Source organism: Salvelinus alpinus, chromosome 13 (assembly GCF_045679555.1).
Source record: "Salvelinus alpinus chromosome 13, SLU_Salpinus.1, whole genome shotgun sequence".
NCBI classification, from domain to species: domain Eukaryota; kingdom Metazoa; phylum Chordata; class Actinopteri; order Salmoniformes; family Salmonidae; genus Salvelinus; species Salvelinus alpinus.
This window is the reverse complement of record NC_092098.1, coordinates 1,245,415-1,389,593: the sequence shown is the minus strand read 5'-3', so window position 1 is coordinate 1,389,593 and position 144,179 is coordinate 1,245,415. Positions and strand designations below refer to the sequence as shown.

The 144,179-nt window shown below is 42.9% G+C and overlaps 2 protein-coding genes across 4 annotated transcripts; one reads left to right on the top strand and one right to left on the bottom strand.

Annotated features, from left to right (window-relative positions):
* The first annotated feature begins 27,910 nt into the window (after nucleotides 1–27,910).
* LOC139536793 (integrin alpha-X-like) lies at nucleotides 27,911–93,271 on the top strand. 3 transcript variants are annotated; one of them, XM_071337418.1, is made up of 30 exons: nucleotides 27,911–28,056; nucleotides 28,232–28,364; nucleotides 34,029–34,123; nucleotides 34,806–34,861; nucleotides 35,249–35,363; nucleotides 35,531–35,661; nucleotides 35,893–36,038; nucleotides 36,547–36,700; nucleotides 37,010–37,142; nucleotides 37,397–37,470; nucleotides 37,729–37,858; nucleotides 40,362–40,510; nucleotides 40,661–40,810; nucleotides 42,830–43,030; nucleotides 53,587–53,723; nucleotides 74,087–74,247; nucleotides 74,838–74,995; nucleotides 79,260–79,388; nucleotides 80,121–80,188; nucleotides 80,290–80,422; nucleotides 81,933–82,046; nucleotides 82,125–82,204; nucleotides 82,382–82,468; nucleotides 82,564–82,624; nucleotides 82,758–82,859; nucleotides 83,172–83,243; nucleotides 83,362–83,469; nucleotides 89,807–89,908; nucleotides 90,309–90,419; nucleotides 90,669–93,271. In XM_071337418.1, the coding sequence occupies exons 1-30, from the start codon at nucleotides 28,002–28,004 to the stop codon at nucleotides 90,801–90,803; spliced, it is 3,480 nt and encodes a 1,159-aa protein (XP_071193519.1). In that variant the 5' UTR covers nucleotides 27,911–28,001; the 3' UTR covers nucleotides 90,804–93,271. The 3 variants fall into 3 exon arrangements, with proteins under 3 accessions (XP_071193519.1, XP_071193518.1, XP_071193520.1); XM_071337417.1 differs by having other exon boundaries at nucleotides 90,666–93,271; XM_071337419.1 differs by lacking the exons at nucleotides 27,911–28,056; nucleotides 34,806–34,861 and having other exon boundaries at nucleotides 90,666–93,271.
* A 2,382-nt stretch (nucleotides 93,272–95,653) lies between these two features.
* Nucleotides 95,654–129,908, bottom strand: acadvl (acyl-CoA dehydrogenase very long chain). The gene is made up of 20 exons (XM_071337421.1): nucleotides 129,498–129,908; nucleotides 129,336–129,405; nucleotides 125,932–126,006; nucleotides 125,577–125,649; nucleotides 125,389–125,453; nucleotides 124,959–125,093; nucleotides 122,603–122,747; nucleotides 122,156–122,285; nucleotides 119,865–119,990; nucleotides 118,741–118,939; nucleotides 118,484–118,588; nucleotides 116,441–116,527; nucleotides 113,596–113,658; nucleotides 107,869–107,970; nucleotides 107,531–107,628; nucleotides 104,392–104,464; nucleotides 104,207–104,279; nucleotides 103,294–103,366; nucleotides 98,296–98,371; nucleotides 95,654–97,776 (listed from the first exon to the last, which is right to left on the bottom strand). The coding sequence occupies exons 1-20, from the start codon at nucleotides 129,566–129,568 to the stop codon at nucleotides 97,639–97,641; spliced, it is 1,977 nt and encodes a 658-aa protein (XP_071193522.1). The 5' UTR covers nucleotides 129,569–129,908; the 3' UTR covers nucleotides 95,654–97,638.
* Nucleotides 129,909–144,179: the final 14,271 nt, after the last annotated feature.

The following is a 144,179-nucleotide window of genomic DNA, read 5'->3' as shown; positions in this document are numbered from 1 at the left end:
AGTTCCACTCCTAATACCTCTGATACCTCCTTTGTCCCACCTCCCACACATGCGGTGACCTCACCCATTATAATCAGCATGTCCAGAGATACTACCTCTCTTATCATCACCCAGTGACTGGGCTTACCTCCGCTGTACCCGCACCCCACCATACCCCTGTCTGCACATTATGCCCTGAATATATTCTACCACGCCCATAAATCTGCTCCTTTTATTCCCTGTCCCCAACGCTCTAGGCGACCAGTTTTGATAGCCTTTAGCCGCACCCTCATCCTACTACTCCTCTGTTCCTCGGGTGATGTGGAGGTAAACCCAGGCCCTGCATGTCCCCAGGCACCCTCATTTGTTGACTTCTGTGATCGAAAAAGCCTTGGTTTCATGCATGTCAACATCAGAAGCCTCCTCCCTAAGTTTGTTTTACTCACTGCTTTAGCACACTCTGCCAACCCTGATGTCCTTGCCGTGTCTGAATCCTGGCTTAGGAAGGCCACCAAAAATTCTGAGATTTCCATACCCAACTATAACACTTTCCGTCAAGATAGAACTGCCAAAGGGGGAGGAGTTGCAATCTACTGCAGAGATAGCCTGCAAAGTTCTGTCATACTTTCCAGGTCTATGCCCAAACAGTTCGAACTTCTAATTTTAAAAATTAATCTCTCCAGAAATACAGTGGGGCAAAAAAGTATTTAGTCAGCCACCAATTGTGCAAGTTCTCCCACTTAAAAAGATGAGAGAGGCCTGTAATTTTCATCATAGGTACACTTCAACTATGACAGACAAAATGAGAAAAAAAAATCCTGAAAATCACATTGTAGGATTTTTTATGAATTTATTTGCAAATTATGGTGGAAAATAAGTATTTGGTCAATAACAAAAGTTTATCTCAATACTTTGTTATATACCCTTTGTTGGCAATGACAGAGGTCAAACGTTTTCTGTAAGTCTTCACAACGTTTTCACACACTGTTGCTGGTATTTTGGCCCATTCCTCCATGCAGATCTCCTCTAGAGCAGTGATGTTTTGGGGCTGTTGCTGGGCAACACGGACTTTCAACTCCCTCCAAAGATTTTCTATGGGGTTGAGATCTGGAGACTGGCTAGGCCACTCCAGGACCTTGAAATGCTTCTTACGAAGCCACTCCTTCATTTCCCGGGCGGTGTGTTTGGGATCATTGTCATGCTGAAAGACCCAGCCACGTTTCATCTTCAATGCCCTTGCTGATGGAAGGAGGTTTTCACTCAAAATCTCACGATACATGGCCCCATTCATTCTTTCCTTTACACGGATCAGTCGTCCTGGTCCCTTTGCAGAAAAACAGCCCCAAAGCATGATGTTTCCACCCCCATGCTTCACAGTAGGTATGGTGTTCTTTGGATGCAACTCGGCGTTCTTTGTCCTCCAAACACGACGAGTTGAGTTTTTACCAATTTTTTTTATTTTGGTTTCATCTGACCATATGACATTCTCCCAATCTTCTTCTGGATCATCCAAATGCTCTCTAGCAAACTTCAGACGGGTCTGGACATGTACTGGCTTAAGCAGGGGGACACATCTGGCACTGCAGGATTTGAGTCCCTGGCGGCGTAGTGTGTTACTGATGGTAGGCTTTGTTACTTTGGTCCCAGCTCTCTGCAGGTCATTCACTAGGTCCCCCCTTGTGGTTCTGGGATTTTTGCTCACCGTTCTTGTGATCATTTTGACCCCACGGGGTGAGATCTTGCGTGGAGCCCCAGATCGAGGGAGATTATCAGTGGTCTTGTATGTCTTCCATTTCCTAATAATTGCTCCCACAGTTGATTTCTTCAAACCAAGCTGCTTACCTATTGCAGATTCAGTCTTCCCAGCCTGGTGCTGGTCTGCAATTTTGTTTCTGGTGTCCTTTGACAGCTCTTTGGTCTTGGCCATAGTGGAGTTTGGAGTGTGACTGTTTGAGGTCGTGGACAGGTGTCTTTTATACTGATAACAAGTTCAAACAGGTGCCATTAATACAGGTAACGAGTGGAGGACAGAGGAGCCTCTTAAAGAAGAAGTTACAGGTCTGTGAGAGCCAGAAATCTTGCTGGTTTGTAGGTGACCAAATACTTATTTTCCACCACAAATAAATTCATAAAAAATCCTACAATGTGATTTTCTGGATTCTTTTTCCATCATTTTGTCTGTCATGGTTGAAGTGTACCTATGATGAAAATTACAGGCCTCTCTCATCTTTTTAAGTGGGAGAACTTGCACAATTGGTGGCTGACTAAATACTTTTTTGCCCCACTGTAAGTCTCTCACTGTTGCCGCCTGCTACCGAACCCCCTCAGCTCCCAGCTGTGCCCTGGACACCATCTGTGAATTGATCGCCCCCCATCTAGCTTCAGAGTTTGTTCTGTTAGGTGACTTAAACTGGGATATGCTTAACACCCCGGCAGTCCTACAATCTAAGCTAGATGCCCTCAATCTCACACAAATCCTCAAGGAACCCACCAGGTACAACCCTAAATCCGTAAACATGGGCACCCTAATAGACATTATCCTGACCAACTTGCCCTCCAAATACACCTCTGCTGTCTTCAATCAGGATCTCAGCGATCACTGCCTTATTGCCTGTATCCGCTACGGGTCCGCGGTCAAACGACCACCCCTCATCACTGTCAAACACTCCCTAAAACACTTCTGCGAGCAGGCCTTTCTAATCGACCTGGCCCGGGTATCCTGGAAGGATATTGACCTCATCCCGTCAGTTGAGGATGCCTGGTCATTCTTTAAAAGTAACTTCCTCACCATCTTAGACAAGCATGCTCCGTTCAAAAAATGCAGAACTAAGAACAGATATAGCCCTTGGTTCACTCCAGACCTGACTGCCCTCGACCAGCACAAAAACATCCTGTGACAAACTGCAATAGCATCGAATAGTCCCCGCGATATGCAACTGTTCAGGGAAGTCAGGAACCAATACACGCAGTCAGTCAGGAAAGCAAAGGCCAGCTTTTTCAAGCAGAAATTTGCATCCTGTAGCTCTAACTCCAAAAAGTTCTGGGACACTGTAAAGTCCATGGAGAACAAGAGCACCTCCTCCCAGCTGCCCACTGCACTGAGGATAGGTAACACGGTCACCACCGATAAATCCGTGATAATCGAAGACTTCAACAAGTATTTCTCAACGGCTGGCCATGCCTTCCTCCTGGCTACTCCAACCTTGGCCAACAGCTCCGCCCCCGATGCTGCTACTCGCCCAAGCCTCCCCAGCTTCTCCTTTACCCAAATCCAGATAGCAGATGTTCTGAAAGAGCTGCAAAAGCTGGACCCATACAAATCAGCTGGGCTTGACAATCTGGACCCTCTATTTCTGAAACTGTCCGCCGCCATTGTCGCACCCCCTATTACCAGCCTGTTCAACCTCTCCTTCGTATCATCTGAGATCCCCAAGGATTGGAAAGCTGCCGCGGTCATCCCCCTCTTCAAAGGGGGAGACACCCTGGACCCAAACTGTTACAGACCTATATCCATCCTGCCCTGCCTATCTAAGGTCTTCGAAAGCCAAGTCAACAAACAGATCACTGACCATCTCGAATCCCACCGTACCTTCTCCGCTGTGCAATCCGGTTTCCGAGCCGGTCACGGGTGCACCTCAGCCACGCTCAAGGTACTAAACGATATCATAACCGCCATCGATAAAAGACAGTACTGCGCAGCCGTCTTCATCGACCTGGCCAAGGCTTTCGACTCTGTCAATCACCATATTCTTATCGGCAGACTCAGTAGCCTCGGTTTTTCTAATGACTGCCTTGCCTGGTTCACCAACTACTTCGCAGATAGAGTTCAGTGTGTCAAATCGGAGGGCATGTTGTCCGGTCCTCTGGCAGTCTCTATGGGGGTACCACAGGGTTCAATTCTCGGGCCGACTCTTTTCTCTGTATATATCAATGATGTTGCTCTTGCTGCGGGCGATTCCCTGATCCACCTCTACGCAGACGACACCATTCTGCATACTTCTGGCCCTTCCTTGGACACTGTGCTATCTAACCTCCAAACGAGCTTCAATGCCATACAACACTCCTTCCGTGGCCTCCAACTGCTCTTAAACGCTAGTAAAACCAAATGCATGCTTTTCAACCGTTCGCTGCCTGCACCCGCACGCCCGACTAGCATCACCACCCTGGATGGTTCCGACCTAGAATATGTGGACATCTATAAGTACCTAGGTGTCTGGCTAGACTGCAAACTCTCCTTCCAGACTCATATCAAACATCTCCAATCCAAAATCAAACCTAGAGTCGGCTTTCTATTTCGCAACAAAGCCTCCTTCACTCACCCCGCCAAACTTACCCTAGTAAAACTGACTATCCTACCGATCCTCGACTTCGGCGATGTCATCTACAAAATAGCTTCCAATACTCTACTCAACAAACTGGATGCAGTTTATCACAGTGCCATCCGTTTTGTTACTAAAGCACCTTATACCACCCACCACTGCGACCTGTATGCTCTAGTCGGCTGGCCCTCGCTACATGTTCGTCGTCAGACCCACTGGCTCCAGGTCATCTACAAGGCTATGCTAGGTAAAGCGCCACCTTATCTCAGTTCACTGGTCACGATGGCAACACCCACCCGTAGCACTCGCTCCAGCAGGTGTATCTCACTGATCATCCCTAAAGCCAAAACCTCATTTGGCCGCCTTTCCTTCCAGTTCTCTGCTGCCTGCGACTGGAACGAATTGCAAAAATCTCTGAAGTTGGAGACTTTTATCGCCCTCAACAACTTTAAACATCTGCTATCTGAGCAGCTAACCGATCGCTGCAGCTGTACATAGTCCATCGGTATATAGCCCACCAAATTTACCTACCTCATCCCCATACTGTTTTTATTTATTTACTTTTCTGCTCTTTTGCACACCAGTATCTCTACTTGCACATGATCATCTGATGATTTATCACCCCAGTGTTAACCTGCTAAATTGTAATTATTCACTCCTATGGCCTATTTATTGCCTACCTCCTCATGCCTTTTGCACACATTGTATATAGATTCTCTTTTTTTCTTTTTTTTCCTACTATGTTATTGACTTGTTTATTGTTTACTCCATGTGTAACTCTGTGTTGTTGTCTGTTCACACTGCTATGCTTTATCATGGCCAGGTCGCAGTTGCAAATGAGAACTTGTTCTCAACTAGCCTACCTGGTTAAATAAAGGTGAAATAAAAAAAATATAATAAAAAAAAAGAAAAATCTATTTTGTTTGCTCAGGGGATCCTTTGTCACCCAGTAAATCACTCCATCTTGGATCCTGAGCCTTTCCCACTGCTTGACGAGTGCAAGGGTTGTGAATCAAATCCATCCCTCTCTCGCCTTGAAGGACGTATTTTGCGGTTGACAAACAGGATAGCCTTAGAAATCGTAGGATCAAGTTCTTGACTCCACTGAAGCTCCTCAAAAGAGATCGCAGGAAGCGAGTCATGGCTTGGAGATATGAGTTGTTGCACAGACTGCACTAACTGTACTGCTTGAGCTTCGGTTGCTACAACCCACTGATCATAGACTTCACAAATCGCTTTCACTAGTGAAGAGCCACAGGTTAAAGGACAGCTGTCAGACTGATTTCCAGAGATTGTCTCTGCTTGTTTTTTCACTATGTGACTGGACCTTCAAGCGAAACACATCTTGAATCCCATCTTCTCCTATAGCATCGGCTTCAGCAATCAGACTGACATAGTTCTCACTGATCAACCTGTGACTAACTAACTTGGCAAATGGGTCCCTACTGAGGGAATCAGCCACAACGTTCTTTGTACCTGCTATGTGCTTCAGATCGAATGAGTAGGGCGCCAATTTGGCTACCCAAATCGTTGCTTGCAGGCGTCGAGTTTTGGTTTTGTCATTATGTATGTGAAGTGATTATTATCAGTCCAAACTGTAAATGAATGTCCCTTGAGCCAGTGGCTAAACTTTTCACACACACTACATTTCATGGCCAAAAACTCAAGTCTGTGGGCAGGATATCTTTTGTGTGAGACACTCAATGTTTTACTGGCAAAAGCGATGGGACGTGCTCTATCTTCACCAGCAGGTATTTGAGACAGTACAGTGCCCAACCCGTCCAGGGAGGCATCAATTAACAGGATCAATGGCCTTGTGAAATCCGGATGACCAAGAACAGCACAGTTGAACAACTTCTCCTTAAGGCTGTTAAGTGAAGAATCACACTCATTAGTCCAGTCAGTAGGTTTCAACTTTCTGAAGATGCCAGCTTGATTCTCAGGCTTCACCTTCCCCCTTCTCTTCTGACCTGCAGTGAGAGCGATGGGCGGCTTGGCAATAGCAGAAAAGTTTGGAATTAAATGTTGATAGTAGAATATCATTCCTAGGAAGGATTTGATCCTTCGTACTGAAGGCGTGCACCCACCTTCCTCCATTAGATCCGACTTTGTCATTTTGGATCCACCTTGGTCGGGTCCACAGCCACCCCATCACCATTAATGACATGACCCAAAAATTTCACAGACATCCGCAAGAAATTGCATTTCTTTGGGCTCAGTTTCAGGTTGTGCTGTCTCAGTCTCTGGAACACCAGCTCCATTCTATCCAAGGCTTGTCTTTCGCTTGGTGCAGACACCAAGAGGTCGTCTAGGTAGCACAGCAGGCTACTGAAGTTTAGGTCTCCAAAAATGCTAAGCATCATCCTCATAAATGAAGCTGGACTATTGCATAGGCCCTGTGGCATTCGGTTGTATTCATGCAGACCCAGTGGGATAGTGAAGGCTGTATACTTTTTGTTCTCCTCACACATAGGTATGTTGTAAAAGCCTGACGTCAAGTCCATCGTACTGAAGTAGGTGTTGCCCCCTAGAGCTGCAAGACAGTCAGATTGGTGTGGAAGTGGATGTGCATCTTTGAGTGTCCTTGCATTTTGCCATCTGAAATATGTACATATACGAAGCCCACCGTCTTTCTTCCACACCATTACTAGAGGGGAAGCATATTCGCTAACGGATTTCCTGATTATTTCCTGTTCCTCCATTTCCGTCAACACTTGTCGTAGTTTCTGGTAATGGGCAGGCAGAACCCTTCGATATAGTAGGCGAAATGGTCTGTCATCTGTGAGTCGAATGCGATGCTCAAATCCCTTGGCTTCGCCACAATCCAGAGCGCTCTTGGAGAACACATCGTTGTAGTTAATATGTAACTGTACTAATTCCTCTCTTGATGCTTGACTGATTTTACAGGGTTCGATGTCAACCTCTCCCAACCCTACATCTAGCAGTCTCTGCTTCAAATCCACGGGGTCGGTTGTAATGGGCTGCTTTCCTCGAGTTCCCCCTTCCATCTTGCAGGAGCCTTGGAAAACAGTGAAGTCCTCCACAGCCAGACAGGAAGACATCAGCCAGCTTGCCGTTTCTCTTTAGAGTGATAGGTTTGTCCGATAGGTTAGTGACTTTCATGGGCACCCACCTGTCGCCCCACATGGGTGTGATGACTCGACCCACCATGATATTTCGTTGCATGGTCTTGGATGAAGTGGGTTCGACCACAATAGTGCTCCCTGGAGACATTGGCACGCTGTTGGGAAGCCTCCCCCATACTAGATGCTCTTGTTTAGCGATGAGTGTGACAGCCTGGTTGTCAGGTTAGTCATGTTCAAGAAGTATTCACCTGCAGGTGATGGCTGCGAAGTACATTCTGATATGAGTCTCCAGTACTCGTCAGTACCCTTCATTTGATGCATAAAGTTTTATCAAGTTTGTACCGAGAATGAGATCATCATGCTGACCTGGGACTATGAGCACAGGGACTAAACAACTAATCCCATACATGTTAAGGTCAACTTCATACATGCATTTTGGTTGTGCCGTTTTCCCCCCTACACCAACGAGAATGACTGGCTCTGATAGTAGCTTCTTCTCTCGACTAATATTTTCCACAATCATTCTTTGTTCTGCTGCTTCGCTTAAAGTACAGGCCATGGAGCCGATGTCAAGCATCCCTTTCAATTGGAATTGGTTATATACAGTGAATGGGGCATAAAACAGTTCATCAAATGGCGTTACTCTTTGTATATTCTGCGCTATGACCCGAACCCCTTCTGGTGCTGCACTACATGCGTTCACATATCGTCATTCTAAATCTTCATCACACTCGAGGGTTTGTTTCTCTTGACCCGCATATCCCCCCTCCAAATGCGGGCCTGCTAGTTTAACGGCTCCGCTCCATTGGTTGCTCGTGTGTGCTCCTCACTGTATCTAGGCCCAGACTTCAGACAGTTTTTCTTCCAGTGACCTGACTCAAAGCATGACCAACACAGACCCTCCCTTCTACGGTGTGCAAGTGTAGAGTGGTTTGAACCGTGACACACCTTGCAGTATTTCCTGTAGGAGTACCCTTGGTTAGGTGGGTGCTGCCGTCTTACATTTACATTTTAGTCATTTAGCAGACGCTCTTATCCAGAGCGACTTACAGTAGAGTGCATACATTTTATTACATTTTTACATACTGAAACAAGGATATCCCTACCGGCCAAACCCTCCCTACCGGCCAAACCCTCCCTAACCCGGACGACGCTATGCCAATTGTGCGTCGCCCCACGGATCTCCCGGTTGCGGCCGGCTGCGACAGAGCCTGGGCGCGAACCCAGCCCAGCCTGGGCGCGAACCCAGAGACTCTGGTGGCGGAGCTAGCACTGCGATGCAGTGCCCTAGACCACTGCGCCACCCGGGAGTCTTACTGTTGTCTGAGTGTTCTGCGTTAGCACACGATCAAGTGAGCTTAGGTTAGTTAATAATTTAATTCAACTTTTATTTCTTTCATCACATTCCCAGTGGGTCAGAAGTTTACATACACTCAATTAGTATTTGGTAGCATTGCCTTTAAATTGTTTAACTTGGGTCAAACGTTTCGGGTAGCCTTCCACAAGCTTCCCACAATAAGTTGGGGGAATTTTGACCCATTCCTCCTGACAGAGCTGGTGTAACTGAGTCAGGTTTGTAGGCCTCCTTGCTCGCACACGCTTTTTCAGTTCTGCCCACATATTTCTATGGGATTGAGGTCAGGGCTTTGTGATGGCCACTCCAATACCTTGACTTTGTTGTCCTTAAGCCATTTCTCCACAACTTTGGAAGTATGCTTGGGGTCCCGGAGACCCATTTGCGACCAAGCTTTAACTTCCTGACTGATGTCTTGAGATGTTGCTTCAATATATCCACATAATTTTCCACCCTCATGATGTCATCTATTTTGTGAAGTGCACCAGTTCCTCCTGCAGCAAAGCACAACATGATGCTGCCACCCCATGCTTCACGGTTGGGATTGTTTTCCTTGGCTTGCAAGGATCCCCCTTTTCCTCCAAACATAACGATGGTCATTATGGCCAAACAGTTCTATTTTTGTTTCATCAGACTAGAGGACATTTCTCCAAAAAGTACGATCTTTGTCCCTATGTGCAGTTGCAAACCGTAGTCTGGCTTTTTTATGGCGGTTTTGGAGCAATGGCTTCTTCCTTGCTGAGCGGACTTATGTCGATATAGGACTCGCTTTACTGTGGATATAGATACTTTTGTACCTGTTTCCTCCAGCATCTTCACAAGGTCCTTTGCTGTTGTTCTGGGATCGATTTGCACTTTTTGCACCAAAGTACGTTCATCTCTAGGAGACAGAACGTGTCTCCTTCCTGAGCGGTATGACGGCTGCGTGGTCCCATGGTGTTTATACTTGCGTACTATTGTTTGTAGAGATGAACGTGGTACCTTCAGGCGTTTGGAAATTGCTCCCAAGGATGAACCAGACTTGTGGAGGTCTACAATTTTCTTTCTGAGGTCTTGGCTGATTTCTTTTGATTTTCCCATGATGTCAAGCAAAGAGGCACTGAGTTTGAAGGTAGGCCTTGAAATACATCCACAGGTACACCTCCAATTGACTCAAATGATGTCAATTAGCTTATCAGAAGCTTCTAAAGCCATGACATCATTTTCTGGAATTTTCCAAGCTGTTTAAAGGCACAGTCAACTTAGTGTATGTAAACTTCTGACCCACTGGAATTGTGATACAATGAATTATAAGTGAAATAATCTGTCTGTAAACAATTGTTGGAAAAATGACTTGTGTCATGCACAACGTAGATGTCCTTACCGACTTGCCAAAACTATAGTTTGTTAACAAGAAATATGTGGAGTGGTTAAAAAAACAAGTTTTAATGACTCAAACCTAAGTGTATGTAAACTTCCGACTTCAACTGTATTTTCTCTCCTCCACTCTTCCTATCTTACATTCCGCTTTTTTTCCATTCGCTCAGCACAACGTGTGTTGACACTGATGTGCAACATGTTACTCTGGTCCCCATGGTAACCTGACGGTTGAAAAAAAAGGTTTAATTGGCCACTTACTGATGTAAGACTGCTGGTACATGCCCTCAGTGCACATGTGGTAAAAAAGTTATTTTTCAAACGAACAAGGAAACAATGTGTCGTGCAAATATTGATTTAACGATTAAAGAGTACTGGAGGAGATGCGCAAGCTGCTTTCGTAAAAGAAACAAACTGAATCAATATTGTTTGAGGAACATATAAAGTTAACTTCTTACAGTGTGTTACACAACGGAGGAATTATGTTGTAGTCATCATCAACAATGAAAAAGACAAAGCAGTTATACCTGGGTGTTCAGTCACAAAACCATGGTGTAATTACTATAAGGCAGGACCTTTAACACATAGTTTCAATAAGTCCATTCAATGGCCCTACCCTACTAGACAATTAACTATATACAATGGGCTTATTGTGGACAATAGCCAATTGATTATCCTGTGTATTCAGGATAGTATGAATCAGAGTTTATATTATTCACATATTAAGAGATAAGATCACTTTATTGGTAAACTGCACACAAGGCTTTTAACCCAACCCGTCCAAAAGACACACATACATACACATACAGTGCTTTCAAAAAGTATTCAGACCCCTTGACTTTTTCCACATTTTGTTAGGTTACAGCCTTATTTTAAAATGTATTACATCGTTTTTTGTCCTCATCAATCTACACACATTACCCCATAATGACAAAGTAAAAACAGATTTTGAGAAATGTTTTTTTTTAAATATCACATTTACATAACTATTCAGACCCTTTACTCAGTCCTTTCTTGAAGCACCTTCAGCAGCAATTACAGCCTCAAGTCTTCTTGGGTATGACGCTACAAGCTTGGCACACCTGTATTCGGGGTGTTCCTCCCATTCTTCTCTGTAGATCCTCTCAAGCTCTGTCAGGTTGGATGGGGAGCGTTGCTGCACAGGTATTTTCAGGTCTCTCCAAATATGTTTGATTGGGTTCAAGTCCGGGCTCTGGCTGGGCCACTCAAGGACATTCAGAGACTTGTCCCGAATCCACTCCTGCGTTGTCTTGGCTGTGTGCTTAGGGTCCTTGTCTTGTTGGAAAGTGAACTTTCGCCCCAGTCTGAGGTCCTGAGCACTCTGGAGCAGGGTTTCATCAAGGATCTCTCTGTACTTTGCTCATCTCTGCATCGATCCTGACTAGTCTCCCAGTCCCTGCCGTTGATGCTGCCACCACCATGCCTCACCGTAGGGATGGTGCCAGGTTTCCTCCAGACATGAAATCGTAGTCCTTCTGGGAGGTGCTCCCATCTCCACAGAGGACGTCTAGAGCTCTGTTAGAGTGACCATCGGGTTCTTGGTCCGCTCCCTATCCAAGGCCCTTCTCCCCCGATTGCTCAGTTTGGCAGCCAGCTCTAGGAAGAGTCTTGGTGGTTCCAAACGTCTTCCATTTAAGAATGATGGAGGCCACTGGGTTCTTGGACCTTCAATGTTGCTTTTTTGGTACCCTTCCCCAGATCTGTGCCTCGACACAATCCTGTCTCTGAGCTTTACAGACAATTCCTTCAACCTCATGGTTTGTTTTTGCTCTGACATGCACTGTCATCTGTGGTACCTTATATAGACAGGTGTGTGCCTTTCCAAATCATGTGCAATCAATTGAATTTACCACAGGTGGGCTCCAAACAAGTTGTAGAAACATCTCAAGGATGATCAATGGAAACAGGATGCACCTGAGCTAAATTTCAAATCTCACAGCAACGGGTCTGAATACTTATGTAAATAAGTTATTTTTGATTTTTGTTTTGAATACATTTGCAAAATATTCTAAAAACCTGTTTTCACTTTGTCATTATGGGGGTATTGTGTGTAGATTACTGAGTATTTGTATTGATTTAATCCATTTTAGAATAATGCTGTAACGTAACAAAATGTGGAAAAGGTCACTGGACACTGTACATACAAAGGCTACATATACAGGCTTTGAAGATGTGCGGAGGGCTGCCACACTGGGTGCCTGGGGAGCTGTTGTTGTGGGGGGTCTTGCCTTGCTCAAGGGCACAATGGCAGGTAATGGCATCTAGGATTTGACCCTGCAACTCTCTGGTTACCAGCTCACTTCGACAGATTTTTCCTGTCGGACCTGGGATTCAAACTGGCAACCCTCCGGTTGCTGGCTCGCCTCACTAACCGCTAGGCTTCCTGCCGCCACGTCACTGTTAAGGAACTCACAATCAAATAAATATCCTATTATCAACATTCAATAGTATGATTTATAACTCAGATATTTATAACTACTGAAAGAATTCTGAAAAATGATAAAGTACATTTGAAAAATAAACATAAATTCATATAGAGTATAGTGAACCCTGCTCAGCGTACTGACAAACTGGCAGATCATGATAATCAGAATGTGAAAGTGATTGTGTGTCACATTTTCACTCTCTCTCTGTCTCTCTTGTTTTCTTTCTCGCTCTTTCTTTCTCTCCCTCTTTGCGGGGGGCATACCCCCACCCCCCTTTTCTACCTAGAAAGTGGTTCCTTTCAAGGTGCATCATTGAGTAAAGATATGCTAGGCAGGACACTAGTGCACAAAAACAGAATCATCAGTGGAGGAGGAGAGAAAGTGTTGAGTGACACACACAGCAAGGATTTTAGCTGACGGTGATGGGCAGGACTCGCAGGAGGTATGGTTGTAAATGATTTTAGCTGACGGTGATGGGCAGGACTCGCAGGAGGTATGTTAGTGGGCAGGACTCGCAGGAGTAGTGTTTATAACGATTTTAGCTGACGGTGATGGGCAGGACTCGCAGGAGGTATGGTTGTAAATGATTTTAGCTGACGGTGATGGGCAGGACTCGCAGGATGTATGTTTGTAAATGCTTTTAGCTGACGGTGATGGGCAGGACTCGCAGGAGGTATGGTTGTAAATGATTTTAGCTGACGGTGATGGGCAGGACTCGCAGGATGTATGTTTGTAAATGCTTTTAGCTGACGGTGATGGGCAGGACTCGCAGGAGGTATGGTTGTAAATGATTTTAGCTGACGGTGATGGGCAGGACCCGCAGGAGGTATGTTTGTAAATGATTTTAGCTGACGGTGATGGGCAGGACTCGCAGGAGGTATGTTAGTGGGCAGGACTCGCAGGAGTAGTGTTTATAACGATTTTAGCTGACGGTGATGAGCAGGACTTGCAGGAGGTATACTTGTAAATTATTTTAGCTGACGGTGATGGGCAGGACTCGCAGGAGGTATGGTTGTAAATGATTTTAGCTGACTGTGATGGGCAGGACTCGCAGGAGCTATGTTTGTAATTGATATTAGCTGACGGTGATGGGAAGGACTCGCAGGAGGTATGCTTGTAAATGATTTTAGCTGACGGTGATGGGCAGGACTCGCAGGAGGTATGGTTGCAAATTATTTTAGCTGACGGTGATGGGCAGGACTCGCAGGAGGTATGTTTGTGGGCAGGACTCGCAGGAGGTATGTTTGTAAATGATTTTAGCTGACGGTGATGGGCAGGACTCGCAGGAGGTGTGTTTGTAACTGATTTTAGCTGACGGTGATGGGCAGGACTCGCAGGAGGTGTGTTTGTAAATGATTTTAGCTGACGGTGATGGGCAGGACTCGCAGGAGGTGTGTTTGTAAATGATTTTAGCTGACGGTGATGGGCAGGACCCGCAGGAGGTATGCTTGTAAATGATTTTAGCTGACGGTGATGGGCAGGACTCGCAGGAGGTATGCTTGTAAATTATTTTAGCTGACGATGATGGGCAGGACTCGCAGGATGTATGTTTGTAAATGATTTTAGCTGACGGTGATGGGCAGGACTCGCAGGAGGTATGTTTGTAAATGATTTAGATCAGCCTATTGATAACCCTAACCCTTCTTGATGAAAAATAAAACAGAAATATTGCAACCGTTCCATTTCAGGCTATCAACCAAGTTGGATTAGTTTGTCTAAGCTATTTTAGCTGGCATGCCTGCTGGACTTCAGAGATGACTAAAATTGCTGTAATTCTTGGGTTATGATACTATATACCAGTGTGGCAGTTATACTAAACTCCTTATGCATAAAAGTTATTAAAGCATCAATGTGCATCATTCATTAAAATTACAATTGAACAGGTGTGCTTAGATAACCTATGCACAGAATTAGGCATAATTATTATGGCTCTAGATTGCAGGAAAAAAGCTGCTTCAGGTGTTAGAAAAATGCTACATTCTCAGAATTCCTGAGTGGGGACAGCCCCCCTCCAGACCATCCTCAAGTATTTCGTGCCCTGTTTAAAATAATGGGTGCATGACACACCTGGTGCTGATGGCTGATGACACCTTTGGCTGAGGATCCACTCTTTCCTGGCCTTTGCCATTCAGAATAACCGTACCATGTACAGTAAGTGTCCATGGGAGTCCAGCACATTCTTAACTAGTTCCTCAATCTCTGATACCTAGAATTTCAGTATACCTCAACCCCCAGTCCCTGCTACCTGTAGCTTTACATAGCAATGTATCTACAGTAGCATACCGGTAGTGTAGCCTTCTGCAGCAATGCTTATCACCTGTAGCTTTCCATAGCAATGTGCCTAGTACCTACGTGGTACCTAGTATAGTTTTCCACAGACGTTTTCCTAGTAGCATACCTTATATAACTTGACCTGATAGCTAGGGTGTTTAGCTCTGCCCAGGCATGTCTCTTTTAATGTCTTCGTGCTGTTATATCATCATCTCCAAGACGACAGCCTTGGATAGACGTGGCACCGCCATGGAGGCTCGCTACACACACACGTGCACAAAATACTGTGTTAGACACACACACACACACAAACTCGCATGCATACGCAAACACATTTGCACGTGCACACACACAGACAAACGGACACACAGGCAAACACACACACACACACACACACAGCTCATGCTACCTGTCAAACTAACAAGCAAAAAAATTCACACACCACACCCTGATTTGATCTATTTGACACAAACACAAAGGACAAACAGTTGAAGTCGGAAGTTTACATACACTTGGGTTTGAGTCATTAAAACTCGTTTATCAACAACTCCACACATTTCTTGTTAACAAACTATAGTTTGGCAAGTCGGTTAGGACATCTACTTTGTGCATGACACAAGTCATTGTCACGCCCTGGCCTTAGTATTTTTTGTTTTCTTAATTATTTTAGTTAGGTCAGGGTGTGACATGGGGAATGTATGTGTTTTTTGTAGTGTCTAGGGTGGTTGTAAGGTTTAGGGGGTTTATTAGAGTAGTTGGGTTTATGTTTAGTATAGTAGTCTAGCTGCGTCTATGTTGAGTGTAGGTATCTAGGAAAGTCTATGGTTGCCTGAATTGGGTCTCAATTAGAGACAGCTGGTTATTGTTGTCTCTGATTGGGAGCCATATTTAAGGCAACCATAGGCTTTAGCTGTTTGTGGGGGATTGTCTATGTTGAACGTAAGTAGTTTGTGTGTGCACTTGCGTTTGTAGCTTCACGGTCGTTTGTTGTTTTTTTGTATAGTTTGTATAAGTGTTTCGTCTCATGTTCATCTTCGTCGTTATAATAAAAGAAGATGTCTTATTTTCCACATGCTGCGTTTTGGTCCGTCTCTCCTCCACACGATCGTGACAGTCATTTTTCCAACAATTGTTTACAGACAGATTATTTCCCTTATAATTCACTGTATCACAATTCCAGTGGGTCAGAAGTTTACATACACTAAGTTGACTGTGCCTTTAAACAGCTTGGAAAATTCCAGAAAATGATGTCATGGCTTTAGAAGCTTCTGATAGGCTAATTGACATCATTTGAGTCAATTGGAGGTGTACCTGTGGATGTATTTCAAGGCCTATCTTCAAACTCAGTGCCTCTTTGCTTGACATCATGGGAAAATCAAAAGGAATCAGCCAAGACCTCCACAAGTCTGGTTCATCCTTGGGAGCAATTTCCAAATGCCTGAAGGTACCACGTTCATCTGTACAAACAATAGTACGCAAGTATAAACACCATGGGACCACGCAGCCGTCATACCGCTCAGGAAGGAGACGCGTTCTGTCTCCTAGAGATGAACGTACTTTGGTGCGAAAAGTGAAAATCAATCCCAGAACAACAGCAAAGGACCTTGTGAAGATGCTGGAGGAAACAGGTACAAAAGTATCTATATCCACAGTAAAACGAGTCCTATATCGACATAACCTGAAAGGACGCTCAGCAAGGAAGAAGCCACTGCTCCAAAACCGCCATAAAAAAGTCAGACTACAGTTTGCAACTGTAGGGACAAAGATCGTACTTTTTGGAGACATGTCCTCTGATCTGATGAAACAAAAATATAACTGTTTGGCCATAATGACCATCGTTATGTTTGGATGAAAAAGGGGGATGCTTGCAAGCCGAAGAACACCATCCCAACCATGAAGCATGGGGTGGCAGCATCATGTTGTGGGGGTATTTTTCTGCATGAGGGACTGGTGCACTTCACAAAATAGATGGCATCATGAGGGTGGAAAATTATGTGGATATATTGAAACAACATCTCAAGACATCAGTTAGGAAAATAAAGCTTGGTCGCAAATGGGTCTTCCAAATGGACAATGACCCCAAGCAGACTTCCAAAGTTGTGGCAAAACGGCTTAAGGACAACAATGCCAAGGTATTGGAGTGTCCATCACAAAGCCCTGACCTCAATCCCATAGAAAATTTGTGGGCAGAACTGAAAAACCGTGTGTGAGCAAGGAGGCCTATAAACCTGACTCAGTTACACCAGCTCTGTCAGGAGGAATGGGCCACTCAACTTATTGTGGGAAGCTTGTGGAAGGCTACCCGAAACGTTTGACCCAAGTTAAACAATTTAAAGGCAATGCTACCAAATACTAATTGAGTGTATGTAAACTTCTGACCCACTGGGAATGTGATGAAAGAAATAAAAGCTGAAATAAATCATTCTCTCTACTATTATTCTGACATTTCACATTCTTAAAATAAAGTGGTGATCCTAAATTACCTAAGACAGGGAATTGTTATTAGGATTAAATGTTAGGAATTGTGAAAACTGAGTTTAAATGTATTTGGCTAAGGTGTATGTAAACTTCCGTCTTCAACTGTATAAATCCCGCAGGGATGTAATATTGCTGTCAAAGTAAATGAGGCCTATACATTACACCTTCTATGAAGAGTCGAAGGTATTATATACTCCCATATTACACCTGAAACACAACAGCCAGTTTTTAGAAACATTTAGACTTGTGTCTTAGCAAAGTGACCAGATTTGTGGATGCCGGACGGTCCGTCTCAAGTCAAATGAAATTGTTTTGTCACATGCGCTGATTACAACAGGTAACCTTACAGTGAAATGCTTACTTACAAGCCCTTAACCAACAATGCCATTTTAAGAAAAATAAGTGTTTAGTGAAAAATGGAGCAGCAGTAAAATAACAGGTGCGAGGCTGTATACAGGGGGTACCGGTACAGAGTCAATGTGTGGGGGTACAGGTTAGTAATGAGATTATATACAGGGGGTACCGGTACAGAGTCAATGTGTGGGGGCACCGGTTAGTAATGAGGCTATATACAGGGGGTACCGGTACAGAGTCAATGTGTGGGGGTACAGGTTAGTAATGAGGCTACATACAGGGGGTACCGGTACAGAGTCAATGTGCGGGGGCATCGGTTAGTAATGAAGCTATATACAGGGGGTACCGGTACAGAGTCAATGTGCGGGGGTACAGGTTAGTAATGAGGCTATATACAGGGGGTACCAGTACAGAGTCAATGTGCGGGGGCACCGGTTAGTAATGAGGCTATATACAGGGGGTACTGGTACAGAATCAATGTGCGGGGGCACCGGTTAGTAATGAGGCTATATACAGGGGGTACCGGTACAGAATCAATGTGCGGGGGCACCGGTTAGTAATGAAGCTATATACAGGGGGTACCGGTACAGAGTCAATGTGCGGGGGTACAGGTTAGTAATGAGGCTATATACAGGGGGTACCAGTACAGAGTCAATGTGCGGGGGCACCGGTTAGTAATGAGGCTATATACAGGGGGTACCGGTACAGAGTCCTCAGAGCATGCGCAGACCAGCTGGCTGGTGTGTTTAAGGACATATTCAATCAATCCTTATCCCAGTCTGCTGTTCCCACATGCTTCAAGAGGGCCAGCATTGTTCCTGTTCCCAAGAAAGCTAAGGTAACTGAGCTAAACGACTACCGCCCCGTAGCACTCACTTCCGTCATCATGAAGTGCTTTGAGAGACTAGTCAAGGAGCATATCACCTCCACCCTACCTGACACCCTAGACCCACTCCAATTTGCTTACCGACCCAATAGGTCCACAGACGACGCAATCGCAACCACACTGCACACTGCCCTAACCCATCTGGACAAGAGGAATACCTATGTGAGAATGCTGTTCATCGACTACAGCTCAGCATTTAACACCATAGTACCCTCCAAACTCGTCATCAAGCTCGAGACCCTGGGTCTCGACCCCGCCCTGTGCAACTGGGTCCTGGACTTCCTGACGGGCCGCCCCCAGGTGGTGAGGGTAGGTAACAACATCTCCACCCCGCTGATCCTCAACACCGGGGCCCCACAAGGGTGCGTTCTGAGCCCTCTCCTGTACTCCCTATTCACCCACGACTGCGTGGCCATGCACGCCTCCAACTCAATCATCAAGTTTGCGGACGACACTACAGTGGTAGGCTTGATTACCAACAACGACGAGGCGGCCTACAGGGAGGAGGTGAGGGCCCTCGGAGTGTGGTGTCAGGAAAATAACCTCACACTGAACGTCAACAAAACAAAGGAGATGATTGTGGACTTCAGGAAACAGCAGAGGGAGCACCCCCCTATCCACATCGACGGGACAGTAGTGGAGAAGGTGGAAAGTTTTAAGTTCCTCGGTGTACACATCACGGACAAACTGAATTGGTCCACCCACACAGACAGCGTTGTGAAGAAGGAGGAGGCTGAAGAAATTCGGCTTGTCACCAAAAGCACTCACAAACTTTTACAGATGCACAATCGAGAGCATCCTGTCGGGCTGTATCACCGCCTGGTATGGCAACTGCTCCGCCCACAACCGTAAGGCTCTCCAGAGGGTAGTGAGGTCTGCACAACGCATCACCGGGGGCAAACTACCTGCCCTCCAGGACATCTACACCACCCGATGTCACAGGAAGGCCATAAAGATCATCAAGGACAACAACCACCCAAGCCACTGCCTGTTCACCCCGCTATCATCCAGAAGGCGAGGTCAGTACAGGTGCATCAAAGCAGGGACCGAGAGACTGAAAAACAGCTTCTATATCAAGGCCATCAGACTGTTAAACAGCCACCACTAACATTTAGTGGCCGCTGCCAACATACTGACTCAACTCCAGCCACATTAATAATGGGAATTGATGGAAATTATGTAAAAATGTACCACTAGCCACTTTAAACAATGCCACTTAATATAATGTTTACATACCCTACATTACTCATCTCATATGTATATGTATATACTGTACTCTATATCATCTACTGCATCTTGCCATTATGTAATACATGTATCACTAGCCACTTTAAACTATGCCACTTTATGTTTACATACCCTACATTACTCATCTCATATGTATATACTGTACTCTATACCATCTACTGCATCTTGCCTATGCCGTTCTGTACCATCACTCATTCATATATCTTTATGTACATATTCTTTAACCCTTTACACTTGTGTGTATAAGGTAGTAGTTGTGGAATTGTTAGGTTAGATTACTTGTTGGTTATTACTGCATTGTCGGAACTAGAAGCACAAGCATTTCGCTACACTCGCATTAACATCTGCTAACCATGTGTATGTGACAAATAAAATTTGATTTGATTTGATATAGGGTTAGTAATGAGGCTAAATACAGGGGGTACCGGTACAGAGTCAATGTGCGGGGGCACCGGTTAGTAATGAGGCTATATACAGGGGGTACCGGTACAGAGTCAATGTGTGGGGGTACAGGTTAGTAATGGGGCTATATACAGGGGGTACCGGTACAGAGTCAATGTGCGGGGGTACAGGTTAGTAATGAAGCTATATACAAGGGGTACCGGTACAGAGTCACTGTGCGGGGGTACAGGTTAGTAATGAGGCTATATACAGGGGGTACCGGTACAGAGTCAATGTGCGGGGGTACAGGATAGTAATGAGGCTATATACAGGGGGTACCAGTACAGAGTCAATGTGCGGGGGCACCGGTTAGTAATGAGGCTATATACAGGGGGTACCAGTACAGAATCAATGTGTGGGGGTACAGGTTAGTAATGAGGCTATATACAGGGTGTACCGATACAGAGTCAATTTACGGGGGCACCGGTTAGTAATGAGGCTATATACAGGGGGTACTGGTACATAGTCAATGTGTGGGGGTACAGGTTAGTAATGGGGCTATATACAGGGGGTACCGGTACAGAGTCAATGTGCGGGGGCACCGGTTAGTAATGAGGCTATATACAGGGGGTACCGGTACAGAATCAATGTGTGGGGGTACAGGTTAGTAATGAGGCTATATACAGGGGGTACCGATACAGAGTCAATTTACGGGGGCACCGGTTAGTAATGAGGCTACATACAGGGGGTACTGGTACGTAGTCAATGTGTGGAGGTACAGATTAGTAATGAGGCTATATACAGGGGGTACCGGTACAGCGTCAATATGTGGGGGTACAGGTTAGTAATGAGGCTATATACAGGGGGTACTGGTACGTAGTCAATGTGCGGGGGTACAGGTTAGTAATGAGGCTATATACAGGGGGTACCGGTACAGCGTCAATGTGCCGGGGCACCAGTTATTAATGATGCTATATACAGGGGGTACCGGTACAGAGTCAATGTGCGGGGGCACCGGTTAGTAATGAGGCTATATACAGGGGGTATCGGTACAGAGTCAATGTGCGGGGGTACAGGTTAGTAATGAGGCTATATGCAGGGGGTACCGGTACAGAGACAAATTGCAAGGGTACAGGTTAGTAATGAGGCTATATACAGGGGGTACCGGTACAGAGTCACTGTGCGGGAGTACAGGTTAGTAATGAGGCTATATACAGGGGGTACCGGTACAGAGTCAATGTGCGGGGGTACAGGTTAGTAATGAAGCTATATACAGGGGGTACCGGTACAGAGTCACTGTGCGGGGGTACAGGTTAGTAATGAGGCTATATACAGGGGGTACCGGTACAGAGTCAATGTGCGGGGGTACAGGATAGTAATGAGGCTATATACAGGGGGTACCAGTACAGAGTCAATGTGCGGGGGCACCGGTTAGTAATGAGGCTATATACAGGGGGTACCAGTACAGAATCAATGTGTGGGGGTACAGGTTAGTAATGAGGCTATATACAGGGTGTACCGATACAGAGTCAATTTACGGGGGCACCGGTTAGTAATGAGGCTATATACAGGGGGTACTGGTACATAGTCAATGTGTGGGGGTACAGGTTAGTAATGGGGCTATATACAGGGGGTACCGGTACAGCGTCAATGTGCGGGGGCACCGGTTAGTAATGAGGCTATATACAGGGGGTACCGGTACAGAATCAATGTGTGGGGGTACAGGTTAGTAATGAGGCTATATACAGGGGGTACCGATACAGAGTCAATTTACGGGGGCACCGGTTAGTAATGAGGCTACATACAGGGGGTACTGGTACGTAGTCAATGTGTGGAGGTACAGATTAGTAATGAGGCTATATACAGGGGGTACCGGTACAGCGTCAATATGTGGGGGTACAGGTTAGTAATGAGGCTATATACAGGGGGTACTGGTACGTAGTCAATGTGCGGGGGTACAGGTTAGTAATGAGGCTATATACAGGGGGTACCGGTACAGCGTCAATGTGCCGGGGCACCAGTTATTAATGATGCTATATACAGGGGGTACCGGTACAGAGTCAATGTGCGGGGGCACCGGTTAGTAATGAGGCTATATACAGGGGGTATCGGTACAGAGTCAATGTGCGGGGGTACAGGTTAGTAATGAGGCTATATGCAGGGGGTACCGGTACAGAGACAAATTGCAAGGGTACAGGTTAGTAATGAGGCTATATACAGGGGGTACCGGTACAGAGTCACTGTGCGGGAGTACAGGTTAGTAATGAGGCTATATACAGGGGGTACCGGTACAGAGTCAATGTGCGGGGGTACAGGTTAGTAATGAGGCTATATACAGGGGGTACTGGTACAGCGTCAATGTGCCGGGGCACCAGTTATTATTGATGTTATATACAGGGGGTACCGGTACAGAGTCAATGTGCGGGGGTACAGGTTAGTAATGAGGCTATATACAGGGGGTACCGGTACAGAGTCAATGTGCGGGGGTACAGGTTAGTAATGAGGCTATATACAGGGGGTACCGGTACAGAGTCAATATGCGGGGGTACAGGTTAGTAATGAGGCTATGTACAGGGGGTACCGGTACAGAGTCACTGTGCGGGGGCACCGGTTAGAAATGAGGCTATATACAGGGGGTACCGGTACAGAGTCAATGTGCGGGGGTACAGGTTAGTAATGAGGCTATATACAGGGGGTACCGGTACAGAGTCAATGTGCGGGGGCATCGGTTAGTAATGAGGCTAAATACAGGGGGTACCGGTACAGCGTCAATGTGTGGGGGCATCGGTTAGTAATGAGGCTAAATACAGGGGGTACCGGTACAGCGTCAATGTGCGGGGGCACCGATTAGTAATGAGGCTATATACAGGGGGTACCGGTACAGAATCAATGTGTGGGGGTACAGGTTAGTAATGAGGCTATATACAGGGGGTACCGATACAGAGTCAATTTACGGGGGCACCGGTTAGTAATGAGGCTACATACAGGGGGTACTGGTACGTAGTCAATGTGTGGAGGTACAGATTAGTAATGAGGCTATATACAGGGGGTACCGGTACAGCGTCAATATGTGGGGGTACAGGTTAGTAATGAGGCTATATACAGGGGGTACCGGTACAGAGTCAATCTGCGGGGGCACTGGTTAGTAATGAGGCTATATACAGGGGGTACCGGTACAGAATCAATGTGTGGGGGTACAGGTTAGTAATGAGGCTATATACAGTGAGGGAAAAAAGTATTTGATCCCCTGCTGATTTTGTTCGTTTGCCCACTGACATTGAAATGATCAGTCTGTAATTTTAATGGTAGGTTTATTTGAACAGTGAGAGACTGAATATCAACAAAAAAATCCAGAAAAACGCATGTCAAAAATTTTATAAATTGATTTGCATTTTAATGAGGGAAATAAGTATTTGACCCCTCTGCAAAACATGACTTAGTACTTGGTGGCAAAACCCTTGTTGGCAATCACAGAGGTCAGATGTTTCTTGTAGTTGGCCACCAGGTTTGCACACATCTCAGGAGGGATTTTGTCCCACTCCTCTTTGCAGATCTTCTTCAAGTCATTAAGGTTTCGAGGCTGACGTTTGGCAACTCGAACCTTCAGCTCCCTCCACAGATTTTCTATGGGATTAAGGTCTGGAGACTGGCTAGGCCACTCCAGGACCTTAATGTGCTTTTTCTTGAGCCACTCCTTTGTTGCCTTGGCCGTGTGTTTTGGGTCATTGTCATGCTGGAATACCCATCCACGACCCATTTTCAATACCCTGGCTGAGGGAAGGAGGTTTTCACCCAAGATTTGACGGTACATGGCCCCGTCCATCGTCCCTTTGATGCGGTGAAGTTGTCCTGTCCCCTTAGCAGAAAAACACCCCCAAAGCATAATGTTTCCACCTCCATGTTTGACGGTGGGGATGGTTTCTTGGGGTCATAGGCAGCATTCCTCCTCCTCCAAACACGACAAGTTGAGTTGATGCCAAAGAACTCCATTTTGGTCTCGTCTGACCACAACACGTTCACCCAGTTGTCCTCTGAATCATTCAGATGTTCATTGGCAAACTTCAGACGGGCATGTATATGTGCTTTCTTGAGCAGGGGGACCTTGCGGGCGCTGCAGGATTTCAGTCCTTCACGGCGTAGTGTGTTACCAATTGTTTTCTTGGTGACTATGGTCCCAGCTGCCTTGATATCATTGACAAGATCCTCCTGTGTAGTTCTGGGCTGATTCCTCACCATTCTCATGATCATTGCAACTCCACGAGGTGAGATCTTGCATGGAGCCCTAGGCCAAGGGAGATTGACAGTTCTTTTGTGTTTCTTCCATTTGCGAATAATCGCACCAACTGTTGTCACCTTCTCACCAAGCTGCTTGGCAATGGTCTTGTAGCCCATTCCAGCCTTGTGTAGATCTACAATCTTGTCCCTGACATCCTTGGAGAGCTCTTTGGTCTTGGCCATGGTGGAGAGTTTGGAATCTGATTGATTGATTGCTTCTGTGGACAGGTGTCTTTTATACAGGTAAGAAACTGAGATTAGGAGCACTCCCTTTAAGAGTGTGCTCCTAATCTCAGCTCGTTACCTGTATGAAAGACACCTGGGAGCCAGAAATCTTTCTGATTGAGAGGGGGTCAAATACTTATTTCCCTCATTAAAATGCAAATCAATTTATAACATTTTTGACATGCGTTTTTCTGGATATTTTTGTTGTTATTCTGTCTCTCACTGTTCAAATAAACCTACCATTCAAATTATAGACTGATCATTTCTTTGTCAGTGGGCAAACGTACAAAATCAGCAGGGGATCAAATACTTTTTTCCCTCACTGTACAGGGGGTACCGATACAGAGTCAATTTACGGGGGCACCGGTTAGTAATGAGGCTATATACAGGGGGTACTGGTACGTAGTCAATGTGTGGAGGTACAGGTTAGTAATGAGGCTATATACAGGGGGTACCGGTACAGCGTCAATGTGCGGGGGTACAGGTTAGTAATGAGGCTATATACAGGGGGTACCGGTACAGAGTCAATCTGCGGGGGCACCGGTTAGTAATGAGGCTATATAGAGGGGGTATCGGTACAGAGTCAATGTGCGGGGGTACAGGCTAGTAATGAGGCTATATACAGGGGGTACCGGTACAGAGTCAATGTGCGGGGGTACAGGCTAGTAATGAGGCTATATACAGGGGGTACCGGTACAGAGTCAATGTGCGGGGGCACCGGTTAGTAATGAGGCTATATACAGGGGGTACCGGTACAGAGTCAATGTGTGGGGGTACAGGTTAGTAATGAGGCTATATACAGGGGGTACCGGTACAGAGTCAATGTGCGGGGGTACAGGTTAGTAATGAGGCTATATACAGGGGGTACCGGTACAGAGTCAATGTGCGGGGGTACAGGTTAGTAATGAGGCTATATACAGGGGGTACCGGTACAGAGTCAATGTGCGGGGGTACAGGTTAGTAATGAGGCTATATACAGGGGGTACCGGTACATAGTCAATGTGCGGGGGTACAGGATAGTAATGAGGCTATATACAGGGGGTACCAGTACAGAGTCAATGTGCGGGGGCACCGGTTAGTAATGAGGCTATATACAGGGGGTACCAGTACAGAATCAATGTGTGGGGGTACAGGTTAGTAATGAGGCTATATACAGGGTGTACCGATACAGAGTCAATTTACGGGGGCACCGGTTAGTAATGAGGCTATATACAGGGGGTACCAGTACAGAGTCAATGTGCGGGGGCACCGGTTAGTCCACAAAAGATGTTGGTACAATACACATACAATGATACAGGACTTGACAAAGCCAGAGTGTCTCTGTAGCCTCTCTCTCCTGGCTAGGGGTCATCTGAGGGGACCTGAACAAGGTACATGAACAGAACCTGGAGGATAGAGATTATAGGCCTCTACAATGGGTCCTGTGTGAGGGCCCGCCCTACCTCAGACAGAGCCAGTCAACAGGAGAACCAGAGAGACAGGCTAGGTCCACACTGTCTCCACATCCACACGACCTGACTCGACTCGCTCTCTTTCAAACTCTTTCTTGCTCTCTCCCTTTCTCTCTATTATCTTGCCTTTTTTTATCCATCTCTTTCTCTCGCTCTCTCTGTCGTTCTGTCTTTCTCAATCCATCTATTTCACTCTTGAAATCCTTCCTTTTCACTTTCTCTTCCCCCCCATACTTATTTCAAGCCATCTTTCATTTTCTCTCTCTCATGCTGATTCTGCTGGGCCAAATGCCTCACACAGACACTGTTGTACCCCCTGTAATCTCTGTGTCCCCAAGCCTGTGACCTGGCAGGATCGTATGCCCTCTCTCTCCGTTTTCCTCCCACTCTTTCTCTCAACCCAAATCTCTCTCTATCTTGACAAACCTCTTCACAACTTCTGTGACCTTCCAGCTTCCCACCTCATATAGCTAATACTGATACAAATGGTTATTGGAGGGCACGAAGACAAGGAGTTCAATCAAGTTACTCAGAGTTTTCCATGACCTGTCAAACGGCATTTTTCGCCGTTTAACATAATGACAGGGTGGGTGTCAGAGTGTGTGTGAGGTCATCACCAGTGACGTTGGCTGGATTGTCTGTCCTCAGTGACTCAGGCACAACGATGTGCTCAAACAGGCCGGCGCACAATGTGTGTTTTACACTCTGTTTTGTTACACAGAGAAAATGGGGAAGGAGGAGGAAAGAGAGAGAATAGGGGGGATAGTGTGGGTTGTTTGAGTAGTTACTAACTGTAGCCTGTTTGGTTTGTTATACAGGAGATTAACAGGGACAATAGATTTGATACCTGGCAACCTGCGTCTCTCCACTGACAGTTACAATATGAGGTTGAGAAGGAACCTGCAAGTAAGCATTTCGTTGGAAGATGTATACGATGTGTATCCTGTACATAGTTAAATAAAGGTAAAAAATAAACAAGACTAATAGTACTTGAAACTTGAAACTGAAACTTGAATAATGGACGCTACAGTAACTGACCCAACTGGATAGGACTGGAGACCTCTCTGGTTCAGTTTAAGCTACGTCTCACTGAGGAGAAAATTATTTGAGAATAAAACAGTATTTTGTAAGATGGGAAGCAGACCACTGTTAAATATGATTTCACTTCAGTTTTACCTTGGCTCATGAAGTAAGGAAATAGTATAATTCAGCCAAACTTTCCCCGCATGTTGTGGTCTTTCTCACGCTAAGACAGCTAGTGAACTCTCTGGTGAACTCTCTTTAGTGGTTATCATTTATTTTCATATCACAACAACAATATAACAGAAAATATACTACAAGCTTCTGCAAGCAGGGATGTCCTCCAGTCCTGGCGTCAGCTATTTATTTCAAGAAAATGAGACACCGCCCTCTAGTGCACAAAAGGTCAAGTCACACTGTTGCACTTGAGGACGGGAGCTGTGCACCACTGACCAACCAACCAACCAACCAACCAACTAACCAACCAACAAACAAGCCTACCAACCAATCAATTGATCAATCCATCAAATCACATTGGATGGCCCCTTTTACATGATAAAGTGCTTTAGAGTAGACCCAGAGCTGGAGCTATGCGTTGTGCACCCCTCCATAGAATAAACTCACGTTTTTTTCCCACCCATCCTCTCCCCAGTCTCTCCTGCACCAGTCAGCTCTCACCACCGGGTGGCGGTCACAGACAGTTGTAATCTTTTTACAACGTCCCTGTAAAAAAAAAGGCGCATTTACCAACCGATTCACTCCTTCATTATCGTGAAAGGTTTCACCACATAATATTCTTCGAGCCGGTGGTCTCCTCATCTTCTCGACGTTCACAACTATGCGAGGACTGTAAGCGCGGACTTCAGTCGACATGGACAACCAACTGAAACACATCCAGTTTTGGTGTTTACTGGGACTTTTGCAATGTAAGGTTATATAGCCAAATCTACAGTGTATTAGTAGAATACATTTATAGTAGAGTTATAGTTAAGAGTTGCACCTGGCCTGCCTGAGCAATTGACTATCAGACTTGCTGTAGACACTTTTGTAAAAAGAAAATGTATAAATTAAAATGTGTTTGTTCATTTTTTGTTGTTGCAGTCGCACCGTTGACAGTGGGGTTCAGCTTCGACATTCGCTATCCCAGAACATTAAGTGTCTCGGACTCGGAGGCAGCAGGGTCCCATTTCGGTTATCGTGTCTGTCAGTTTGGACCGGCGCAGGGAGGCAGCAGGCAAGTTACTAATCATTAAAGAGTCAAACCACTGGGTTCAGATCTCACAATTGGATATTAATCATCATAATATCACTGTGGTTGTATGATACCAGGATAAGATTTAGGCTATTAAACAGTGCTCTGTTCAATATGTTACTCATCTATTTTGGGGAAAAGGTCATAACCTCTCATTGCCAGTAAGATAGAGGAGGAATTGATGGTGAAGACACTCTCCCACTGGTGGGAATGTTCATCAGAAAATGGTTTACACTTTCATACTGCATATTTCTCTCATGACTAAGGACTAGACAAGTCTACCAAGGTAAAATGTGTTTTATATTGGATATTCGGTGGCTATTCGGTTCTCTCATCAATAGCTATTGAACCAAGACTATGGTCTTGGATTATGAAGATGGTGTATTCTGAATCAGGTGTGGATGGAGAACAATCCACACCTTTTTTTGTGAAAAAAGACATAAGAATAGTTTTACGGCTTTCAATTTTCAATAGCTCTTACACAAAGCGTGCCATGACTATGATAATGATATATTCTGAACCGGGGTAGGATCGACAAAGATCCATGTTCATTTGATTTTTAAAGAAAAACATTTTACGGCTTTCAATTTAACTAGGCAAGTCAGTTAGGAACACATTCTTATTTACAATGACAACCCACTGTTTCTAGGCTAACTGCCTTGTTCAGGGGAAGAATGACAGATTTTTACCTTGTCAGCTCAGGGATTCGATCTAGCAACCTTTTGGTTACTGGCCCAACGCTCTAACCACTAGGCTACCTTTTTTTGCAGTTTTACATTAGTGCCTTATTGCAAACAGGATGCATGTTTTGGAATATTTTGTATTCTGTACAGGCTTCCTTCTTTTCACTGTCATTTAGGTTAGTGTTGTGGAGTAACTACAATGTTGTTGATCCATCCTGTTTTCTCCTATCACAGCCGTTAAACTCTGTAACTGTTTTAAAGTCACCATTGGCCTCATGTTGAAATCACTGAGCTGTTTCCTTCCTCTCCGGCAACTGAGTTAAGAAGGACGCCTGTATCTTTGTAGTGACTAGGTCCTATTGATACACCCTCCAAAGTGTAATGAATAACTTCACCATGCTCAAAGGGATATTCAATGTCTACTTTTTTTTACCCATCTATAAATAGATGCTCTTCTTTACAAAGCATTGGAAAACCTCCCTGCTTTTTGTTTGTTTAATCTGTGGTTGAAATTCCCTGCATAGTCATGGCACACTTTGTAAGAGCTATTGAAGATTGAAAGCCCCCATGGGGCAGAAGTCAGTGTGTTATTGTGATTCTGGATGGCCAGATTGCTAGCAAGAATGAGAAGAAACTGCCACGTGGGGAATTGTAAGTGGCTCGTTTCATCTCGTTCTTGATACCATGTCTTGTTTTCAGGTGTTTTGACTGATTTCATGTTAATGCTAATATGGCTAAAATTCTAGCTAACCAACAACTGTAAGGATGTATTTGACAGGAAACAAGTGCTCATTGTGCAAATGTATTTATATTTTCAATAAACATTGGAGATGAAATATAGCTTACATGTTGTCAACAATCTAAGCCAACCCCGTCTGTTTTTCCCCATAGTTACGCACCTGTCGATTTTGTTGCTAAACAAGCAATAGACGAGAGAAAACCGAATATCCAATATAAAACAAAATTTTCATCGGCCTGTTTTCAGCCATTCACCTTTTAAAGGCATTGTCTCGGTGTTCGCGGAGAGCGCATTCACGGTAAACGCTGCATATGTGGCCTCAATCGGCAATTACCTTTAAATGTCAATCGCGTTATCTTCCGCGGTCTAGATTGAATATAGACCTAAAACGACAACAAACAGTATTTGATCAGTATTTCATCACTGTCCTCTAATGATTTGATCCAATGTAACTTTATTGATACCAGTGATGTCCGCTGATTGGCTAAATACCCAGGGTGTGAGGTGGTTGGATTTGTCAACAAAGCAGCATGACAGATATATGATGCCAAGTTTTCAAACTACCGGTCGATTCTTTGAGAAGATATATAAAGCGATCTGTGCATTTGAACAACAGCATAAAAACACATATTTCACTTTTGCATGTAAAAAAAACATAACAACTGCTACACATGCTGCCACTGTTTTGAACAGATTATATTATACTACATAGAACGAGCAGCCAGAGAGAATGGACGTCACTAGTTACCACAGCTACAAAGTCATAAAGCCTGCCTATTTCTAAAATGTATGTTCTTAAAATGTGAAGACCTCTTCTTTGTCTACACCCGTTCAGCATCGTTCACACCCTCTTAAGCTTTAGCCCCACCCATCTCGTTTCGCTCTCGGAGCTTTCAGAGCGCACACCTCACGCCAATGATTTGTTTACATCTGGATAACATGAAAATGGCCTAACCAGCTCTGCTGGCAACAATTTCATTAAAAAAATTGGCAGACGTGTACTGACACCGGCCATATTCAACGGGTGTTGTACAAACATCACATAACGTTAGCTAACGAGCCAGCCAGCCAACGTTAGCTAGTTAAACAGCAATGAACACAGTACCAACAATGCCACAGTGCTAGGAGCTAACCAACTAGGTTCAATGTTAGCTAGCTAACATTAGGCTCTAACTAGAAAAGCAAACGGCTCTTGGATACGAATAATAACGTCAGCTAGGGAGCCAGCCAGCTAGCTAGCTAACAGTACACTTAGGCTTGAAATTAAACCACTTTGTCAAAATTAGAAACGTGTAATATGTGAAAATGTAGCTAGCCAACGCTATACTATCTTACCTGTATACATCATGCATGATGGAGGCGTCTCCCTGTCATGAAGACCATGCCACGGTTGCCCTTAGTTTGAAGATGTAATCCGGAGACAAGTGTTTCCTCCATCTCTTTAGCTATCATACTCTAATTCCACTGATTTCAAAACTTAATCCTATAGAAAGTGGAGAGCAACACTTATGCAGCTCCACTACACAATACATTATTAAAAAAGCAGCGTTCAACAGGATTACCAACACAGACTGACCACAGAAGCCTTCTATATAGCAGACCAATCCGAACTCCTCTCTCGGCATGTCCAGCCCACTCATTATCTCAGCCAATCATGGCTAGTGGGAAGGTTGCTGGCTTTTTTCTGTGGCTTAACCAAAAATGCTCAAAATGTTACAATTTTATTCATATTTCCAGATGGCATACAAGTTTGTTATTAAGGCACATGAAAGTTCACATTTTCGAGAAGGCATTTCTGCCAAAAAACGCATTTTGATTAAAAAAAAATGTTTAAGTTCAATCGGCTCTCCTGTGAAGTCGTGACTTGCGACATACGCCTAGTTTCCTGAATCGGGTCACAAATGTGATTGATTTTCAACCTAACCCTAATATTAACAAAACTGCTAATCTTATGCCTAACCCTAACCTTAAATTAAGACCAAAATGTACATTTTTGTTTTCAGCAATTTGTACAATATAGCCAATCTTGACTTTGTGGCTGTGGTAACTAGTGGAAACCAGGGAGATCAAAACAAACATGCTGATGCAATAAGTGAAAACACATTATCTAACTGAGGATAGATAGCTATCATAGTGTCACAAGACTTTCATTTTGAAATACCTTCATATTTCCCAGTTACACAGATATTGGTTTCGAAAGACTTGAAATTGGAAGCTAACTAACTAGCAAGCTACCAGTGAGCCAGCTTATCAAAGGTTGACAACTTTAGTTTGCCCAGAAAATCGGCCAAACAATTTCTCAATGTTTCTCAAAATTACTGTAGCCGGTTAATTCATTTCATCATGCTTTGTGATACACCTGGATTCATGCTGTTTTAGTCCACACAACATGTCGCCCTGTCGCCTACAGTAGAACCTGACTAACAAAATGGGGGGAAACAAAATTGGCCATGCTTTTTTGTACTACCAGATACACGATGAGAAGGTTCTAGCTAGTGTATTGCTCAGCAGACCCAGAAGTTCTGACTTAACCTCTAACGAGTCACCCTCCCGGATCCGGGGTCCTCCTCATCAAAAAAGCTGACTAGCATAGCCTAGCCTAGCGCCACAGGGATATCATATAATATAATTTCATGAAATCACAAGTCCAATACAGCAAATGAAAGATAAACATCTTGTGAATCCAGCCATCATTTCCGATTTTTAAAATGTTTAACAGCGAAAACACAATATATATTTATATTAGCTCACCACAATAGCCAAACACACAACGCCATTTATTCACCGCCAACATAGCTTTCACAAAACCCACAAATACAGATAAAATGAATCACTAACCTTTGAACAACTTCATCAGATGACAGTCTTATAACATCATGTTATACAATACATTTATGTTTTGTTCGAAAATGTGCATATTTAGAGGTACAAATCGTGGTTTTACATTGTGAATACGTAGCCATAATGCACCAAATTGTCCGGAGAAATTTTGGACAGTCACGTAATCTAACCAAAACACTCATCATAAACTTTACTAAAAAATACATGTTGTACAGAAAATGAAAGATACACTGGTTCTTAATGCAACCGCTGTGTTAGATTTAAAAAAAAAAATTACTTTAGTACAACGTACAGCATGCAATATTGTGAGACAGCGCTCACCAATTCTCCGCCTTGTTGGAGCCAACATAAACCACAAAAATATAAAATAACATCATAAATATTCTCTTACCTTTGATGATCTTCCATCAGAATGTGGTGCAAGGAGTCCTAGTTCCAGAATAAATCGTTGTTTTGTTTTAGAATGTTCATTTCTTCTGTCGAATTAGCAACTTTGGCTAGCCATGTGGAGCGCACATGTCCAAGAACTATTAGTGCATGGAACGAAAAATTCCAAAAGTCCCAATAAACGTCGAATAAACTAGTCAAACTCGGTTGAAAATCCAACTTTATGATGTTTTTCTCATATGTATCCAATAAAATCCGAGCCGGAGCATTTCGTCGTGTATACCTAACGCATTTCAGAAGACAATGTGGGGTTCCCTGGTGCGCAGTTGAATACTGCCAATAGAGCGGACCTGTCACTCCAAAAGCTCTCATTCGGTCTCACATCAAGCTAGACACCCCATTCAACATTCTACTGCCTGTTGACATCTAGTGGAAGGCGTATGAAGTGCATACAGATCCATAAATATAAGGCAATTCAATAGGGAGGCCCTGACACAGAGCCCCATTTTCTGAATTTTCACTTCCTGTTTGGAAGTTTGCTGCCAAATGAGTTCTGTTTTACTCACTGATATAATTCAAACAGTTTAAGAAACTTCAGAGTGTTTTCTATCCAATAGTAATAATAATATGCATATTGTATGATCTAGAACAGAGTACGAGGCCGTTTAATTTGGGCACGATTTTTTCCCAAAGTGAAAATAGCGCCCCTTATTAAGAAGAAGTTTTAACAGACGCACATTTACTTTGTGGTGTTAAAATGTAATGCTCCAAAATCCTACAATCCAAGCAATGTTAGCACGGTCTATGAGCCCACGGAAGCGGAGCCGCTACTGCTAGCAGTCACTGAACAATATATTTTAAAAACAGGAAATGTTACAACACACAACACACTTCCATGAGCATTTAAAACATAACCAATTAACCTCTCCTCTATTCTCTCCATCCCTTCTCTCTGTCTTTCTCCTCTATTCTCTCCATCCCCTCTTCTCTCTGTAGTGTGTTGGTCACAGCTCCTTTTCAAGACAGTGGGACAGGAGTGGTTTACAGATGTTCTTATGACAGTGGCACTTGTAAAGCTCTACCCGTACAAGGTAAGATGCATGCTCACTATAACCCGTTTGTGTGGACCCCAAGAATCAGAGCTCTCTCTCTCTCTCTCTCTCTCTCTCTCTCTCTCTCTCTCTCTCTCTCTCTCTCTCTCTCTCTCTCTCTCTCTCTCTCTCTCTCTCTCTCTCTCTCTCTCTCTCTCTCTCTCTCTCTCTCTCTCTCTCTCTCTCTCTCTCTCTCTCTCTCTCTCTCTCTCTCTCTCTCTCTCTCTCTCTCTCTCTCTCTCTCTCTCTCTCTCTCTCTCTCTCTCTCTCTCTCTCTCTCTCTCTCTCTCTCTCTCTCTCTCTCTCTCTCTCTCTCTCTCTCTCTCTCTCTCTCTCTCTCTCTCTCTCTCTCTCTCTCTCTCTCTCTCTCTCTCTCTAAAGCTCTGCTGTTGTGTTATTTTCAGTTATAGTAATTCTCAAGTCCTCTATGCGTTTCCTCTTTTCACACAACAATTGCTTCACTCACATCTTGTGGGAGTGTGTGTGTGTTGTCATTTTGTCTCATGCATGATTAGTGGGAATGTTTCACTTACCTCATGTGCTTATGTCAAGCTGAAGTTCAGATTTTAGTAGGCTTGTATTGACAAATTGGTGCAAAATTATTTTTGATACAATTTTTTTTAAATGTTCGTATAATTGTATGTTAAATCCATCTATATTCACTTATTTTGTTTTATTTTAGTGGAGCCAGGAGTTTCATTAGGATTGTCACTAGCTTGTAATGCTGACAGAGCTATGGTGAGTTGCTCATCCTTGACTCTAAGTCGGAGTACTATTTCATTTCTGATCTTTTTGAATTTGGGCTTGAAAACAGGCCCTTTCAATTTCCCTTCCCCTCTGCAATTATAATCAGGAACTAGCTGCTCTTCACAAACATCCTGTGCTACGTGCTTACCCTCTTGTGCCATTTACAGTAAATACATTGTGACCCACAGTATGACCTGACTCAGATACATTGTGAGCTATGACCTATGACCTGACACATGAACTGAGTAATGCTAATTCACTCACTTGATTCGCCATGTGGTTGCTTCCACTGATCTCTATGTATTCTTTGTTTGGGCTCAGCCATTCCTGAGATGGCATTGTTGTAAAGTCTCCTCTCTCTCCATTTCTCTGAGCTAGGTGTGTGGACCACGTCGGATCCATGGCTGTGATACTCTAAACTACCTCCAAGGACTTTGTGTTGAGCTGGGGCCACAGCTTACGGTCTCACAAACACTGAAGCCTGCCTTTCAAGGTTATACTATTAAATGATCAATGTCTACTTCAGGTTTTGTGATAATAACTGTAACTGACTTCAAAAACGAACATGTTTGCATTACACGGGACAAGATGCTTCTTTCTGTGAAGGTCCTATACAAATCCAACCTATCAACCAACCAATCAATCTGTTCTGTGTTGCAGAGTGCCGTGAGTTTGGCTTGGATGCAGTGATTCTGTTTGACGGATCTCAGAGTATCACAACCAGAGACTTTGTCACCATGATCGACTTCATCAAAAACATTATTCGGATGTTCACTGCACCCCGTGCACAGGTGAGTGTATGGGCCTTCTCTGTGCCCATCTCTGTCCGTTCGGTCACGCAGAACTACTGATTGTACCACCCTCTTTCTTATTGGTATCTATTGACTCTGTCCACACTAGTATGGCCATTTATAGTAGAATGCATGCCCAATACACTAGCTTTGTTCTAAATAGTATGCTAGTATGGACTCTTTGGACATTGGTCTCAATGGGAACCATAATTGTGTGTCCACTCCTCCCAGGTGGCAGTTGCTCAGTATTCGACAGACACCAGTGCTGTCTTCCACTTTGAGGACTTTGTGTCTGACCCTAACCCTGACACCCTGATGCAATCCGTGGACCATTTCCAGGAGGCGACATACACCCCATCAGCCATCCGCTACGTTCTGTGAGTTACATACACCCCATCAGCCATCCGCTACGTTCTGTGAGTTACATACACACCATCAGCCATCCGCTACGTTCTGTGAGTCAGCGGTTGATCACTTTGGTAAATGCAGAGGTGTTAGTGGAAAAAATGGCTCATATGAACGATTAATAAAACTGTAGTATCCCATTTGTATTTATTTATCCTTAATTTAACTAGGCAAGTCAATTAAGAACACATTCTTATTTACAGTAACGTCCTACCAAAAGGGGGAGCAGTCGTTGGTAAAGCCAATCAATAATCAATCCGGTTTATTACAAGTTGCAACAGGGATACATTACCAGCACAAAAGCAGAGTAATGTCTAACTGGCCTCTTTGAGACAGGCCTTTTATATTTGTGCTGCTCACGATTGCTAGGAGGGTCACTAATTGAATCAGTCTACTCTAAAGTACTCTAAAAGTCCCCGTCTCACTCCCCTCCCTCCTCTACACTGTTTCTACTCTGTCTTGCACTGTCCCCGTCCTCAGAGAAGAGATGATGACAGAAGAACGGGGGATGAGGAAACATTCCAGGAAGCTGTTGGTTGTGATAACAGACGGCAAATCTAACGACCCCAAAGAGACCTTTAACTCTGTCATACCATTGGCCGAGATGAAGTCCGTCATCAGATTTGCTATTGGGGTGATTTCATTCATCTTTTACTTGTGAGCTGCATACAAAATGTCACCCTATTCCCTATATAGTGCACTACATTTGACTAGAGCCCATAGGGTCAAAAGTAGTGCACTGTGTAGCGAATACGGTGACATTTCGGACGAAGCCGTGGTGTTCCTCTGATCTCTCTTTATTCTAGGATTTGGCTCTGGCACTTCTGGTAAGATGATATGGCTGTTAAGTGTTAGATTGGTCTTAATCTTAAGTGCCATCTTTCTCTTTTTTGCTCTCTCTCCCCTCCCCCTCTTTCTCTCCCTCCCTCCTTCCCCCTCCCAGGTTGGGAAGCAATTCTCTAGACAAGAGCTTGAGCAGATTGCGTCTTTCCCAAACTTTGTATTTGAGACAAACAGTTTTGATGCTCTGAAATCCATTCAGAATGAGCTTAGGGAGAAGATCTTTGCAATTGAAGGTATAAAAGGATTTGAGTTTAAAAAAACGCAACCTATCCATTGAAATGATAACGACAGTATTTACCATATCTTCATTTAAACATTGGATAAGGAATGTGTACCTTTTACATAGACACCTAATTTGGAAGTTTGTGTAATATGTGAATTCTAACAGTGGAAATGGAACAGAAGATAATCACAATTTGAAAATGCTTTGTGTCTAGGAAACTGGTGTATTGGTTTGTTGATTATTCTCTTTGTTTTGCATGTTCAGGAAGTAACTCGACCAACTCCAGTTCTTTTGAACAGGAACTGTCCCAGGGAGGCTTTAGTACCACTCTCTCTGGGGTTAGTGACTGCTCTCTGTCTAGAAAGTGTCTACTGAAGGCCATTGTTATTGATTATTACAGAATATCGTTTCAATGTTAAATGTCATGTTTAACCAATGTAATGCTTCCCATTTCAGCAGGGTCTGGAGAGTTCTTGCTTAAAAGAGCATTTGTACTTACTTCCATGAAATATTTATATCACTTTACATCATATTACAGTATAAAAAGTATGCTCAAGTAAAGTAACACATTAAGTTATTTTCTCTCTCCTGTGAAGGGTGTGTCTCTGTTTGGGGCAGTAGGGTCATACGCATGGTCTGGGGGCATTGTGGAGGCAGCCAGAGGAGTGAATGCCACATTCATCAATGCCTCTGCGCTGGAGACAGACATGCAGAACTCCTATCTAGGTGAGAATGAAGGACTATGGGAATTACACTACTCAAGCTTTTACAAAAGACATCACCAATTACAGTATACCAATATCACCAATTATAAAGTCTAAATAATACCGACTCTTAGACAACAGATTTCAACAGATGTCAGATTTCAAAAGGCTTTGCGGTGAAAGCAAACCATGCGATTATCTGAGGACCCCATCAAACAAACACAAGACAATCATTTCAACCCACCAGGGGCGACACAAAACTCAGAAATAACGATATAATTCATGCCTTACATTTGAAGAGCTTCTTCTGTTGACACTCCAATATGTCCCATAAACATCACAAATGGTCCTTTTGTTCGATTAATTCCGTCGTTATATCTCCAAAATGTCCATTTATTTGGCGCGTTTGATTCAGAAAAACACCGGTTCCAACCTTCCCAGCATGACTACAAAATATCTAATGAGTTACCTGTAAACTTTGTCCAAACATTTCAAACAACTTTCCTAATCCAACTTTAGGTATTTTAAAACGTAAATAATCGATCAAATTTAAGACGGGATAAACTGCGTTCAATAGTGAATAAAATCATAGTGGAGCGAGCTTCAGGTCACGCGCCCCAAACAAAATAATCAAATCAAATGTATTTTTATAGCCCTTCTTACATCAGCTGATATATCAAAGTGCTGTACAGAAACCCAGCCTAAAACCCCAAACAATGCAGGTGTACAAAAACAATTCAAGAACAGCTTATATGCCAGTGTGATAAACCATGCAACCTGAGCTGTTTATCATACTTTTAGCACATATAACTGAACTGTTTTATGATTGATGTTCTTTTTCTGATCATTTATTGTCTGTGTGTATGTACTGTCTTACGTGAGGGAGCTCCAACAAAGAATGAAAATGTACAGTGCATTCAGAAAGTATTTAGACCCCTTGACCTTTTCCACATTTTGTTACATTTCAGCCTTATTCTAAAATTGATTAAATAATTTTTTCACCCCATCAAGCTACACACAATACCCCATAATGACAAAGCAAAAACAGGCTTTTAGACATTTTTTCTAATGTATTAAAAATATAAAACTTAAATATTACATTTAAATAAGTATTCAGACCCTTTTCACAGTACTTTGTTGAAGCACCTTTGGCAGCGATTACAGCATCGAGTCTTCTTGGGAATGAGGCTGCAAGGTTGGCACACCTGTATTTGGGGAGTTTCTCCCATTCTTCTCTGCAGATCCTCTCAAGCTCTGTCAGTTTGGATGGGGAGCGTTGCTGCACAGCTATTTTCAGATCTCTCCAGAGATCCGAAGCCACTAATGCATTGTCTTGGCTGTGTGCTTAGGGTTGTTGTCCTGTTGGAAAGTGAACCTTCACCCCAGTCTGTCCTGATTGCTCTAGAGCAGGTTTTCATCAAGGATCTCTCTGTACTTTGCTCCGTTCATTTTTGCCTCGAGCCTGACTAGTCTCCCAGTCCCTGCCGCTGAAAAACATCTCCACAGCATGATGCTGCCACCACCATGCTTCACCGTAGGGATGGTGCCAGGTTTCCTCCAGACGTGACGCTTGCCATTCAGGCCAAAGAGTTAAATCTTGGTTTCATCAGACCAGAATCTTGTTTCTCATGGTCTGAGAGTCTTTAGGTGCCTTTTGTAAAATTCCAAGCGGGCTGTCATGTGCCTTTTACTGAGGAGTGGCTTCCGTCTGGCCACTCTACCACAAAGGCCTGATTGGTGGAGTGCTGCAGAGATGGTTGTCTTTCTGGAAGGTTGTCCCATCTCCACAGTGGAACTCTAGAGCTCCGTCAGAGTGACCATCAGGTTCTTGGTCACCTCAATGACCAAGGCCCTTCTCCCCCGATTACTGGCTAGGTGGCCAGCTCTAGGAAGAGTCTTGGTGGTTCTAAACTTCTTTCATTTAAGAATGATGGAGGCCACTGTATTCTTGGGGACCTTCAATGCTGCAGACATTTTTTGGTACACTTCCCCAGATCTGTGCCTCATCACAATCCTGTCTCGGAGCTCTACGGACAATTCCTTTGACCTCCTTGCTTGGTTTTTGCTCTGACATGCATTGTCAATTGTGGGACCTTATATAGACAGGTGTAGGCCTTTCCAAATCATGCCCAATCAATTGAATTGATCACAGGTGGACTCCAATCAAGTTGTAGAAACATCTCAAGGATGATCAATGGAAACAGGATACACCTGAGCTCATTTTCGAGTCTCACAGCAAAGGGTCTGAGTACTTCTTCTTTATTTCTGTTTTAAATTTGTTATACATTTTCAAACATTTCTAAAAACCTGTTTTCACTTCATCGTTATGGGGTATTGTGTGTATTGATTGAGGAAAAAATGATATTAAATCCGTTTTAGAATAAGGGTGTAATGTAACAAAGTGTGGGGAAGAAATCTGGGGTTCTGAATACTTTCCGATGGCACTGTATGTATTACTTTTAATACCTGCAAATGGCAAATAAACTTCTTAAACTTGAACTCAAATGCTGTATGTGTCTGTACAGGTTACTCGGTGGCAGTGGCAGAGACGGTGAATGGCAGTATATATTTTGCTGGAGCTCCCAGGTTCAACCACACTGGGCTGGTCCTGGTCTTCCAGAGGGACCCTCTCCAACAGGAGTGGACTGTCACCCACAGGATACCTGGATCTCAGGTGAGAGAAAGACCAGAGCCCTATTGACCAGAGCCTATGGGGAAATCAGAAGACACTAAGAAGGCAACCAGAATGCAAAGTCGTCATTACCATGTTGCTCTTTGCCTACTAATGTTTCCCTCCACTGTTTCTCTCTCTCTCCCTCCCTAGCTTGGTTCCTACTTCGGGGCAGAGCTGTGTGTGTTAGAGAGCCATGCTGGGCCAGGGGAGGGCCGTGCTGGGCTGCTGGTTATTGGGGCTCCTTGGTATCACGCCCAGGATGTTGGGGGAGAGGTCCACGTCTGTACCCTGGAGACTGGAGTAAGAGTGGCTACATAACACCCCATACATACACAAAGGACGGAATTAAATAGAACACTGTATTGCATATCTATGGTTTGGTGAATATCATACTAAACCAACCAATTCAGTAGTAGATTAATTGAAATATAATTCATAAACTGAAAATGTGCATTATCAATTCATGAATGGTTATGATTCAAGTTGACTATTTTCGTCGGAATGACTCCAACCAACACTGCTGCGTTCATATACAGCTTACAAAACACTCAAATTCTACAGAACAGAATTTCAGACACACATTGCACACTGACCACATTCCACAATTGCTGTTACTGCTTCCTGTGTGTGTGTGTAAGTGAGAGTGTGTGTGCACGGCACGTGAGTGGTTGTTGCTTCATTTACACATGAAATCCTTCAAGATACAGTGCATTCGGAAAGTATTCAGACCCCTTCACTTTTTCCCCAAATGTTTTTACGTTACAGCCTAAAAAACAGAACCTTTGCTGTGAGACTTAAAATGGATTAAATCAATACAAATACTCAGTAATCTACACACAATACCCCCATAATGACAAAGTGAAAACAGGTTTTTAGAATATTTTGCAAATGTATTCAAAACAAAAATCAAAAATAACTTATTTACTTAAGTATTCAGACCCGTTGCTGTGAGATTTGAAATTTAGCTCAGGTGCATCCTGTTTCCATTGATCACCCTTGATGTTTCAACAACTTGAAGTCCACCTGTGGTAAATTCAATTGATTGGACATGATGTGGAAAGGCACACACCTGTCTATATTAAAAGGTCCCACAGTTGACAGTGCATGTCAGAGCAAAAACCAAGCCAGAGGTCGAAGGAATAGTCCGTAGAGCTCAGAGACAGGATTGTGTCGAGGCACAGATCTGGGGAAGGGTACCAAAACATATATGCAGCATTGAAGATCCACAAGAACACAGTGGACTCCATCATTCTTAAATGGAAAAAGTTTAGAACCACCAAGACTCTTCCTAGAGCTGGCCACCCAGCCAAACTGAGGGAGAGAAGGACCTTGGTCAGGGAGGTGACCACAAACTCGATGGTCACTCTGACAGAGCTCTGGAGTTCCTCTGAGAACCTTCCAGAAGGACAATCATCTCTGCACCAATTCACAAATCAGGCCTTTATGGTAGAGTTGCCAGACGGAAGCCAGTCCTGACTAGTCACGATCGAGAGAAAGATGAACAGAGCAAAGTACAGAGAGATCCTTGATGAAAACCTGTTCCAGAGCACTCAGGACCTCAGAAGGTTCACCTTCCAACAGGACAACGACCCTAAGCACACAGCCAAGACAACGCAGGATTGGCTTCGAGAGAAGTCTTTGAATTTCCTTGAGTGGCCCAGCTAGACTTGAACCCGATCAAACATCTCTGGACAGACCTGAAAATAGCTGTGCAGCGGTGCTACCTATCCAACATGACAGAGCTTGAGATGATCTGCAGAGAAGAATGGGAGAAACTCCCCAAATACAGGTGTGCCAAGCTTGTAGCGTTATACCCAAGAAGACTCGAAGCCGTCATCACTGCTAAAAGGTGCTTCAACAAAGTACTGACTAAAGAGGCTGAAAATACTTATGTAAATGTGATATTTCCGCTTTTTTAAATAAATCTGCCTAAATTTCTAAAAAACTATTTTACTTTTGTCAATAGGGGTATTGTGTGTAGATTGAGGGAATTTAAAAAAAAAATCTATTTTGCTGTAACGTAACAAAATGTGGAAAGTCAATACTTTCTGAATGCACTGTATATCAGTTCCTTGTCATTTGTATTATCATGAGTCATTTCACTCAGTTCTTTTGGTCATAGTTAGTTTGACTTCGAGAAACTGTATCAAATTGTGTTATACCCGCTCAGCCACCCTACTGCTGCCAATTCAATCAATTTGGGCCGTTGTTATTGTGTAAGCCGTATATCACTGGATTGCTGTTATTGATCACCCATCCTACCTCCTTTGTTTGCTGAAGCGCGGATGCCTACCTCAATTCGATTTGATTCCATTCTAGGCACCCAACTGCTCCCTCACCCTGCGTGGAGTCCAGGGGAATGTCCATGGTCAGTTTGGGACGTCTCTGTCCCCTTGTCCAGACCTGAATGGGGACGGGTTGCCAGAGCTGGCTGTAGGAGCCCCGCTGGAGGACAGAGGACGTGGGAGTGTTTACATCTTCCTGGGACGCCCTTGGGGCATCCAGGCCAAATACAGTCAGGTCAGTACTAAATAGACACAGCCCTCTGTTTCTGTCTAAATATTCTGAAATAGGCTAAAAGCTTACACTTTGCCAACTTCATCCTGCAGCCATGGCCTGCATTGTGGGAGGCTCTATCGTCAAGCAATCATTAGGTGGGTTTTTTTTACCAACCAAAGACATGACTTAAACAGGAACCAACTTTGCCTCAATTAATATGATGGATATATACAAATGAATGTGATATTTGAGGGTCTCTCATTGATTGTACAATGTACAATTTTTTTGGGTGAGTGTGTGTGAAATGACGGTTAGGGACATGCTCATTCCGACATTGTAAAGAAAAACTTTTATAAACAATGGCTACACTGCCATGTTGATCTGAGCCTTGCTGTTGGAAAATCACATTAGTGTCTGACTTCTGGCTGTTACAGATGCACCTCCCCCGACTTCACGCCTCGGCTTTCGTTTACAGTTGGTTGCTTTCGCTTTACCACTTCAACCAGCCCACGGACTTCTGCCCCATTGAAGTGTGTGCATCGTTTTGTGACATTGTCAGCTCACCCGTCTATAAATCGGCAGAAAACAGCACACTTTTATAGTCAATAGTTTATACTCTCATCATTACAACATACTTTTGTTATCCAACGATTTAAGACTGGGTGTATAAGACTACTGTCCCAATAATAAATATTCAGAGAATCTCTCCCATCCTTAAAAGTCAGCACACAAACGAGCTGAGTAGCTGGATGTGTGTACAAAATAGAATTAATGCACAGTATAAATACAAATGACTCTTATGAACACAGTAGAAACAGGTTAAGTTATAGAGTAGGCTACAAAACTCATCTCCGAATGGCATAACGCATTTATTCAAACACGTCTGGACAGGGTTGATCTTTACGCATGGGTGTTTACACAGGCCAAAGTTTTCTTTATAATGTTCATGATTGAAAAGGCAAATATAGGGCTACAAAGGAACATGCATGTAAAGCAAATACTATAGAGGAAAAAGTGTAAATCTAAACGTTGCCTAGTCATTCTTCATATTGTATTTTTTATTTAACCTTTACTTAACTAGGCAAGTCAGTTAAGAACAAATTCTTATTTACAATGACGGCCTACCAAAAGGCAAAAGGCTTCCTGCGGGGACGGGGGCTGGGATTATAAATAAAATATAAATATAGGACAAAACACACATCAAGACAAGAAAGACAACACAACACTACATAAGAGAGACCTAAGACAACAACGTAGCAACACATGACAACACAACATGGTAGCAGCCCAAAACATGGTACAAACATTATTGGGCACGGACAACAGCACAAAGGGCACGAAGGTAGAGACAACAATACATCACACAAAGCAACCACAACTGTCAGTAAGAGTGTCCATGATTGAGTCTTTGAATGAAGAGATTGAGATAAAACTGTCCAGTTTGAGTGTTTGTTGCAGCTCGTTCCAGTCGCTAGCTGCAGCGAACTGAAAAAAGGAGCGACCCAGGGATGTGTGTGCTTTGGGGACCTTTAACAGAATGTGACTGGCAGAATGGGTGTTGTATGTGGAGGATGAGGGCTGCAGTAGATCTCTCCGATAGGGGGAAGTGAGGCCTAAGAGGGTTTTATAAATAAGCATCAACCAGTGGGTCTTGCGACGGGTATACAGAGATGACCAGTTTACAGAGTATAGAGTGCAGTGATGTGTCCTATAAGGAGCATTATTGGCAAATCTGATGACTGAATGGTAAAGAGCATCTAGCCGCTCGAGAGCACCCTTACCTGCTGATCTATAAATTACGTCTCCGTAATCTAGCATGGGTAGGATGGTCATCTGAATCAGGGTTAGTTTGGCAGCTAGATTCAACTGTAGACTGCAGCTTTGATATGTGCTGAGAGAAGGACAGTGTATCGTCTAGTGTCGTGGAAAATTGTCTCAGAACTATAACACTCTTACAAGAACTTGTGAATTCAATATAGGCTTTAATACATAGTAGCAGAAACCGCGCTGGTCCGCGGAACAGCCGATTTCCCTGAGCACTGGCTCTGCTTTTATACACAGCATATGAGTACATCCCATATGTAAATGAAGTTACTCCCCTTAGTTCTTCTGTCACCATTATTTTTAGTCTGAGTTCTTTGCTTGTTCACGCCCACTAACGCTCATATCTGCTTTTGGTTAGGTTATAATGGTGGCGGGACCCTTTTCACATCCTAAAAATAATGCATGCATTGCATGCTTATGTTTCACCTGTTGGTCATCAGTCATTTTGCTACCATCCTCCTTCCTGTATCCTTCTGACCATAGTATATCCAGCTGTCATAAATGTACGTATGGCCTTGGTTAATGTACTATTTGGCATGTTACCCATTCAGAAATAGAGTATGGCCTGGGTGTCATCTTCTCTTAATGTGCATGTCCTTGCTACTTCAGCATGGCAACTACACCTATTTATATTTAATGCTTAGCTCCCACACTAGTCATACTCCTAAGTACTTGTATGAGGTGACTACCTCAAGCTCTAAACCCTCAGAGGTAGTAATCACACCTGTGGGGAGAGGGGCATTCTTCTTACCAAACCACATGACCATTGTTTTGGAGGTGTTCAGAACAAGGTAGAGAAAGCTTGTTGGACACTAAGAAAGCTTTGTTGTAGAGCATTTAACACAACATTTGGGGAGAGGCCAGCTGAGTATAAGACTGTATCATCTGCATATAAATGGATGAGAGAGCTTCCTACTGCCTGAGCTATGTTGTTGATGTAAATTGAGAAGAGCATGGGGCCTAGGATCGAGCATTGGGGGTACTCCCTTGGTGAAAGGCAGTGGCTGAGACAGCAGATTTTCTGACTTTATACACTGCACTCTTTGAGAGAGGTAGTTAGCAAACCAGGCCAAAGAGCCCTCGGAGACAACAATACTCCTTAGCCGGCCCACAAGAATGGAATGGTCTACCGTATCAAAACCTTTGGCCAAGTCAATAAAAAAAAGCAGCACAATATTGCACAGAATCATGGACAATGGTGACATCATTGAGGACCTTTTAAGGTTGCAGTGACACATCCATAACCTGAGCGGAAACCAGATTGCATACCCAAGAGAATACTATAAACATCAAGAAAGCCAGTCAGTTGATTATTGACAAGTTTTTCCAACACTTTTGATAAACAGGGAAAAATAGAAATAGGCCTATAACAGTTAGGATCAGCTTGATCTCCCCCTTTCAATAAAAGGATGAACAGTGGCTGCCTTCCAAGCAATGGGAACCTCCCCAGAAAGGAGAGACAGGTTAAAAAGGTTGGAGATAGGCTTGGCAATGATAGGGGGCAGCAACCTTAAATAAGAAAGGGTCTAAACCATCTGACCCAGATGGTTTTTGGGGATCAAGTTTAAGGAGCTCCTTTAGCACCTCGGACTCAGTGGCTGCCTGCAGGGAGAAACTTTGTAGCAGGGCAGGGGGAAAAGAGGGAGAAGCATCGGGATAGTCGCATTAGAAGGGGTGGGAGACGAGGAAATGTTGGACGGGCAAGAAGACATGGCTGAGTCAATTAGGAATCCTGATTTAATGATGATTAAAGAGCTCAGCCATGTGCTTCTTGTCAGTAACAACCACATCATCAACTTTAAGGGACATGGGAAGCTGTGAGGAGGAGGGTTTGTTCTCTAGGTCTTTAACCATTTTCCAGAACTTTTTGGGGTTAGACCCACAGAGAGAGAACTGCTCCTTAAAGTAACTAACTTTGGCCTTCCGGATAGCCTGACTGCACTTAGCTATGAGCCTTTTTGCATCAGTTTAGACATCTTCTGCACTTTATTGCTATAGAGATTTGTCTAGAAAATTCTCAAACAGAATAGCTTATAATATACAGGATTTCTTTATATTCCAGGTGTCAGATTCTTATTTACAGTAGTATAGGCCTAACCAGTAGCTTACCAAAGGGGAGAAAATGTGACATGCTGGGAGAAGAACGACCGTGGTTTGGTTTCCTCCAACTCATTGATCAGTGATAATTCATGAACAGACTCTCTTTCACTTATAGAAAGTTGATAGACTTATGTGTAATAGCATTATAGAATTTAATCTGACCTACAAATGTATAGAGCTAGCCAGCTTGTAGTCCTAAAAACCGTAAATGAGTTACATCTGGTTCATTCAGCCATTCCTATGGGCAAAATTAATGGGGAAAGAAAATGAGGCCTGAGGTTAACACAGGCTTATGAGATCTTTTATGTTTCGTTCTATGAGACAATACCAGCCAGTTAACATGACTTTTATGAATTATGAAGAATTATGAAGTTGTGTTGTTTTATTACATAGGATATTAGTTTTTAACTTCCCGTTGATAGGATAGTCTTGAACGGAGCTCATCCAGTTTATTTTCAAGTGCGTTCGCCAGTAGAATGAAGGGTAAAGGCAGATTATCCACTCGCCGACGCAGTCTCGCAAGGCATCTGGCTCTTCGACCTCTGTATTGGCGTCTCCTCTTCATACGAATGATGGGGATTTGGGCCAGGTCTGGGAGGAGCAGTATATCCTTCATGTTTGACTCTTTAATAACTTCTTATGGCTGAGATCCCGTTAACGGGATCGACTTGACAACAGCCAGTGAAAGTGCAGGGCGCCAAATTCAAACAACAGAAATCTCATAATTAAAATTCCTCAAACATACAAGTATTTTACACCATTTTAAAGATAAACGCGTTGTAAATCCAGCCACAGTGTCCGATTTCAAAAAGGCTTTACGACGAAAGCACACCAAACGATTATGTTAGGTCAGTACCTAGTCACAGAAAAACACAGCCATTTTTCCAGCCAAAGAGAGGAGTCACAAAAAGCAGAAATATAAATAAAATTAAATACTAACCTTTGATGATCTTCATCAGATGACACTCATAGGACTTCATGTTACACAATACATGTATGTTTTGTTCGATGAAGTTCATATTTATATCCAAAAATCCTAGTTTACATTGGCGCTTTATGTTCAGTAATGTTTTGCCTCCATAACATCCGGTGATTTTTTTAGAGAGCAACATCAATTTACAGAAATACTCATTATAAACATTGATAAAAGATACAAGTATTATACATGGAACTTTAGATAAACTTCTCCTTAATGCAACCGCTGTGTCAGATTTAAAAAATAAAAAATATAAAAATACGGAAAAAGCACACCATGCTATAATCTGAGTACAGCGCTCAGAGCCCAAACAAGCCATACAGATATCCGCCATGTTGTGGTCAACAGAAGCCAGAAATAGTATTATAGATATTCACTTACCTTTGATCTTCATCAGAATGCACTCCCAGGAATCCCAGTTCCACAATAAATGTTTGTTTTGTTCGATAACGTCCATAATTTATGTCCAAATAACTCCTTTTTGTTCGCGCGTTTAGTACAGTAATCCAAATGCGCAGGCACTAGGTCCAGACAAAGTTTTAAAAAATCCATTACAGTTCGTAGAAACATGTCAAACGATGTATAGAATCAATCTTTAGGATGTTTTTAACATAAATCTTCAACAATGTTTCAACCGGAGAATCCCTTTGTCTTCAGAAATGCGATGGAACGCAGGTCGCTCTCTCACGGGAGCGCGCGTGGTCAGCTCATGCCAGACACCTGACTCAAAGAGCTCTCCTTCCCTCATTCTTCACAGTAGAAGCATCAAACAAGGTTCTAAAGACTGTTGACATCTAGTGGAAGCATTAGGAAGTGCAATATGACCCCAAAGACACTGTATATTCGATAGGCAAACCTACCTACCCACTGTATCTTCAATAGGGGCTGAGTTGAAAATCAAATCAAATCAAATTGTATTTGTCACATACACACATGGTTAGCAGATGTTAATGCGAGTGTAGCGAAATGCTTGTGCTTCTAGTTCCGACAATGCAGTAGTAACCAACGACTAATCTAACCTAACAATTCCACAACTACTACCTTATACACACAAGTGTAAAGGGATAAGGAATATGTACATAAAGATATATGAATGAGTGATGGTACAGAACGGCATAGGCAAGATGCAGTAGATGGTATCGAGTACAGTATATACATATGAGATGAGTAATGTAGGGCATGTAAACATAAAAGTGGCATAGTTTAAAGTGACTAGTGATACATGTATTACATAAAAATGGCAAGATGCAGTAGATGGTATAGAGTACAGTATATACATATACATTATATTAAGTGGCATTGTTTAAAGTGGCTAGTGATACATTTTTTACATCAATTCCCATTATTAAAGTGGCTGTAGTTGAGTCTGAATGTTGGCAGCAGCCACTCTATGTTAGTGATGGCTGTTTAACAGTCTGATGGCCTTGAGATAGAAGCTGTTTTTCAGTCTCTCGGTCCCTGCTTTGATGCACCTGTACTGACCTCGCCTTCTGGATGATAGCGGGGTGAACAGGCAGTGGCTCGGGTGGTTGTTGTCCTTGATGATCTTTATGGCCTTCCTGTGACATCGGGTGGTGTAGGTGTCCTGGAGGGCCGGTAGTTTGCCCCCGGTGATGCGTTGTGCAGACCTCAATACCCTCTGGAGAGCCTTACGGTTGTGGGCGGAGCAGTTGCCGTACCAGGCGGTGATACAACCCGACAGGATGCCCTCGATTGTGCATCTGTAAAAGTTTGTGAGTGCTTTTGGTAACAAGCCGAATCTCTTCAGCCTCCTGAGGTTGAAGAGGCGCTGCTGCGCATTCTTCACAATGCTGCCTGTGTGGGTGGACCAATTCAGTTTGTCTGTGATGTGTACGCCGAGGAACTTAAAACTTACTACCCTCTCCACTACTGTCCCGTCGATGTGGATAGGGGGGTGCTCCCTCTGCTGTTTCCTGAAGTCCACGATCATCTCCTTTGTTTTGTTGACGTTGAGTGTGAGGTTATTTTCCTGACACCACACTCCGAGGGCCCTCACCTCCTCCCTGTAGGCCGTCTCGTCGTTGTTGGTAATCAAGCCTACCACTGTAGTGTCGTCCGTAAACTTGATGATTGAGTTGGAGGCGTGCATGGCCACGCAGTCGTGGGTGAACAGGGAGTACAGGAGAGGGCTGAGAACACACCCTTGTGGAGACCCAATGTTGAGGATCAGCGTGGTGGAGATGTTGTTGTTACCTACTCTCACCACCTGGGGGCGGCCCGTCAGGAAGTCCAGTACCCAGTTGCACAGGGTGGGGTCGAGACCCAGGGTCTCGAGCTTGATGACGAGTTTGGAGGGTACTATGGTGTTAAATGCTGAGCTGTAGTCGATGAACAGCATTCTCACGTAGGTAATCCTCTTGTCCAGATGGGTTAGGGCAGTGTGCAGTGTGGTTGTGATTGCGTCGTCTGTGGACCTATTGGGGCGGTACGCAAATTGGAGTGGGTCTAGGGTGTCAGGTAGGGTGGAGGTGATATGGTCCTTGACTAGTCTCTCAAAGCACTTTCTTTCTTGGGAACAGGAACAATGGTGGCCCTCTTGAATTATGTGGGGACAGCAGACTGGGATAAGGGTTGATTGAATATGTCCGTAAACACACCAGCCAGCTGGTTTGCGCATGCTCTGAGGACGCGGCTGGGGATGCCGTCTGGGCCTGCAGCCTTGCGAGGGTTAACACGTTTAAATGTTTTACTCACGTCGGCTGCAGTGAAGGAGAGTCCGCAGGTTTTGGTAGCGGGCCGTGTCAGTGGCACTGTATTGTCCTCAAAGCGAGGAAATAAGTTATTTAGTCTGTCTGGGAGCAAGACATCCTGGTCCGCGACGGGGCTGGTTTTCTTTTTGTAATCCGTGATTGACTGTAGACCCTGCCACATACCTCTTGTGTCTGAGCCATTGAATTGCAACTCTACTTTGTCTCTATACTGACGCTTAGCTTGTTTGATTGCCTTGCGGAGAGAATAGCTACACTGTTTGTATTCGGTCATGTTTTCCGGTCACCTTGCTCTGGTTAAAAGCAGTGGTTCGCGCTTTCAGTTTCGCGCGAATGCTGCCATCAATCCACGGTTTCTGGTTTGGGAATGTTTTAATAGTTGCTGTGGGTACGACATCGCCAATGCACTTTCTAATGAACTCGCTCAACGAATCAGCGTATTCGTCAATGTTGTTGTTGGACGCAATGCGAAACATATTCCAATCCACGTGATCGAAGCAGTCTTGAAGCGTGGAATCAGATTGGTCGGACCAGCGTTGAACAGACCTGAGCGTGGGAGCTTCCTGTTTTAGTTTCTGTCTGTAGGCTGGAAGCAACAAAATGGAGTCGCAGTCAGCTTTTCCGAAAGGAGGGCGGGGGAGGGCCTTATATGCGTCGCGTAAGTTAGAATAACAATGATCCAGGGTTTTTCCAGCCCTGGTTGCACAATCGATATGCTGATAGAATTTAGGGAGTCTTGTTTTCAGATTAGCCTTGTTAAAATCCCCAGCTACAATGAATGCAGCCTCAGGATATGTGGTTTCCAGTTTACATAGAGTCAAATAAAGTTCGTTCAGGGCCATCGATGTGTCTGCTTGGGGGGGAATATATACGGCTGTGATTATAATCGAAGAGAATTACATTTACATTTAAGTCATTTAGCAGACGCTCTTATCCAGAGCGACTTACAAATTGGTGCATTCACCTTATGATATCCAGTGGAACAACCACTTTACAATAGTGCATCTAACTCTTTTAAGGGGGGGGGGGGTTAGAAGGATTACTTTATCCTATCCTAGGTATTCCTTAAAGAGGTGGGGTTTCAGGTGTCTCCGGAAGGTGGTGATTGACTCCGCTGACCTGGCGTCGTGAGGGAGTTTGTTCCACCATTGGGGTGCCAGAGCAGCGAACAGTTTTGACTGGGCTGAGCGGGAACTGTACTTCCTCAGAGGTAGGGAGGCGAGCAGGCCAGAGGTGGATGAACGCAGTGCCCTTGTTTGGGTGTAGGGCCTGATCAGAGCCTGAAGGTACGGGGGTGCCGTTCCCCTCACAGCTCCGTAGGCAAGCACCATGGTCTTGTAGCGGATGCGAGCTTCAACTGGAAGCCAGTGGAGAGAGCGGAGGAGCGGGGTGACGTGAGAGAACTTGGGAAAGTTGAACACCAGACGGGCTGCGGCGTTCTGGATGAGTTGTAGGGGTTTAATGGCACAGGCAGGGAGCCCAGCCAACAGCGAGTTGCAGTAATCCAGACGGGAGATGACAAGTGCCTGGATTAGGACCTGCGCCGCTTCCTGCGTGAGGCAGGGTCGTACTCTGCGAATGTTGTAGAGCATGAACCTACAGGAACGGGTCACCGCCTTGATGTTAGTTGAGAACGACAGGGTGTTGTCCAGGATCACGCCAAGGTTCTTAGCACTCTGGGAGGAGGACACAATGGAGTTGTCAACCGTGATGGCGAGATCATGGAACGGGCAGTCCTTCCCCGGGAGGAAGAGCAGCTCCGTCTTGCCGAGGTTCAGCTTGAGGTGGTGATCCGTCATCCACACTGATATGTCTGCCAGACATGCAGAGATGCGATTCACCACCTGGTTATCAGAGGGGGGAAAGGAGAAGATTAATTGTGTGTCGTCTGCATAGCAATGATAGGAGAGACCATGTGAGGATATGACAGAGCCAAGTGACTTGGTGTATAGCGAGAATAGGAGAGGGCCTAGAACAGAGCCCTGGGGGACACCAGTGGTGAGAGCACGTGGTGCGGAGACAGATTCTCGCCACGCCACCTGGTAGGAGCGACCTGTCAGGTAGGACGCAATCCAAGCGTGGGCCGCGCCGGAGATGCCCAGCTCGGAGAGGGTGGAGAGGAGGATCTGATGGTTCACAGTATCAAAGGCAGCCGATAGGTCTAGAAGGATGAGAGCAGAGGAGAGAGAGTTAGCTTTAGCAGTGCGGAGCGCCTCCGTGACACAGAGAAGAGCAGTCTCAGTTGAATGACTAGTCTTGAAACCTGACTGATTTGGATCAAGAAGGTCATTCTGAGAGAGATAGCAGGAGAGCTGGCCAAGGACGGCACGTTCAAGAGTTTTGGAGAGAAAAGAAAGAAGGGATACTGGTCTGTAGTTGTTGACATCGAATTCTCTTGGTAGATAATGCGGTCGACATTTGATTGTGAGGAATTCTAAGTCAGGTGAACAGAAGGACTTGAGTTCCTGTATGTTGTTATGATCACACCACGTCTCGTTAATCATAAGGCATATCCCCCCGCCCTTCTTCTTACCAGAAAATCGACCAACCTCAGATTTCCCACTTCCTAGTTGGATTTTTTCTCAGGTTTTTGCCTGCCATATGAGTTCTGTTATACTCACAGACATCTTTCAAACAGTTTTCGAAACGTCAGAGTGTTTTCTATCCAAATCTACTAATAATATGCATATCTTAGCTTGTAGAGTGATTCAATTGGTTTCAGGAATAGTAGCTCCTGCTTGTGACCAGCATGTGAGACAATATCTCAGATGTGAGAGCTCATAGCATGCAGGAGGCAGGGCCTCCAGAGGAAGGAAAGGTCTGATCAACCTAAAGTTGGATAATCCAAACTTAACCGTGTTAACCGTGTTCAGTTTGGATAGGAGGACCTCACTATCTCTCTCACTCTCTGTCTCTCTCTCCACCCCCTACTCTCTCCCTACATCCAGAGGATCCAGGGAGTGAGCGGGAGAGCGGGTAGAGGGCTGCAGTTCTTTGGGGTTTCGGTGCACTCTGCTGGGGATCTGAACTCAGACGGACTGGCTGATATGGTGGTGGGAGCTAAAGGAGCCGCTTTCATACTGAGGTAGGTTCATAAACACTCAGTAATAAAAAAGATTACAAAGGGATTTATTCTTACATGCACTATATATACCAAAGTATATGGGCACCCCTTCAAATTAGTGGATTTGGCTATTTCAGCCACACCGTTGCTGACAGGTGTATAAAATCTAGCACACAGCCATGAAATCTCCATAGACAAACATTGGCAGTAGAATGGCCTTACTGAAGAGCTCAGTCACTTTCAATGTGACACTGTCATAGAATGTCACCCTTCCAACAAGTCAGTTCATCAAATTTCTGCCCTGCTAAAGCTGCCCCGGTCAATTGTAAGTTCTGTTATTGCGAAGTGGAAACGTCTAGGAGCTACACCGGCTCAGCCGTGAAGTGGTAGGCCACACAAGCTCACAGAACGGGCGCGTAGCGCATAAAAGTTGTCTGTCCTCGGTTGGAACACTCACTACTGAGTTCCAAACTGACTCTGGAAGCAACGCACAAGAACTGTTTGCCGGCAGCATCATGAATTGGGTTTCTGTAAGGATTGACGCTGGTAGACGAGAAGCAGGTACAGGGAGTGAACATTTAATTAACAACAGACATGAAACAGGACAGCGTCTGGACATGAACACATAATGACATTAATGCTGACACAGGGAAGATTGTGTGGTCCTGGGAGAGGCCAAGTGCTTATATGTACAGTACCTGTTTGAGCTCATGTTGGACAGATTCAATAGTGTTCGATACTGTACAGTCTTGCCCTCTACCTGTGTCCATTCAGTTAGGACAAGTTAAAGCCTGATACTTGTATTTTTGTATGATATGGGCTTTCACTATTGGATCACCAAGACCAGTAAATACATCTACACTGAGCATGTCAACCTGCCTTGCCTTTTGCTGATTTCATGCCCTTATGAATGCTAAAAGGTCCCTATTTAAAAATGTAATATTCAAAATGTGTTGTAGACAAAATAATGAAAAGGGCTGTCTGGTAGCCTCAATAAATAGACAGATTTGTAGTTGAACAAGTTATTGCATGTATAACATTTTTTTTTTACTTGACTTGAAAAAACGTGCAACTTGACTCAACTTGACTTGCTCTAATGCACGACTTGGACTCGAGACTCGACCAGTTCTAATTGGTACTCGACTTGAGACTCTGACCTTATGACTTGAGACTTGCTTGTGACTCGAATAATAGTGACTTGGTCCCATCTTTGGGTTTTACCCAGAGGGAAGTCTTATTTCCAGGGTGAATACATTTTTATTAATGTACACTACCATTCAAAAGTTTGGGGTCACTTAGAAATGTCCTTGTTTTTGAAAGAAAAGCAAAAAATGTGTCCATTAAAATAACATCATATAGATCAGAAATGCAGTGTAGATATTGTTAATGTTGTAAATGACAATTGTAGCTGGAAACGGCAGATTTTTTGTGGAATATCTACATAGGCGCACAGAAGCCCATTATCAGCAACCATCACACCTGTGTTCCAATGGCACGTTGTATTAGCGGATCCAAGTTTATAATTTTAAAAGGCTAATTGATAATTAGATAACCCTTTTGCAATTATGTTAGCACAGCTGAAATATTGTTGTGCTGATTCAAGAAGCAATACAACTGGCCTTCTTTAGACCATACATCCTGAGGCTGCATTTATTTTAACAAAGATAATCTGAGAACAAGGCTTCCTAAATTCTATCAGCATATTGAATGCGCGACACGGGCTGGCAGCATTCTGGACCATTGCTACTCTAACTTCCGCGATGCATACAAAGCCCTCCCCCGCCCTCCCTTCTGCAAATCTGACCATGACTCCATTTTGTTGCTCCCAGCCTATAGACAGAAACTAAAACAGGAAACGCCCGTGCTCAGGTCCAATCGGATTCCACGCTTTAAGATTGCTTCGATCACGTGGACTGGGATATGTTGGGATATGTCAGACAATAACATTGATGTATACGCTGACTCGGTGAACGAGATTATTAGCAAGTGCATCGGTGAGGTTGTACCCACTGTGACTATTAAAACCTTCCCTAACCAGAAACCATGGATTGATGGCAGCATTCGTGCAAAACTGAAAGTGCGAACCACCGCTTTTAATCATGGCAAGGCGACTGGAAACATGACCGAATACAAACAGTGTAGCTATTCCCTCCGCAAGGCAATCAAACAAGCAAAGTGTCAGTATAGAGACAAAGTAGAGTCGCAATTCAACGGCTCAAACACGAGACGTATGTGTCAGGGTTTACAGTCAATCACGCATTACTAAAAGAAAACCAGCCCCGTTGCGGACATCGACGTCTTGCTCCCAGACAAATTAAACAACTTCTTTGCTCGCAAATTAAACAACTTCAATGCCACTGACACGGTCCGATACAAAAGCCTGTGGGCTCTCCTTCACCGTGGCCAACGTGAGGAAAACATTTAAACGTGTTAACCCTCGCAAGGCTGCCGGCCCAGACAGCATCCCTAACCGCATCCTCAGAGCATGCGCAGACCAGCTGGCTGGTGTGTTTACGGACATATTCAATCAATCCCTATCCCAGTCTGCTGTGCCTACATGCTTCAAGATGGCCACCATTGTTCCTGTTCCCAAGAAAGCCAAGGTAACTGAACTAAATGACTATCGCCCCGTAGCACTCACTTCTGTCATCATGAAGTGCTTTGAGTGACTAGTCAAGGATAATATCACCGCCAACCTACCTGTCACCCTAGACCCACTCCAATTTGCTTACCGCCCCAATAGGTCCACAGACGACGCAATCGCCATCACACTGCACACTGCCCTGTCCCATCTGGACAAGAGGAATACCTATGTAAGAATGCTATTCATTTATACAGCTCAGCATTCAACACCATAGTACCCTCCAAACTCATCATTAAGCTCGAAATCCTGGGTCTCGACCCCGCCCTGTGCAACTGTGTCCTGGACTTTCTGACGGGCCGCCCCTAGTTGGTGAGGGTAGAAAACAACATCTCCAATCCGCTGATCCTCAACACTGGGGCCCCATAAGGGTGTGTTCTCAGCCCTCTCCTGTACTTCCTGTTCACCTATGACTGCGTGGCCATGCACGCCTCCAACTCAATCATCAAGTTTGCAGACGACGCGACAGTGGTAGGCTTGATTACCAAGAACGACGAAACGGCCTACAGGGAGGAGGTGAGGGCCCTCGGCGTGTGGTGTCAGGAAAATAACCTCACACTCAATGTCAACAAAACAAAAGAGATGATCGTGGTCTTCAGGAAACAGCATCCACATCGCCGGGACAGTAGTGGAGAAGGTGGAAAGTTTTAAGTTCCTTGGCGTACACATCACGGACAAACTGAAATGGTCCACCCACACAGACAGCGTGGTGAAGAAGGCACAACAGCGCCTCGTCACATAAAACACTCACAAACCTTTACAGATACACAATCGAGAGCATCCTGTCGGGCTGTATCACAGCCTGGTACGGCAACTGCTCCACCCACAACTGCAAGGCTCTCCAGAGGGTAATGCGGTCTGCACAACGCATCACCGGGGGCAAACTAGCTGCCCTCCAGGACACCTACACCACCCGACTTCACAGGAAGACCGAAAGGATCATCAAGGACAACAACCACCCAAGCCACTGCCTGTTCTCCCCCCTATCATCCAGAAGGCGAGGTCAGTACAGATCCATCAAAGCTGGGACCAAGAGACCAAGAGCTTCTATCTCAAGGCCATCAGACTGTTAAACAGCCATCACTAACATAGAGTGACTGCTGCCAACATTCAGACTCAAACCTCTTGCCACTTTATTAAATCAATTTATTAAATGTATTAAAGGTATCACTTGTCACTTTAAATAACCTCACTTTAATAATGTCTACATTTCCTGCATAACTCATCTGCACTGGCGGACTGGCCGTCGGGAGCACCGGGACATTTCCCGGTGGCCTGAGGGTCGTTTTGGCCTGTCGTGAATAGTCAACTTGACCAGCGATAATATAGCAAGCAGGAATGAGTTGACGGAGAATCCACGCATCAGGCGCGACTCTCACTCTCTCGCTGCAGTGTCCCCGCGCGACAAAAATGACATCAGGTCTCCCCGCGACGCACATAGCAACCGTCTACCTGCTTCTCTACGGATAACATTTTAGACAAGTCGCACGGTGAAATGGACGGTCAGAAAAGGAAAGGTGGAGCAGAGAGGGAGAGAATAAAAAAGAGAAAGGCCCTTGCCACAGACGCTGCTAAATGCTGCAAAAATAAGCGACATGTTCGCCAGTAAGGGACCAGGTCAGTCAAAACCACTAGCTAAAACACACACACTGACACACACACACGACACCCAGCATGGTGTGTCTAGCTAATAATAGTGACACAACGGCCGGGAGGCTAAAAAGTTTGCACGTCTTACGTCTTCTTGGAGGAATTATATCATAGTAATTAGTGCAACATAGAGATCATAATATGACAATGAAGGCAATATATTTCAACTCGTAAAACATAGTAAACCTAGACTATGGACTTGCCAGCATTCGGTCATGACTCATGACACATAAGCTAGGGAAAGTGCACATACACTGTACAGCGAAACAGGCTACAGTAACGTAACCATAATACATCCATGAACGTAACACAGTAGCCTGTGTGACACAGCACAAGCAGTGACAAAGATCATTAGCACCATTAGTACCAACATTACACGTTAGTACAATAATATACAGCTCTGGGAAAAATTAAGAGACCACTCCAAATTAAGAGACCGCTCGTAATTTTTCCCAAAGCTGTATTAATGTAGCCTACTGATACACTAATGATGATAATGATAATAGAGTATTTTATTTGTAAAGGTGAAGAAGGAAGCAGCAGCAGCACTAGAGCTTCAGGTGCTCCTGCAGAACTGGAGATGGTGGTCAGTTCAGAGTCAGACTCGGAGCAGGAACCTTCTAGTACAACTTAAGAGCACAAACCTAAACATGTAGGCTATGATTTTAGATGAATATGTACTTTATTTATGAGATTATCAGTAGGACTGTAATTGGGGGGAGGCATACAATCGATGACTACACAAGTAATACACGTTTACATTTAGGTTATTTATAATGTTGATCTCATTCTGCAGAGCAACCAGATGTGCAGAGAGAGAGAGGTTCAGAGCCCAGTACAGGGAAAATAGAAAGAGACAGCGAAAGCACTGAAATCCATTTGATTATTTTGCCCATCCTCAGTCCAAGGATTTTGACTTATTTTTTCAGTACCACCCAAAACAAACCCCTCAGTCATTCCCAATGTATTCCACTCCAAAGATGGCACAAACAGAAAATGGCTGACATACTATGAAGTAACTCACTCCTTGTTCTGCTCAGTATGTCTTGCACTCACAAAACCTTCAGCCAGTGATAGTGCATTTATCAAAGGAGGCCTGGAAACATGCCCATCAGAAAGTACAGGAACATGAGAGAAGCAAGACTCATAGAGAAAGTGCAGAAGCCTTTTTCCTCAGAGCCAGCAAAGCAGACATCCGTACCCTTCTGAGTGATAAGGAAATGTCAGTTGAATGAGACCAGGTCAGAAAAAGGAGGCAGGTCATGGAACGTGTTTGATGTAGTTGAAGTTATTGGTAAATGTGGGCGTAGCTACAGAGGACACAGACACGAAGCTGCATATAACTTGGAAAACATGGCCGTCAATCATGGCAAGTTTCTTGACCTTATATTGTTGCTAAGCAAATATGATGTCTGCCTACAAGAGCATGTTTTTTTTAAATCTTTATTTAACTAGGCAAGTCAGTTAAAACTTTTAGTTGGTACTCATCCCGGATCCGGGAGCACCCCCCACAGTAAAAAAGCTGACTAGCATAGCCTAGCATAGCGTCACAAGTAAATACAAGCATCTAAATATCATTAAATCACAAGTCCAAGACACCAGATGAAAGATACAGATCTTGTGAATCCAGCCATCATTTCTGATTTTTTAAATGTTTTACAGGGAAGACACAATATGTAAATCTATTAGCTAACCACGTTAGCAAAAGACACAACTTCTTTTACTCCACCATTTTTTTCCTGCATCAGTAGCTATCACTAATTCAACTAAATAAAGATATATATAGCCACTAACCAAGAAACAACTTCATAAGATGACAGTCTGATAACATATTTATGGTATAGGATATTTTTTTTTAGAAAAATGCACATTTTTCAGGTATAAATCACAGTTGTACATTGCAGCTGCAATCTGAAATAGCGTTGGAAGCAGCCGGAATAATTACAGAGACCGACGTCAATTACCAAACTACTCATCCTAAAACATTTCAGAAAAATACACAGCCTACAGCAATTGAAAGACACAGATCTTGTGAATCCAGACAATATTTCAGATTTTCTAAGTGTTTTACAGGGAAGACACAATATGTAAATCTATTAGCTAACCACGATAGCAAAAGACACAACTTTTTTTCTCCACCATTTTTTTCCTGCATCAGTAGCTATCACTAATTCGACTAAATAAAGATATATATAGCCACTAACCAAGAAACAACTTCATAAGATGACAGTCTGATAACATATTTATGGTATAGGATATTTTCTTTTAGAAAAATGTGCATTTTTCAGGTATAAATCATAGTTGTACATTGCAGCTGCAATCTGAAATAGCGTTGGAAGCAGCCGGAATAATTACAGAGACCGACGTCAATTACCAAACTACTCATCCTAAAACATTTCAGAAAAATACACAGCCTACAGCAATCGAAAGACACAGATCTTGTGAATCCAGACAATATTTCAGATTTTCTAAGTGTTTTACAGCGGAAACACAATATATCGTTATATTAGCATACCACATGAGCTAACATCACCCCAGCATGAAATCAAGGCAAAGGGGGCGATAACGTTATCGCCACCAAAATATATAAATTTTTTCACTAACCTTCTCAGAATTCTTCAGATGACAGTCCTGTAACATCATATTACACAATGCATATAGAGTTTGTTCGAAAATGTGCATATTTAGCATCAAAAATCTTGGTTATGCAATGTAATCTGTCAAAACATGGCATGCATTCGGGCCGGCGCCATCTTGGAAAGGCACCTATGATTACGATTATTTATCGATTAGATTGACAAAAAAAATACAGGTTGGACAGCTAATGAAAGATGCATTGGTTATTAATGCAACCGCTGATTTAGATTTTTAAAATTAACGTTACAAGACATACATTGTGAGTTACAGCCAGACTAGTGCCGCAAAAAATGGCCGACAACTGCGTTTAAATTTTTCCACATAAATACGGAATAAAATCATAAATAACTCTTACTTTTGGACGAGCTTCCATCAGTATCTTGGGCAATGTGTCCTTTGTCCAAAAGTATCGTTGCTTTGTTGTAAAACGACCTCCTCAACTTCAGAACTAGCAGCTTTACGATAGCTTCACGGCACACACATGCCCAAATCGTCAAACGCAATACTAAGGAAATTCAGAAAAATAGCAATATACTCGCATGAACTGATATAAATCGGTTTCAAATAACTTCGTTATGATGTTTCTAACACCTATATCGAACTAAATCACAGACGGATAGATCTTTGATCAATAACGAGAGCTTTTGAGCATGCGATTCTGATGTCCTCCCTTGCGTCCTGGCGAGCGTCAAAAGGAAGGGTCATCTCACTCCACTCCCTTTTATAAACTCTGACAAACACGTAGAGACACCATTCCACTTCTCATTGGTTACTGACATCCAGGGGAAGGCGGGTGCAGTTCATGTCAAGCCATAGGGCACACACAGAGTTTTCAACTGATCCGAGATCAGAGACAATTTTTCAGAGCTTCGCATGTCCTGTCATGAGTTTCGCTGTAGAAAGAGTTCTGGTTCACCCACAGACATAGTTTTCTATCCAATAGTAATAATTATATGCATATTGTACGAGCAAGAATTGAGTATGAGGCAGTTTAATTTGGAGACGATAAATGCTAACGTTGAAACAGCACCCCCTATATTGTTAAGAACAAACTCTTATTTTCAATGACAGCGGGTTAACTGCCTTGTTCAGGGGCAGAACAATATATTTTTACCTTGTCAGCTCGGGGATTTGATCTTGCAACCCATCGGTTACTAGTCCAACGCTCTAACCACTAGGCTACGCTGTGATTGCATTGGGAAGAGCAAGAAGAAGATGGGAAGTAAAGGAAGAGGGTCCTTGGTAACTATGACGTCCAAAACAACAGCAAATAAAGTCATTGAGGTCATCAAAATGTTGATTCAGCAGACAATTGCTGTTGAAGTGAGAAAGGCAGGGATGTTCTCAATAGGAATGGACACAACACAGGATTTAACATCCAAAGACCAGTGTGCAGTAGTTCTGCGATATGTCACTGATGTTGTCCACAAGAGACTCATTGCGGTCATTGACTGTGAGTCATCGACTGGACAGTACTTTGTGGACCTTGTGAAACAGACCCTTGAGAAGATAGACATAGATATCAAACAGTGTGTTGGTAATGCAACAGACGGAGCAGCTAATATGCAGGGACAATACAGGGGCTTCTCTGCATCGCTCACAGGAGAGCCTCCTAACCAAGTACACATATGGTGTTACTCACATGTCCTCAACCTTGTGCTAACCTACACCACTGAATGGCAAGTGAATCCCTTTTCTCACTATTGAATGACATTGCAGTGTTCGTTCGAAATTCCTACAAGCGCATGAAGCTATGGGAGGAAACCAGTGAGGACAGGAGACACAGACGGCTTGATGTAATTGGTGAAACACGCTGGTGGGCCAAAGAAGAGGCTTTGAGGAAAGTATTTGGAAGCTTTGCAAAGCCTGACCGTGCACTTTACACGGATGTGGTCATCACTATGGAAAGAATTGAAATGAATGTGACCATTAAACCTGCCATCCGAACAAAGTCCCAAGGGTACAAGGATGCTCTCCTAAAGTATGAAACCATACTTACAGCTGAGGTTTTTCTCAGGATTTTTGAGCAGACGTCCCTTCTGTCTAAATACTTGCAAACAAGTGCCATGGATATCGTAACAGCACAGCACTTGGTGACAGGAACGGAGGATACCCTGAGAAGTGTGCCCGAGACTTTGAGGGTGTGAAGAGGGCAGCAGACAACTTTGTTGAGTGGGCCAATGGCATTCTGGATGAGCAGCAGGACTGCTTTCCCAGAGAAGAGAACAAAAAAAAAGAAGAGAATAGCAGGTAAGTTGGCAGAAGACGAGCCCATTGCTAATGCAGACATGGATTGCAAAATCAAGATCCACAATGTGGTACTGGACACTGTTGTTGAAAGTATTCACCGCATTTATGCAGCAAATGCGGTGCTGTGTGCAGATGTCTCCTGCGTGAATCCGATGCATTTTACTGAGATCAGAGAAAAGGGCCTTCCAAAGACAGCCATGAAGGAGCTCAGCAACTGCTTACTGGAATTTGATGAACATGCCACTGTTGATGCATTGCAGGCTGAACTGATCAGCCTTGCACAACAGTGGGAAAGACTGAATCAGTCAGCATGGGAGGAGTACAACACCAGGGCTGCCGCCGCCAGTGATGAATCAAGGGAAGGCTTTGAGGATCCTGATGAAAGGGTGGAGTTGGTGAGCAGAAGTTGTTCCACATGTAAAAACTGCCCGATATGCTGCTATCTTCTGTCTTAGTACAATCTGCTCACGGATGCGTATCACATCATTGGTTTTGGCTACAAGTTCCTCCTCAACCTATCCATCACTCAGGTGGCTTGTGAGAGGACCTTCTCCACCCTGAAATTTATGAAGAACCGCCTAAGAACCTCCCTCACTCAAGAGAACCTTGAAGCGTTCCTTTTGATGGCAACAGAGAAGGAGATTCTTATGGGACTTGACAAAGATGACATCATTGACAAGATGTCAGAGAGCAGTTACTGCGCCACCTACTGGTTTACTAGTGGTCATTACTTCCTGGTTACGCTGAAGTAGCTATGCTATGACTCTTCCTTAGCAGGCTGACAAGGGTGAAAGAAAATTTGCTGTGAATTAAAGCTTTTGTACAGAGGCATGTTTTGTGGACTTTCGTATTATACTTGCAGTTATGTAGCCAATGTTCCATTTCATTGACTCAGTGTATAGATGTGTATATTTTTGTGCTGTTTGCTTTATGGACAACAGTGAGTGAACATTGTAATGTACATTTTTTTTGTAGAGGACTGCTTTTTCGACTTTTGTATTATACTTACATTGTTGTAGTTTATGTTCAAGTTCAGTGTGTGTGTGTGTGAAGTTTTTTGATACTTTTGATATGCTTGATGCTTGAATATAAAGATAATAATGTGAACATTTGAGCTAACTCTGTATATCTCATTCTCTTTTTAAAAATTGTAGGCTAATTGTTTTGTGTGTCTAGCCTTGTACATTTGAATGGGCTATGATTGGTGTATTCCTAGTGAGTTTTTGAGGGTGCACCCATAACCATAGGCTACTTGTTGGTCAGTGTTTGTATTTTGTAATGTGGATAACTTTCTTCCCAGATGAACATAGTGGCCAAATGTATGGCTCATCCATATATTTAGAGGCCATGGCTCATCCATATATGTATATGTACATATTCTTATTCATCCCTTTACATGTAAGGTAGTCGTTGTGAATTTGTTAGAGTACTTGTTAGATATTACTGTACAGTCGGAACTAGAAGAACAAGCATTTCGCTACACTCGCACTAACATCTGCTAACCATGTGTATGTTACCAATAACATTATATTTGATGTAAAAAGGCCTTTATAAATTCATTTCATTGATTGATACTTTCCTGCCTTTTCATAAAAAAATCGATGTACACATATAAAAGAGACCTTCAAGTAGGCCTAGAATTTTATTCTAGTACTTCAGGCCGAAGAGTAACCTTGTTGAAATGACTTGTCATCTTCAAGCTACTTCCTGAGATTTGATTGATGGAACAATCCAGCCAATTTTAGCAGCAATAGGTGACTGTGGTTTTGGTTGATTGGTGAGGAGTAAAAGGTCCTGCCCCCAGAGCCGCTCAAGCCACATTTTTACTTGTGATTCTCTTACTGCAAACTTACAAAACGTTCTACAAGTTTACAAATCTCTTGGTAACAGTGACAGAACTCAGAGCACGCAGATAAAACATCTGCAAGTGGATTTTTGATCGACAGCAGAATATTCATAGATGCGGTAAGAGTCAATGGAACATAGATGTTCTATTGACCAGATTGGCACACATTCAACAAATCTGCTCAAACAAAGTGGATATTCTTAAAATCCGTCATGATTTACAACAGTGGTCAAGATAACTTTCCAAGTCAGAAAGCAAGACGAGATCTACCACTCCAAACATGACTTAAAGAAATGTTACATGAACCAGTTCTCTAGGAATGAGTTTTGGCCAGTCGGCCTAATACATTATTGGAGCATATTGGCTATATGCCTGGCCAGTGTCGATTTTAGCATATAAATGTTGATGGGGCAAAAAATATATAATTGTGGGATGCATGCCAGCAAAACCACTGCACAACACAACACTAAACAATACATGAATTGCACTATAACTGATTAAAGAAGCAATAAAACTGGCCTTCTGTAGACTAGTTGAGTATCTGGAGCATCAGCATTTGTTGGTTTGATTACAGGCTCAAAATTGCCAGAAATAAAGAACTTTCTTCTGAAACTCGTCAGTCTATTCTTGTTCTGAGAAATTAAGGCTATTCCTTGTGAGAAATTGCCAAGAAACTGAAGATCTCGTACAACGTTGTGTCTAACCAGAATAGAAAGAGTAGTGGGAGGCCCCGGTGCACAACTGAGAAAGAGGACAAGTACATTAGACTGTCTAGTTTGAGAAACAGACGCCTCACAAGTCCTCAACTGGCAGCTTCATTAAATAGTACCCGCAAAACACCAGTCTCAACGTCAACGGTGAAGCGGCGACTCCGGGATGCTGATCTTCTAGGCAGAGTTGCAAAGAAAAAGCCATATCTCAGACTGGCCAATAAAAATAAAGATTAAGATGGGCAAAAGAACACAGACACGGGACAGAGGAAGATTGGGAAAAAGTGTTATGGACAGACTAATCTAAGTTTGAGGTGTTCAGATCACAAAGAAGAACTGCATCGTGATCACGATGCAGAAAAAGTGAAAAGATGCTGGAGGAGTGCTTGACGCCATCTGTCAAGCATGGTGGAGGCAATGTGATGGTCTGGGGGTGCTTTGGTGGTGGTAAAGTGGGAGATATGTACAGGGTAAAAGGGATCTTGAAGAAGGAAGGCTATCACTCCATTTTGCAACGCCATGCCATACCCTGTGGACAGCGCTTAATTGGAGCCAATTTCCTCCTACAACAGGCCAATGACCCAAAGTACAGCTCCAAACTATGCAATAACTATTTAGGGAAGAAGCAGTCAGCTGGTATTCTGTCTATAATGGAGTGGCCAGCACAGTCACCGGATCTCAACCCTATTGAGCTGTTGTGGGAGCAGCTTGACCGTATGGTACAAAGTGTCCATCAAGCCAATCCAACTTGTGGGAGGTGCTCTAGGAAGCACGGGGTGAAATCTCTTCAGATTACCTCAACAAATTGACAACTAGAATGTCAAAGTTCTACAAGGCTGTCATTGCTGCAAATGGAGGATTCTTTGATGAAGGCGAAGTTTGAACGACAAAATTATTATTTCAATTAAAAATCATTATTTAAAAACTTGTCAACGCCTTGACTATATTTCCTATTAATTTTGACTATATTTCCTATTCATTTTGCAACTCATTTCATGTATGTTCTCATGGAAAACAAGGAAATGTTTAAGTGACCCCAAACCTTTGAATGGTAATGTGAGATATGTAAACATTCTTAAAATGTAATTATTAAAGTGAATAGTGTTCCATTTATTAAAGTGGCCAATGATATCAAGTCTGTAGGTAGGCAACCGCCTCTCTGTGCTAGTGATGGCTGTTTAACAATCTGATGGCCTTGAGATAGAAGCTGTTTTTCAATCTCTCTGTCCCAGCTGGTAGTTTGCCCCCTGTGATGCGTTGTGCAGACCGCACCACCCTCTGGAGAGCCCTGCGGTTGTGGGCAGTGCAGTTGCCATACCAGGCAGTGAAACAGCCCGACAGGATGCTCTCGGTTGTGCACCTGTAAAAGTTAGTGAGGGTATTCAGTGAAATTTTTCAGCCTCCTGATGTTGAAGAGGTGCTGTTGCACAATCATCTCTTTTGTTTTGCTGACATTGAGTGAGAGGTTATTTTCTTGACACCACACTCTGACACCACACACCACACAGGGAGGAGGCCCTTACCTCCTCCCTGTAGGCTGTCTCGTCATTGTTGTTAATCAAGCCAACCACTGTTGTGTCGTCTGCAAACTTGATGATTGATGATTGAGTTGGAGGCGGGCATGGCCACGCAGTCATGGGTGAACAGGGAGTACAGGATGGGGCTGAGAATGCACCTTTGTGGGGCCCCAGTGTTGAGGATCAGCGGGGTGGAGATGTTGTTTCCTACACTCACCACCTGGGTCAGGAAGTCCAGGACCCAGTTGCACAGGGCGGGGTCAAGACCCAGGGACTCAAGCTTAATGACGAGTTTGGAGGGTACTATGGTGTTGAATGCTGAGCTGTAGTCAATGAACAGCATTCTTACATAGGTATTCCTCTTGTCCAGATGGGATAGGGCAGTGTGCAGTGTGATGGCGATTGCATCGTCTGTGGATCTATTGGGGCCGTAAGCAAATTGAAGTGGGTCTAGGGTGTCAGGTAGGGTGGAGGTCATTGACTAGTCTCTCAAAGCACTTCATTATGACAGAAGTGAGTGCTACGGGGGGATAGTCATTTAATTCAGTTACCTTGGTTTCTTGGGAACAGGGACAATGGTGGCCATCTTGAAGCATGTGGGCATAGCAGACTGGGATAGGGATTGATTGAATATGTCCGTAAACACACCAGCCAGCTGGTCTGCGAATGCTCTGAGGACGCGGCTAGGGATGCCGTCTGGGCCGCAGCCTTAACACGTTTAAATGTTATACCCATGTCGGCCACGGAGAAGGTCTTTGGTAGCGTCTTTGGTAGCGGTTCGCATCGGTGGCACTATATTGTGTCAAAGCTCGCAAAGAAGTTGTTAAATTTGTCTGAAAGCAAGACGTCAATGTCCGCGACGGGGCTGGTTTTCTTTTTGTAATCCGTAATTGTCTGGAGACCCTGCCATGTACTTCTCGTGTTTGAGCCGTTGAATTGCGACACCACTTTGTCTCTATACTGACACTTTGCTTGTTTGATTGCCTTACGGAGGGAATAACTACACTGTTTATATTCGGCCATATTCCCAGTTGCCTTGCCATGATTAAATGCGGTAGTACATACTTTCAGTTTTGCGTGAATGCTGCCATCAATCCACGGTTTCTGGTTAGGGAAGGTTTTAATAGTCACAGTGGGTACAACATCTCCTATACATGTCCTTATAAACTCGCTCACCGAGTCAGCGTATATGTCAATGTTGTTATCTGAGGCTATCCGGAACATATCCCAGTCCACGTGATCGAAGCAATCTTGAAGCGTGGAATCCAGACCAGCGTTGGATAGACTTAAGCACGGGCGCTTCCAGTTTTAGTTTCTGCCTATAGGAGGGGAGCAACAAGATGGAGTCATGGTCAGATTTGCCAAAAGGAGGGTGGGGGAGGGCCTTGTATGCATCGCAGAAAAGTTAGAGTAGCAATGGTCAAGCGTGTTACTCGCTCGCGTACTGCAACCGATATGCTGATAGAATTTAGGTAGCCTTGTTCTCAAATTAGCTTTCTTAAAATCCCCAGCTATAATAAATGCCCTCAGGATATATGGTTTCCAGTTTGCATAAAGTCCAGTGAAATTCCTTGATGGCCATCTTGGTATCCGCTTGCGGGGGGATATACACGGCTGTGACAATAACGGAGGAGAGTTCTCTTGGGAGATAATATGGTCGGCATTTGATTGTGAGGAATTCTAGGTCAGATGAACAATAGGACTTGCGTTCCTGTATATTGTTACAATTACACCATGATTCGTTAATCTTACCGGAGAGATGTGTATTCCTGTCGGTGCAATTCACTGAAAATCCCGTTAGCTGTACTGACTCCAACAGCATGTCCCAAGCTAGCCATGTGCCCGTGAAAGAGTATGTTACAATCCCGGATATCTCTTCGGAAAGCAATTCTTGCCCTAATTTCGTTGACTTTGTTAACTAGGGACTGGACACTAGCGAGTAATATATTCGGAAGCGGTGGGTGGTGTGTGCTCATCCGAAGCCTCACTAGAAGACCGCTCCGGCACCCTCTCCTCCGGCGGCGTTGTTTTAGGTCAGCCTCTGGAATCAATTTGAATGCTCTGGGAGGTGCAGACTAAGGATCCGCTTTGGTAAAGTCGTATTCCTGGTCGTAGTGCTTGTTGCGCTGGTAAGTTGACGTCTCTCTGATATCCAATAGTTCTTCCTGGATGTATGTAATAACACTTAAGGTTTTCTGGGCCAACAATGTAAGAAATAATACATAAAAGAACTAAATACTGCATAGCTTCCTAAGGACTAGAAGCAAAGCTGCCATCTCTATCAGCGCCATGACTGCTTGTCTAGCTTGCTAGCTAAGATCTTGAAAATATGATATTAACATCATCAGACCTATCAAAGTGATTTGACTTCATTTTATCTGTGGCCAATGACCTTGAGCCCTCTTGGATGGGCACTTCTAATGTAACTCTATGGCAGCACCCAAGGGGCTTGAATTTTCAAGCTCTCCCCGTAGATTTTGCGGTGACATAGTGTCCCCATGAGTGACAGAACACGGAGCCAATCACGGCGCAACTAGAGAACATTACCAACCCCTACACTCTATATTTTCCGCTGGCTGTCCCACCACCACAGAAAGCACTGAGCTAAGCTGAAACAAGAGAGCAAAAAAGAGACCATGTTTGTATGCGGCTTTATTAACTCAATAATTTATTTTTATTATATTGTTTGCCAAAATAACATGCAAAACAGGCAACAACAAAAAACTGAATATATACAGTACCAGTCAAAAGTTTGGACACACCTACTCATTCAAGGGTTTTTCTTTATTTGTACTATTTTCTACATTGTAGAATAATAGTGAAGCCATCAAAACTATCAAATAACACACATGGAATCATGTAGTAACCGGGTCAATATCTTTAATTACTTTCATTGGACTATTTTAATAAGATTTACATTTTCATAAAGCTATTGTGTCCCCTTGTCAAACCTGTCCATTTGTTCTGGTCAAATTATAAAGAAATAACAGATTTTGTATACAATGTGTGGTTTTATAAAGAACTTCATCTAATTTGCACCTTATCTATTAATGATATTTTATCCAAGTTTATAGTTGTGTGGTGTTGGCCGTGTCTTACTCTTTAAAATACATTACACAAATTCTTGATATTTGACAATGTAACTGAATTAATTTGAAAAAAATGCCAAGGTATAACATGGTGGATAGCTATAACGGGACAGAACATAAATTAAACCCTGAACACTGAATACTCAACACCGAATAGACATCTACATAGTAATTAATGTAGTAACAACATTGGAACTGCTATTTAGTTACATATTCATTGTGAAAAACAACAACACAAAAATACATTGCCGGTACAAAATCATTGGAATTAGCATTAAAACGCATTCCTGTCCCTCTCTTCCTCTCCCTACTCTCTCGCTCCCCCTCTTTCCATCTCCCCCTTGTCACCCCAAATGCTCTTCCACATACTTTCAGGTGGATTTTTCCATCTGCACAGAGCGTTTATTAACAGCCTGTGGCTCCGGCATCAGACAAAGTATCTGTCCATCAGAGTACCAACAAATATCTTCCTTTGGACTTGGCCAGAAGAATTTGTTGATGCCATTCCGGTGCATGCACTTCACCTTAATGTTGTGTTCCTCTACATCCATGATGATGCCAGGGTATCCTTCATGGTCATAATTGGCAACACACCACTCCCCTACATGATTAAGTTCAATGGTGCCAGGTCGCCATGTGGTGTCAGCCTCGTCATGAGATGCAGGGAGCTGGTTAGATGCTGCAGGGTCACCCAGAGTTGCCTCTTTGAGCTGAAAACAAGGACAGTCCAACATGCCACTATCTTTATTGCACAGACAAGTATTGTCCCTGTATTTTATCTGGCCTGGTGAGACACTGATAACCTGATGAATCTACATCGTTCCTTAAATGGCATCTAAGGCAGGCATCTGAGGTGAGAAGAGATAGCATATGACAAAAACCTTATACATTTCAATACTCAACCAGCTACTGTACAATAAAAATTTATGTACAGTGGGGAGAACAAGTATTTGATACACTGCCGATTTTGCAGGTTTTCCTACTTACAAAGCATGTAGAGGTCTGTAATTTTTATCATAGGTACACTTCAACTATGAGAGACGGAATCTAAAACAAAAATCCAGAAAATCACATTGTATGATTTTTAAGTAATTAATTTGCATTTTATTGCATGACATAAGTATTTGATACATCAGAAAAGCAGAACTTAATATTTGGTACAGAAACCTTTGTTTGCAATTACAGAGATCATACGTTTCCTGTAGTTCTTGACTAGGTTTGCACACACTGCAGCAGGGATTTTGGCCCACTCCTCCCTACAGATCTTCTCCAGATCCTTCAGGTTTCGGGGCTGTCGCTGGGCAATACGGACTTTCAGCTCCCTCCAAAGATTTTCTATTGGGTTCAGGTCTGGAGACTGGCTAGGCCACTCCAGGACCTTGAGATGCTTCTTACGGAGCCACTCCTTAGTTGCCATGGCTGTGTGCTTCGTGTCGTTGTCATGCTGGAAGACCCAGCCACGACCCATCTTCAATGCTCTTACTGAGGGAAGGAGGTTGTTGGCCAAGATCTCGCGATACATGGCCCCATCCATCCTCCCCTCAATACGGTGCAGTCGTCCTGTCCCCTTTGCAGAAAAGCATCCCCAAAGAATGATGTTTCCACCTCCATGCTTCACGGTTGGGATGGTGTTCTTGGGGTTGTACTCATACTTCTTCTTCCTCCAAACACGGCGAGTGGAGTTAGACCAAAAAGCTCTATTTTTGTCTCATCAGACCACATGACCTTCTCCCATTCCTCCTCTGGATCATCCAGATGGTCATTGGCAAACTTCAGACAGGCCTGGACATGCACTGGCTTAAGCAGGGGGACCTTGCGTGCGCTGCAGGATTTTAATCCATGACGGCGTAGTGTGTTACTAATGGTTTTCTTTGAGACTGTGGTCCCAGCTCTCTTCAGGTCATTGACCAGGTCCTGCCGTGTAGTTCTGGGCTGATCCCTCACCTTCCTCATGATCATTGATGCCCCACGAGGTGAAATCTTGCATGGAGCCCCAGACCGAGGGTGATTGACCGTCATCTTGAACTTCTTCCATTTTCGAATAATTGCGCCAACAGTTGTTTCCTTCTCACCAAGCTGCTTGCTTATTGTCCTGTAGCCCATCCCAGCCTTGTGCAGGTCTACAATTTTATCCCTGATGTCCTTACACAGCTCTCTGGTCTTGGCCATTGTGGAGAGGTTGGAATCTGTTTGATTGTGTGTGGACAGGTGCAGTTAATACAGGTAATGAGTGGAGAACAGGAGGGCTTCTTAAAGAAAAACTAACAGGTCTGTGAGAGCCGGAATTCTTACTGGTTGGTAGGTGATCAAATACTTATGTCATGCAATAAAATGCAAATTAATTATTTAAAAATCATACAATGTGATTTTCTGGATTTTTGTTTTAGATTCCGTCTCTCACAGTTGAAGTGTACCTATGATAAAAATTACAGACCTCTACATGCTTTGTAAGTAGGAAAACCTGCAAAATCGGCAGTGTATCAAATACTTGTTCTCCCCACTGTATGTGTGTATGGGGAGGAAGGAGGGTTACCTCTGGTCTTGCCTCAACATCACTCTCAGTACTGAAGAACATCTCCACAGAGGAGTTAAGATCCTTTAAGACATTTTACAGCGCTTGCGCATCTGGGACATCCTTTCCATGGTGCACTGCTCTATCTGCACATCTCTTGAGGGCCCCTCCAACACCATCTGGTGCCTCCTTGCCATGGCCGGCCTCAAAGATGCACCAAGCTCTTGAAAGCCTTGTTTGTGTGGTTCTGTGGCAAGTAGGTAGAAGTTCCCTTTTTGCTTGTATTGTGTAGCCGGCTGACTTCAGGGTACTTCTGCTTCGTTTTCTTAAAGTGCCAGTAACCACAATGTAACAGGGTGGACAAGAACTTTGAGGACGTACAGAAAAGAGTCAATATTCTTATAAAAAAAGTTCAGCATTTAACATAAAAAGACTACACAAGATAACATTTAATGAAGAAAATTGGGAAATATTTTTTTTTATGTATAATTTTATTCCTAATTATTCTCGTTGAAGTTGAGCAGCACTTGGGACATTGAAAAACTGCCTCCTTCCACTGAAATGAAATAGTCTAAAATGTATAAAATTTACTTTGAAGTCTATGTCATTACGCTTCTATTATCATGAAGGCATACACACTTAAGGATCCTTTTGAAATTTGATCCAGTGTATATTTTTTATATACAATTTTGAATGATTTATCTTGAGGACAAAAAATAACACTTTTAGTGATATTGACCCAACCAAAAAAGTGTTAAACAAATCAAAATATATTTTATATTTGAGATTCTTCAAAGTAGCCACCCTTTGCCTTGATGACAGTTTTGTACATTCTTGGCATTCTCTCAACCAGCTTAATGAGGTAGTCACCTGGAATGCATTTATATTAACAGGTGTTCCTGTGGAATTTATTTCCTTCTTAATGTGTTTGAGCCAATCAGTTGTGTTGTGACAAGGTAGGGGTTGTTTACAGAAGATAGCCCTATTGGGTAAAAGATAATATTGGTGGAAAAGTTTTCCAGGTGACTACTATTGTTGCACAGGTCGTAGAGGCAGGCAGGTAGCTTTATATATCCCCCAACTGTCGCAATCCAAATAGTATGTTGATTCAGTTTTTGAATATCCTGCCTGGGCTAGGTGGATAGTGGAATTATGACATTAACACGTCATGGTATTTTGCGGTAGTTGTTGTCCCACAACTCTCGCATATCAACCAATCACCATCCAGGATCTGAACAACCCATTTCATAATATGGCATATGGGAGAGTCACTCTCTTTCCGTATTGTTTCATGCTTTATTGACAGACAGAGTATAAACAGTGGGAGATAGGTGAACGGGGAGACAGTGAGGAGGGAGCATGTTTAAAAGACACAAGGTGATCCAATGTTTCTCAATGTTTTGGACCCCCTGATTTGACATGTTTTAGAGCAGGGGAACATAAAAATTCAATGGAAAGAGTAGACATTTTTTTCTGTAATAGTAGTAGAGTCTTTGACTGTTTGATCTGTTGTGTCCTCTTGTCCACCCCAGGTCCCAGCCAGTGATGCGTGTGTTGGTGTCTGTCACCATGGACCCTCCCATGATCTCCCAGAACTCCTTCCACTGTGCCGTCCCATTGGCCCTTAACACTCCCGTAACCACAGCCATTCTGTGTGTCACTGTCACTGGGGCACACGTGGGAAACATACAGGGTACAGATTATCTCCACACGACAACACACAGCATAGCACACACTACTTTGAGTTGTATTACTGGAATGAGAGGGATTTGTTATATTGGCTCGGTTTGTTTGTCCATTAATCTGTGTCAGGGAAACTGGCTCTTAGGCTGTTAGACAACACCTGTTACATTTATTTCAAATTTTTATAATGCTTTGGATATTTTATGTTATCTCTTTTGTTTACTTTAACTTTAAATTTCATTGTGTAACATAACCCATCTTGTAACTCAGTAGTATTCAAATGTTTTCAGCAGGGATCCCATTTTTTTTCACGATCACACCCCACTCTAAATCTAATGAGGCAACCTTAAAATCTGTAAATTTAAATTTTTACAGATTTTCATCTTTCTTATCAAAATGAATAAATACATTTACTCATTTTTTTCTTCTAATAATCGTTCCAATAAGGTTGTAAATTGTTCCATATTGAATACCAATATGTAAAAAGAAAAAAAAAAGAAAGAAAAGACAATTAAAGCCACTTTCTTTCAAATGTGGCGACCCCACTGCGAACACGACTTTGAATATCACTGCTGTAACTGGTATGTTTCTCTGCCCTAGCTTCTCTCCAGGCATCAGTGTCTGTGACAGCGGATCTACTGGAGGATCAGACCAGGACCAGGCCAGCCCGTCTGCGCTTCTTCCCCAGATCAACATCCTCCAGCTGGGATGAAACAGTTACAGGCACTGCCTGCCACAACTTCTCCCTCAGTGTCCCGGTCAGTGGTAGCTTCACACCACTTTCTATGTGTGTGTAGAAATTGACCACCTTAGTCACAGGCTTCATCAATGAGTGCATAGACGACGTTGTCCCCACTATGATTATACGAAAGTATCCAAACCAAAAACCATAGATTACAAGGAAATATCCGAGCTGGGCTAAAAGCTAGAGTTACCACTTACAAGAAACGGGACACAGACATGGACACAGACAAGAAAGATCACTACGTCCTCTAACGAGACATTAAACATGCAAATGGACAATATAGGAGGAAGGTGGAATCCTATTACACTGGCTCTGACTCTCGTTGTATTTTGCAGGGCTTGCAGACGATAATGGATTAGAAAGGAAAACCCAGCCGTGAGGTGTTAAATAAACATTAAATAATTTTTTAAAAATGTAAATGCCCAACGATGCAGAACTATCAAACAAGCTAAATGCCTTTTATGCTCGCTTTGGGGAATACAACACTGAGTCTTGCGTGAAAGCCCCCGTTGTTCTGGGTGACTATGTGATCTCGCTCTCTGTGGCCGATGTGAGTAAAACATTTGAATAAGTCAACACTCGCAAGGCTACCAGAACAGACGGAATACCAGGGCACATTTTCAAAGCATGTGCAGACCAGCTGGAAACTGACTTCACAGACATTTTACATTTCTCCTTGTCCAAGTCTGTAATCCCAACATGTTTCAAGCTGACCACCATTGTCCCTGTTCCCAAGAACTCCAAGGTAACCTGCCTTAATGACTATCAGCCTGTAGCACTCACATCTATAATTATGAAGTGCTTTGAAAGGCTGGTCATGACACACATTGATACCATCATCCCAGACACCCTGGACCCACTCCAATTCGCCTACTGCCCCAACAGATCCACAGATGAAGCAATCTCAATTGCACTTCACAACTTCACACTGCCCTCTCACACATGGACAAGAGGGGAAATAACTATGTGAAAATGCTTTTCATAGACAGCGGCAGGTAGCCTACTGGGTAGAGTGTTGGACTTGTAACTGAAAGGTTGCAAGATCGAATCCCTGAGCTGACAAGGTAAAAATCTGTTGTTCTGACCCTGAACAAGGCAGTTAACGGAATGTTCCTAGGCCGTCATTGAAAATAAGAATTAGTTCTTAACTGACTTGCCTAGTTAAATAAAGGTTACATTTTTTTTTTTTTTAAAGGACAGCGCGTCTCCCCCCTCAGGAAGCTGAAACGATTTGACATGGGCCCTTGCACAACCCTTGATCACAAAGCACTACAGAGGAAGATATACTCAGAGGAAGGTCCACTGGGGAGCCAGGCCCAGCCAATCAGAATGGGTTTTTCACCAGAAAAGGGTGGTATTACAGACACACCCCCACAAATTATCCCAAATTATAGGTGAAGAAGCCAGGAGGTCCTGGGCTGGTGTGGTTACACGTGGTCTGCGGTTGGGGGGCCAGTTGGACGTACTGCCAAATTCTCTAAAACAAAGTTGGAGGCAGCTTATGGTCGATAAATTAACATTAAATTCTCTGGCATCAGCTCTGGTGGACCTTCCTGCAGTCAGTATGACAATTGCACGCTCCCTCAAACCTCGAGTTATCTGTGGCACTGTGTTGTGTGACAAAACTGCACATTTTAAAGTGGCCTTTTATTGCCCCCAGCACAAGGTGCACCTGTGTAATGATCATGCTGTTTAATCAGCTTCTTAATATGCCACTCCTGTCAGGTGGATCGATTATCTTGGCAAAGTATAAATGCTCATTAACAGGGATGTAAAAAAACAACAACTAAGAAATACGATTTTTCTGCATATGGAATATTTCTGGGATTTTTTTTATCAACTCATGAAACATGGGTCCAACGCTTTACATGTTGCGTTTATATTTTTGTTCAGTGTAGTTAATGTAATGGTTACTCCGTCTATCTGCACTGACCCTATCTTGCACTGACTCTATGCACACTCACAAGACTATACATACACACTCCACACAAAACCCACACACATACACTACATGACCAACAGTATGTGGACACCTGCTCGTTGAACATCTCATTCCAAAATCATGGGCATTAATATGGAGTTGGTCACCCCTTTGCTGCTTATACCAGCCTCCACTCTTCTGGAAAGGCTTTCCACTAGATGTAGGATCATCGCTGTGGGGACTTGCTTTCATTCAGCCACAAGAGCATTAGTGAGATTGGGCACTGATGTTGGGCGATTAGGCCTGGCTCACAGTCGGCGTTCCAATTCATCCCAAAGGTGTTCGATGGGGTTGAGGTCAGGGCTCTGTGTAGGCCAGTCAAGTTCTTCCACAGCGATCTCGACAAACCATTTCTGTATGGACCTCGCTTAGTGCACGGGGGCATTGTCATGCTGAAACAGGAAAGGGCCTTCCCCAAACTGTAAAAGTAAGCATTTCACGGTAAAGACTACACCCGTTGTATAAAGGTGCATGTGACAAATAACATTTTATTTTAAATTAGTGCATGTTGATGTGAGTTTTGTCCCTGTGTGCATCCTTTAGGTGCGTATGTGTACATTATATTGCATGTATGTAGTTGGCTCCATACATTTACATTTTACATTTAAGTCATTTAGCAGACGCTCTTATCCAGAGCGACTTACAAATTGGTGCATTCACCTTATGATATCCAGTGGAACAACCACTTTACAATAGTGCATCTAACTCTTTTAAGGGGGGGGGGGGGGGTTAGAAGGATTACTTTATCCTATCCTAGGTATTCCTTAAAGAGGTGGGGTTTCAGGTGTCTCCGGAAGGTGGTGATTGACTCCGCTGACCTGGCGTCGTGAGGGAGTTTGTTCCACCATTGGGGTGCCAGAGCAGCGAACAGTTTTGACTGGGCTGAGCGGGAACTGTACTTCCTCAGAGGTAGGGAGGCGAGCAGGCCAGAGGTGGATGAACGCAGTGCCCTTGTTTGGGTGTAGGGCCTGATCAGAGCCTGAAGGTACGGAGGTGCCGTTCCCCTCACAGCTCCGTAGGCAAGCACCATGGTCTTGTAGCGGATGCGAGCTTCAACTGGAAGCCAGTGGAGAGAGCGGAGGAGCGGGGTGACGTGAGAGAACTTGGGAAAGTTGAACACCAGACGGGCTGCGGCGTTCTGGATGAGTTGTAGGGGTTTAATGGCACAGGCAGGGAGCCCAGCCAACAGCGAGTTGCAGTAATCCAGACGGGAGATGACAAGTGCCTGGATTAGGACCTGCGCCGCTTCCTGCGTGAGGCAGGGTCGTACTCTGCGAATGTTGTAGAGCATGAACCTACAGGAACGGGTCACCGCCTTGATGTTAGTTGAGAACGACAGGGTGTTGTCCAGGATCACGCCAAGGTTCTTAGCACTCTGGGAGGAGGACACAATGGAGTTGTCAACCGTGATGGCGAGATCATGGAACGGGCAGTCCTTCCCCGGGAGGAAGAGCAGCTCCGTCTTGCCGAGGTTCAGCTTGAGGTGGTGATCCGTCATCCACACTGATATGTCTGCCAGACATGCAGAGATGCGATTCACCACCTGGTTATCAGAGGGGGGAAAGGAGAAGATTAATTGTGTGTCGTCTGCATAGCAATGATAGGAGAGACCATGTGAGGATATGACAGAGCCAAGTGACTTGGTGTATAGCGAGAATAGGAGAGGGCCTAGAACAGAGCCCTGGGGGACACCAGTGGTGAGAGCACGTGGTGCGGAGACAGATTCTCGCCACGCCACCTGGTAGGAGCGACCTGTCAGGTAGGACGCAATCCAAGCGTGGGCCGCGCCGAAGATGCCCAGCTCGGAGAGGGGTGGAGAGGAGGATCTGATGGTTCACAGTATCAAAGGCAGCCGATAGGTCTAGAAGGATGAGAGCAGAGGAGAGAGAGTTAGCTTTCCATACACACTCAGGTTGTACAGGGGGGCAGAGGAAGCAGCTGGCCCAGTGCAGCTGGCCCAGTGGTTAAGAGCGTTGGGCCAGTAACCGAAAAGTCGCTGGCTCGAATCCCTGAGTCGACTAGGTGAAAAATGTGTCATTATGTGTGATTGTGAATGTACAATGCATTCGACATAATGGGTGTGATACGACAGACATTTATTTCATGTCTGCACAAAACACAATTATACGACCATTGTGGAGACACCACACAATGGTTGTACGACTTGTATGGGTTTGTATTTACACATTTACACCTCACTATTCCCAGTCTGTCTGCACTTGGTAAATGCTTAGTGTGTTTTTGGGGGTGTTTATTTGAGGAGTGTTTTGGTGTGTTCTCTGGGTCTGTCCTCCAGGATTGTATATCAGACTACCGTGAGGTGCCTCTGTCTGTTCAATTGGCTGTGGAGGGCCTGGAGGTACCAGGGACAGGAGGACTGAAGTCAGTCCTGAGCCCAGACAACCCAACCTCTTTTGCACACATGGTGAGCGCTCTGTTTGTGTGTCTGTGTGCGTGTGTGTAATTTGGTTGTGTGTCTATGAATGTGCTAGGTAAAGCCCCGCCTTATCTCAGCTCACTGGTCACCATAGCAGCACCCACCTGTAGCACGCGCTTAAGCAGGTATATTTCACTGGTCACCCCCAAAGCCAATTCCTACTTTGGCCGCCTTTCCTTCCAGTTCTCTGCTGCCAATGACAGGAACGAACTGCAAAAATCACTGAAGCTGGAGACTCATATCTCCCTCACTAACTTTAAGCACCAGCTGTCAGAGCAGCTCACAGATCACTGCACCTGTACATAGCCCATCTGTAAATAGCCCATCCAACTACCTCATCACCATACTGCATTTATTTATTTATCTTGCTCCTTTGCACCCCAGTATATCTACTTACACATTCATCTTTTGCACATCTATCACTCCAGTGTTTAATTGCTATATTGTAATTACTTCACCACCATGGCCTATTTATTGCCTTACCTCCCTTATCTTACCTCATTTGCATACACTGTGTATAGACTTTTTCATCTGTATTATTGACTGTATGTTTGTTTATTCCATGTGTAACTCTGTGTTGTTGTATGTGTCGAACTGCTGTGCTTTATCTTGGCCAGGTCACAGTTGTAAATGAGAACTTGTTCTCAACTAGCCTACCTGGTTAAATAAAGGTGAAATAAAATACAAGTTTTTGCAGCAGTTTGTGATTGTTTCTTTCAGATCTTGCTGGAGAAGGTTTGTGGCGAGGACCATGTGTGTGTCTCTGACTTATCAGTCAATGTCACCAGGTGAAATATGTCAAATATTTGTCCAATTTGTCATTGTATTAATTGAACTGTTTGTTAAACGGTCTCTCTCTCCCTCTCTCTCGCTCTCTCCTCTCCTCCAGTCCAGAGGTGGTGTGTAGCCAAGGTTTCCCAGTAGAAGTGTCTGTAGAGGTGGCTAACAGTGGAGAGGATTCCTCTGAGGCTGAGCTGACACTGGTCCACCCGTCCTCCATACCCTTCGTTCGTGCCAAACGGGTAAGACCCACCACTGTCGGGAGGGATGGAGGCAGGTGTAGGATGAAGGGCTAGAGAGATATATGAAGGGGTGTGATGGAGAGATTTAGTTGTGAGCAGGGTGGATGGAGGGATGAAAGGATGAACGATAGAGATATACTGTATGAAGGCATGTGATTGATTTAGTTGTGAGCAGGGGTGGGAATGATGGAGGGATGAAAGGATGAACGCTAGAGAGATATACTGTATGAAGGGATGCAATGGATTTGGTTGTGAGCATGGTTGGGAAGAATGGAGGGATGAAAGGACGGGATGGATTTAGTTGTGAGCAGGGGTGGAAAAGGATGGAGGGATGAAAGGATGGGATGGATTTAGTTGTGAGCAGAGGTGGGAAGGATGGAGGGATGAAAGGATGGGATGGATTTAGTTGTGAGCAGGGGTGGGAAGGATGGAGGGATGAAAGGACGGGATGGATTTAGTTGTGAACGGGGGTGGGAAGGATGGAGGGATGAAAGGATGGGATGGATTTAGTTGTGAGCAAGGATGGAGGGATGAACAATCGAAATATACTGTATGAAGGGATGCAATGGATTTAGTTGTGAGCATGGGTGGGAAGGATGGAGGGATGAAAGGATGGGGTGGATTTAGTTGTGAGCAGGGGTGGGAAGGATGGAGGGATGAAAGGATGGGATGGATTTAGTTGTGAGCAGGGGTGGGAAAGATGGAGGGATGAAAGGATGAACGATAGAGATATACTGTATGAAGGGATGCAATGGATTTAGTTGTGAGCAGGGGTGGGAATGATGGAGGGATGAAAGGATGAACGATAGAGATATACTGTATGAAGGGATGCAATGGATTTAGTTGTGGGAAGGATGGAGGGATGAAAGGATGGATTTAGTTGTGAACAGAGGTGGGAAGGATGGAGGGATGAAAGAAAGGGATGGATTTAGTTGTGAGCAGGGGTGGTAAGGATGGAGGGATGAAAGGACGGGATGGATTTAGTTGTGAGCAGGGGTGGTAAGGATGGAGGGATGAAAGGAAGGGATGGATTTAGTTGTGAGCAGGGGTGGTAAGGATGGAGGGATGAAAGAACGGGATGGATTTAGTTGTGAGCAGGGGTGGTAAGGATGGAGGGATGAAAGGAAGGGATGGATTTAGTTGTGAGCAGGGGTGGTAAGGATGGAGGGATGAAAGGACGGGATGGATTTAGTTGTGAGCAGGGGTGGTAAGGATGGAGGGATGAAAGGACGGGATGGATTTAGTTGTGAGCAGGGGTGGTAAGGATGGAGGGATGAAAGGATGGGATGGATTTAGTTGTGAGCAGGGGTGGTAAGGATGGAGGGATGAAAGGATGGGATGGATTTAGTTGTGAGCAGGGGTGGGAAGGATGGAGGGATGAAAGGATGGATTTAGTTGTGAATAGGGGTGGCAAGGATGGAGGAATAGAGATATGATAAAGTGTTTGCTTTCATCAGCTGGTTTAGTTTGGTTTTGATCATGTCACAGGTAAATGTTCAATCTGTTACAGCCATCAGGACCAGGCCAGTTGACTGTCTGGTGTGTGTCCAACACCACAGAACTAGAAAACATCACACACACAGTGTGTCCCCTCAGCTCTAATGTCCTGAGACAGGGGGCACGGGTAAATATCATTCAGCCTACTGCATTTTTGTAAAGCTGAGAGAGAAAACATTTTGATCTGTTTCTGCCCTTCCCCCAGGTGACAGTGTTGATGTCATTCACAGTGTATGAGCCATCCTGTTTGAGAGAAAGACTGGCTTTCAATGTGTTTGTTACTACGTGAGTCACCATCTCCACGGATAGAACTTAACCAGTGATGGGGGGGGGGGGGAAATGAAGTTGTTATTTTCTATTTTACTCTATTCCATTCATCTATCTAATCAGAATTTGTAGTTCGTAATTTGTGTCAAAGGTAAACGTCAACACTGTTTGTGTATTCATTCTTCTGTCCTACAGTGATAATGAAGGACAGGGCACCCTTCAGGATAACTATGCAAGCACCTCTGTAGATGTCAAACTTCCTATCAATATTGTTGTGAAAGGGTGGGTGCATACAATTTTCCTCTTCAGACAAAGTTTCAATATGACAATAGTGACTGAGGCAGGATAAACGATCTTTACTTATCGTTATATTTCAGAGGATACTCCTCCCAATACATAACTTTCCCAGACAACAAGCTTCTGGAGCACATATACATGGTAGGGATAAATCATACTGTACATGGTACTGCTGCCTACTGGTTCTGTATACATGTCTATCTCTTATCGGTTAGTGTTTCAATTACACTTCTTTCCTGTTATATCTCCCTGTGTCCTATCTCCATCTCTTGAGGTGGAGAATATAGGAAATGTGGCCGCACCGGTCAATGTTACATTTGTGATTCCAGTGGAGTTGGACTCTGGTTACCAGTGGAATGTGTCTCTTCTTCAAACAGTGAGTGCAGCCTGGGTCCTTTTCATTCGGGTACACCTTTTTTAACATTGGAAGCGAAAATTTGTTTTTCTAATTGGGCAAGTTTAGATAGTACCGTCGTGTTTCACTCACTTGAAGCATTTCCTTTTGTTGTGTGCCTGGTCTGTAGCAGACGCAGGTCATCTGACAGCATCTACAATAGTCAAGCAGCACTTTCCTCAGTCAATCAGCATGAAGTACCAGTGGCAGGATATGGTATTTGGTTAGTTGCATATGTCTTCTGGTATTATACGTGTTCTTATTTTTGCGTGCACGTCTGTGTTTGTGCCAAAGGATAACAGCAGAGGAACGTGTGAGAGAAAGGAGGTATTCTCTAAACAGGAAAAAAACACTCCGTTTTATCAGGTGAGATAGACCTCTAAAAGAGACATAAACTAAATAGAAGCATGGGTGTTTCTCTAATCACTTGTCATTACAAGTACAGTCGTTTCTACTCTAACCCTTCTGATTGGGTCTACCACAGCACTGTAGTGGGGTCATCTGTCATCTGTTTGGCTGCACCATAGGACTGTCATCCATCAATCAGCCAACCATCTTCAAGTTTGTTGGGAATATCAGTAGAAGCTCCGAGGTGAGGATAACCGTAACTTCATACATACGTTTCATGTTGTTGAACAATGTATGTAAGCATAGGTGTTGTATGGGGCTAGATGAGGCAGCCGTATATAGATTGCTCTGGTATGGGTCCATGTCAAGCAGATGAGGGGCTAGGTTCTATCAGGTCCGCGTCAGACGACACCCGCATAGCGGTTGTTTTGGCAGTGTCAAATCAAATCAAATCAAACTTTATTTGTCACATGCGCCGAACTCAACAAGTGTAGACCTTACCGTGAAATGCTTACTTACAAGCCCTTAACCAACAGTGCAGTTCAAGAAGAGTTAAGAAAATATTTACCAAATAAACGAAAGTAAAAAATAATAAAAAGTAACACAATAAAATAACAATAACGAGGCTATATACAGGGGGTACCGGTGCCGAGTCAGTGTGCGGGGGTACAGGTTAGAGGTAATTTGTACATGTAGGTAGGGGTGAAGTGACTATGCATAGATAATAAACAGCGAGAAGCAGCAGTGTACAAAACAAATGGGGGGGGGGGGGGGGGGGGTCTATGTAATAGTCCGGTGGCCATTTGATTGATTGTTCAGCAGTCTTATGGCTTGGGGATAGAAGCTGTGAAGGAGCCTTTTGGTCCAAGACTTGGCGCTCCGGTACCGCTTCCCGTGCGGTAGCAGAGAAAACAGTCTATACCAGGCGGTGATGCAACCGGTCAGGATGTTCTCGATGGTGCAGCTGTATAACTTTTTGAAGATCTGGGGATCCATGCCAAATCATTTCAGTCTCCTGAGGGGGAAAAGGTTTTGTCGTGTGCTTTGTCTTGGTGTGTTTTGGACCATGATAGATCGTTGGTGATGTGGACACCAAGGAACTTGAAACTCTCGACCCGCTCCACTACAGCCCAGTTGATGTTAATGGGGGCCTGTTCGGCCTGCATTTTCCTGTAGTCCACAGGATACTCCCTGTGTCGTCAGTAAACTTAATGATGATGTTGGAGTCATGTTTGGCCACGCAGTCGTGGGTGAACAGGGATTACAGGAGGGGACTAAGTACAGACCCCCGAGGGGCCCCAGTGTTGATGATCAGTGTGGCAGACGTGTTGTTGCCTACCCTTACCACCGGGGGGCGGCCCATCAGGAAGTCCAGGATTCAGTTACAGAGGGAGGTGTTTCGTCCCATGGTCCTTAGCTTAGTGATGAGCTTCTTGGGCACTATAGTGTTGAATGCTGAGCTGTAGTCAATGAACATCATTCTCACATATAGTTGAAGTCGGAAGTTTATATACACTTAGGTTGGAGTCATTAAAACTCATTTTTCAACCACTCCACAAATTTCTTGTTAACAAACTATAGTTTTGGCATGTCGGTTACGACATCTACTTTGTGCATGACACAAGTAATTTTTCCAACAATTGTTTACAGACAGATTATTTCACTTATAATTCACTGTATCACAATTCCAGTGGGTCAGAAGTTTACATGCACTAAGTTGACTGTGCCTTTAAACAGCTTGGAAAATTCCAGAAAATGATGTCATGGTTTTAGAAGCTTCTGATAGGCTAGTTGACATCATTTGAGTAAATTGGAGGTGTACCTGTGGATGTATTTCAAGGCCTACCTTCAAACTCAGTGCCTCTTTGCTTGACATCATGGGAAAATCCAAAGAAATCATCCAAGACCTCAGAAAATAAATTGTAGACCTCCACAAGTCTGGTTCATCCTTGGGAGCAATTTCCAAACGCCTGAAGGTACCACGTTCATCTGTGCAAACATTAGTACGAAAGTATAAACACAATGGGACCATGCAGCCGTCATACCGCTCAGGAAGGAGACGCGTTCTGTCTCCTAGAGATGAACGTACTTTGATGCGAAAAGTGCAAATCAATCCCAGAACAACAGCAAATGACCTTGTGAAGATGCTGGAGGAAACAGGTACAAAAGTATCTATATCCAGAGTAAAACGAGTCCTATATTGACATAAACTGAAAGTCCGCTCAGCAAGGAAGAAGCCATTGCTCCAAAACCGCCATAAAAAAGCCAGACTACGGTTTGCAACTGCACATGGGGCAAAGATCGTACTTTTTAGAGAAATGTCCTCTGGTCTGATGAAACAAAAATAGAACTGTTTGGCCATAATGACCATCGTTATGTTTGGAGGAAAAGGGGGGATGCTTGCAAGCCGAAGAACACCATCCCAACCGTGAAGCACGGGGGTGGCAGCATCATGTTGTGGGGGGTGCTTTGCTGCAGGAGGGACTGGTGCACTTCACAAAACAGATGGCCTCATGAGGAAGGAAAATGATGTGGATATATTGAAGCAACATCTCAAGACATCAGTCAGAAGTTAAAGCTTGGTTGCAAATGTGTCTTTCAAATGGACAATGACCCCAAGCATACTTCCAAAGTTGTGGCAAAATGGCTTAAGGACAACAAAGTCAAGGTATTGGAGTGGCCATCACAAAGCCCTGACCTCAATCCCATAGAAAATTTGTGGGCAGAACTGAAAAAGCATGTGCGAGTAAGGAGGCCTATAAACCTGACTCAGTTACACCAGCTCTGTCAGGAGGAATGGGCCAAAATTCACCCAACTTATTGTGGAAGGCTACCCGAAACGTTTGACCCAAGTTAAACAATTTAAAGGCAATGCTACCAAATACTAATTGAGTGCATGTAAACTTCTGACCCACTGGGAATGTGATGAAAGAAATACAAGCTGAAATAAATAATTCTCTCTACTATTATTCTGACATTTTACATTCTTAAAATAAAGTGGTGATCCTAACTGACCTAAGACAGGGAATGTTTACTAGAATTAAATGTCAGGAATTGTGAAAAACTGAGTGTAATTAGGGCTAGGTGTCCCGCTGGCGGGACAATTTCCGGTGAAACTGGAGGGCGCGCAATTCAAATAAATAATCCTAAAATTATGAATATTAAACATTTAGGTACATATAAGTGTCTTATATCGGTTGAAGGCTTACATTCTTGTTCATCTAACTGCACGGCGCAATCGATTTCAGTAATCCACTCGTTCAACGTGCAGAGAAAGGAATCCGAAAATCTCCCCCTAAACTTTGTTTCAACATGTCAAAATACGTCTCTATTTACTCCTCAGATACCCTAAAATGTAATCAAACTATAATATTTCTTACAGAAAGCAGTATGTTCAATAGCAGGTGCGTCCTGTCTTCATGGCGCGCATAAACAGGAATCTCCAAGACGTTGTCCCTGTACTAAAACGTATATTTCTTATTCGTTTTTGAAATTATAAGCCTGAAACCTTGAACATAGACTGCAGACACCCTGTGGAAGCCATATGAATTGCATCCAGGGAGCTAATTTTCAGTATGACCTTATACTTGCCATTCTAAGAGGATGGTCTTTCTTTAAAAAAAAATTCTGGTTGGTTTTTCTTTGGATTTTCTCCTACCATATCTATTTTGTTATATTCTCCTACATTATTTTAACATTTCTACAAAGTGCAAGGTGTCTTCTTTCCAATGGTACCAATTTTATGCTTATCCTGGCTTCAGGGCCTGAGCAACAGGCAGTTTACTTTGGGTACATCATTCAGGCGGAAATATAGAAAACAAGGCACTAAGCCCTAAGATGTTTAAGGAGCCCTCAAACTAGGTTCGGTTTGCTCCTAGCAGAACTTGGCTAGGCAAAGTGCATGTCTGTGCCTCTCATACTCCTTTGAAATACCGTTGCTTGAAAAAAAAAAGCTGCAATATTACTGTTTGTCCCTCTTGAGATGCCATAGCAACAACGTAGCCAGTATACACTTCCTCTAAATAGTCAGAATTAATCTAAGATATATCAAGGAATCTGTTTTTGCTGGGGAGGTCTCAATTGCGCAATTTTACATCTAACTAAAACGTTTGGTGCAGTTAAAAAATATATATGAGAACTAGTTGTCTATCGTTGAATGACTATAAACACTTAATTGAAGAATCCCATCGATAGTTCCCACTCCTACTAGGAGTAGTACTGTTGGCCAATCCCGACAAAGGGGCGTAGACTTCGGCTACATTTATCTTAAGCCATCCCTTAAAGTGTACCTATTAATTAGAATTTTGGTGACAGACTCACTGGAATAACATAGAGAGAAAGGGTTCAGAATATAGAGATCAATAAAAGAGAACATCTAAATATATGAATATTTGTCTCCGTTTCAGCACCAACTGGTAGGGAAAAAAAGACTCTGATACTCTTGTTTAGACACATTTTAGGGTTAGTATGAATCATAAAAAATAAGGTGGTTTGATTCATCCTGAAAGTCGCCATATTAATGTTCAATGCATGAAATATTGGAAAGTGGACAATAGAGGTTGGACAATAGTCCTATAGATTTACACTAATTATTGAAATGCATGACAACGGTCTAGTCGTCCTGAACCGTGCGCCAGGTTCCAGGTTTCAGCTACTACATGTAGTCTGAGTTTCATAACGATTCAAATAGCCTACATATCCCCAATTATTGCACAACGTTAGCCTGATATGATCCATTGCTACGCACCATCAATAACAAGTACACAGATGTGACAGAGGAAAGAAAGGTAAACAGAATGGAATGATGCTAAATGTAGGCTACAAATTGAAGGAAACTAACACTAAAGTGACAGTTTATAAATGTAGGCTACAAATTGAAGGAAACGAACACTAAAGTGACAGTTATAAATGTAGGATACAAATTGAAGGAAACTAACACTAAAGTGACAGTTATAAATGTAGGATACAAATTGAAGGAAACGAACACTAAAGTGACAGTTATAAATGTAGGCTACAAACTGAAGGAAACTAACAGTTATAAATGTAGGCTACAAACTGAAGGAAACTAACAGTTATAAATGTAGGATACAAACTGAAGGAAACTAACAGTTATAAATGTAGGTTACAAACTGAAGGAAACTAACAGTTATAAATGTAGGATACAAACTGAAGGAAACTAACAGTTATAAATGTAGGATACAAACTGAAGGAAACTAACAACAGTTATAAATGTAGGATACAAACTGAAGGAAACTAACAGTTATAAATGTAGGTTACAAACTGAAGGAAACTAACACTACATTAACAGTTATAAATGTAAGCTACAAACTGAAGGAAACGAACACTAAAGTGACAGTTATAAATGTAGGCTACAAATTGAAGGAAACTAACACTACATTAACAGTTATAAATGTAGGCTACAAACTGAAGGAAACGAACACTAAAGTGACAGTTATAAATGTATGTGTGTAATACTGACGGTGGCTCCCAATAGTGGCTAATATTTAACATGATACAAATTATTAAATATAACTGACAACAGCCCGGGCCTCCAAAAATTCCTCCCTGCAAAAATTACTAGGGCATACAATAACATTTCTGAATAAAGGCACAGCTATTTATAGCCTACCTCGCTGTGGAAAAGTTTGCTTCCATTTGACTGGTTTCACATTAATCTGCAGGGATCATAAGGAAAAATCATCTAAAACAATTGCTAAGTGTATTTACAATCCCCTTCCCCAAACGGATTACTCATTTACCTAGTTCTTCTCAATAGGTTTTATCAATGTATAAATGGCAGTGCTCGGAGCTCCTCACATATACTAAAACCAAGAAGACGGCCAGAAAGATCATAATTTATATGACTCACACGGTGGAGGAACATATTACCTGTAGCCTAATGTACATGGAAAACGGCTGTGAGAATTTTTCTACAATATTCACATGTTGACACCCTTACGATCTATGACTGTCTAGCTGGCTGGGTTTAGGATATTTAGTAGCCCATACCAGTGACAAACCTAACTATGTTATCGACATATGGCAGAACACAAACAAAATCTAGCTCACTTATTTTGCCAGCAGGAAAGAAATAGCCACAAATTCATTCAGAAACGGAGGAAGAGAATAGCTAGCTATTGCAAGAAACATTTATAATCCCATTGAGCACAATCCACAGCCTCCAAAGAAAGCCTGGCTCCGGGGCTTCTCAGAAATAGGTGCTACACTCCCCTTAAAGGTAATTCCTGATTGTGCCAACATATGCAGCATTTACCGTGAATGTGGTCTCCGCTATTGCAGGATCATTGCCTTTCAAATTTCTATCGTGCTATAGCGATGAACTTCGGCGATACGGATTGAATCGAGCCCTACACTTTCTATCGCCATTTTGAACTTCTAACACGGTAGGGATAATACGGAAGGGAGTGGTTTGTGACACACACAAGAGCAGCCGCTCACCTATTCGTCAGCTTCTACCGCAGTTCCACCTCCAACACAGCGCTCCATCTGATTGAATCGAGGCCGAGATTCACGTTATGAGTTGTTGTGGTTGAGTTTCAGTAGTGTTGTTTGTTTCCCAGGGTTCAGCGGTGCAGGAGGTGGAGGTGGTCAGTTGGGGGTCGCTGTCCTTCGACCAGAGTGTCTACTCCCAGTACCCTGTCGTTGGTTCTCAGAGTGTGAAGGTGAGCCAATCATTTCAAATGCTCTCTAAGAGCTCTATTCCATCAGATCCTCTTTAGCCCACATCTGCATAGTGGTTGTTGGAACTGCGTTAGAGCTGTCAAATCCACAAGCATTATACCTGAAGTGGACATTGCCATTGGTTGCATGGAGTCGCGTTAAGAGGAATCCCATGCAGTCTTGTTTACAAATTCAAACATTGGAATGTGAGATGTAATCTCCACCTCGATTAGGCTGATAGAAATGCATATTATTTTCTTTCGTGATTTTCAATTTGAGTGCATTATTTCTATAAGGCCTACACTTTCTCCTTCTAAACTTCTAATGGGATTGGGACAGGTGGGCTTCATGACAATGATCGTTCTTATTTCTTCCACTCACTCCATCATATCTCTCTTCTAGATTCTGTCCATTCTGGAGACAACACCTGAATCCCACACTGCTCTCATTGCTTCTATCAGTGTTGTGTTTTCACTGTTGCTACTGACGATAATCTCTGCGGTTCTCTACAAGGTGAGACACTCCTCTAACCCTAAATCCTAACATAACCCTAGCCTCATGTCCGCATCCCAGTTCAACCCCAACCGCAACCACAATCCTAACCCTGTCTGCTTCAGTGGTTCTGGCGTGGGGAGGAGGGAGTGTGAGGTGACACCCTATTCCCTCTCCAAGGCTGTCTGTCTGTACGAACAACATTATGTATACATCATCCAACCATATAAATATATATTGACTAAAGATTGTTGCTTTTTTTCTCAGAAGGGCTTTTTCAAGAGCAGAAGAATTGCCTCTGGTGGTGTAGATTATAGTACAGCTGTTCCTGGTCGGACTGCAGCCCCTGATGATGAACGTGGTCTGACCGCTGATATTACCCCATTGGGGGAGAACACCCTGTAGCCCAGTGGCGGTCAGTGCCGTTTAAGTTGAGGGAGGAAGATTTTTTTCATGAGCATGGCCTTATTTCTATTACAGCATATCGGATGACTGTCATTCATACTCCATTCACCCAGCGCAATGTAACATCGGATAGGTTTAGGCTACTACATGATAGCCTATGAATGAAAGCTTACAATGTAGGTGCACACAGGTCAAGAGACACATTTGTGACAGACAGTGACAGACAGTGACACCTTGCACACTCTTGCCTTCATCTAGCTGCTACAACATCTAGTCCAACATTTGCAAACAAAAGTTTCTATTGGACAAATTCAAGTATGTTTTCCCCCGTTTTTTCCCGTTTAACAAGCGTGTTCATTCCGCCGATTCTGTTGAAATACACCCCTGATCACGCGTAAACACAGTTCACTTTCATAGCAGCCACGTTGTATTGTATTCCTTCTCGCATCCATGCACTCTCCTCCTCTCACCTCTTCCCTTCACTTGCGGACTCCAATGCACATCAACTGCATGTGACCAGGTGAAAAAAGCTTTCCAAGCCAAACCGCTACACACAGCCAATAGCTAATAGAACTAACGTGTTAGTAAACCTGCTACAATCATGCAGTAACGTTAGTGTACAGTCAGTATTTTTTTTAAATGTAACCTTTATTTAACTAGGCAAGTCAGTAAAGAACAAATTCTTATTTACAATGACGGCCTTGTAAAGTCCCCCCGGCCAACTCCTCCCCTAACCCAGATGACCCTGGGCCAATTGTGTGCCGCCCTAAGGGACTCCCGATCACGGCCAATACTCCCGATACAGCCCAGGTATTGAACCTGGGTCTGTAGTGACGCCTCTAGCACTGTAATGCAGTGCCTTAGACCACTGCGCCACTCGGGAGGCCATAAGCAGTTACACCGGTGGGCCTTGGTGGCAATAAATTAGTAATACCATAAGCTTACCTTGACTTGGAAGAGTTCCAGTGTTGTGTTGGAAAGTCATAGCCAGCTAGTCTCTTAAGGATCGGACACTTTTTACAAATTTTCGCCTAAAATAACATACCCAAATCTAACTGCCTGTAGCTCAGGACCTGAAGGAAGGATATGCATATTCTTGATACCATTTGAAAGGAAACACTTAGAAATTTGTGGAAATGTGAAATTAATGTAGGAGAATATAACACATTAGATCTGGTAAAAGATAATACAAAGAAAAAAACATGTTTAAAATAAAAATTTATATATTTTTTTAAATCATCTTTGAAACGCAAGAGAAGGGCTTAGGGGACTAGGTGCAATTTAGATTTTGGCCACTCAATGGCAGCAGTGTATGTGCAAAGTTTTAGACTGATCCAATGAACCATTGCATTATTGTTCAAAATGTTGTATCAAGTCTGCCCAAATGTGCCTAATTGGTTTATTGATACTTGTTCAAGTTCATAACTGTGCACTCTCCTCAAACAATAACATGGTATTATTTCACTGTAACAGCTACTGTAAATTGGACAGTGCAGTTAGATTAACACGACTTTACGCTTTCTACCCATATAAAACATGTCTATGTCCTGGGAAAGGTTCTTGTTACTTACAATGACATGCTAATCACATTAGCGCACGTTAGCTCAACCGGCATGGGGTGGCGATCCTGTAGAGGCTCTAGCTAACATAGCATCCCTCTGTTTGAGCAGGGTGTTTCAGTAGCTAATTATTGTCTTTTTCTCTCTTTGAGTCAAATACTCATCACATTTTATGCACTGCAGTGCTAGCTAGCTGCAGCTTATGCTTACAGTACTATATTAATTATCTGATCCTTTGATTGGGTGGATAACATGTCAGTTCATGCTGCAAGAGCTCTGACAGGCTGCTGGACGTCCTCCGGAAGTTTTCATAATTACTGTGTAAGTCTATGTAGGACTTGGGTTGAGACCCATGAGCCTCTTAGGTTTTGTATTGAAGTCAATGTACCCAGAGTAGGACGGAAGGTAGCTATCCTCCGGCTACACCATGGTTCTACCCTACAGAGTGCCGTTCTGGCTACTGTAGACCTTTGCAAAATAGTGTTTTAATCAATTATTTGGTGACGTGGTTATATTTAGTATAGTTTTATCTAAAGGATACATTTTTAAATGTTTTACAATTAAATTTTTTATCAAATTCACTGAGGAGGATGGTCCTCCCCTTCCTCCTCTGAGGAGCCTCCACTGCTGTAGCTGTATTCTGGGCTGACCCACCCAGCCACCTTAGCCTTTCTGATACCTCTGTAGAACACCATGCCTACATTATGATTCTCTCCCGAAGTGTGCACTCATACATCTCGAAGTGTGCACTCATATCTAAAAGGAATGGATTGGTATGAGGATTATGGTGGAAACCAGTTTTTTTTGTTGCCTGTTTTGCATGTTATTTTGGCATTAATATGTGTCACAGATCAGTTTGCAAACAATGTAAAATAAAAAAATTATTGAGTTAATAAAGCTGCATACAAACATGGTCTCTTTTTTGCTTTATTTCAGCCTAGCTCAGTGCTTTCTGTGGTGGTGGGGCAGCCAGCGGAAAATACGGAGCGTAATGTTCTCTAGTTGCGCTGTGATTGGCTCAGTGTTCTGTCACTCATGGAGAAACTACGTCACCGCAAAATCTACGGGTAGAGCTCGAAAATTCAAGCCCCTTGGGTGCTGCCATAGAGTTACATTAGAAGTGCCCATCCAAGAAGGCTCAAGGTCATTGGCCACAGGTAAAATTACGTCAAATCAAGTTATATCTACCGTAGCTTTGATTGGACTGATCATGTCAACATCATACATTGGGCTCCTGAGTGGTGCAGCGGTTTAAGGCACTCTCAGTGCTAGAGGAATCACTACAGACCCTGGTTCATTTCCAGGGTGTATCACAACCAGCTGTGATTGGGAGTCCCATAGGGCGATGCACAATTGGCCCAGCGCCGTTCCGGGTTATGGTTTGGCCATCATTGGAAATAAGCATTTGTTCTTAACTGACTTGCCTGGTTACATAAAGAAAATACTTTCAAAATCGTAGCTATCAAGCTAGACAAGCAGTCATCGTCGGCAATCCAAAGGCAAATCCTTTTTGATCCTTGACATATGAAGAGAAATTATAGGTAAAACGTATCGATGCTCATCGGCCATAAATGCGCCAGTGCAGCCCCTGGTCTGATCCCAGGCTGTGTTACAGCCGGCTGTGACCGGGAGACCCATGAGGCGGCGCACAATTGGCCCAGCGTCGTCCAGGTTAGGGGACGGTTTGGCCGGCTGGGATGTCCTTGTCTCATCGTGCTCTAGCAAGTCCTTGTGGCAGCCAGGCACCTGCAAGCTGACTTCGGTTGTTTCCTCTAACACATTGGTGCAGCTGGCTTCCGGGTTAACCGAGCAGTGTGTCAAGAAGCAGTGTGGCTTGGCTCTCAACCTTAGTCTAGTCCGTAAGGGAGTTGCAGCGATGAGACAATATCCTAATTACCAATTGGATATCACGAAAAAGGGGCTAACACCATGGGCCAGAAAGGTTTTAATACATTGGCTATGCTGTCAATACAGCATGACTTCTGCCACGTTCAAAACACCTGGAAACTCGGAAATCTACGACTTCAGTGAGTTCAAGACAACTGGGAACTCGGATAAAACTAGCTCCGACTGGGAAAATAATTTTGAATAGTCATCCAACGCGGAATTCCAAGTTGAGATTTTTCTAGAGCCTACAAGGACAGCCGCGCCACCTTCCTGCTCAAGGGAGCACAGCACAAGGTGAGTCCAAAAATGTATGCTGCTGCATAAATTATGTAATATCCCTCATAACTTACCTATTGTTCTGACTTGGTGCACATGTAACCTGTTTAGAGAAATGTAATCATAGAATATTGTAAGAACTTTCATTATCTGTTAATATGCCCCCTTTATTTGTCCTACGGTTCTGACTTGGTGTACAGGGAGAATACTGCAAGAACATCCCATGTTCTGAATTCTGTCACTATACATTTCAAAAGTGCTGAACAAATAGTTTTGACTACATCCGTCCTAGCTCGCTCAAGAATGTCTTAAACGAAATTACGGATTTCCTCTTATCCTCTCGTAGGTTCCCTTATGCAATAGTTTGTACGGCTCAATTGTCAGTAGAAACCACATTTGTTTAAGGAAGTCAGCCATATCAGCTATGTTTTCTAAAAAGGCAGTATATGAGGCTGAATGAATTGTTTCGCTGCCAGACAAGTCTCCGCTGAAAGCCAGGTGTAGCGGTGGTAAGGATTCACTCCATGGTGCTGAAAGGAAAGCTCTGCTGTTGGGAAAGCTGTATGTAGGCCCTACAGTTTGTGGGCACCGTTTGTCACCGTTATAGTGCAATTAATGTATTGTGTAGTGGCTTTGCTGGCATGCATTAAAATATAAAAAATGTAATGTTTTAGTTTGCCCCATCAAGATTCACATGCTAAAATTGCCCCTGCCTCCAGCCATGCTTGACCAAATCCAATGCATGGGGGTAGTGAACACGTGCACACTTCTGGAGAAGGGTAGAGAATCGGAACGCAGCCCAAACCTGCTGAACCCCTCTGGTGCAACTATCTCCTCAGGTACTTATCTGCACTGTGATTAACAAGGCCTCTGATTAACAAGGCCTATCTGAAATCCTTTGTGTTGAGCCACAGCCATCAGAGTAGCGAGCTTCACAGAATTGAGGCAGCGGCATTCCTTTTGTGGACAATATTAAGTTACACTTTTTAGGATATAATGTCTTTCATATACTGTACAATTCCTTTCATCCATTTCTTTGTCAGTGCTTAATGGGTTAATATAACTGTCTTTGTTAGAAGTCCTAAGGTGTCTCTTACAGCATGTTTATAATGAAAATATAAAACAATATGACCAAACACAAGTTCTTCCTTTATTATCATCAATGCTACATTCATTTTGACATTAACATGATCGAAGAAGTAGCCACAAGCCAATCTCTATTGATTATGCTACATATTTAGCAACACGACATACCGGTACTATCATTAAATTAATTTTAGAAATAGACCTGCAACCCTTGGCAAAGGCAATTGGAATATCAGGCACTAGAGTTGTTTATTGTTGGTTGAGTTTGTGTGTGCTGCACCACTATTCCTGCAGGCTTGTCAAAAAAAGTGACTGTATGGTTGTGACAATAGACTTTCACAAACAGGCTGTCCCCAAAAATACTTACGTAAAACCGTGAGTTACACACACTCAAACTGTGAGTACAATCCTTGTCATATGAAGACAAAATGTAGAATCCATAAAACAGGGAACAAATGATCACCGTGCACAAACGAGTGAAGTGGTGAAAAAAACAAAAAGATCATCAAGGACAACAACCACCCGAGCCACTGCCTGTTCACCCCGCTATCATCCAGAAGGCGAGGTCAGTACAGGTGCATCAAAACTGGGACTGAGACAGAAGCTGTTTTTCAATCTCAAGGCCATCAGACTGTTAAACAGCCATCACTAACATCGAGTGGCTGCTGCCAACATACTGACTCAAATCTCTAGCCACTTTAATTGTTAAAAATTGGATGTAATAAATGTATCACTAGTCACTTTAAACAATGCCACTTTATATAATGTTTACATACATATGAGATGAGTAATGTAGGGTATATACACTGTACTCTACTGCATCTTGCCTATGCCGTTCGGCCATCACTCATCCATATATTTATATGTACATATTCTTCTTCATTCCTTTACACTTGTGTGTAAAAGGTAGTTGTTGTGAAATGTTAGATTACTTGTTAGATATTACTGCATGGTCGGAACTAGAAGCACAAGCATTTCACTACACTCGCATTAACATCTGCTAACCATGTGTATGTGACAATAAAATTTGATTTGAAAAGCAGAGAAAACAGAAGGGCAGATGGTTGATTGCACGGAATGTGACGTATTGACACCTGACCACAATACCAAGGTCAACTGTCAAAGGACATTAGAACATTCAACAAAGTAAGGGTGAGACCATGGGTGACTGAAATGGCACCCTATTTTCCCTTGCAGGCCATTTGTGAGTGCAGCACACACACAACTCTGTACATATCAGGTTATTGACAGGTAGAGAGAATTTAGTCACAATGAACGCAAAGTGATGTATTCAAAGAGCCCAGATACAAGGCTGATGTCACTATACTTCCTCAAACTGTCCTTCCTCAGAATTGTCCCAAACAGTCTCGGCAACCCAGAACCAAATCTCAACTTAATACAAAAACCTTCAACAAACTAACTTTGTCTTTCCCCACATCTTAGTCATTTGATAAATACCACCATGCACATATGGTTAGTTCCAAATGAGATCCTGGACAGATATCAAGACTACAGTACATATTATTTAAAAGGCCATAAATATAGTAAAAGTAAAACAGACTTTACATTCAGTAAATTAATAGTCAAAACCATGTCGAAGGATAGTTGATCCGCTTGGCTTGTGATGCACTGTGACGTTGAGGCTTGAAGAGTTAAGTTTTTTCTGCAGAGGGTCTTTGAGACAATGGGAGAATCTCAATTGCATACTACTTGCACCCCCCCTCTTCTCAAGACCCATTGGATGAGAAACCCAAAGGTACCTCCCCTCCAATGGGTTTTGAGAAAGAGGCAAGGACATGAGAAGTATGCAGTGGAGATTCTCCCACAGAAGAGCGCATTCTCACCCTTTTCGCATTATCGTGCCGACCCAAACCGTACTGGCTCAGATTTTGGTTTCACATTTCCCTTTCTAGCATGGTTTCAGCCAGTACAGTACAGCTTGGATTGGTTCAGTAGCGTGAAAAGGAGCTCTCTCTCTCAGGGAGTAGTATGTTTCTGTCAGTGTTATAAATGTTCTACGAGTTGGTTTAGAAACCCAGAGGGTGAGGAGCGACGATGCCTCCATTCTCCACTACGGCAGCAGATATGGCCTTCATGTTCTTGAAGACCTGGGTGGTGGAACTAGACTTCAGGTCCTTGACGTTCTTCATGATCCTGTCATAGGCCTGGTGGTGGAGGGGGGGGGGGGGGGGGGCAGAGATCAGACATGTGTATGTATGTACAGTGTACACACACACACAATATAGTGGCAAGAAAAAGTTTGTGAACCCTTTGGAAATACCTGATAGTCATTTACAACATTAACAATGTCTACATTTATGAGAAATACAATGTTACGTTATTTTAAAATGGACACACTTTTTTTGCTTTTCTTTAAAAAACAAGGACATTTCTAACGTCAACAGTGAAGAGGCGACTCCGGGATGCTGGCCTTCTAGGCAGAGTTCCTCTGTCCAGTGTCTGTGTTATTTTGCCCATCTTAATCTTTTCTTTTTATTGGCCAGTCTGAGATATGGCTTTTTTTCTTTGCAACTCTGCCTAGAAGGCCAGCATCCCGGAGTCGCCCCGGAGACGCATTGAAAAATCAGGGTTATTCCACCAAATATTGATTTCTGAACTCTTCCTAAGTTAAAACATTAGTATTGTGTTGTTTAAAAATGAATATGAACTTAAGAGAGACTCGCCTCGATACACCAGGTTTCACACAGGATCTTCTCATGCTGGGCAGAGGCATGACCCTGGCTCAGAGAGCGGGATGCCCTGAAAGAGAGAAGGAGAGAGGGAGATATCATTCCAATTCATGCTTTCATCTTTTTCACAGAATATAGCATGTTACACAAATGGCAACCTATATTTCTACTGGGGTCGTTCCAAGCCATATCACCCACCATCTCAGATTGTTCTGAAATAGTTTCTGTAGTTAGAAACAGATAAGATTAGCATTCCTGCAACAACATTTCTGAGAATCTAAGCTAATTGGTTCCATCCAAATTGCCCATTTTAAATTTATAGGATTCATATAATGTATTGTTTAGTCAACCTAAGTAATGCATTCTCGGGGAATTTTATATATATTTTTTAATCCTGTTCAGAGAAATCTGTCATTGACGTTATTAGGTTTAATTCCCATCCTACACCCTGATATTACCAGGTTCTGACCACTAGATGGTGCTGTTCCACCTCAATGTTAACAGGATAGTTTACTCAAATTACAAAACAACATATTGGTTTCCTTAGTCTATGGACAAGGTATGACAGCAACCCAAGCTTTGGTTTTGTTTTCTTGGCCACTGTTTCAAATGCTAACATTTTAGCACTTGTGGCACAAATCCAATACAAGCCAATGGTATATATTAGCATTTCCCGCTTCATATCCAAATCATCTATAAGCAGCATAATTTAGTTGCCTTACCGAAGAGCTCATTGACTTTCAACGTATCACCATCATAGGATTCCACCTTTCCAACAAGTCAGTTCCTCAAATTTCTGCCCTGCTAGAGCTGCCCTGGTCAACTGTTAGTGCTGTTATTGCGAAGTGGAAATGTCAAGGAGCAACAACGGCTCAGCCGTGAAGTGGTAGGCCACACAAGCTCACAGAACGGGACCACTGAGTGCTGAAGTGTGTAGCTCGTAAAAATCGGCTATATAATATTCTGTCCTCGGTTGCAATACTCACTACAGAGTTCAAAACTTCCTCTGGAAGCAACGTCAGCACAAGAACTGTTCGTCGGGAGCTTCATGAAATAGGTTTCCATGGCCGAGCAGCCGCACACAAGACTAAGATCACCATGCGCAATGACAAGTGTAGACTGGAGTGGTGTAAAGCTCGCCGACATTGGACTCGGGAGCAGCGGAAACACGTTCTCTGGAATCATGCTTCACCATCTGGCAGTGAGAATCTGGGTTTGGCAGATGCCAGGAGAACGCTACCTGCCCCAATACATAGTGCCAACTGTAAAGTTCGGTGGAGGAATAATGGTCTGGGGCTGTTTCTCATGGTTTGGGCTTGGCCCCTTAATTCCAGTGAAAGGACATCTTAACGCTACAGAATACAATTGATGACATTCTAGACCTTTCTGTGCTTCTAACTTTATGGCAACAGTTTGGGGAAGGCCCTTTCCTGTTTCAGAATGACAATGCCCCCGTGCACAAGAGCGGTCCATACAGAAAATGTGGTTTGTCGAGATCGGCATGGAAGAACTTGACTGGCCTACATAGAGCGTTGACATCAACCGCATCGAACACCTTTGGAATGAATTGGAACACTGACTGGGCCAGGCCTAATCGCCCAACATCAGTGCCCGACCTCACTAATGCTCTTATGGCTGAATAGAAGCAAGTCCTCGCAATAGTGTTCCAACATCTAGTGGAAAGCCTTCCCAGAAGAGTGGAGGCTGTTATAGCAGCAAAGGAGGGACCAACTCCATATTAATGGTCATGATTTTGGAATGAGATGTTTGACAAACTTTTGGTCATGTAGTGTACCTTGTTAACTTCTTGTGGCTGCAGGGGCAGCATTGAGTAGCTTGGATGAAAGGTGCACAGAGGTGCCCAGAGTAAATGGCCTGCTCCTCAGTCATAGTTGCTAATATATGCATATTATTAGTATTACTATTGGATAGAAAACACTCTGAAGTTTCTAAAACTGTTTGAAATATGTCTGTGAGTATAACAGAACTCATATGGCAGGCAAAAACCTGAGAAAAAAATCCAAACAGGAAGTGGAAATTATTAAGGTGGTTGATTTTCAACCAAGATCCCATTGAAATCACAGCGAGATATGAATGAGTTTGCACTTCCTACGTCTTCCACTAGATGTCAACAGTCTGTAGAACTTTGTTTGATGCCTCTACTGTGAAGGGGGGCCGAATGAGAGGGGAATTAGTCAGGTCTGCCATGACCTGACCATTCTTTGACCATGCGCGTTCACATGAGGGAATTCTCTTCCATCGCTCATCTGAAGTCAATGTAATTCTCCGGTTGGAACGTTATTCAAGATTTATGTTAACAACATTCTAAAGATTGATTCAATACATCGTTTGACATGTTTCTACTGAACTTTTGGACATTTCGTCAGCTTTTAGGGAACGCGCGTCGTGACTTTGGAATTGTTTACCAAACGCGCTAACCAAAGTAGCTAATTGGACATAAATAACAGATATTATCGAACAAATCAAGCATTTATTGTGGACCTGGGATTCCTGGGAGTGCATTCTGATGAAGATCATCAAAGATAAGGGAATATTTATCATGTAATTTCTGGTTTCTGTTGACTCCAACTAATTTGGAGTCAACAGAAATTTGGAGTCAACTAATTTGACTATTGTTCTGAGCGCCGTCTCAGATTATTGCATGGTTTGCTTTTTCCGTAAAGTTTTGAAATCTGACACAGCGGTTGCATTAAGGAGAGGTATATCTATAATTCCATGTGTATAACTTGTATTATCATCTACATTTATGATGAGTATTTCTGTTGAAACGATGTGGCTATGCAAAATCACTGGATGTTTTTGGAACTAGTGAACGTAACACGCCAATGTAAACTCAGATTTTGATTATATAAATATGAACTTTATCAAACAAAACATACATGTATTGTGTAACATGAAGTCCTATGAGTGTCATCTGATGAAGATCAAAGGTTAGTGATTCATTTTCTCTATTTGTGCTTTTTGTGACTCCTATCTTTGGCTCGAAAAATGACTGTGTTTGTCTGTGATTTGGCGGTGACCTAACAATCGTTTGTGGTGCTTTTGCTGAAAATCCTATTTGAAATCGGACACTTTGGTGGGATTAACAACAAGATTACCTTTAAAATTGTATAAGATACATGTATTGTTTGAGGAATTTTAATTATGAGATTTCTAATGTTTGAATTTGGCGCCCTGCACTTTCACTGGCTGTTATATCATATCGATCCCGTTACCGGGATTGCAGCCATAAGTTAATAGACTGCTTACAGGCAGGCGCATCAATTTAACTAGGCAAGTCAGTTAAGAACTTATGAACAAATTCTTATTTTCAATGATGGCCTAGGAACAGTGGGTTAACTGCCTTGTTCAGGGGTAGAACAGATATTTACCTTGTCAGCTCGGGGATTCAATCTTGCAACCTTTCGGTTACTAGTCCAACGCTCTAACCACTAGGCTACTTGCCGCTCCCATACCCTAACTCAACAACAATTTTGAGCCAAAAAATTGGCTACTAAAATCATTAAAATTCTAATTAAAAGGCAAATGCAGTTTAGGACCATGTGGACTGCTCAGAGCTGGCGGGAAGGGTCTTTGCCTGGCTGGCTGGCTTTGGGACTAGCACATCAATGCAGCTGCAGTGAACATCAGGATTTTTCTCTTAAAACAGTGGAGAAGTAGAAGACAGCTCTAATAGAAAACATGGCTAGGTAACTGCTATTTGACCTGACATTAAACTAGGACTTTTAATACTGGGGAGGGATTAAAAAAACAATTTCACCTAATCGCAGGAATAGCACCATTTGGTGTTCAGAATCTGATAATATCAGCATGTAGGATGGGACATAAACCTACATTTCAATGACGCCTAGTTACTTTACCCTGCCTTCATGAACATATCTACCTCAATTACCTCATACCCCTGCACATTGATCTGGTACTGGTACTCCCTGTTTATAGCTCCACATTGATCTGGTAATGTTACTCCTTGTATATAGCTCCATTATTGTGCATTTTATTCCTCGTGTAACTATTTTTATTTCTTAATTATTTTTTTTACTCTGTATAGTTTGGAAGGGCTCATAAGCAAACTTTTCATGGTAAAGTCTACACCCATTGAAATTCGGCACATGTGACAAATAAAATGTGATGACTAATTTCTCTGAACAGAAAAATAAATTCACTGAGAATACATTACATAGGATGAAGAAACAATACTCTTGAGGCACAGCTCCATACTACATGTCAGACACAGAGAAGTGATACTACATACTCGTTGTTGGGGTGGGAATGCGGGGGTGTGGCGGGATTCCTCGTCTAACTCATTGTTAGAAAAAAAAGTTGTCCAAATCGGAAGTTAGGTACTATATTTACTGAATATTTACTGAATATTATATATATATATATATATATATATGATTCCTTTAAATTAAAAACGATATATATATATGATTCCTTTAAATTAAAAACGGCCAATTTGGAAGCACTTAAACAGTTTAAAGGAAAATTCCCCCCCAAAACTATATTTCGGTATTTGTTTCATTTGTCAATTGTTGATGTAGTCCCAAAACATTTTGCACGTCAGCAATCAAGATCTATAACTTTCAAAATACAGAAATGCAGCTGGTAAGATGCTGCAGATCTTGATGGCTGACATGCAAAACATTTTGGGACTAATGAAACAAATACCAAAATATCGTTTTGGGTGGAATTTTCCGTTAAATTTCTCAGAGATCCAATTATATTTCAACAAAATAATGATGCAGGAATGCTAATCTCGTTTGTTTCTAACAACAAATTATTTCAGCGCAATCTGAGATGGTGGGTGTGGAAATCCTCTTTCTTATGCTTTTTGAAGTGGAGCGACCCATTGGGTAAGAGTGGACCAGAGAGCAGCGATGACGTCACAAAAGCAAAGAACACCAGACAACATACAGATTCTAATACAGCATTTCTACAAATAAAACATGGTTTAGTAAGGATCAGTATTACCTGGACAGGACAACAACCATAGCGTACAGGTCAATGGCACTGTCTGCCACTCTCTTCAGCACAAACTGCTCATCTGCAATGGAGAGGAGAAATAACATTAGAATACAAACCATATAATATTGGCCATTAAAGACTACCCAGCTAGCACATAACGTTCTGAGAACCATATGTTTCTTAGAGCTTGGTCAGAGTGTGTTGTCCTATGGTTATTTTACATACAAACATACAACCTTCCCACAACGTTCTGGGTACGGTGCAGGATACCCGGCTAGCAGCATAACGTTTTCTACAGGTTTACTCCTGGTTCTATTTAAAAAGGCATGTTCTCAGAGCATTCAGAGAATGTTAAGAAAACGTTCTTCTGTGAGAATTTCAGTACTTCTGCATACCGTTTTGTGAGGGCATTTTGAAGTTAAACCTCACTAATGCTTGTGTACTGAAATATCGGTCTTTGAGCCTAGGCGTTGGGCTTGAGATTGTCAAAGAAAATAACTCATAAGATGGAGGAGCGTGTCTGCGCAGTAATAAGAGGCCTGTTCTAACTGTTCTGTGTGTGTAGAATGACCCCATGATATCTGGGTGCTTACCCAAGAGCTGACAGAAACTAACTAGTTCCTCTTCGCTTAACTGAAGACAGAGCAGTGTTAAATTTTTTTAAAAAGTGTTAAATTCTGCACACCAGTGATAGAACTATTGTTCTGTTTGGAGCCTGTTTCTGGGCGAAAGATTCAAAGTGTGTGTGTGACCAGTACGACCATACATCATCTGGGCCGACAGTCAAAGGCACTTGCTTGCCCAGCTTGGGGGAACCGTTGAGCTACCAAATGTGCTAGTTGGACATCCTTAAAAATCAGGTTCACACATTTAGTTCTTCTTATGTACTGTAGGTTGACAGTGTATTATAAATACTCACGGAGAATGTTCTTGCCGTGTTTGAGCAGCATATCCTCGACAGTGACTCCAAAGTGCTCGATAGCTTTAACAGCCTGGAAGAAATACGGACGTCAATCAACTGGGAGTCTTAGACGTACAGTGACATTATTGCATGGATGGATTACATACAGCCACAGAGGTCAATGCAAGCTTTGAATCTCTCACCAGATCTCCACTGTGAGAGAGCTCCGGATGGACTGATCCCTGTAGAGAGAGGCCAGTGCTCAGACCTGCCCTCCTGGATAACAAGAAAGAGACAGATGGTTAGGGAGTGTGTTGTAGGGCTGTCAGAGTAAAATAAAATAAAAATTGATCGACCAAGAGTTGTCTGTTCTTTCGACCAATCGATTGGTTGACATTTTTAAACATGTATTTTCCCATATATTGACACATCCTATGTGTTTGAATCAAATCAACTATATTCACTGAGCTTGTCTGATGCTTTAAGCACACGGTTTGATTAAATAATTAAGACACACAAATGACTAGAGGGAGTCCGACCAGCAGTTGATTTGATTGTGCCGGGCCGGGCTCAGACTTTGCTGTGCTAAAAAGAAAAGACAGCGAGTGACTGACTAGCACCCGTTGTCGCTCTCTCCTCCCTGCTGTAGCGACCACCACAGAACATCAAAGTGTTCATCGCGCTGTCCGTGTTGCGGGAGCTAAAACATAATTACAGCCATTTCTGACCTAAAAGTTGTTTTCGAAATCCCTCATTTGTTTAGGAAAAACATTCCCTATTCCCTTAACCCTTGCTCTCTTTACGTGACACATGTACGCATCGCATGCAAGTAACCTAGAACCTGTTCGCAAGGGACTAGTATGAATAGAGAACGTTGGTTGTGTAATTATTACTCCAGAATGTCCCTTATTCCAGAGGATGATTCGGATGGGATTCGTGTTTTTTTCCCCAGACTGCCCCATGTAATTCTAAATTTTTTCCCAATAAACTGACAGTTATGACGGAAGCCTGGAGGTTTTTACTCTAGGCGTGAAGATAAAGTATTTCAACATGTCCAGGTGATTAGGTCACACTGAGAACGCCAGCTTTCTTCCCAACTTTCTAAACCATTTCCCCTTTAAATGTCGCCATAATATTTGAATTGAGGAAGTGTGATCATAAATCATTAGGATATTTTAGCGAGTCGCAGTACGTCCTAAATTCCCCCCCAGCCTTCAGATGTGAGCTAAACAGTGCAATTGCCCTTTAAATGCATTTTAAGGCTATGGATGAGAAAGTAACTTATCATTTCCAAGTGTTTAGGTCAGTTGTATGCTGCTTTGCCATCTATTAAGCAAGGGTTGCATTAAATAGGCTCAATATTTCTTACTGCTGCATTTGGTAATATTCAACTGAAAAGCACAAAACAAGCAAAAGCATTCACTGTAAAAGTTGATCAACTCTATATGAATAGCCTACGTGTAGCCTGTGCACAGCGTTTAGTTCAATTTATCCAATCGGTTGTTGTTTTCTTGTGAAAACCGCAAGCAAACACCTGTCAAACGCGGGCATTTCTCTCAAACCACGGGGATGTCGATTCGCATGGGACTAGTGTTATCAGAGGACCTTGGAGTTCGCCGAACAAATGTAGGTTATTCTGGTTGGAAATGTTACTCTCCATAGGCGAGACCCAAAAGATGTCGGTCCGTGCTTACCGAGGTGTAGCCTACAGTTTTGCCTGCAAATAATTTGATGAACGCCCATCTGTGATAAGCCTACCGTTTGTAAAACACCAAAAAGCAACATCCAGAGACAGGACCAAAAAAAGATGTACGCTCGTGCCCACATGCTTACTAGATTGTAGCCTACCATGTCGGCCTACAATGGTAGACCCACCGTTTGTAAAACAGGCCATTGAGTTGGCTTTATTAGTCCTGATTCCTGTGACTAATCAATTTGGCTCTAAGCACTGAATTTCAGCTACCCAACTTTGTCAGGAGTTATCCCGAGCCTATGTGCAATGTATTTACACTGGGGGAAATGCAGAAGTATTTTCTTTTTTGTTATGATCAGCTTGTCAAAAAAAATTGACGGATACAAACTTGAAACCATCGATCATGACAATGGGGTGAAACTCCTGGAGAACAGTTCTGATTGTCCACCTTTATTACCGCAAAGACTAAAAACAGTTGCATTCGTTCGTGAATTAAAATGTCCAAAATCTAACGGTTTATTTATTGTTTAAGCTAATTATTCAAGGCAATTCAATTATTATTTATTCAATTTATTTTATTTTAAAACTAAAATGCTCGATTGCATTTCAAATCATGAATGACATGAACAAATGAATGATTGATCGATACAGTAGCCTATAGAAGTATTGACATTTTGGCGTAAGTATTAAGACTAAACAGGATGTGCTCTTAGGCCTACAGTTGGTTATACAAGGCTGCACTAAGCCTCCTAATGATAATGACATTACTTTTTATACAAATAATAATAACAATAAAAAGGAGAGTTATTATTACTATAAATATGTTTTATATTCCAAAAATTTAGAACAGTGTAAACAGTAAATAAATGATAGAAAATACCAGAGGCTGTTCTAAAAAAAGGTGTAGCCTTTATTACAGTAAAGATTAAAACAGCCGAATTTGTGAAATTGTTTACTTAACATGTTGTGCTAGGCTTGGTGCTCATCAGTAGGCTATTAAAGAAACTCTCAAACAGGCAACAGAAGCAGGATCTGTCGTATTTATGTAGATATATATATTGATGATTTATAAAGCCAGGCACATTAACAGTTAGACTGTTGATTATAGACCTAGTTATGTTGGAGTCTCCCCTCTCCTCACTTTTCTTAGGCAATAAGTCAAGGGCTGTCTTCTCATCTCCTCATTCTGCTGCCACCTCCGCCGCATTGTTCTCAACACCAATATGCTGGTTAACTTTGCTATTATGCACAAAGCAACAAGGTCTAGGAAAAGGCGCCAATTCAACAGCGCACTGATGCGTTTCAGAACCGCGGACAGCGGCCACTATCCAACGTGGGAGAAAGCGCATTTGTTTTAAAATAAATGTTTTATTAGTGTTACACCATCGTTCTTATGTAATATATCCATATACAATTTCAGTAGCACGTCTTGGACTGAGCCATCCCCACGGCCTCCACAATGGATCAGTCCACTCAGCGCAAATCAGAGGGGTGTCTTGTACAACATGATATTTTTTTTGTATTTGTTTTTTTTGCTACTGCTCGACTAAAGAAATCTCGGTCGACCAAACTATCGACTAGTCGACTAAATGGGGTCAGCCCTAGTGTGTTGACAAGTGGGCTTCTTAAACAGCGTGTTACACACTGACCTCTTGGCCCTCTTGGTCATCTCTCCAGCCAGCAGCCCAGCGTTGCCCAGAGGGTTCTTCAGAGCCTGCTGTAGAGACTTCAGGTGCTTCCCTGCATCCTGGAAACAACAGGAAGATCAATACCATTCACTCTTCATATCTCACACCGACATAGAAAACCCCATTGGAATATAATTACTACAAAAGGAACATACATTGGGTAGACTCAATATGGCCTCCGGCCCACCCATCATGAGACAGTGACTTGAATGGGGATAGCCGTTCATGTAATTCCATTTCTATTTCAAAAACAAAGACAGTATGATCGTTCAGACAAAAATAGGTGACATATAGTGTACCTGGAATCCGTTGAGAGCCACAAACAGTCTGAGAATGTCGTTGGTTCCCTCAAAGATCCTGAAGATTCTAAGATCCCTCATCACCCTCTCCACACCAGAGCCCTGGATACAGACCACAGGAAACAGCCATAAGATGTCAGTCTTCAAAAAGGCACCACTCCTAGTCACTCACAGTAAGCGCATACCACCCTGCATACCACTGCTGGCTTGCTTCTGAAGCTAAGCAGGGTTGGTCCTGGTCAGTCCCTGGATGGGAGACCAGGTGCTGCTGGAAGTGGTGTTGGAGGGCCAGTAGGAGGCACTCTTTCCTCTGGTCTAAACAAAGATCCCAATGCCCCAGGGCAGTGATTGGGGACACTGCTCTGTGTAGGGTGCCGTCTTTCGGATGGGACGTTAAACGGGTGTCCTGACTCTCTGAGGTCATTAAAGATCCCATGGCACTTATCGTAAGAGTAGGGGTGTTAACCCCGGTGTCCTGGCTAAATTCCCAATCTGGCCCTCAACCATCACGGTCACCTAATAATCCCCAGTTTACAATTGGCTCATTCATCCCCCTCCTCTCCCCTGTAACTATTCCCCAGGTCGTTGCTGCAAATGAGAACGTGTTCTCAGTCAACTTACCTGGTAAAATAACGGCAAAATAAAAAAATAAAAAATAAAACACACACACCCAGCATAAAACAATAGCGCCTCTCTGTAGTCCTGTCTACACCAACAATCATAGGCGGAAATCCCAGGGGGGACGGGGGGGACACGACCCCCCCATCCTGGGAAAAATATGATTTGTCCCCCCCAATCTATCACTGTAAACATAACTATGTAATTTCAATAATATTAATAATACGCAATGAAAGCAGTTGTGCTGATTATAGACACTTAATAGCGCCTTTTTAAGTTTCAAAAGATTGCGACCACCCCTCCCTTTGCCTCACAATGGTTTGATCCACTGCCAGTTCTTTAGCTGGCAAGGTAATAGAGGGTTCGTATCTACTGTCTGAAAGGCACATGTACGTAACTGACGTGAGGTTAATCCAGTCAATCGCGCCATAGCAATGTTTACATTTTTATGTTGGCAGGGTTCACACACTAGCTGAATTTGCAGAGCTAGCGCGCAAACTAAAGCAAACATTAACTAGCAAGCTAGCTAGTACCTATTCCATTAATGTGGCGTCGTCAAAGATGGAATCTTTGCTATCGTTAGTTTATTCCAAGATCAGCAGCTGTAGTGCTTCAAAGTCCCTGTGATAAGGTTGGCGATAAACTGAAGTCCAAACTGAACAGAACTACACTCTCTTATACCATTGTCTTAAATATATTTAATGGTCTCGTTGCAAAAGCTAAATTGTCGCTAGTGAACGTTTTTACATTTATTTTATTTCACCTTTTTTTTTTTAAGATTATGGCAAACACCACAGAAACGGAGTTGGTGCTCGCTAGCTTTACAAATTCAGCTATTGTTGGAAGCCAGCCAATATGAAACAAACTATATTAAAATTAGAAAAGGTTGTAGCATATGTTGTGTAAATGTGTGTGTGTGCAGCTAGACCGGCCAGCCAGCCAGCCAGATAGAAAAATGGCAGAAAAAAGTAAAAAGACGGACATCAGAGTATTTTTCAGTACACCAAAACGCAAAGTAAGAACTCTAGTAGCCTAATATCTCAAAGACGAGTTGATAAAATGTTCATAAGAAAGAAGTGAAATGCTAATGGAATGTTTCACAATGATGTCATTAGGCAGAGCAGGCAACAGATGGCACACAGACAGCAGAGCTGGGGACAGATAGGCAGGGACAGACTGGCAGAGACAGGGAGTCTCAGGTAAGTTTGTTGAGTCTTTGTTTGGCAACATTATGAAAGGTTCTCAATTTTTTTTACTTGTAAAATAGGGACATAATTGGAAAATGCCATGGATACCCCCGCTCTCAACTTAAACTGATGACTAAACTAAGATTTGTTTATGGCAATGGTATTGCTGTTGTGATTAATTGTGTAGTTTTGGGTACCGGTAGTTAGGAGTACGGCAAACACCTTATTTATTTTCTAGGAGACAGACTGAGTCTGTGAGGGTGGTGAAAGGGAAAGAGCCAGGGAGAGAGACTTCAGAGAACAATGTCACAGCCACGGCAGGACCAGGTGTCACCCTTGTTGCCAGCAGCACCAGTATAGGGGACAGTGGCACAGCATTGTCCAGTTACCTCAGTGATGGCACAAAACCATATCAGCCACACCCACAATTTTTGAACTGCAAACTCTTGCCAACAGAGTGTTGACGTTTCAAGAGGCCCCAAAGCACAGAATGAAATTCTGAACATCATGGCCAATACAATCATTCGAGGCATTGCAGCTGAGATTAGATCTCTTCCGATTGTACAATTTTCATTAATTGTTGATGGTACTCAAGATGTCTCTGGTGCTGAACAGGAGAGTGTCTTTTTGCATTATGTTGACCATGACCTTGTCCCTCACGAGGAGTTTATTGGGCTATACAGGGTGTCGGAGACAACAGGCGAGGGCATTGCGAAAGTGGCAACTGAAGTGTTGTTGAGGCTCAATTTGCCCATGTCTGGCTTACGTGGGCAGAGTTACGATGGTGCCTCAAACATGGCAGGAAAATACACAGGTGCACAGGCAATTGTGAGAAGGCAGCAGCCATTAGCCCTCTATGTCCATTGTGGAGCACACTGTGTAAATCTGATTACACAGGCTGGCTGCTCAGCCTCCCCACTGATCCGGGATTCCCTTTCTTGGGTCCATCAGTTAGGTGTCCTCTATGACCAGTCAGGAAAGTTTAAGAGCATGTTTGAATCAATTGCCACGTCCAAAGAAACACATCTGCCCACCCGGAAACCCCTATGTCCAACAAGGTGGACTGTGCGGAATACTGCTATTAGAGCTGTGCTAGGGCAGTATGAGCGGGTACTAAGCAGCCTAGAGGAGAGTAGTTTTTAGTACATGACAGTACACGACAGTACACTTACAAATTATTTATTTCATGTTATTTTATTTAAAATTGCATACTTTGTGCGACATACTTGTCCATAGCTGCTGTTTGAAGAGTTGAGACACTGACTGAAGGATATTTTGTTTGATTTATTTGGGTTTTTCATTGAAGTAGTTATTTTGCTTTTAGAACTGTACTTATTTTAATCTTTTTGTTCTTGTAAAGATATTGTAGTAGACTCAGGCCAGTGGCACATTTAATGACTATATAAACGTATCAGAAAAAGTCAAATTAAAAGGTCAATTCAATACGGAGACTAACTTTGTGATGGTTCTCAATGGAGATTATTTTAGATGAGATCACACCATGTTCATTGTATTTATGAAAACTACACCCATACAGTGTACAGTACCATTGCTACCTACTGGCCTTTCTTGATATTGCTAGTTGTAAGTACGAATACCTGCATACATACTGGACTGGTAAGGAGCACTGCTATAACTATTATTAGTAGTAGTATTATAATGATTTAAACATTTGAACAAGTTGGTTAAACCCTTCAGTTAACTACTGTACCTATCAATTATTCAGTTGTAGGAATTATGGTTCCTCAATATACATTTAACATATTACAACGTAGGCTATGTGTTACAGCACTACTTTTGGTGTCCCCCTCAGGAATTGCTCTTGAGAAAATGTAATGTAATTGTCCCCTCCAAGGTTGATATCAGATTTTCGCCCCTGCCAACAATGTCCATTGTAGTGATCTAAATCTATTTCTATGTAAGACGCTGACATTAAACCATGGATGAAAGTAAGCTGGAAATAAATAGTGCGGGTACGCCGTACCAGTCGAACGTGAGTCTATCACAATAGTTCAAACAAAGATGCCAAAAACTGTAGGCTATTATTTATCATTACCCCATGTCAGTCGCATGAAACATGAGCGAATGGACTTGAAAACATGTAGAATACGCTCCAAAATGCAGTGTGGTTGGATGATAAGTGACATTCTACAAAAGGCAGAGATGAGTGGCTGAGACCGAAACGCACATACAGCAGATGACACATGAATTCAGGCTACAAGTGTAGGTAGGCCTAATAAATGACAAAAATCACTGAATTTCATTCATTCGATTTTTTGTGTGTTTTGTAACAGATGTCTTTTCCATTCATTAAATGGCAGGTGTACAGTGCACTGTATGGTTGCAGGAATTATTTTAGAGTGGACGAATGCACACAGGTAGGCAAGCTTACAGGAGCCTACTGAATTGATTGACAGCTCAAAACAATGTTTTAATGTTGTATAGAGCTCGTCTTCTTTTTAAACAACCCTTATTAAGAGCTGTCATTTTATTGTGAGGAACTGCAGTTTTAAAATCAGAAATGTTTTCTGTTTCGTCCTCTGTTATGTGAGTGATCCATAAAGTTTATGACACATTAAAAAGGTCATGAAGGCTTTATCTGGATCGCAAATGATGACTCCTCTATTTGGTTAGACATTGAGACTTCTTTCTCTAAATATAACCTCATTCCACTTAACACTCAAAGCATGGAGGAGGTCAGTTCAATGTTTTTTGGGAAGGTCCAAACTAACCTCTGCTCTTATCCCAATTCTTAACAAACCAGATTTTGGTCCAGGATTGCTGGATGCTGGCTTTAACTTTTGGCTTAGTAAGGGCATACGCAGACTAAATGACTTATTTGCTGATTTTATTGTCATTTGAGTAGATGGTTGAGAAATACAGACTCCCAAAGTAGGACTTCTTTCTCTTTCTACAAGTAAGACATATTTTGAAGAGCACCACCTTAAAATTGGCAACTCTGATGTGTCCGTCATCGAATTAATGCTTTTTCCCCACAAAGGAAAATGTCTGTAAGTTTGTTTTATGATGCTTTAAGGTCCTTTTCTACTGTTGACACACAGAGGGTGAAACAAGTGTGGGAGAAAGAATTGTCTGGTACTATTGACGAAGAGATGCGGGAGGACATTTGGAGATATGCAAAAACAATATCGCTATGTGATCATACTAAAGCAATCCAGTTCAGAATAATACACAGATTGCATATATCCCCAAATCACAGACATGCTTTTAGCCCCTCTTCTCCTCAGTGTCTTAAATGCAAAACTGATACAGGCACCCAAACACATTGTAAAACAGGATCCGTTCTACAAAGTATGTGGACCTTATTTAAATGATCTAGAACCTGATTTATCAGCTATTATGCTGCAAGGATTTTCTTAATGGTGGTGGTCTATTTGTTTCAGAATTACACTGTATGTTGGACCTAACTTCTTTATTTAAACTGAGCTTTTGTGTTTAATTTCTGTCTGTATGTTCGTTTAAAATGTATGTATTGAGAGATACAATGACGGAGACAGGGTGAGAGTGGCGGGGAGGGGAAGATGATATATATTTATGAATATCTCTATACATGTATGCAGGTGTGTGTAAGTGTGTAAGTGTGTGCGTTTTTTTTTTTTGCATCTCTTAATATTTGGGTGAACATTTTGAAATTACAATAAAAAAATTTTACAAAAATGTTTTTAAAAATAATGCATTTAAAAAGATGTAACAAATATTTTCTTCCAGGTCCAAAGAGATCCTATGGAATTAATAGGGATTCTAGATGTAATTCTATTAGGCCCATAATTTTTTGGGGGTGCATTCACATACCGGGAACAAACTCTATTTTCACCCCTGTAAATCATACACTATATCTCTATGTACGACACACACACATAACCACTCCCAACAACCCCAGCAGCTAGTGATGCAGACTCACCTTCATGAAGCCCATTCCTCCCATGACCTGGATACACTCGTCAGTCACTTCCCAGGCAGCCTCCTACACGAGAGAGAGAGACAAGGTTATTATAGATTTATATTCGTTTTTATTTCTATTGGCTAAGATTATTTCGTTTTACAAAAACATTTCTATTTCATTTTTATATTATTTCGTTTCAGTTTGAGTCTTAAGGACAGAAAATAGCCTATGCGTGGGAGGCTAGGAGTTATTCATGTGTGGTATAGTTTGTGTGTTTTTGGGGATGTCACTTCTTGCCACTGTGGGGCAGTAGTGCATAAGGTGATGTCACAAGTTAGGTTGGGTTTAAAAAGGTAGAATAGATGCACAAAGTAAACAGTAGTAGTGGGTCAATTCCCGCAACAACTAGGAGCGTTGGAGCGCGAGGCTAAACTTCTCTGCTGTTGCGGTCCCGTAGCGTGCGAGTTGTAGCAGCGCCAAGTAGAGGCACGGGTCCGACAGATCCGATATCCGACCCCGAGCGGGTACGAGTCCTAAACTCTGACTTTTGTCTCGGATCTAGGTCAGTTTGATATAATTGCCATGAGTCTCAGGTATGTGCAATTCAAATGGATTTACCGACTGGACCATGCTCAGTTAATTGAATGTATGCGAGTGGATGAGAACTGTGTTGTTATCGGTGTCAGCCAATTGCAACACAATAAAACGTATAGCTTATGTCCAGCCGAAACTGGTTTTGGCTGCTCACGTCACATGTCGCTGCTGCTAGAGAGAAGAGAGAAAAGAGAGAGAGAGAGAGAAATAAAGAAAGAAAGAGAAATAAAGAAAGAAAGAGAAATAAAGAAAGAAAGAGAAATAAAGAAAGAGAGAGAAAGAGAGAGAAAGAGAGAGAAAGAGAAATAAAGAAAGAGAGAGAAAGAGAAAGAGAAAGAGAAAGAGAGAGAGAGAGAGAGAGAGAGAGAGAGAGAGAGAGAGAGAGAGAGAGAGAGAGAGAGAGAGAGAGAGAGCAAGTGAAAGGAGCCTTGGCTACTGTTGACAGCAAAGATGGAGGCCTTTTTCATTTTAAGTAAAATACAAGTTGGAGGAGGAAGATTATAGTGAAAAGAAGCCTATAAGGGGAATGTCCTTGGGGACAAGTTTTAGAGGACAAATGTAAGAAGAATGTTGGCCCGGCCAAATAGACTGTGTGCTACTCGCTATTCAGGTTTGATGCAAATTTTCGAACTGATTTATTTTCGTATTTATTATAATTTGTTTTAACATTACACTATAAATCATTACTATTATTATTGTAGATGTATTTAAGAATCGAAACCAGTTCTTTATATATGCAAAAAGTGTTTTGTTTAATTTTGTTGATACATTTTTAATTGGCTCGAACTGTCATTTTAATTTTGTGCTATATTTAGTTAGAGATGGGTTAAAAATATGGCTGTTGGAAAATAAATGGCCTTAGCAATTGCTGACATTTGTTGAGTTCTGTTGAGCCAAATTGGCCAAATTAAGTTAATGTTGTGTTTTGCCATAATAGAATTACCGGTAGGCCTATAGGGCTACTCTCATTCAAACCATGGAAAGGAAAAACCTAAGGCGAGATGCAAAACTTAATGACGCAATATAATAACCTGTTCGTATTTTCCTTATAAACATTTAATTGACTTGTAGACTTTAAAGTACCCTAATAAAGTTCCGAAACTTTTGTGAAGGTTTGGTGGGGTACGTCTTATTAGGCTTAACTAGGCAGGCTTACGAAGGCTGTGCACAGCAGCGTTCCAACTAATTCTCCGACAGTGAGGTGAGGAAGAATGAGTAACTCCATTAATCTAACAATATAATGCTCATCTTTATTAAAAAATAAGCTGATTGAAAATGTACAAATTAGCCTCCTTCTGTACACCTCTGACAAGTAGCGGAACGGTTGCTGGATCAAATCAACGAGCTGACGAGGTAAACATTTGTCGTTCTGCCCCTGAGCAAGGCAGTTAACCCACTGTTCCCCATTCAGTTGTACAACTGACTAGGTATCCCCCTTTCCCTATAAAGAAATGCATGTCGGTGTTGGGAACATGGAGCTGGTCTATCTAGGCCTAAACTTCTCTTCCTTTAGACTTGGATTGTAAATATTCATATCATACAGTGGACGCCTAGACCTACAGGCCTCTCAAACAGCTGAACCATTGTTTTAGGAAATTAAAAACCAATAAAACAATATGCTATAAATTTGAGTGTGCTACATATCGATTTTTATTTGTTAGAGTTAAGGACACGTAACTGTGGATCATTTGGCCAATATCGCTTGTTTATTGAGGAGGTTTCTCTCTCTCTTTCTACTCTCGAATCTGAACGGGTCTCTCAGATCCGAACCGGCACGATCTGTTTGGATCTGTTTTTCCACGGGCCTTTTTGGGTCTGACTGTCCTCAGGTCCATTCAGAACGGTTCCGTTTAAAAAAAAATGTATTTATGCATATCTGGTCGGGTGGGAAAGCCAAGGATCCAGAACAGATCTAACTTTTTGGACACCTCTAGTGTGAAGCGCACCCGTCTTGAGTCGTGCACATCTCAATGGGCTTTTGTTAAGTCAAGCCTTTCAAAGTGGGTTGCATTCTGGGCAGGAAACTGTTGTCTTACAGTCAGAAAACACACTAATTGTCTAATTTCAGTATTTACAGTCTATGCGGGATCTTCTGGATCAAATCAATACATTTTCTGACTGATTCAAATATACATTGTGTGTCCTGAAGTTTCTGATGAAAATGCATTCATTTTGCAATGTATCTTATGGAATATTTACACAATTGAAGTAATTGTTGTGAAATTCTTAAAAAAGAGGATAGGATAAAACCAGACAGTGCTGTACTCACAGAGGCAAAGATTTTGCTGATGGCAGCTTCAATATGGTAATCTTTGGATCCACTGTCCATGTTCCCACTGATCATGTATGCCATGGACTGAAAGAAAGGGGAGGGGAGAAGAGGACATGAAAATCACAACAGAATACCAAAAGAAGCTCCCTGTCATCAAGGCAAAGGGCGGCTACTCTGAAGAATCTCAAATATAAAATACATTTGTTTAACACTTTTTTGGTTACTACATGATTCCATCTGTGTCATTTCATAGTTGTGATGTCTTCACTATTATTTTACAAGGTAGAAAATTGTAAAAAGAAAGAAAAACCATTGAATGAGTAGGTGTCCAAACTTTTGACTGGTACTGTGCCTATATGTACGGTCACAAGAATCAGGCCTCCTTATCGTTCTTAGAATTTCTAAGTAAACAGCTGGAGGCAGGGCTTTCTCCTATAGATTTACATTTTTTATGGAATGGTTTGCCCATCTATGTGAGACACAGACTCGGTCTCAACCTTTTAAGTCTTTCCTGAAGACTCATCTCTGTAGTAGGTCCTATAATTGAATGTAGTCTGACCTCTGACCCTATTACGTGGGCTGAGTCACTGGCTTGCTAGTGCTCTTCCATGCTGACCCTAGGAGGGGTGCATCACGTCTTGCCAGGCTTTTTTCGCTATACTCGACTTGAGTGGGTTGAGTCACTGACGTGACCTTCCTGTCCGGTTTTGCACCCCCTCGGGCTCTAGCCGTGGGGGAGATCTTCGCGGGCTATACTCAGCCTTGTCTCAGGGTTGTAAGTTGGTGGCCTGTTGATCTCCCTCTGGTGGTGTGGGGGCTGTGCGTTGGCAAAGTTGGTGAGGTTATATCCTGCCTGTTTGGCCTGTCCAGGGTATCGTCGGACGGGGCCACAATGTCCCAACCCCACCTGTCTAAGTGCCCAGTATCTATGCTGCAATAGTCTGTGTGGGGGGGGGGGGGGGGGGGCTGGGCTCAGTCTGTCCTATCTGGTGTCCTGTGTGATCTTAGGTATGCTCACTAATTCTCCCATGTCTCTCTCGTCCTCTCCCAGCAGACCTGAGCCCTATGACCATGCCTCAGGACTACCTGGCATGATGACTCCTGACTGTCCCCATCCCACCTGACTATGCTGCTGATCCAGTTTTCAGCCTGCAGCTATCGAACCCTGACCTGTTTACCGGACATGCTACCTTATCCCGGACCTGCTGTTTCGACCCGCTCTCGCCCTCTCTATTGCACCTGCTGTCTCGACCTCTGAATGACCTGCTATAAAAAGCCAACTGATATTTACTCCTGAAGTGCTGATCTGTTGCACCCTCAATAACCACTGATTAGTATTTGACTCTGCTGGTGATCTATGAACGTTTGAACATCTTGAAGAACAATCTGGCCTTAATGGCCATGTACTTTTATCATCTCTACCGGGCACAGCCAGAAGAGGACTGGCCACATCTCAGAGTCTGGTTCCTCTCTAGGTTTTGGCCTTCCTAGGGAGTTTTTCCTCGCCACTGTGCTTCTACACCTGCATTGCTTGCTGTTTGGGGTTTTAGGCTGGGGTTCTGTACAGCACTTTGTGACATCTGATGAGGTTCTTTATAAATACATTTGGTTGATTGATTGAGTAATGGATTATGATGTGCATCATGCGATTGCTTCCGTCTTTCTGCCAGTGGCTGTAAGCATACCATGCACAGGTGGCGCCTTAATTGGGGAGGATGGGCTCGTGGTAAAGGCTGGAGCGGAATAGGTGGAATGGTTTGAAATGCGTCAAATACATGGTTTCCGGGTATTTGATGCCATTCAACTTGGTCCGTTCCAGCCATTATTATGAGCCGTCCTCCCCTCAGCAGCCTCCACTGACACCATGTCAGCTGAAGTGTGGTGAGCATTCTGAACTAAAATGGCTGCCAGGGCATCACCCATAGGGTGCTACACATGGTGGTGGTTGAGCTGAGTTTCTCCTCATACTATGTAAAGAGCTTTGAGTGTGTGGAAAAGCAAGATATAAATTGATTATCAATCAATAGATACTCTGTGTACCTCAGTGACATATTGCAGCATAGCCATGCGTGCCAACTTCTCCTGGATAGCTCCATAGGTGTGGATCTTACTGCCAAACTGGACCCTGTTGGCTGCATGGTCCACCTGGGCAAAGAGACAGGACAGGAGTCAGTATGGGAGGTCAAGAAGTGCTAAAACAAACACAGTAACAGAGCTTCAATGAGACCCGACAGATTCAACTGAAGGGCAAATAGAGGTAACACTTTATTTGGATAGTCCCACACAGCGCTACTCACAGCCTGGGTGATGACTCCCTTCATGGTGCCGGAGAGGGCGGCGGCCATGCCGAAGCGCCCGTTGTTGAGGATGGCCATGGCCACCTTGAAGCCGCCACCTACCTCTCCCAGGACATTCTCAATGGGTACCGGGACGTTCTCAAAGTACACCTCCGCCGTGTTGGATGCCTTAATGCCCATCTTCTTCTCAGGGGGACCGCTGGAGGAGGTAGAAGGTACAGAAATGTTGACGATACCTTAGATGAATGCATTGACAACATGTCACCTGGATAAGGGTTTTTGTTTAGGGCCTCCCGAGTGGAGCAGCAGTCTAAGGCACAGCATCGCAGTGGCGTCACTACAGACCCGGGATCGATCCCGGGCTGTGTCACAACCGGCTGTGACCTGGAGTCTCATAGGGCAGCGCACAACTGACCCAGCATCTTCCGGGTTAGGGGAAGGTTTGGCCGGAGTGGCTTCACTTGGCTCATCGTGCTCTTGCGACTCCTTGAGGCGGGTGTTTCCTCTGACACATTGGTGCACCTGGCTTCCAGGTTAAGCGGATGGGAGTTAAGGAGCGCGTTTTTTTTACATTTAACATTTAAGTCATTTAGCAGACGCTCTTATCCAGAGCGACTTACAAATTGGTGCATTCACCTTATGATATCCAGTGGAACAACCACTTTACAATAGTGCATCTAACTCTTTTAAGGAGTTAGTTTTTTAAGGTTTGGCGGGTATATTTTTGGAGGGCGCATGACTCGACCTTCGAGACAAGGTTGTAATTGAAAAATGGGGGGGGGGGGGGGGGGGGGGGTGTATACGAAAAAAGTGGTTGCTTAAAGCCCGAAATTAAAATGTTTTTGTTTTGTCTTTGTCTGCAACTTCTTTAAAATTTGGATGTGCATCTTCAGGACAGAAACTTCTTAAAATATTCACTAAAAACAAGACTATGGAGAGACAGAAAAGTAATATAGAGACTGGGATAGTCATTAAATCAACAATCATGTGAAGCTTCTAACAAGAAACATACAGTATATACTCTTACTTAAATTCCCCCATTTCAGACCTCCCTCTCCCCAATCCCTCCCTTTCTCCATCCTTCCATATCTGTATCCATCTCCATCCTTTTGCCCATCACTCACTGTGTCACTCCTCCGAAGCTCCTCTCCACGATAAAGGCTGTGATTTTGTCTTTCATTTGTCCCGTCTTCTCATCCATCATGGGCATCTTGGCAAACACTGTGAAGATCTCAGCCAGACCACCATTACTGACAACACAGAGTCAGGATAAGTCAAAGAAAACAATACTGTATACAACCACAAATCTATATTAGGAACCTCCTCCCCTCAGAACGGCCTCAATTTGTCAGGGAATGGACTCTACAAGGTTTCGAAAAGCATTCCAAAGAGATGCTGGCCCAATGTTCCAAAGCTTCCCACAGTCGTTGGCTGGATGTCTTTTGGAAAACTGTGGAGCGTAAAAAACCCAGCAGTGTTGCCGTTCTTTACACACTCAAACGGATGCGCCTGGCACCTACTACCATACCCGTTCTAACGCACTTAAATATTTTCATCTTGCCCATTCACCCTCTGAATGGCACACATACACAATCCATGTCTCAAGTCTTAAAAATCTTTTCTCCCCTTCATCTAAACTGATTTAACAGGTGAAATCAACAAGGGGCCATAGCTTTCAGTCCATGTCATGCAAAGAGCAAATGTTGTTATAAAGCGAGAATGCTTTACAAAAAAATATATTTCTCCTATCACCCAAAGCTGACAAGAGACTACATCACTCTCCATTTTATCCCATCTAACTACTATCACTTTTCCTTTTTTTTTGTCTGTAGACTGCAATTCAGCATTTACAGTTCAAGTCAGAAGTTCACAGACTTAGGTTGTAGTCATTAAAACTCGTTTTTCAACCACTCCACACATTTCTTGTTAACAAACTATAGATATGCAAGTCGGTTAGGACATCTACTTTGTGCATGACACAAGTAATTTCTCCAACAATTGTTTACAGACAGATTATTTCACTTAATCACAATTCCAGTGGGTCAGAAGTTACATATATTAAGTTGACTGTGCTTTTAAAAGGCTTGGAAAATTCCAGAAAATAATGTCATGGCTTTAGAAGCTTCTGATAAGCTAATTGACATCATTTGAGTCAATTGGAGGTGTACCTGTGGATGTATTTCAAGGCCTACCTTCAAACTCAGTGCCTCTTTGCTTTACATCATGGGAAAATCATAAGAAACCAAGACATCAGAAAATAAATTGTAGACCACAAGTCTGGTTCCTCCTTGTGAGCAATTTCCAAACGCCTGAAAGTACCACGTTCATCTGTACAAACAATAGTACGCAAGTATAAACACCATGTGACCACGCAGCCGTCATACCGCTCAGGAAGGAGACGCGTTCTGTCTCCTAGAGATGAAAGTACTTTTGTGCGAAAAGTGCAAATCAATCCCAGAACAACAGCAAAGGACCTTGTGAAGCTGCTGGAGGAAACGGGTACAAAAGTATCTATATCCACAGTAAAACGAGTCCTATATCGACATAACCTGAAAGGCCGCTCAGCAAGGAAGAAGCCACTGCTCCAAAACCGCCATAAAAAAGCCAGACTACGGTTTGCAACTGCACATGGGGACAAAGATCATACTTTTTGGAGAAATGTCCTCTGGTCTGATGAAACAAAAATAGAACTGTTTGGCCATAATGACCATCGTTATGTTGAAAATGATGTGGATATATTGAAGCAACATCTCAAGACATCAGTCAGGAAGTTAAAGCTTGGTTGCAAATGGGTCTTCTAAATGGACAATGACCCCAAGCATACTTCCAAAGTTGTGGCAAAATGGCTTAAGGACAACAAAGTCAAGGTATTGGAGTGTCCATCACAAAGCCCTGACCTCAATCCTATAGAGAATTTGTGGGCAGAACTGAAAAAGCGTGTGCGAGCAAGGAGGCCTACAAACCTGACTCAGTTACACCAGCTCTGTCAGGAGGAATTAGCCAAAATTCACCCAACTTATTGTGGGAAGCTTGTGGAAGGCTACCCGAAACATTTGACCCAAGTTAAACAATTTAAAGGCAATGCTACCAAATACTAATTGAGTGTATGTAAACTTCTGACCCACTGGGAATGTGATGAAAGAAATACAAGCTGAAATAAATCATTCTCTCTACTATTATTCTGACATTTCACATTCTTACAATAAAGTGGTGATCCTAACTGACCTAAGGCAGGGAATTTTTACTAGGATTAAATGTCAGGAATTGTGAAAAACGGAGTTTAAATGTATTTGGCTAAGGTGTATGTAAACTTCCCACTTCCAATGTAGCTATGAATGTGTACAAGACATAAACTACACTAAACCGTGTGTTTGCCATACTAAATGATAGCACAATGTTGGTGGTCCAGCAGTACCTGATCCAGATCTTGCCTCCATTGAGGATGTAGTGTTTTCCACAGGGAGAGAGGGTGGCGAGGGTCTTTATGGACGCAGCGTCAGAGCCACTGGCTGGTTCAGTCAGACAGAAAGCAGCCAGGGTCTCACCTAGATAAAAGAGGAAGGAGAAATAAGGACAACAGATTTGAAATGCCTTATACGTGGAATTACACAGTCTAGGTATAATAATACATAGGCGGAACCAAATAAAATGACTAAGAGAGAGTAACGACAAAGCCTCTTTATTTTAGCTTTATTTAACTAGGCAAGTCAGTTAAGAACAAATTCTTATTTTCAACGACGGTCTACTGGGGAACAGTGGGTTAACTGCCTTGTTCAGGGGCAGAACGACAGATTTGTACCTTGTCGGCTCGGGGATTCGACCAACGCTCTAACCACTAGGCTACCTGCCGCCTCTCTCTCACCTGTGGCCAGCTTGGGCAGGTATTTCTCCTTCTGGGCGGGACTACCAACCAGCAGGATGCCCTTGAAACCGATGGACTGGTGGGCACCCAGAGTGATGCCAACCCCCAGATCGTGCTGGCCCACGATCTCCACCAGCCTGGCATACTGTTCAATAAAAAGGACGTTAAAACATGAGTGTATTTCACTTACACAGTACACTCTACCAGTCTGGTGTAGTATTGTCAGAGGACACAAAAGTAAAAAAAAAACAGCTGAGTCTTGAAGGATATTCTGCAGCCATCCTTATCAAGAGCAACATGCGTAGCTCCGTTTCGTGCTGACTTGTTTCGACATAGGGATGGATTTTCTACTACCGGCACATCATTCTTTATCCAGTGGACATGGCTTGAACCTTATGGTAGCATCCTTCACAAACAGCAGTTACACCACCAACACCTCACAGTGCCTCCAGAAAGCATTCAGACCCATTGACATTTTCCACATTTTATTCTAAAATATATAGATTTCCCCCTCGGAAATCTACACACAATACTCAATAATGACAAAGCAAAAACAGGTTTTTAGAAATGTGTACAAATGTATTAAACATAAAAAAGTAAATATCACATTTACTTAAGTATTCAGACCCTTTACTCAGTACTTTGTTGAAGCACCTTTGGCAGCAATTACAGCCTTGAGTCTTCTTGGGTATGACGCTACAAGCTTGGCACACCTGTATTTAGGGAGTTTCTCCCATTCTGCTCTGCCGATCCTCTCAAGCTCGGTCAGGTTGGATGGGGAGCATTGCTGCACAGCTATTTTCAGGTTCGATCGGGTTCAAGTCCGGGCTCTGGCTAGGCCACTCAAGGACATTCAGAGACTCGTCCTGAAGCCACTCCTGCGTTGTCTTGGCTGTGTGCTTAAGGTTGTTGTCCTGTTGGAAGGTGAAACTTTGCCCCAGTGAGGTCCTGAGTGCTCTGGAGCAGGTTTTCATCAAGGATCTCTCTGTACTTAGTTTTCATCTTTCCCTCGATCCTGACTAGTCTCCTAGTCCCTGCCACTGAAAAATATGCCCACAGCAAGATGCTGCCACCACCGTGCTTCACCTTAGGGATGGTGCCAGGTTTCCTCCAGATGTGACGCTTGACATTCAGGTCAGAAAGTGCTCAATCTTGGTTTCATCAGACCAGTTAATCTTGTTTTTCATGGTCTGAGAGTCTTCAGGTGCCTTTTGACAAACTCCAATCGGGCTGTCGTGTGCCTTTTACTGAGGGGGGGCTTCCGTCTGGCCACTGTACCATAAAGGCACCTGAGAGTAGTGCAGAGATGGTTGTCCTTCTGGAAGGTTCTCAGAGGAACTCCAGAGCTCTGTCAGAGTGACCATCGAGTTCGTGGTCACCTCCCTGACCAAGGTCCTTCTCTCCCTCAGTTTGGCCTGGCGGCCAGCTCTATGAAGAATCTTGGTGATTCCAAACCTCTTCCATTTAAGAATGATGGAGGCCACTGTGTTCTTGGGGACCTTCAAAGCTGCAGATATATTTTGGTACCGTTCCCCAGATGTGTGCATCGAGACAATCCTGTCTCAGAGCTCTACGGACAATTCCTTCGACCTCATGGCTTGGTTTTTGCTCTGACATGCACTGTCAACTGTGGGACCTTATATAGACAGGTGTGTGCCTTTCCAAATCATGCCTTTCCAAATCATGTCCAATCAAAGGTATTTGTTTTTTATTTTTAATAATTTAGCAAAAATTTCTAAAACCCTGTTTTCGATTTGTCATTATGGGGTATTGTGTGTAGATTGCTGAGGATTAAACTATTTATTTAATCCATTTTAGAATAAGGCTGTAACATAACAAAATGTGGGGGGGGGAAAATCAAGGGGTCTGAATACTTTCCAAAGGCACTGTATATGCATCCTTGCACACGTGTGCTGGTATTTCTGCTAACCTGTGTATTATGTGTTGGTACAGTACTCTGAATAGAGTGTGTTCTTACTGTATAGAGGTAAAAGGGTATCCCTGCTTACCTGCGTACTGGTTGGGGTATAGCTCTTAAGGTGTGTGTGTGTGTGTCTGTGTGTCCCTGTGTGTTGTTACACCCACGCCCCCCCCAGGTCAGTGTGTGTGTGTGTGTGTGTGTTTTTAACTATACTTGTTGGGAACCAGAATTCCCCACAACAATAGTAAACAAACAAAAATTTGACCAAATAGGGACATTTTGTTATCCCCACAAGCTCAAATGCTATTTCAATGGGTTTTAGTGTTAGAAACTAGGGTACAGGTTAGGGAAAATAATTGTTTTTTTGAATTGTGTGTCTCCACAAGGTTAGTTGTACAAGAATGTGTGTGTATAGATAAAAGTGTATGTTCTCACCTGTGTGTTGGTGAGCCCCACGCCCCCCAGGTCCTGGGGGACCTGCAGGCCAAAGGCCCCCATCTCTTTCAGGCTTTCCATGGTGCTGTCCTCCACCTTCTCCAGGGAGTCATTCTTTGCTGGGTCATTCACCTCCTACAGCACACCATATATACAGTTGAAGTCGGAAGATTACATACGCTTAGGTTGGAGTCATTAAAACTCATTTTTGAACTTGTCCAATAAGAAACGCTTGTTTTCGTTTTCCGCTGAGAAACATTTTGCTACGGTGTTCCCTAATGAACATGACCCTGATGACAAATCTAATGGCAGTAAAGAAATGTAGCTTGAATAACTTAAGAGGAAATATGTGTTGTGGTTTACTATTTGTAAAATAAAATAAAAACATTTGGTCACAACAACAAAAAAGAAAAGGTAAATTGAAACTCACTTCAAAGAATTTGGAAACGGGTGGGACTAACTCCTGGAGGAACTGGGTCTGCTCCTCGTTCATCACTGGGAAACAGCAAAAAGACCTCAACCGTTAGTTGTTCCAACATGTCTCCTTTACATAACAGCTAAGTGGCTGGATAACAATACATGGATGCCTTGACAGCTAAACATGACTAGTCCATTCACCTGAGGGGAAGGGAAAGACCTGTGAGGGGTTGATCTGGCCCTTGAACATGTTGACGGCGAAAGACTGGGACTCCTACAAGAGATACATGGAGTCATGTTGATATATCATCAACTGTCACACAAAAAAAAAAGCAGGAAATGCATACTGTACTTTCTAACGCATTTCAGAGGGATCTAAGCGCAGCTCAGTCATAATTGTTGATCTTGAACTTTTAAAACATGGAGACCCAAACGGTAGCCACATCCAGTATGGACAACTTCAGTAAAGCAGTACTTTATAGGGAGGAAGGTTGATCTAAAAACACAAGGGTGAATATGAGTGTTGTTAAGACAAAAATAAGTCTCCCACTCATACCACGCTCTGTGCCTTCTTGGCAGTGGCTGCCTTGGTTGCTGTGGTGGTGCCAACAGCCTGCTTGTCCAGCACTGCCTGTAGAGAGACAAACACAAACAAGCAATGTCATACAGAGAGAAGAGGGAAGAGATTACAACCATAGAAATATAATCTCATTCTAGTTCTATGGTTACAATATGTTAGAGAGATAGGGACTGAAAGAACTGAATTTCCGATGGATTATTGATAGGTGGGATCAGGATAATTGAATGGAGTGGTACAGTACTTTAGACAGGGGAAACAGGCAACAATAGCGAAGGGGTTTATCAAAGATAGAGTAGAAGACCCTGCTCCTTCCTATACACAAGGATTAAATATGAAAGAGAAACAGTAATATATTACTCTTAAGAATCTGAGTGTTTATTTAAAAACAAGGCAACATTAAACATGTCCCACACGAATGATGCCGCGCCCCATCTTGGGCCAATTAGTGACAACAATTTAAGCTCATAATGGGACAACATGCTTGATATAAGTTCGGAATTTCAGTTGATTACTATAGTGCCACCCTTGGGCCTATCAGTGTAATTTTGTAAATTACGGATATCTATGGCAAGACGCATCATTCACCCAAGTTGTCAAAATCAGGCCAGTGGTGTCTGGGATATCGAGTGGGTTAGCAAGACTCATATCCCTGAACGTGTGCCAAATTTATGCACCGAGTCAAACAAATCAAGAGCTATAAACATGTGTCCATTATAGCGCCACCGTGTGGTTGATATGACGGTTCTTGCATATGTTAAGTGTTGACAGTGTTTGCAACATGTGTACCAAATTGTGTGACAAAACAAATATCCTTGACTGATATATATATTTTAAGACCACGCCCATGTGAATGTTTATTGGTCAATAGCGGCCATGATGTTTTCAGTACTAGTCTAGAAAATATTGCGTTGAGACAGTTGTCCATAGATGCCACATATCAAGTTTCGTGCAGATCGGTCATTCGGTGCCGGAAGAGTAGCGTTTTAAGTGTTTTTCACAAAATTGTTAATGGCAGAAAATCCATCATGGCGGACCGTATGGGTCCATGAGGCAAATTTGTTCCTTGTGAGGAGAGGGACCTATTGTCGCATTCAAGACAACTGGGAACTCTGGAGAAAAACAAGCTCCTACTGGGATTTTTTTTGGAACGGTCATCCAACTCAAAATTCCAAGTCGGGAAACTTGGGCATCTTTCTAGAGCTCCCACTTTCCGACCTGGAGATCATTGACTTCATGATTTGACCTCTTTTCCTGTTCCCAGTTGAAGTGAAAGCACCATATGTACCGAATTTCATGACTTTAGATCAAACGGGGTGAGGAATGACCTTTTCATGTATGTATTGTCAATCACTTGTTATAGCGCCACCATCTGGTCTACCAGTGATATTTTGTAAGCGCCGGATGTCTATGGCAACAATAGCCCATCACTTGTGAATGATGCCCAGCTTAAGGCAAAAAACAGCCAAATGCCTTTTTTTTGCAACTTTTTCAAATCATAGTCGCACACCTCATGTAACCCAGCCCATAGTCCTATATGTTTTGATAAGGTTTGTATCACAACTAAAGTGGCCAAATAACTTCTTAAAATTAACCACATTAATCCGCTTTACAATGTGTGTAGAGTCTAACTGGCATACCTACACAGAGCGTGAGTTTCAAGTTTGGGGAAGATAATTTTCACCATAAGAATGCACTACATTCTTATGCATAATCACATGCATAATCGCATTTGGGTCACTTTTGATAACGGTGTTTTCAAGTTAATGAGACATTCACGCTTCTAGCCTACAGCGGTGTGCGCATTGCTGCGCTTATAATGTGTAGAAATAGCCTAATAGTTTATCAACATTTTAAGCTAAACGTTCTGATCTGTTGTGTGAGCCACATTGCGTAAAATAGTTTTGATGTTAGTGGTTATATTAATTTGGGATCTATCGCATCCCACAACTGTCCCAGACTATGTTTGGAAAATTATTTATTGCACAGAATAGGTCAACTTTTGTACTATGGGGGATAGTAGGTTGACATAGGCTGGCGCTTTTGCTGTTAGTTAGGTCTACTCATCTTGTTGTCTGACGAAAAGTAAATGTGGACAGTTCTTCCAATATGCACCTTGGAATGGGATAAGGAGGTGTGCAGTTGCGTCCCCGATATGTCTGTCTTCACACTTTCTCACTAGCCTGTGAGAAAGACCCAATCGTGTGACAGAGAACCATGTGAATGAGAGGTGCTTTGGCACGCAGCCAGGAGAAAGAAATTATTATTATTATTATTTCAGCCCAAGGGCACAACGGCCACAAAAGGCATGGATTTTTTTAGGGGGCATTACGGCCACACATAGGGGATGCAGCTGGGAAATTTGAGGCGTTATCAAGTGCTTGTCAAATTGTGAATGACAGACTGATGAAGTGTGTACAGCCTGCGCAAAAAAAACAAAGCAGAGCTCATGCCTTTCATGTGACTTTTTTCAAATCCTCATTAGTCACATCATGCAGCCTTACAATGCATTAAAAATCAAAAGCATATAGCCCAACATATGCATGACAACTAAAGTTACATAACTCTAAATTAAGCATATTGGAGTACCTGTTTCTTTGTTAACACTCAACACAGAATAGCCACATGTGCGCACTCCCTCAAATTATTTGGAGAAAACATCCTTTATGATAGCCACATTAGCGTTTCATTTTTGGGAGGTAAATACAGGCAAATATATTGATAAAAGTCACCTTGTCTGAGAGAGATTTACATGGTTATCGAAACTTCACGCCAGGGTAAGCCTACACACAACAGCCCTTATTTTAAGTGTTTCTACAATCCCCTATGGGAAAAATGTATGGTTGAAAAACAATTGGAACCATTTCCCTGTTTGACCACTAGGTTTATGGGTATTATGACACATACTGTGGTACTCTATTGACATGGTCATTGGTCAGACACATGCACTGTGTGACCTGGCTGTCCCCTGTCTATCATTGAATGGAAATAGAACTCAGCACCACCTATAACCTACATTGGAGTCACGTGAGTCCACGGTGAACTTTCCCCCACTTCTCGATGCTATTACATATCCTGATGGATATGGTAGGTCCATATAGGTTACCTCCACTGGAAGCAATGTCATCCTTTTATCAGTTACACTTTATTATCTCATTTGGGATAACATTTTATTAATACAACATTATGACGCAGAATCGTTTGTTTCAACACCTGAACACATAACCTATGAGCTGTCAAGATGGCAACAAACGCTCCGGTTTAGAATAATCACTGTTACAATGTTTGAACATTGATACAATGTTTCCAATTTTACCAGGAAAACGAGTGCGTGGCTGTGAGTTTTCTGTTTTATGACAGCGCCCTGTCCATACATTGCCTACCTCCGCGGCCTGAGAAGACGCATAGAGGCGGGCATTCTGCGTGGCTGCTGCTCCGATCTGCTTCTGAATCCTACACGAATATAAATACGATTTGAAAATTATTGAACGTATATAAATACATCGTTTTAAAGCTGTTTTGTCAGTGAGAACGTATTTACTTACCCGGAAAAGGCAGGGGAGATACGAAGTGCTGTGCACAAAGCAGGAGTCAAGCTCACTTTGCCCAAAAGCATATTGAACGACCGCCTTAACTATCTTCAGAATTAAATGAAATTAAGGTTAAAGAGATCTGTTTGATCTTGTGTCCCGAATAAGCGCTCCAAATGGACGACTTTGTCCTTCTGAGTCAAAACCGGTGACTTATTCAAGTAGGCTACTGCAGTTGTGTAACGTAGAAAAAAATCCACTGAAGAAAATGGCCAGAGCATAGAAAGAAGGATTCTAGACACACCAGCTGCCTTTCTGACCGGGTCTAGACAGCGCATACGGAAGACTTGTCTAGCTTCTTGGAATCTATGCACAGGAAATACGGAAATGTAGGCTGCATAGTGACAAGGTGGAGGAGGAGCTCCGTAAACCCTTCGTGTCCAGAGGTAATTTAGCAATTCATTGTAGCTCTGTAGAGTCTATTTTATCTACTTTTCTCGAGCCAATTAGCTTGTTCCATTCCCGGATTAGTCATTATACTAATATATTCCGATTTAAATCAACAAAAGCGATAGTTTAAAAAAGGTTAAGGGGCATAGGCTGTGTTGGCAAAATCACTACATATCCCATCCAGTTGTCATAGTTCCAAGACTAGTCAGAAACGTCCAACTACGCAAATGACTCCTGTGGATCTCAAAACTGCATTTGCATCCAGATTAACGCCTTGATCACACCGACAGTATTTTGCGCAAAATGGTACACAGCATCATCTGGATATGTGTGCAACAAAAGTTCATAATTCACATTCTGCTATCATTTCTGTCACGCCTTGATCACACCGATAGTACATTTGCGCAAAATAGAACGCGTCATCATCTGAATATGTGTGCAACAAAAGTTCAACATTCACCTTCTGCCTACAATTTCACTCAAGCCGTAGCATACAGTTTGACGCATATGTTCGATAAATCCAACACATTCACCACACAGAACACACTGTAACTTCCTCTGCAAAGCAATGCTCCAAGGCTAATGCCGCATCCCATTGGAAAGGAATGTACTTCTGATGTACCAAAATACTGTTGGTGTGATCAAGGTGTAAGCAGCAATATAATCCTTGTTTTACCACACGACAGATAGACTGAACCAGTCAAGTGTGGCAATGTGGATGAAAACTAGTTGTACTTTTTGTCCAATTAATATTTCCTATTACATGACAAGATAAAACACGAGTAAAGAGTCCTGCCTCTTTTATTTTATTTGAATCTGAAATCAAACAACATAAATGGTTTTGTTTTTAGTTTTTATTGTCTAAGGAAATATTACATAACGAGAAATTGAATAACGATTTGATTATTCAAATGTTGTGTTTTTAATGATCGGTTCTGGTTCAAGCCATACTCTACGTTTTGACCAATTTAATATTTAATCAGTTGTGTTGGGACAAGGTAGGGGTGGTATACTGAAGACAGCCCTATTTGGTAAAAGACCAAGTCCATATTATGGCAAGAACAGCTCAAATAAGCAAAGGGAAACGACATGAAGGTCAGTCAATCCAGAACATTTCCAGAACTTTGAAAGTTTCTTCAAGTGCAGTCGCAAAAACCATCAAGCACTATGATGAAACTGGCTCTCATGAGGACCACCACAGGAAAGGAAGACCCAGAGTTACCTCTGCTGCAGAGGATACGTTTATTAGAGTTACCAGACTCAGAAATTGCAGCCCAAATAAATGCTTGTCAGAGTTCAAGTAACAGACACATCACAACATCAACTGTTCAGAGGAGACTGCGTGAATCAGGCCTTCATGGTCAAATTGCTGCAAAGAAACCACTACTAAAGGGCATCAATAATAAGAAGAGACTTGCTTGAGCAAAGAAACACGAGCAATGGACATTAGACCTTGGAAATCTGTCCTTTGGTCTGATGAGTCCAAATTTGAGATTTTTGGTTCCAACCGCCGTCTCTTTGTGAGGTGTGAGGGTGCTTTGCTTGTGACACTGTCAGTGATTTATTTAGACTTCAAGGCACACTTAACCAGCATGGCTACCACAGCATTCTGCAGCGATACGCCATCCCATCTGGTTTGTTCTTAGTGGGACTATCATTTATTTTTCAACAGGACAATGACCTAACACACCTCCAGGCTGTGTAAGGGCTATTTGTCCAAGAAGGAGAGTGATGAGTGCTGCATCAGATGACCTGGCCTCCACAATCCCCCGACCTCATCCCAATTGAGATGGTTTGGGATGAGTTGGACCGCAGAGTGAAGGAAAAGCAGCCAACAAGTGCTCAGCATATGTGGGAACTCCTTCAAGACTGTTGGAAAATCATTCCAGGTGAAGCTGGTTGAGAGAATGCCAAGAGTGTGCAAAGCTGTCATCAAGGCAAAGGGTGGCTACTTTGAAGAATCTGAAATATATTTGGATTTGTTTAACACTTTTTTGGTTACATCAAATCAAATTTATAAAGCCCTTCTTACATCAGCTGATATCTCAAAGTGCTGTACAGAAACCCAGCCTAAAACCCCAAACAGCAAGCAATGCAGGTGTTGAAGCACGTTACTACATGATTCCATATGTGTTATTTCATAGTATTGATGTTGTCACTATTATTCTATAATGTAGAAAATTGTAAAAATTAAGAAAAACCCTTGAATGAGTAGGTGTGTCCAAACGTTTGACTGGTACTGTAGGTACAGCAGATCCCCTTATTGTATGGGACACTTTTAAATGTGCCTTTAGAATTGCTAACTATTAAAATCGTATCCAACAATAATATCAAGGGGCTAGAAATTCAGGGCTTAAAAGCGTGTAACGTATATGCTACGAGTCAGGTGCAGAAGGTGAGTTTAATAATGAGCATAAGCCGACTAAAAACAGGATAAACGTACTGAACGTGAACAAAACCAATAATGCCTGAATACTGAGGGCTAAATAAAGGGGAAATAATCAAGGTAAGGATGACGTCCAGGTGTGCATAATGATGGGGAGCAGGTGTGCGTAATGATGGTTGCCAGGTATGCGTAAATGTGGGTTGACGGGATCGGTGGTTAGTAGAGTAGCGACGTTGAGCGCGGGAGAGAGGGAACGGGAGTAGGCATGACAAAAGGTGTCATTGTACGCTGATGATTCATGTTTTCTTTTAAATCCATAATTTGGATCTCTCCACAGCCTCGGAGGATCTAGAAACGTTTTCCAACTTCTCTGGATTACAACCAAATGATGATCAGTGTTACGTATTGGATCATTAAAAAATACTACTTTTACTTTACCAATAAAATGGTCTGATTGTGATGTGGATATACTCGGTATACATATCCCAAAATAAATAAATAATCTCACTCCAATACATTTTTATAGAAAGTTACCAAAAATAGATAAGATCTTGCTAACATGGAAAGGTAAATACCTGTCTATTTGTGGAAAAATCACTCTGATTAACTCTTTAGTCATATCCCAGTTGACCTATTTTCTTTACCTAGCGACCTGTTTTTTAAAATTATATGAGCAAAAAAATATATTTTATTTTGAATGGCATGCCAAACAAAATTAAACTGGCATATTTATATAATGAATATGAATTCGGAGGGCAGAAATTAAATATTAAAGCATTAGACCTCTCACTAAAGGCTTCAGTCATACAAAAGGTATACTTAAATCTGAGCTGGTTATCTAGCAGATTAGTCAATGTTCAAGAATGGCCTTTTTCCCTTTATTCAGATGACGACCTCTCACTTTCGGTTATTTGAAAATGAAATCCTCTCCAAAATATCACTATTGTTAAAACAAGCCATAGAAAGTTGATTGCAATTTTAGTTTAATCCACCAGAAAAGACAGAACAAATAATGCAACAAATATTATGGTTAAACTCAAATATACTAATTGATAAAAAATATTTATTTGGGGAATACATTTTTTTAAATTATATTAACTTTGTAAACTATATCATAAATAGGGCTGGTGGAGTTGTCACACATGCAGGTAATAAAAATATGGAAATATCTACTCTACCCAAAATTGCAGCATTACCGCAAAAATGGAAGAGGCAAGTGGAATCAAATCATATTTTATTTGTCAAATGTGCCGAATACAACAGGTGTAGACATAACAGTGAAATGCTTACTTACAAGCCCTTAACCAACAATGCAGTTGAAAAAAACAAGTGTTAAGAAAAAAATGACAGTAGCTATATACAGGGGGTACCGATTCAGAATCAATGTGCGGGCGCACAGGTTAGTCGAGGTAATATGTACATGTAGATTGAGTTAAAGTGAATATGCATAAATAATAAACAGAGAGCAGCAGCAGCAACGTAAAAGAGGGGGGGCGGGCAATGCAAACAGTCTGGGTAGCCACCTGATTAGCTATTCAGGAGTCTTATGAAGGGGGGAAAAGTAAGGAACTTGTCTGTCGGCCCTGCTTTAAAGACCAAAACTGGTTAAGTTAAAAAGTATACCATTTTCATTTTTTGTTGTACTTTTAACCCCTTTTTCTCCCCATTTTCGTGATATCCAATTGGTAGTTAGTCTTGTACCATCGCTGCAACTCTTCTGCCAAGCTGCACTGCTTCTTGACACACTGCTCGAGTAACCCGGAAGCCAGCCGCACCGTACAACTGGCTACCGAAGTCAGCGTGCATGCGCCCGGCCGGCTGTCTGCAAGAAGCCTTACATATGAAACAGCCTACAAGGCAGCATCCTGACTTATCAGCCTCTGAGGCTGCTAAATCTGAGCAGCCTGCCAGGAATGGAGCTCACCCACTGTAAATGTAAATATTATCCACAAAACATGAAGTGTCCCTTGCAATTATACATATATCAGTTCTGCTCGATAACAACCAGCATAGATAACAAGCTAGCTTGCTAACAAGACTAACATTACCTAGCTAGCTCACAAGACTAGCTGCGTTATTCCTTGCATGCAATGGGCTGTGGTCTTGGGGGTGGCACATAGTCTGGGAGAAAGGTTGCCCGTCAGGCATAGTTCAGGGCTTAAATGCCCAACATTGCAAACAAACAACACAGCCACATGATGACGTGGTTATCCTGCACCTGAACAAATGAATGGTTGATGTGTGGTACTTTTGATTATCTTGTGTTCGACAAAACAACTTTTATTATGTAGTGATCATAAGATAAATTAGTCGTGATCGACATAACGAGGGAAATACACTGAAAAAAATAAATAAACGCAATATGCAACAATTTCTAAGAGTTACCTGAGTTACAGTTCATATAAGGAAATCAGTCAATTGATATAAATTCATTAGGCCCTAATCTATGGATTTCACCTGACCCGGACTACCGATATGTATCGGTTGTCTGCCATCTTCCCAGTACAGTTGAAACCGGGATTCATCTGTGAACAGCACACTTCTCCAGTGTGTTAATGGCCATAGAAGGTGAGCATTTTCAAACTGAAGTCTTTTACAACGCCGAACTGCAGTCAGTTCAAGACGCATGTGAGGTCAACGAGCATGCAGATGAGCTTCCCTGAGACAGTTTATGACAGTCTGTGATAGGAATAAGGTTTTTGTACAGATGGAAAACATCTGGGATCTTTTATTTCAGCTCATGAAACATGGGACTAACACTTTACATGTTGCGTTTATACATTTGTTCAGTGTATATTTTGTTAATCTAGAAAATCAATAGTGAAGTTGCCAGAGAGGAAGAGGCAAAGCGAGAGGGATAACTGGGCCCAAAATCTGTCTTCTCCAGCAGGTGGTGTTTTTTGTTGTTTTTTCTCTCACCAAGCAAGGAGTTTTTGTATGTTAATTGAGTGTCGAATTTGGTCAAGAAAAAATGTAATGGCTTATTTGATCAAATAGAAGTTTCGTTATGCTTAAGTTTTTACGAGTGTACTGATACACTACATGACAAAGTATGGGGACACCTGCTCAAACAGCTTATTCCAAACTCAAGGGCATTAATATGGAGCTGATTCTGTCGTGGAAAACTGTCTCAGAAACATAACACTTTTACAAGAACTTGTGAATTCAATATAGGCTTTAATACAAAGTAGCAGAAGCCGTGCTGGTCCGCAGAACAACCAACCTCCCTGAGCACTGGCTCGGCTTTTATACACATACAGCATATGAGTACATCCCACATGCAAATTAAGTTACTCCCTTAGTCCTTCTGCCACCATTATCTTTTAGTCTAAGTTCCTTGCTTGTTTACGCCCAATAACGCCCATATCTGCTTCTGGTTAGGTTAGAATGGTGGCGGGACCCTTTCATGTCCTACAAAAAATAATACATTTGTTGCATGCTTATGTTCCACCTGTTGGTCAGTTTGCTACCACCCTCCTTCCTATCTCGTTCTGCCATTGGTATGTCCAGCTGTCCTAAGCACCTATGGCCTTGGCCATTGTACTCATGTTTGTTCAGCTTAATGTAATCTTTGGCATGTTGTCCTTTTCAGAAATAGAAAAATGTGCTAGGTGTCACCTTCTCCTACTATTGTCCGATGTACATATGTCCTTGCTGCTTCAGTATAGCAGCTGCACCTATATATATTACATTAGCTCCCACAAATCCCTCCTCTGGGACTAATTAGTCCCACAAACTATACTTAAAAGAATACCAAGAGGATGGAGTCAAAAGGGCATCAACTACATGCATGCAAATAAAATATTAAATGAATGTGAATAAAGCACAACCCAACTAGACCAAACATCTCCAGTCAATAATTTGATAGGAGTAAAAGATCCAGTCAGAAACCAAAAAATAAAACTCTTTCAATAAACCAATATACTGTGGAAAAGCAATGAGCATGTAGTACATAGCCTTAACCTGTCTCACTCCCCCGTTCCGCGAGCGGAACTCCTCCCACATTCCACTGAAAAGGCAGGGCGCGAAATTCAAAAAATATTTTTTTAGAAATATTTAACTTTCACACATTAACAAGTCCAATACAGCTAATGAAAGATACACATCTTGTGAATCCAGCCAACATGTCCAATTTTTTAAATGTTTTACAGGGAAAACACAATATATATTTATGTTAGCTCACCAACAAATAGAAAAAAGCACAGACATTTTTCACAGCACAGGTAGCAAAATCAAAATCAACCAAACTAACCTAGAACAAACCAAAGAAACCAAGAAACAACTTCATCAGATGACAGTCTTATAACATGTTATACAATAAATCTATGTTTTGTTCGAAAAATGTGCATATTTCAGGTATAAATCATAGTTTACATTGCGGCTACAATCAGAAATTGCACCGAAAGCAGCCAGAATAATTACAGACACCAACGTGACATACCGAAATACTCATCATAAAACATTTCTGAAAAATACATGGTGTATAGCAAATTAAAGACAAAGATCTTGTGAATACAGCCAATATTTCAGATTTTCTAAGTGTTTTACAGCGAAAACACAATATAGCATTATATTAGCTTACTACAATAGCCTACAACACTACCGTATTCATTCATCAAGGCACGTTAGCGATAGCAATAGGCACGTTAGCGTTAGCGAATAAACCAGCAAAAGATATTAAATTTCACTAACCTTCATAAACCTTCCTCAGATGACAGTCCTGTAACATCAGGTTATACATACACTTATGTTTTGTTCGAAAATGTGCATATTTAGAGCTGAAATCCGTGGTTATACAACGTAGCATAACGTAGCATAACGTGCTAACGTAGCATCTTTTTCCCAGAATGTGCAGATATTTCTATTAGACTCTCACCTATTCTGACCAAATAGCTATTCATAAACATTACAAAAAAATACATGTTGTATAGGAAACGATAGATCCATTAGTTCTTAATGCAATCGCAGTGTTAGAATTCTAAAAATATCTTCATTACGACATAAGACTTAGTTATGGTAAGGGAATAACCAAAACCTGAGCGCAAAGCTACTAGAACACAGTTCGACAGATATATGAAATAGCATCACAAAATGGTTCCTACTTTTGCTGATCTTCTATCAGAATGTTGTATAAGGGGTCCTTTGTCCAGAACCGTCTTTGTTTTGATTCAGAACGTCCTCTTTCCCTCTTGAATTAGCAAGCACACTGGCCATGCGGCGCTAAGCTCTCCAACTTCAACAAAGTCGAACAACGCAACACAACTAACGTCCCGAATAAAGTTAAATAATCTAATGAAACTATATTGAAAAAACATACTTTAGGATGATATTGTAAGATGTATCAAATAAATTCAAAGCCGGAGCTCATATTCGACCATAACGACCGGTTTCCAGTAGGCAATAACAGGTCCCCCGACGCGCCTTGCAGACAACAGAAAATGGGGGACACGTTGTTCCAAGATGGTTAATTCAACGTCAGACAGAGATAATCAACTCATTTTTCCTCTCACTTCCTCTTGACATCCGGGTGAAGGCGTATGACGTGCACGTATAGTCATACGTATAATGCCCATTTATAGGCAGACCCTTGAACACAGCATCGATTTCAGACTTTCCACTTCCTGGTCAGAAAGTGTGCTGCCAAATGAGCTGTGTTTTACCCACAGACAAAATTCAAACGGTTTTAGAAACTAGAGAGTGTTCTCTATCCAATAGTAATAATAATATGCATATTGTACGAGCAAGAATTGAGTACGAGGCCGTTTAAATTGGATACGATTTTTCCCCAAAGTGAAAACAGCACCCCCTGGTCCTCATCAGGTTAAACTCCTTAGGTACTCCTCTAGGTTGTCCAATTGTGTCAAGGTATACTTCAGGATCTGTTTCATAAGCCCTTTTAACTCTAGTTTTAACATAGTCCTCCTGTGGTGATTTAATAATGGTAACCTGTTGAATTGCTCTGTCTAAGGCGCAAAGACCAGTCCATCCTTCAGGCAATACATTCAACAGTTTGTTTTTCCCACACATCCAGAAACTATCAGCAATACCTCTGTCTTGATTTTTCAACATAGTGAGAGATGGTGCAACCTAAGTTGTGACCACACAAACCTTTTCTATTCTCAATCAACCCTTTCTCATCAAATTTACGAACCCCAGCAGTTTCTAATACCCAAATAGTATCACACTTGACAGTAGTGTTTCCTACATCACTTCCATCAGTACCATAGCTATAGAAACATTCATATTTTCTTTTAACAATGGTACTTTTGTCCAGTTGAGGTCAATTTAATTCAGTTCTAATGTCATAGGCAGCACATTCACTATCTCCCAACATGGTTTCATTCAACATACTCCTACCCCTAGTGCTACCTAGAGCAATTCTGCATTCTATGTTGCACAAGGGAATATAGTACTTTCTATTAGTTCAATGAACATTTTTCCAACTAGCAGTCTTTAAATGATGCAGGTTCAGGTACTATTAAAAGATCAGACAAAGGTGATTTGCTACACAAAATGCAATTGTCCATTCTATGTTTAGCTGCTGTATATCTAGCCCATTTACAGTGGGGAGAACAAGTATTTGATACACTGCCGATTTTGCAGGTTTTCCTACTTACAAAGCATGTAGAGGTCTGTAATTTTTATCATAGGTACACTTCAACTGTGAGAGACGGAATCTAAAACAAAAATCCAGAAAATCACATTGTATGATTTTTAAGTAATTCATTTGCATTTTATTGCATGACATAAGTATTTGATCACCTACCAATCAGTAAGAATTCTGTCTCTCACAGACCTGTTAGTTTTTCTTTAAGAAGCCCTCCTGTTCTCCACTCATTATCTGTATTAACTGCACTTGTTTGAACTCGTTACCTGTATAAAAGACACCTGTCCACACACTCAATCAAACAGACTCCAACCTCTCCACAATGGCCAAGACCAGAGAGCTGTGTAAGGACATCAGGGATAAAATTGTAGACCTGCACAAGGCTGGGATGGGTTATAGAACAATAGGCAAGCAGCTTGGTGAGAAGGCAACAACTGTTGGCGCAATTATTAGAAAATGGAAGAAGTTCAAGATGACGGTCAATCACCCTCGGTCTGGGGCTCCATGCAAGATCTCACCTCGTGGGGCATCAATGATCATGAGGAAGGTGAGGGATCAGCCCAGAACTACACGGCAGGACCTGGTCAATGACCTGAAGAGAGCTGGGACCACAGTCTCAAAGAAAACCATTAGTAACACACTACGCCGTCATGGATTAAAATCCTGCAGCGCACGCAAGGTCCCCCTGCTCAAGCCAGCGCATGTCCAGGCCCGTCTGAAGTTTGCCAATGACCATCTGGATGATCCAGAGGAGGAATGGGAGAAGGTCATGTGGTCTGATGAGACAAAAATAGAGCTTTTTGGTCTAAACTCCACTCGCCGTGTTTGGAGGAAGAAGAAGGATGAGTACAACCCCAAGAACACCATCCCAACCGTGAAGCATGGAGGTGGAAACATCATTCTTTGGGGATGCTTTTCTGCAAAGGGGACAGGACGACAGCACCGTATTGAGGGGAGGATGGATGGGGCCATGTATCGCGAGATCTTGGCCAACAACCTCCTCCCCTCAGTAAGAGCATTGAAGATGGGTCGTGGCTGGGTCTTCCAGCATGACAACGACCCGAAACACACAGCCAGGGCAACTAAGGAGTGGCTCCGTAAGAAGCATCTCAAGGTCCTGGAGTGGCCTAGCCAGTCCCCAGACCTGAACCCAATAGAAAATCTTTGGAGGGAGCTGAAAGTCCGTATTGCCCAGCGACAGCCCCGAAACCTGAAGGATCTGGAGAAGGTCTGTATGGAGGAGTGGGCCAAAATCCCTGCTGCAGTGTGTGCAAACCTGGTCAAGAACTACAGGAAACGTATGATCTCTGTAATTGCAAACAAAGGTTTCTGTACCAAATATTAAGTTCTGCTTTTCTGATGTATCAAATACTTATGTCATGCAATAAAATGCAAATGAATTACTTAAAAATCATATAATGTGATTTTCTGGATTTTTGTTTTAGATTCCGTCTCTCACAGTTGAAGTGTACCTATGATAAAAATTACAGACCTCTACATGCTTTGTAAGTAGGAAAACCTGCAAAATCGGCAGTGTATCAAATACTTGTTCTCCCCACTGTATACCAGTCATTCTTCACTACTTCTTCCAGTGTGGTGTCCTTGAGTGGTTCCGATTCTAAGATATTTGTTGTTACAATGTTCTTGTCTTGAGGTAGATTGTTAGAATTTGTCAGAAAGTTCCAAATGTCAGTAAAGAACCCTCCTGACGCCGATGCTTCAGGTTTCTTTGTGGGTACAGTGGACTCTTTGGTAAGGGCCATAGATGGTATCCTAGTGGTAACTACTGTAGTCTTTGCAGCAGCTGCCACTGTTGTTTTCGTTGTTCTAGTTGTCACAGGCTCTTCTTGTTCCGGTATCGGCGTAGGACCAATTCTAATAACAGTTATGCTATTCCCTTCAGTTAATCTTGTTCTTGCTATTTCAACTATATTTTCTTCACCTTCAACAGTTTCAATCTTATTCATGGTAAGCAACCACTCATCTTCTTCTTTGGTTAATGTCAGGTCACATCCTTTCGGGTCCCAGATGACTTCTCCCTTTATCTGATGATGTGTCCATCCACAAAATGCAGTCTCAGGTAGAGGTTTGATCCTCTTGATTGAGATTGACTTCTGTTCTTCTGTTTCTATTATGATTTGAGGTGGAACAGAAATGCTAACCTTGTCAGTCTTTTCAGATTGTTCGGCAGGTTCCTCTCTTCTCTTCCTGCTTCCACCATACTGCTTGATTGTGAGAGTCTGTTGCGTGAGTCTGTTGTTTCTGTACCAGTGTTCACTGTTGCTCTTGTCATGTCAATGTCATTGTTCTTCTGTTCTAACTTCAATTGTCTGTTAAGGAGACCATTCAAGAGCTGAAAAGTCAATTGTGGGGAAGTCGCCCTCCTCTCCAGCCTGTGGAACTCCTCCTTCTCCCCATGAGGTCTCTCCTTCTTGTGGGGAGTTCTCCTCTTTCTTCCTGTGGGGTTCCTTCCTCTCCTCCTTCCTGTGGGGCTCCTTCCTCAGAACCGACTGGGCTTCCATCAGGGAAGAGTCGCTCCCATTCTGTAGGTAGTACTTCGGGGTCCCACTGTAGAGGGCTTCCGTCAAGGAGGTCTGCCACAACAGGTATGTCATTAGGAGTAGCAGGCATGTCACTCCCCCCCATCCCTGGGCTCTCTGGCCCCACAGGAGAGAATATTGGTTGTTCGCAGGTTTTTTCCCCCAGTGTTGTCTCTCCTTCGTCCTCTTCTGGGTGCATTAGGCGGTGCATCCGTTGTATCCTGGCTTCCACTTGGTCAGCTGATTTCTTGGTTCCTCCCCGGCGTCTCGATCTCCGCTGCTCCTGCTCCTTCCGGGCTCCCGCCTGGTGAATCAGCATCCTCTGTGTCCTCATCTCTATGCGGTTGTCTCCTTCTCTCTGATGGGACTCGGGTGCAGTGATTCAGATGGTACCACGTCTGGCTTCCTTTCACTTGGACGGCCGTTCTCGTTGCTTTGGCCACCTCGTAGGGTCCTTCTCTCCTCGGCTGATCCCACTTCCTCCGGGAACACTCGAATGTAGACTAGATCTCCTGGTATCACCTGGGAGAGGTCCTTCTGGTTCCGGCTCGGGCACCTTATTTTTCTCCTGTGAATATATAGCTTTGTGCATCTTAGTTAGGTGCTGTACATATGTTTTTAATTCATCTTGCAATATATCTAAGGAGGGACCTTTATAAAGTCCTCCTAATGTTGGTATAGGCACGGGTCGACCCGTAAGCATTTCATGCGGTGATAATGGCGTGTTTCTGTTAGTTTCCATGCGACAGCTCAGAGCAAGCGGCAAAGCATCCACCCAATTAAGCCCTGTAGACTTACAGATCTTTATTATCTTGTTTTTCAGGGAGCCGTTAGCCCTTTCAACTATACCTTGTGATTGCGGATGATAAACACATCCCAATCTTTGTTTCATTCTTAGCTGCTGTATTATGTTTTTACAACTTTTTGTATAAACGCTGAACCATTGTGTGAACTAATTTCGGACGGAATACCAAACCTGGGTATTACTTCTTTTGATAGGAATTTTATCACTGTGCCTGATCCTTGATCAGCCAATGGTATTGCTTCTATCCATCTGCTGAACCTATCGATGATAACTAACATGTACCTTTTACCACGTATAGGTTTTATCATGTCTACATAGTCCATTACAATGTGTCGAAATGGGCCTTCTGGAACCGGTATGTGACCTATGGGTGTTGTTATACCTTTACGTATGTTGTTTTTTGCAAATATTTCACATCTTGACAAGATCTCATCTACTGTTGCCTGTAGATAAGGTGACCAAAAACCTTGTTTTTTTATTTTTCTTATCACCTCCCCCCTTGCACAATGATCTAGATCATGTGCATCATTAATAAGTCAAGTCAATAAGGTAGTGGTGGCTAGTATGGCACCATCATGTGTTCTCCATACCTCATGTCTATCCAGAGGCTCCCCTCTGTAGCCAGGTATTTTGCTCATCAATTCCAGCACGAGACTGAATTTGAACCAGCTCAGCCGGAGTTGTAATAGGCACAATGCCAACCATGTCCATCAAAGGTGCAGTTAGAATTGGGACAATACATCTAGAAGCCTTTTTGGCAGCTTCATCAGCTGCATTATTACCCCTAATAACAAAGTCATTACCTTTTTTGTGTGCTTGACATTTGATTATTGCTAGTTTCCGAGGATACATTAAAGCTGTCATTAGTTTGACAATTTGCCATCACTCTTTTTAAATCCTCTCTGTTACCAGACTGCACCAAACAAATGGCATACACCATGTGCGTATGCTGAATCAGTATAGATATTCACGGTCTTTCCTTTTCCTAGCACACATGCTGCAGTTAGTGCTTGTAGTTCAGCCAGCTGGGCTGAACAAGGTTGAGGACAATGTTCCAATATTTCCTCAGTGAAAGCCTTCCCCTGTTGGTTAACTACTGCAAACCCTGCATGATTACCTCCCGGGTGGCGCAGTGGTCTAGGGCACTGCATCGCAGTGCTAGCTGCGCCACCAGAGTCTCTGGATTCGCGCCCAGGCTGGGCTGGGTTCGCGCCCAGACTCTGTCGCAGCCGGCCGCAACCGGGAGGTCCGTGGGGCGACGCACAATTGGCATAGCGTCGTCCGGGTTAGGGAGGGTTTGGCCGGTAGGGAGGGTTTGGCCGGTAGGGATATCCTTGTCTCAGTATGTATAAAAAAATAAAAATAATAATAATAATAAAATGTAATAAAATGTATGCACTCTACTGTAAGTCGCTCTGGATAAGAGCGTCTGCTCTTGGCCGGTAGGGATATCCTTGTCTCAGTGTGTAAAAATGTAATAAAATGTATGCACTCTACTGTAAGTCGCTCTGGATAAGAGCGTCTGCTAAATGACTAAAATGTAAATGTAAAATTACCTGTGTAGTCCTTGAACAAGAACCATCTACAAAGTAGTTCTCCATGTTCCATCCCTCTCTGTCTATTAATGGAATATATTTTAGGTCTGGACGCAGTTTGGTAAATGTTAAGGCTTCTGCAACACAGTCATGAGCTTTCCCTTCAAAGTCAAATGGAATTCTTTCGGCTGGATTAACAGTACTACATCTTTTAATGGAGACATCAGGATAGGTGAGTAAAGTCATAGAGTCCAAAGTCCTAGCATTAGTTAACACAAATTTACCCTTTATGATGAGTGCTTATGATCACAGGATACCCCATGGTGATAGTTGACTCCTTGTCATAAGCATAATGCTGCCAACCCTTGATAGCA

Excerpts from the sequence above, each read along its gene's own strand:
- LOC139536793 (XM_071337417.1), top strand. The coding sequence starts at position 28,002 with ATGGACAACCAACTGAAACACATCCAGTTTTGGTGTTTACTGGGACTT. Across the intron at positions 82,625-82,757 it reads TTCTGGAGCACATATACATG|GTGGAGAATATAGGAAATGT; the intron begins GTAGGGATAAAT and ends CCATCTCTTGAG. Across the intron at positions 89,909-90,308 it reads TTGGTTCTCAGAGTGTGAAG|ATTCTGTCCATTCTGGAGAC; the intron begins GTGAGCCAATCA and ends TCTCTCTTCTAG.
- acadvl (XM_071337421.1), bottom strand. The coding sequence starts at position 129,568 with ATGCTTTTGGGCAAAGTGAGCTTGACTCCTGCTTTGTGCACAGCACTT. Across the intron at positions 125,454-125,576 it reads GGTCTTTCCCTTCCCCTCAG|TGATGAACGAGGAGCAGACC; the intron begins GTGAATGGACTA and ends GCTGTTTCCCAG. Across the intron at positions 98,372-103,293 it reads ATGGTTGTTGTCCTGTCCAG|GGCATCCCGCTCTCTGAGCC; the intron begins GTAATACTGATC and ends TCTCTCTTTCAG.